This window comes from Dromaius novaehollandiae, chromosome 25 (genome assembly GCF_036370855.1).
Source record: "Dromaius novaehollandiae isolate bDroNov1 chromosome 25, bDroNov1.hap1, whole genome shotgun sequence".
Lineage (NCBI taxonomy): Eukaryota > Metazoa > Chordata > Aves > Casuariiformes > Dromaiidae > Dromaius > Dromaius novaehollandiae.
Genome location: NC_088122.1, coordinates 2,038,219 through 2,150,856, shown reverse-complemented (window position 1 = coordinate 2,150,856; position 112,638 = coordinate 2,038,219). Strand labels below are relative to the sequence as shown.

At 53.8% G+C, this 112,638-nt stretch overlaps 8 protein-coding genes across 18 annotated transcripts; 5 read left to right on the top strand and 3 right to left on the bottom strand.

Annotated features, from left to right (window-relative positions):
* Positions 1 to 1,305: 1,305 nt before the first annotated feature.
* ELL (elongation factor for RNA polymerase II) lies at positions 1,306 to 57,571 on the bottom strand. Its single transcript, XM_026119532.2, has 12 exons — positions 57,376 to 57,571; positions 31,322 to 31,369; positions 25,677 to 25,798; positions 25,237 to 25,400; positions 22,483 to 22,736; positions 19,249 to 19,373; positions 15,670 to 15,766; positions 11,727 to 12,213; positions 8,662 to 8,728; positions 6,517 to 6,688; positions 5,519 to 5,563; positions 1,306 to 4,454 (listed from the first exon to the last, which is right to left on the bottom strand). The coding sequence occupies exons 1-12, from the start codon at positions 57,508 to 57,510 to the stop codon at positions 4,350 to 4,352; spliced, it is 1,821 nt and encodes a 606-aa protein (XP_025975317.2). The 5' UTR covers positions 57,511 to 57,571; the 3' UTR covers positions 1,306 to 4,349.
* Positions 57,572 to 58,265: 694 nt separating this feature from the next.
* On the bottom strand, positions 58,266 to 64,533 carry FKBP8 (FKBP prolyl isomerase 8). 7 transcript variants are annotated; one of them, XM_064497644.1, is made up of 9 exons: positions 64,394 to 64,533; positions 63,002 to 63,304; positions 62,400 to 62,569; positions 62,003 to 62,091; positions 61,598 to 61,815; positions 61,331 to 61,503; positions 61,145 to 61,222; positions 59,208 to 59,345; positions 58,266 to 58,863 (listed from the first exon to the last, which is right to left on the bottom strand). In XM_064497644.1, the coding sequence occupies exons 2-9, from the start codon at positions 63,276 to 63,278 to the stop codon at positions 58,777 to 58,779; spliced, it is 1,230 nt and encodes a 409-aa protein (XP_064353714.1). In that variant the 5' UTR covers positions 63,279 to 63,304; positions 64,394 to 64,533; the 3' UTR covers positions 58,266 to 58,776. The 7 variants fall into 7 exon arrangements, with proteins under 7 accessions (XP_064353714.1, XP_064353716.1, XP_064353712.1 ...); XM_064497646.1 differs by lacking the exon at positions 64,394 to 64,533 and adding an exon at positions 64,074 to 64,153; XM_064497642.1 differs by lacking the exon at positions 64,394 to 64,533 and adding an exon at positions 63,995 to 64,122.
* KXD1 (KxDL motif containing 1) lies at positions 64,466 to 66,795 on the top strand. 2 transcript variants are annotated; one of them, XM_064497647.1, is made up of 5 exons: positions 64,466 to 64,598; positions 64,948 to 65,054; positions 65,186 to 65,338; positions 65,857 to 65,903; positions 66,329 to 66,795. In XM_064497647.1, exons 2-5 carry the CDS (start codon positions 64,960 to 64,962, stop codon positions 66,562 to 66,564), a joined length of 531 nt encoding a protein of 176 aa, XP_064353717.1. In that variant the 5' UTR covers positions 64,466 to 64,598; positions 64,948 to 64,959; the 3' UTR covers positions 66,565 to 66,795. The 2 variants fall into 2 exon arrangements, with proteins under 2 accessions (XP_064353717.1, XP_064353718.1); XM_064497648.1 differs by having other exon boundaries at positions 64,526 to 64,599; positions 64,952 to 65,054.
* A 1,234-nt stretch (positions 66,796 to 68,029) lies between these two features.
* UBA52 (ubiquitin A-52 residue ribosomal protein fusion product 1) lies at positions 68,030 to 70,110 on the top strand. Its single transcript, XM_064497313.1, has 5 exons — positions 68,030 to 68,148; positions 68,828 to 68,946; positions 69,093 to 69,179; positions 69,329 to 69,431; positions 69,900 to 70,110. Exons 2-5 carry the CDS (start codon positions 68,844 to 68,846, stop codon positions 69,991 to 69,993), a joined length of 387 nt encoding a protein of 128 aa, XP_064353383.1. The 5' UTR covers positions 68,030 to 68,148; positions 68,828 to 68,843; the 3' UTR covers positions 69,994 to 70,110.
* A 139-nt stretch (positions 70,111 to 70,249) lies between these two features.
* On the top strand, positions 70,250 to 73,892 carry REX1BD (required for excision 1-B domain containing). Its single transcript, XM_064497189.1, has 5 exons — positions 70,250 to 70,330; positions 71,240 to 71,322; positions 71,709 to 71,913; positions 72,436 to 72,524; positions 72,706 to 73,892. The coding sequence occupies exons 1-5, from the start codon at positions 70,328 to 70,330 to the stop codon at positions 72,776 to 72,778; spliced, it is 453 nt and encodes a 150-aa protein (XP_064353259.1). The 5' UTR covers positions 70,250 to 70,327; the 3' UTR covers positions 72,779 to 73,892.
* Positions 73,016 to 80,454, bottom strand: CRLF1 (cytokine receptor like factor 1). 2 transcript variants are annotated; one of them, XM_064497186.1, is made up of 8 exons: positions 80,262 to 80,454; positions 76,609 to 76,887; positions 75,715 to 75,844; positions 74,925 to 75,094; positions 74,533 to 74,690; positions 74,291 to 74,459; positions 73,894 to 74,076; positions 73,016 to 73,370 (listed from the first exon to the last, which is right to left on the bottom strand). In XM_064497186.1, exons 1-8 carry the CDS (start codon positions 80,314 to 80,316, stop codon positions 73,354 to 73,356), a joined length of 1,161 nt encoding a protein of 386 aa, XP_064353256.1. In that variant the 5' UTR covers positions 80,317 to 80,454; the 3' UTR covers positions 73,016 to 73,353. The 2 variants fall into 2 exon arrangements, with proteins under 2 accessions (XP_064353256.1, XP_064353255.1); XM_064497185.1 differs by having other exon boundaries at positions 73,898 to 74,076.
* Positions 80,455 to 84,745: 4,291 nt separating this feature from the next.
* On the top strand, positions 84,746 to 88,281 carry TMEM59L (transmembrane protein 59 like). 2 transcript variants are annotated; one of them, XM_064497188.1, is made up of 8 exons: positions 84,746 to 84,898; positions 85,997 to 86,102; positions 86,226 to 86,320; positions 87,027 to 87,167; positions 87,273 to 87,357; positions 87,483 to 87,579; positions 87,739 to 87,856; positions 87,997 to 88,281. In XM_064497188.1, exons 1-8 carry the CDS (start codon positions 84,746 to 84,748, stop codon positions 88,135 to 88,137), a joined length of 936 nt encoding a protein of 311 aa, XP_064353258.1. In that variant the 3' UTR covers positions 88,138 to 88,281. The 2 variants fall into 2 exon arrangements, with proteins under 2 accessions (XP_064353258.1, XP_064353257.1); XM_064497187.1 differs by lacking the exon at positions 84,746 to 84,898 and having other exon boundaries at positions 85,072 to 86,102.
* Positions 88,282 to 93,018: 4,737 nt separating this feature from the next.
* Positions 93,019 to 111,259, top strand: KLHL26 (kelch like family member 26). Of its 2 annotated transcripts, XM_064497234.1 has the most exons (3): positions 93,019 to 93,272; positions 103,729 to 103,911; positions 107,056 to 111,259. In XM_064497234.1, exons 1-3 carry the CDS (start codon positions 93,034 to 93,036, stop codon positions 108,635 to 108,637), a joined length of 2,004 nt encoding a protein of 667 aa, XP_064353304.1. In that variant the 5' UTR covers positions 93,019 to 93,033; the 3' UTR covers positions 108,638 to 111,259. The 2 variants fall into 2 exon arrangements, with proteins under 2 accessions (XP_064353304.1, XP_064353305.1); XM_064497235.1 differs by lacking the exon at positions 103,729 to 103,911.
* Positions 111,260 to 112,638: the final 1,379 nt, after the last annotated feature.

Sequence of the window (112,638 nt, the reverse complement as noted above, 5' to 3'; positions counted from 1 at the left end):
AGGCAAACGGCCCCGCCGCCTTCCGCGCCTTGGGGTTTTTCCCCTGGCGCAGAGGAAACCCTTCGCCGTCCCCGCCGCGGCGGCTGCTCCCGGCTGCTCCTCTGCTCCCGGACGGAAGCGGCCCCGGGCGAGCGGCACCCAGGTTTTGAGCTCCCCGGAATTAGCGGCCCTGATTTAAGGGCAGGGGAGCAGCAGCTCACGCTCGCTCGAGTGACATGTACCCGGGTGCGACCTGAATCCCCCCGGCCCCGGAGCGAAGCTGCACAGCAGCAGGCAGGTGCCGTGCTGGACACGGGGGCACCGAGACCCCGGGGGGCCTCAGCCCCCCCCCAGCGCCCTTTCCCGGGAGGTTCAGCGCGGGAGGGAAGCAGCTGGCGCGGGGCTGGCACGGGGCTGGCGCTGGCACCGCGGGAGCAGCCAGTAACTTTCCACTCGCAGGTTCCCCCGGCTCATGAGCTGGCTCCGGGGCCCCGGCCGGCGCAGACGCTGCCAGCGGTTTAGAGGAATTACGGAGGAAAGGCAGAGGCCGAGAGGGGAGGGAAGGAGGGAAGGAGGGAAAGGCGGCTGCACCATCTGCGAGCAGCTCCCTGCCGCGCTCCTCCGCGCGAGCGCGGGCTCCTCGTGCGAGGGGCCAGGCCGAGGCCCCGGGGAGAGCGAGTCCTCCAGCAGCCAGGGCACGGAGGGGACGTCCCCACGGGGCAGAGGCCGCAGGAGCCAGCGGGGCAGAGCGGAGAGGTGGCGAGACGTCAGCTGGGGCCGTCTATCCTGTCTCATGGAGGTGGTGTTTGAAATAAGCAAACCACAGAGGCAAAGCCTTGCCGTGACACCCATCACCTGCCCGACCTGAGCAATCCTCTCCCCCTGAAACCTAGTTGCTGATGCTCTTGCTCCACAACAGGTTTCATCCACGTGGTTTCTCCATCTGAGCAAGCCCAGGGGCTGCGCGAGCATCAGCTCCCGCACAAGCACCAGCTCCCGCACCGCTGCTCTCGCTATTCTGCCTTGAGAGACCAGACCCGAGCAGAGACTGTCATAACCCCCCCAAAAAACCTGCTCCCTAGGTGCTGTTTGGTCACGGGGCAGCTCCCAAGCACCCTGCACAGCTTGGAAAGGGCTGGGCCACACCAAGCACCTCTCCTCCCCTCTCCCCCTTTCTCACCTACAGCTCTGACCCTTCAGCTCAAATAACTGGGCTCCTCCAAGCTTGCTGCTTTCAAAACCCACCGCAGCCCTTCGTCACCTTTCCCTTTTGCGCTTTCCTGCTGCAAGAAGCACTGAAAAGAAATATACAGCCTTATTGTTCGCTTGTTTTCCAATACAGTGAATTTATTATATGTTGCAAAATCAGCATTCAGCTTTTTAGTGTACAAAAAAGACACTAGCTCTTAAGAAAAGATTAGGAAAGCTGAAGACTATGCTGCCTTTAAATTGTAACATTTTGGCAAAGTGAAAAGCTCTTTTGTAAACTCCAACTCCATGGCTCAATATAGTTTTATCCACAGTACAATATTACAAAGTAAAACACAGTATCAATAAGTTAAGATCATACTTAATCACCTAGAACTGGTTTCTATTAACCCAAAAAGCACAAAATTTGCCTAGCTTCATAATCTCTAAAAAGAAAAAAAGGCAGATTTGACTACAATTCTTTAACACAGTCCAAAAGAAAAGTGAAGCGGAAAGTTGTTGAATGCTAATTGGGTCTCACAGTTTGGATATTCATTAAATATTTTCAGTTTTATATTCAAATTTTAGAAGTTCCAGAATATACATGTAAATGTACACAATACATCTTTGTATACAACTCTGTTTGCAAAAATATCTTATAGCAGATGTATAAAGATTGAGATTCCATCTCTATCCCCCCCCCACCAAAAAAAAGCCCCAAAAGCAAAAACCCCATTCAAAACACGAAGGATCAGAGGGAGAAGTGTTTCCATGGAAGAAGTGACTCATCCTGGTTAGGTGGCTGCTGCCTCTTCTACCCCCCGAGCCGAGGGTCCCCCGTGACCGCGGCCCCCGCGCGCCGGCCCCCCCCCGAGCCCCCCGGCCTCCCTCGCCCAGCGCAAATTCAGAGCCACCAGCCCAAACCCCGAGCGCCCGCTCAGCCGGGCCCGACGCGGACCCGGTTTTGCAGGGAGAGGCAGCGAGACGCCCCGGTCGGCGCTGTGCCCCCTCCCAGCCGCGCCGCATCCCGCGCCGGACCCACTCGCGGCTCGGGGAAGTTTGCTGGAACCGAGTTGGGCTGAGCTCAAAGGGAAGCGGGAACAGCGTCACAGCCCCCTCGCCACCCCGTGACAACGAGCGGGGTGACACCGCGCCGAGCAGGGGGGACAAAGCGCTTTGGACAGAAGCGTCTCGCCTTCAGCCCGCCCACGGTTTTCCGCCTTCCCTCACATGTGCAAGCACCACGGGGGCACACGGCGGTGTGCGAGCAGGTACGTTGCAAGACAAACCGCTCCCTAAGCTCCCACCTTCGTTATCAGAGGGGACAGGGCGAGACCGGGGCATCCCCGCGGGCTCGGGAGCCTCCCAGCACCTCCCTTCCCGAGCGGGGCTCTCCCTCCGGGCCCCCCGCGCCGGTCCGAACGCCTCCCGCTCGGCAGAAAGCCGCGGCTCCGCGGGGCGACGCAGCTCGGCCGCGCGCGGATGCTCCCTTCAGCAGCGGTCCTGCACGTGGAGAGCGGAACGGCGAAATCCCGGCAAGCGCTGGTCGTCTGCAGACGCCGTGGCGGGGAGAGACGCTCCTCCACGGGGCAAAGCGCGAGCGGCGGCCCCGTTTGGGCGACGCAGCATCGATCTAGCCAGGATGGAATTGTTTGTTTACAGCAGATGGACCCACTTTTTTGGGCGGAAAAATAAAAGTATTCCTTGTAACAGAACTGTTTCCCTCCTTAACTCTGCCATTCCACTCCTCCAAGGGGGAAAGTCCTCAGTGCAGCCTCCGCGGGAAGGAGACACCACAGGAAAGCAATCCTTTACTTGAGACAAATGGAAGTGGGAGGTAAAAATCACACAGGCTGGCGGGATTAACGGGGTTGGAGGGGGGAAGGAAGAAACAGCAGAGTTAAAGAACACCTTTGTGCTTTTGGCGTGTTCCTCGCACCCTGGCCATACTCCGAAAGTGTTCCCTTCGAGTCCGAAAATCAAGGAGACAGACTGCAACGAGAAGCCGGCTAGGTAAAGCACAACAGTGGAAGTGACCCGCACGGAAAACGCTGCCTTACTTCTCCCAAGCTCAGGTGCCTGTTCTGAGAACAGGATTTTCTGCTGCTGCTTCTTTGGAAATGCACAGAAAACAGAACAAGAAAGGATCGCACCCCCCACCCCCACCCCATCCTTTCTCATGGGTCATTACAGGTAATAAAATAACTTCTCCGGGTAACTATCCAACGAGCTTTAGTAATACTGCAATTATAAGACAGGAAAGGTTCTGAAACACTTGGCCTAAAAGGAAAAGGGAGGCACAGTTTTAGAAAAAGATGCTTTTTTTTTTTTTTATACAAAAATAGACCATAGTCTCATTAGCAATTAATAAAATTGGCTGCCTTGGTATAAAATTATAAAAGTCAAAGACAGACAGGTCTCAGTCTTCCCAGCATTGGTACATGAAGGATAATGCAAGCAGACTGGACTGCGCATGCTGGAGAGGCCACTGCAACGCTTACGCCCGCTGGTTCCAAACGCACAAACTGGGTAAAGAAATTCTTACGTGAAGGATCCGCATCTGCACGGCGCAAAGCGCCCAGTGCACATTCCCGGGCTGCTCCCCTCCTCCTGACACAACCACCTCAAGAGAGCACAGACTGGAGATGACAAAAGCAGGAACAAACAACGAGAGCTCTGGGTACTTGGTGTATTTAACGCGGTGCCATGTAGAGTAGACAGCTTGCATATGAACAGTCGCAGGTGCCAGAGAAGGAGGTAACCTAGCAGCATTCCAGTTCCTCACCATTTGAAGGACAATTTGCAACCCAGCGGACCTGGGCCAGGGGTAATTACACTTCATGCCAAACTTTAATCCATGAAAACTATCGATTCTTAACCTTTGGGAGCTTCGTTCACTTTAGGTAAGTTTTCCCTTAAGTGTCAAACGCTGGCTTCAAATAAGCAGATTTTCCTTTGTTACATTCCGACATTCAGAGAGGCTAAAACTCGAGAGGATCATGCCAGGTGCTGGGGTGCTACCTGGCTCAGACGCTGGCACGGCAGATTCGGCATCGTAAGTAATCCCCAAGTTCTTCCAACCACGAGGAATTAATGCTCGTCTCTGAAAGGAATCTAGTTGTATAAAAGGGAACGTAACATCCAGATGACTTTTTGCCCTACCCAGTCCAGACTAGTGCCAGCTAAAACTGCTGTTGGTCATACTCTGCTATCAGTTTTTTAATATGAGCCAGTTTGTTGTGGAGGTATTCGCAGCGGTTCTTCTCTTGGCTGTAATTGGGGTTAGTCTGTAAAAAAAAAAAAAAAAAAAAAAAAAAAGAAAAAGAAAATGCAGTGACAGAATGCAATTCTTAGAACTCAACAGTACCTAAGCTGAACCCAGATGAGGTTCTCTGACCTCAAAATACACCTACATGACCAGGGAACGAAGCTTTTCTGGTGCAAGTAGTAGCTACCCCTCTGTCTAAAGCAGAACTGTTCTGTTCAAACAAGCTCAAGAACAAACCCCCTTTTCATCAACACCCAGCTCCAGGAACTGAATCACAGGGGAGCAAGTGCACCTCGAGGGAGGCTCAGGACTCCCAACGGCTCTGCCGCACGCATCAGCTTCCAGCGAGCATCACCCTGCCCTTTGGCCCCCACATTAGCACTGAGTTGTGCAAGTCTGAGAGCTTTAAAACAAAGATGAACTTGCAACACACAGGAAGCTCTTCAAAAAGCTCTGAAATCCCTCAGGGACAACAGGGCTTAGGCCTCCATTCATAGATTGTTAAAAAAAGAAAGAAAGAAAAAAAAAAAAGCCAAAACCCCCTTGGTGCATGGATGGCCCGCCTGCCTCAGGACTTCTACCTCATCCAGCTCAACCATAAATCCCTCCAGTCAACAACTTTTGCTTTACAGATGCATAAAAAGACAAGTAAAGTATTCTGGGTGCCACCCCCTCCCATGCTAAGACCCACAGGGGACTATGTACCCAAGCGATTTGTATTAGAGGCTGAGCTCAAATCGTATCGAATTTACCCCCAGACTAGAGGGATCTTATCACTCAGCCCGCGCATCTGAAATGCAAACTGCTCTCTCGCTTGACAAACAAACTAATTTAACATACCCATTCTTTTGCTAATGCGCCGAACACAGATGAATAAGTTCAACATTAGCAGAGCAGTCTCTACTCCCAACAAACCCTTCTCGAGCAACGGGGGACCCCTTTTCACACAAGCTCTAGCTGATGAAACTAAGATCTGCTGGTAAGCTTCAGAGACTTATTTTTTCACTTGGCAAATTACCCATTTCTTCTGTCACTACAGACGTTTCTCCAAAGCCTTGTTCACAGCCAAATATTTTTACTTACTTTTTTAATTTTCCGATATTCCTGTAAAATTTGATCATGGATTGTCTAAAAGAGAAAAGATAACTTGTTATTTTCATAACAAGGCAGTAGTCCTGCAACCTACTGTAGTAACTCAGCACGTACTGAGGGCTTCATTTCCACATTTTCTCCAAATACAGACCAAAACTGACTGCCCCCACCCCTTGACATGCGAGATTTGACCGCTACAACCAGCCTCGCTGCCTCCCTCACTAGACTAGAGCTACCACCACAAGCAGTGGAAGGAGCAGCCCCCAACGCGATTCCCCAGCCACGAGAACTACTCGTCCCACTGCAACAGCCACTTGGATTGACAGGATAATTGACATCTTCCCAGCTCAGACTAATTTTTCTTGGACTATAAGAATAATTCAGTGAGGAATCATGAGATTTCTGAAAAAGAGAAGGATATTCAAGGGAGGAAGTGGTGTTTAGTACAATAGGTGCTCTGTAAAGAGCTGTTTATTATACTCAACGAGACTTATTTTCTCAGGATAATGAATAGTTAAAGCTCTTTTAAAATCAGTCTGACAAGTTGAATAATGTAGCATTATTAGATCAAAGATTCAAGAGAAACAGATGACCCTGTACTAACTCCCTTTCCAGCCCCGATACGCTACCATATGTGCGAATATGAGTTTTTTGGCTGGGATACACTAATAGCTTCCAGCAGCTTTTGGCTAAAGACGCCAATTGTCTCAGTGAGGCCTTTCCTTGTCAACAAGTACCATGATGTGTGCTCCAACTTGAAAACGAAGGAACATAGAGCTGTTTTAGGAACAGCCTACAAAGCTGTCAGCTGTATGCACGTTCTGCATCCACCAGTTCTGGGCCCTGGGCAGTACATTTCATACACCGAATACGGGGCCTCCATCAACCCATCCCAAACAACCCGGCAGAAAGAGCCACTAAAACAGCAACAAGTTGCAGTGTTGTCACTTGCAGAACCAGGTTTTTGAAAGATATATTTCTGCTTATACCTTATATTCTTCAGAGCCCTGCAGAAGTTGTTTCAGCTGGGAGTCTAACTGCGTAAACCGTCCAGTTATCCTCTCTATCCGAGCGTGCAAGTCTCTGTACTCATTGTATTCCGCGTTGAAGTCATTTTTGTAACTCTGACGCTGCTCCAAAGAGGAAATGGCTGCATATTTTCTAGAGGGAAAATAATTTAGTTAATCAGTTCAGAATTAACTCTTCTCTCCAGACAGTAAGATTACTGAAATGTCCAGAACAGGAGGACAAGTCTATCAGGTGACTGCTTTTGAAAGCAAATACAGTCTCTTATGATTTCATTATAGCCGCAAGGAGATAAGTGCCGGGATTATTGCCTTGACCTCTATGCAAAACAAGACAATGTTTGCTTCCAGAATTTCCCATCTATGCAAGACAGGATGGAATATGCAGGTACAGCAAAGCATCTGAACAGATGAGGGTGTAGGAGGACATTCAGATAGTACTGCTACAGCTTTTCTAACTTCTGCTGTCCCACAGAACATGGAGTTCTGCATCTGTGCCAGACCTTGGAACAGCAGGAATACGATGCTTCCAGTGTTAAGAGCGTTTAAAGGAAAGGAACACAAAAATGCTCAGCTATCACTGCAAAATGCTCACAGGATGATTACGTGGCAAGCGCAGGATAAGAAACCATATTGAATAGACTGAATATATCTCTACTACCTTCTGAAGATACCCGGTATGAATTGAACACAACATAAAGAGCTCATGTTTAACAGATGTGCCTTTGAGGCCTTTTGAAACTTATTCAGCTCAACAAAAAGCTATTAAACCTGACATTTTACAGAAAGCCCAGGAGGCGGTCCTCTCTGACAGCAAAACTCAGCTTTTCATAGGTGACACCTCTAATTTACCACCTTACTCTGTCCGCAATAGTGACAGCTAGGTGCAAGAACAGATACAGTCTAACTTAGGTATCAAGTTAATTGAAACAAACTTTCACTGCCTTAACTTAAATGGGCTCCAGCCTTCAAGACCTGTGATTCCTTGCTAGGGGTGAGTATAACAAAGCATCTGCACAGGATCCACTAGTAGAAGGCAGCTGTCCTCACCTATGTCTCCATAATCAAAAGAGCAGTGGCAACTCTATCATTTAAGGAGCTGAGCATCCAAACATTCAGACTGTACCAAAGATGAGACAGTTGACCTAACACAAGTTCTCAGGAGACTGACCAAGGATCTCTGTAGGAGAGATCAGATCAGCGCAATTGGTGCACGCAAAAATACCAGCCATCTTTCTTCTTCTGAATGGTACTGGAAATGCCAACTCAAAGCAGTCATTTGAATGGTTCACACAGACCAGCAAAACCACAGTTTTGTAACCATAGAAAAACCCTACATATCCTCTAGCACTGACTGTTCCTGCAGAGCGAAGGGTGGGCACCTCCTCCTCTTTCCTCTGAAGGATCACAGCACAGCCAGACCAGATCTGGTAGCATTAAAAAGCCAGGCTGAGACCTAGACATGCAATATCACCCAGAGCTACACTTCCTTTCTATCACTGAGTTTTGTTTATAACAGGTTTGGCTTTATGCACATGAAAAGCACATGGATTTCTGTGCTACAAGAGACAAGTATTGTTTAATTAACCTCAAGGGGATCTGATTAAAAAGTCAAAGGTGAAAACTCACATCTTAACCCAAGGGTTATAACCTCCCCATGAAGAATATTCCAATGGTTTATGTAGAGCTGATCTTGGCTTTGAACGGGGGAAGGATTAGATAACGTCTCAAAATTAATTTTGCCCTGTCTTCCATAACATTAAAGCAGATCATTTCCCCTCAAAGTCTCTATCTGCAACATGGAGACATTTAATACTTTCAAGCCCTCCTCAGATATGCAGTTTCTTAAAGTACTTTGACAATTTGTTTATAGAAAGGCAACCTTGACCTCTGTAAGAAGGGAAAGAACAGATCTAATCCTAAGTTTAGTTTCAGGAAATATTTGCAAGATTAGATTTACCTTTTTGTTCTTTTTTAAACCCATCTTACAAAGTTTTTTCAAGTAACAGTTAAGTACGATAGAATCACTAACACATTGCGCTCAATAGCTTGGAACCTGATCCCAAGTGATGAAGCAACTGAAATATCAGCAATATTGAAGCAACTTACAATAAATAATCTGGCATTTCTGAAGTCGATGTTGGTACACTAGAGTTATTGCATGTTCCATTTAAACCTGAAAAATAAAAACTTGTTTAGAAACATTCCTAACTCTTAAAGCTGTAGGCAATTATACTGCAAGTTCATAAACTCATCTCCAGAATACAGTTCACTATATTCTAAAGGATTTCGGTTTTGCTTTAAATTGACAAAAGATAGAAGATACAGTATTGTGAGGTGGTTGAAACTTCAAGGCTTTGCTAATATTTGTCTGTAAACAAAACAATATCAACATTAGCCAATGCACTGAGCAGCAAAACAGCCTAATTTAATTGGTTTATGAATACTGCCTGCAGGGAAGGAGAGCACTGATATCAACACTGCTAAACCACAAAACAAACATATGGGTCCAGATGAGCAGAACAGAAAGCTGAGCAAGGTGCACCTTCTTCCACCCGCCCCCATTCTGCACTACATAGATTCTTGTAATCCACATTACAGATTCCTACAAGAGATAATGGAGAGATCTGTACGGCACACGTTTTCCTCGTATAGCCCTATGGCCCAGTAGGCAAATCCAAGTGCTCTGTTCTGTGAAGTCAAGGAAACATAACTCAAGGGAAGTTCAACTAAAAATATTTAGGACTTCCAATGAAGGGAATGAAGACCTCAGAAGGAATGGGATTCTGAATGCAAGCCCAAAACAGGCTCCATCCTCAACCTAAACCATATATTGAATTACTAATTTGGAGGAAGAAAAGCAGTTGGATACAGATTTGAAAAGGGACACTATCCCTGAACTGTGTATTTTACTGAAAGCTCTAACCGGAAAGTCAGCTGCATCCATGAAAAGGCAGCAAAAATCAGAGGCAAATGGAGAAGGCTTCGAAGGATTTAACTCATCTGTTTTGCAAAAATACATAATGGTTCAGTCTCTTCTATCCAAGTCTGTTACTTACAGCGAGTAATAGCTTGATTACACAATTTCCCCAGATATTCACAGGAAAGGTTCATGTAAACCCCAAGCCTCACCCTTCCCAACCTTCACCTGCACCACTTTAGAGTTATTATCCCAGAAAAACTGCAGGAAGTATGAAATGCCAAAGTAATAATAGGCACATAAAGCAATAACCTAACTATACCTTAAAAAAATATATCTAATTTTCTCTGAATTCAAGCAGAAGGGCTTTCCTGAGCGGAGGGGAAGAACGCCAGAAAAACATAGCATCATTATGAACACGGCAGTCTTAATTCCTGCTGCAGATGTTTGGAGGCGATTCTTTCTTCCTCACCTGACCGCCACACTGAAAGCCGTAGGACATGGGTAAGGAAGAGCCTCGGGGAGAGAGGGAGAGGAGAAGGAAGAAAAGGTTTGTTTTGCCTATGAGTGCCACCTACTGTCTGCCCAAAAGGCCCCAAAGCTCCCTTCATCGCCTCTTCAACGGACCTCCCAGGAGAAGCTCTGCTTCCGGGCAGCCCCTCGCCCCGGGGGAGATGCCATTCGTTGCAGATGAGAAAGGACCAGAATGAGGCCAATGTTATCCACACGCAACAAGGGGCGAGCAGAAGGATTCAATTCAGCTGTGAACTGGCCGTACTAAATCCAAGCAGCACTGACCACATCCTGTTTACGGTTCCTTCCAAGTCTAGCTAGGATCCACCACCTTGCGCACACCAGCAGCGCGGCGGGAGCAAAACTCGACTCCCGCTAATTAACAACAAGCCGGTTATTAACCTGCTGGTTTAAAAAAAAACAAAGCAGAAGAGGTGATAAAGGGTCAGCAACTTGACAAGAAAAGGAGTCAGAATGTTCTGCTATTTAACAAGAGGTGTTGACAAAGCATATATAATCTGTAACTATCCGTATCCTGTGTCCCGATCTGTAGCAGATACAGAGGGAAGAGCAACTCAAACGCTCACAGAAAAAAACTAGGATTGACACAAAAGCAAGATCAAAGCAGAAAGAGTATCCGGTACTTCAGAATGTTGGTCTGCAGTATCACAAATTCCCTGTTTATAAAGAACATAGCTAAAAGTGACTGGTGAGCAATCAAAATATATTGCAGATGCTACGGAGACCGTGGGGAAGACAAGAGCTAACATCATCCCTAGCCCCAGTGAAGTCTGAATCTCTCCTTCTACAAGGGTTTGACAGGTTAGTTTCAGTTGCAAGATACTGTTCTTTTTGAGCCAAATTTGGATGATTTTCCACACACCAGCATGGAGAGGAATTTAGTGTAAAAAAGGAATAATGGGGCAAAGGAAAACAAGATGGATGCAACATAGCAAGAGACCTAGACTGCAATACTCCTAGAGCCAGCAGAGGAAGTCCCACTGCTTCAGAGAATTTTAAGAAGGCCTAATGCAACAGCAGAAAACAGGAAAGCAGCAGGCACTGGCACGGGAACAGATCGGATTAGCCAACATATATTCTCTCCTCTAGTTCCTAAAAGAACACAGAACTGACTTTGAAATACACTGTCTCGATGGAAAACATTTTGTTAATCCTTGAAAAGAGAAATTCAAGTCATAGTGGGATACAACAGGGAAGTTCTTTCAGCCTAAGAGAGCAGATTGTAGCCTGCGCTAACATTTTATCACAAGACTTGTCTATCACTTCTTTTGTATCCAATATTAAAAGCTTTTGTGACTAACTTTTCATTACCGAGTTAAAAATCAATACGACAGCCATCACAATACCAAACACAAACATAAGAGCAGTAGGCAATCAAGAAGCACCATTTTTTCCAACGGATCTTGATGTCTGCCATTCATCCCCATATATTAATACGGCTTTTAATTTAACAAGGAGAAACATGACACGATCTGAGGTAGCTCCAAACAGCATAAAAGGTTAAACAGGAAAAACCTGATATCCTCTTTTTAGAGGAGGACCATTTGTTGATTCGTAGGTAGGGACAGCGATATTATTTCATTAACCTTGCAGTCTCTGCAAGTGGAATGAGGTAGGCAACCTCTTTCCTCAAAAGGATTTTGGGCAGAAGTAATACACAGTTGATACTACTACGATCTGAGCACAAACTGTACAGGAGAACGTTTCAGAGCTTACGTACCTGTGACATCCTGGGGAACACTAATTAAGTCAGCATTTTTTATTACTTCACAGTCCTGCTTCTCCTCTTTGCATTTCTCTTCACTTTTCTTCTCCTTTCTCTCTTTGTCTTTGTGCTTTTTGGATTTTTTCTTGGTTTTTACGTATGAGCTGCAATTGTGTTTGCTCGTTTGGGGACAGTCTGTCGACAAAGGATGAGTCAGTCTGTCAGCCGTCTCCGGGTTCTCACAGTCTCTGCCGTTGTGAGTCGGGTCGTTGCTGACATCCGAAAGGGGGTCGTGAGGCCTCGGGAGCTCCAAGACCGGGAGGCTGGAGCTGGAGCTCACGGACTCCGCGAGCGCTGGCTGCGCCGCCGGGGCAGCGGCGTCCTTCCCGTTCGAGGAGTTCAGTTTCCCATTGAAAGTGGGCTGAGTTCTATGGGCCAAATGCGAGATCCTGGGCTTTTTGTTGGCTAGCGGATCAATAAACTCCAGAGGCTGGGATCGTTTCTGGGGAGAGAGGGGGAAAAAAAGAATAAACCCGCACACCTTAAAAGTCTGCCAAGAATTCTGGATAAGGCGTTTGCTCTCAAGGCTGTTACCACTAGATGGTGGTGCAACACCAGTGAACAGCAGCATCCCCACAAAAAGAGCTCTGCTAAAAATAAAAAGCTGCCAGCAAATCCCTGGTCAGAGGCTGATCTGAACTGCCCCAGCCACCCGTCTGGACACGGGCGGTGGGCCTGCCAGCGCCGAGATCCCGCAGAAGACAATCCATCCCAAGCCACTTCCTGAAAATCCCGACAGCCACTGTGGAGCCTATGGCACGGTGGAAGAGCTGTGCTGTGACTGCTTATAGAAACCCCCAAGTCAGATAAGCAGGTTTTTTGTCCTCTGCACTATTCATACGCAGGCCATGCAACCCACCCTGTTCTCTCTGAAGCTTGTTTCAAATTTAGCCCTTTAAAAGTAAAACCATGTTGTCGTCCTTCCTCCTGCTTCCAACCATTCAGCAGAGAACAGAAATCACCATAAAAACATCTATCATCTCTCCTGCTTGTGGCACGACATGTACAATAAATACACCTAGAAGTGCAAGAGTCTGTACGAGGTCTAGAGGAAAGATGTGCTCAGGCCTCTGGAGTGCGGAGGGATTCACAAGTTCTGCATTTTATTCCCAACTGATTTTTATCAACTCTGTGGTCAGCTTTACCCTTGCAATACCTCTCCTTCCTCTTCTCAAGAGGGACGTTTCCTGGAAGAGGTGAGAAACTGTCAACTGTGCAAGTGCTCAGAATAAAAGGCATAGAAGGACATTAGCAGCAGTTTTCAACGCCATTTCTCATGGACGAGCAGGACTTTAATGTTCCTTAAGTGGAAAAAAATGTGGAGAGCAGAGGTTTCCATTTGTCTGATCAGCCCTACCTGGACAGCCACAGGTAGGACTTGGAGAAGAAAGCTCTGTGTGCCCATTTCTTCAAGTAGGTGGTTGTCCACAGGCTAAGGTTAGCTCAGGGGAAGTTACACTGCGAAAGAACCCAGCCTTCAGTCAGCAAAGAAAAGAGCTTAATTTAGAGCCAGAAGCTACAGCCGTCGGGCTCAATCCAGTCTGAGGCAGCCGAAATTACCTTGGACAGCCATGAGTACAGCGGTGTGTGCCTGCCTGGCAGCAAGGGGCCGCAGAAAATCTGAGGAAAGATTATTTAGTGCCCAGCGGAAGACAAGTGATAGCTCTGGTTATTTCTTTTGGATGTTTTATTATTTTCTTTACTGTCTCAAGCAGGGCTGCAATGTGCTTGCAAATGGAACTTTTGTTCTGTCGTAAGAGCGCAGCTGGCCACACGGCTGCTTTGTAACGGAGTCACCCGTTCACTCCTTTTCCCCCTGGCATTACTTCTGTTTGCCAGCTCCAGGGGTCACAAGGACAACGCTCGGTGACAGGAATCCTACTTTCCACCTGTCAAGCGAACTGCCAGAGGACCCGCTCACCCTGCCGCAGAGCTTAAGGGGCAACGGCGCGTCGAACTGGCTTTTCAGCATCACCGACCGCAGACGCACGGTTCCTCCTCTCCAGATGCAGAACACAAGCAGTTGTCCGTCTCCCCCAGCGGAGAGGCCACTCACCTTGGCTACAGATCTCTAAACAGGGGACGGATCTAAGAACTGCTCTCTTTCACTCACCTTACCTTCAGGCCAACAAACACCATCACCACCAGCTTTACCTCCTTGTTTATAAAGTGTTATATGTATGCAATACCTGCTCTACCACAGGCTTCCTTCCAATTACTGGACCAACTGCTTTCCTGCCTTCATTCCACAACTGAATTTTTTCAAAATATTTTGCATTTAAGACTATCGAATCCCAGTCCTCTCCTGGGATCGCAACCACTAGAACGGTATCCCTTCTCTAAACAGAAACTACAGCTACATTTTATATAGTATCAACAAATGACCCCTTACAGTAAGAAGCTGTCTGTAGTTTGCTGCTAACGGCAGCCATATCAGAAGCACTGCTGGCAACCTCTATATCCCTTGTTCAGCTGCTGCTCTTCCACTAGCCTTTTCTAGATCCAAAAGGATCAACAGCCCAAGGTTTTGATCAGCTAACATGTAATCACAGAGGCCAAACACATCCCTACAGACTTTCACATCTTCCAAAATACGTAAAGCCAGAAGTGAGATGGTTTTTCACCTCGTGACAGCATAGTGTCTTTCCAAGTTAACTCAGAGGAAGGGGATCATTCTTTATTCACCAGCAACATACCCACTGCAGAGCAGAAGAGGATTTGGAACTAGCTACCTGGCAAACAAGCTGTACAATTCGTGCTCTCAATGGAGAATTGCTTCCCTCTTGCTGCCAGAAAGCACATAATTTCCTTACCTGCTAATATTCTTTGCCACTAATCCTCAGTGCGTCTGTCCAGACAAGTAAGCATTACACATTCCATTGGCAGGAGGAGGATAAATACTCAACTTGTCTGGACTGACCCACAGGAGAAGGGAAGCAGGCATTTCGCAATCCTAGCGAGAAACACTTCAACAGAAAGATACTAAGAGAGAAAAACAAGGGCAGACTCTGCTTAACATGTGGATCCACTAGCAAACGCAGTTCCTTCATGGTTTATCATCATGGAACAACAGCTCTTGCCACTAGAGAGCAACGGTGCCAGCTCTCCAGTACTGGGAGCGGCTCTCCAGTACTGGGAGCGAGAAAGGTTGCTTTCAAGCACTCTACTAGTCACCACCAGGACAGGCTGCGCTGACAAGAAAAAAAATCAGTTAAAAAAAATTTCAACTCATTTGCACAAATGTTTGCAAATAAAATGTTTAGCTATGAGTTTCTTCATCACCTGAGAGATGTTCAACAGCTGTCTAAGATTATATGAGAGGCCACCTGAAAAGGCTGAGCCTTAGGAAGGTGGCAGAAGGTTGAGTCACCAGTAAGAGGACACATCTCCAAGATATCCAGTGACAAGAAAAGGTACTTTTCACAGCCTCATGCACTGGCATCTCAAGAAATCAAAGAGCAGACCAACCTGCCTCTGATCCATCACAGCAATTAGACTGCAAAAGCTCAAGTTTTTAATAACTCAGCTACATTTGGGAGCTACTTATTACTGCTTCGTTCCAGTCGATTATTGGTAACAGGTAAAACACAAGCTCACATTCGCCCAAAGGGATTATAGGTACTTTTTAAAATTTACCCCTTAAAACTAAACCCAAGAGCATGTTGTCAGAGATCCTCCTCACAGTCCGCTGCTGAACTACATCCAGAGGAGAAATAGATCCCAAGGAAGCCCAGAATTAGACCCCAATTTGGTGGGGGAGGGGGCACAAAACAAAACAAAACCCCCCACCTATCAAACTAACAGCCCCAAACAGCAGGTGACCGCAGTCTGTAGACAGGCTGAAAAGCTCAGCCTACACCTACATCCAGCAGCCACCTCCATCAAGAGGACCACCTACCTGAGGAGGAGAGCTGGAGTTCACGTTGTCCTTTGGTGGACTCAGGGAAGGCGCTTCTCCTTGAAAACTGCTACTGTTCTGTGGCTGACAGAGTTTCCTGAAAAAATAGAATTTAGGGTTGCTTAAATCCTGTACTTGACAAACCAACAGATGGTATTTCACACTCTCCCCCAGAGGAAGAAACCTGCAGAGCAAATAGCCTCCTCATGGGCTCAAACTCTGCCTCTTTGAAGATGCCAGGAAAATAGCTCCTCCAGTCGATCCGAATTTCTGATCTCGGGCAAAACCTAGGAGGAAGAAAACACTACAGGAAACTAACAATCACTGAAACATGGAAACTGCCTGCTTCTTTCATGTCTCCCCGTGATTTCTGTAATTCTCTTGAATGGAGGTAACACCTTGAACCGAGACTGCAGGAGCTGTGGCAGGGAGGGAGGGAGGCCTAATCATCAGATCGGGGCGAACAACCACTGAGGGAGGAACTTACTTCGACAGGTCCTTGACAATTTTACCTTTTTCCCTTGACATGGTGACAAGTATTACAACAAATGAATATCTACCTTAAAAAAAGTGATCCATATACAAATTAGTAAAAACAGCCACTGAACTGTAAAATAATCAGTAGATACTCTAGCTACAGCTTCCAAACATGGCTTAATAAACAAGACAGCATTTAAACTAATTTCACTTGAGTTTGTCTCACCAGATTAAAATTCACCTCATAAAAACAATTCAGAGAGCAAACACACTCTCAAAAGAGTTTGAAGCTTGAAGTTCAGATGCTGAGGAGTACGTTCTCCCACTTGTCAGCACCAGTAAAACAGCATTTTACAGAAACAGCAGACCTCTTTCAGCAGCGAGCCCCTCTGGGACCAGGTAAGCATGATCACAACAGGAGCTGTAACTGTACTGCTGGTCAACTAGGACTTGCATTTAGGGCTTCGAAATAATATTCTACGTTGCATCAGGCAAGATAGTGCTACTCTGGTCTGTACTTGTGATATCTGACAAACAATAGAAACCTCTTGTAGTAAAAAAGTACAGTGCAATTCATTCCAATCACGTAAGTTTATTAATTCACACTGACGCTGGGTATCTCCGCTCCCCACCCCAAGGGGCACTCCAGATCTCCGAGCAGTTTCATAGAGCATTAGCTTTGCCCTGCTACTCTGACCCAAGCCAAGCGCCTATATATTAATCACGCAGGAAATGCTACTGTTGCATCAAGCTGCAGCTGTCGAGTTGGGAGAAAAAAGGGGGGGCGTTAAAGGTTTTAATAAACTAAATAAATAACCTCTGCAGTCGTTTTGCCATCAGCAGTACAGTCCAAATAACCAACATGTACATTCTGCCACAAAAGACTATAATCAGCTTTAAAGCACATACTTATTTTTCAAATGTTGGGAAGATGATTTCAGAGACATCTTTGCAAGATTTTCTTTTAACTTTTCTTTTAACTGCAGCAGCATTTAGAGGCCTGCAGTTTGACTGCCATTCTGGCTTAAGTTGCTGCTTTGTTTAATTTTATTTAGAGCAATCTCAATAGCAGTAGATCGCCTGGAGGACAGCACTGGGTGACTGCGAGAACAGGAAGGGGAACAGTGATATTCCATAAACACCACAGTGAAGCAGCTATACTATCACATCTCCTCACATGTTAGTTACGGATTAAAGAAAAAAACTGCAGTGAATGAAAGCTAGCTACTTTCAACTCAGTAGCTCTTGCAACAGTGGAAAAACACTTCAGAACAATGGCGAAAGAAGGTAGAAAAAAGCAACAGGAGGAAAAACGAGTTAGGCCAAGCCAACATTAGTGTGTTAGAAATAGTTTTAAGATTTTAAGATGTGTTAATTATTGCAACCGTTGAACCATCAAGTGGCAACTGGACCTGAAAACCGAGAGGACGTTTAACAATTGTGTGGATCTAGGCAACCACGCAGACGACCACAGCAAGCTACGTGAAGTTCGACGTCTGGTGCCTGTGCCCTTTTTGAGAGTGTTTTTCTACCGTCTTCAACCCTACATGTTTTTTCCATTTTGTAGCCTCATTACCTGCATTGGCTGAGCGGGTCTTTGTTTGTACAGTTGAATACATCCTTTCCAAGGTCTATTTTTAGACCTGCAGCATAACTGAATGCCACAATTCCAGAAAAAGCAGTAAACATTGCTTTCCACAGGGAGAAATTAACTTTTCTGAAAGCCATAAAGATTGCATGGCACTTGTATTTTGCCGTTTAATTATAATTTAAGATCAAGGCTATATAAATTAGTTACAACAGTTTGATTTTTCTTTAGCACAGCAAAACACCAAGTGTAAAATCTCATTGGTTTAACAAAATCTCATCTTCAAGCCAACTGTGCTTTCAAATCATGGAAACTGTTCAAACAGAACGTGCACCACTTTAATATTAACCAAAAGCACAATAAAATAAGCCTAAAAAAACAAGTCAAGTAACCTCACTACCTGCATTACAAAATCTAGTCAAAGCAAACACACTGAAAATCCAGATAGGGAACTATAAGGACCCAGAGCAGAATTGCCTTTTAGAAATCTGGGAGACGTTCTCTTTCTCTTCTGCCTGCCAGCCAAAAGCTTCCAATCCTGGAGGCTTCACTTAAGTAAAAATATCTATAGAGGGAAAAATCCTTAACAAGCAATGAGATAAAACTAGCATCTGAACTACCTCTGTTAAAAGCTATTTTCAGGAAGGAACATGTGAACAGGTAGGGTGTACATTTAAGAGTACTCTCGGACAGTGCAGATTACACTTTATGGGCAGAAGGACAACCACTACCATGTTTCAGGGAACTTATCTCTACAGAACTCAACTGTGCTGTGCTTTTTCAACCACATCGCATCCCTTACTACAAGGAAATCTCAGTCTTGCAGGGTATCCGACTCTGTGATACCCAACAGAACCTGCAACGTAGAGAAGATGAACAGAAAAAAATATAGGAAAAACATAAGAGAAAAAAAAAAGACATGCAAATAACAGAATTTACAGAATTTACAGAGGCAAAGTCTCCAAAACAAACAGCTCAAAAAGAATAGGAGTATCCACATGGCAGAACACAGAAGCAGCTGAGCAAGACAGCTAGGGAACAAGGCAGCTAAGGGACACGACTGCAGAGTCTTTTCTCTTGCTGCCTTGAAAAAACAAGTCGGTCTGCACAGGAAGTCATGTACAAAAAGATATGGAAAAAGGAAAGGAGAGTTTCAATGGAGAGTGGAACTGGATACATTTGCCTTAATCCATTCCTCTTCCAGGATTCTAAACCACTATTAGCTTTTAATAGCAACATTTTTCCCCATCCACATTTTTGTGTAGCTTTTAGTATAATGTATTAAATCTGCTGCAACTAGCAATTTAAGAATATATGAAGACTGAAGGCTGCATCCTCTTTGCTATTCCAAAATTCAGTCACTTTCTACACTTGCCTGGATGATAACCAGACTTTATGATAAAATAATTCAAACTTAGCATAGTGCTACTGACTTCAGCTACCCTGATTTATAGCAACTGACCTGGCCCAGTAATCTCAAGCTCTAAATGATACTACAGAGATGGAATAATTACCGAACAAGTATCCTCTTTAGCAACTGCTGATCTCCTTCAGAGTAGCCAGGCCAATCCTTCTGCACTTCTTTGTATACACAGTCTTTCAGGGTGAAAGTGCTGTCCTTGGCGCTCAAATTTGCCACCTGAAACAAAAACAATTTGCAAAAGCTGTTAGGATGCAACTTTCACACTTTTTCTAAACAACTAAGATGTAGGCAAAGTTTCAGCAGACTTAGTGTAGTTAGTGGTGTCAGCAAACAAGTAGATACTAAATGATTTATCTCCAAAATATTTATAAAACCGTGCCTTTCCCTTTGCCTTACTTGTCAGTATATACAGTTTAATATTAATTTCCAAAGCATATGCAAATGTACTGAGAAGCAAGTCATATTTAAAGCGACTATTCAGCATGGATACATAGACTGGAATGGTACAACATGAGTTTATGGAAATTCATGGCAACTAACCCTATCGGGAACAGGCAGTCCACTTAGCAAGACTGCCCAGTCGCTAAAACGGTGCGGTTTATCAGCCGACAGAGGAACTCTTGTGATAGCTTAGTTGACAACTGCCAGATGATAATTTCTCATTAACAAATAAAACAGGTTAGAGAAAGCTACTTTCTTGAGAAGCAGCAAAGAGAATGCCTTGTAAATATAATGCATCAGGGGGCTTACAGATTACATTACAGAGTTAAGTGCATTAGGATCCCCTGCCTGATTTTATGGAGAACTTTTTTGGAGGACTACTTTAGGGAAAGAACAACAAAACCTGTGCTCACCATCTTATAATACAGGGTCTTACAATTAAATCATTGCACCCAAATCACGTGCTGCAGTTAGTTCAGCACAGATGCAGGAGCAGCTTTTCTACACTTTATCCAATTCTATCATGTGTAGTTTCCCCATAAAACTCAGAACGTGTTCCTACGTGGAAACATTGCTGGAACCAGCAGAATTGTATTAGAATGGAAACAACTTGTTAGGAGTTATCCCACTTCAATCAGTATTTCCACAGCTTGGCTGAAATTTTAACCTCTTGCTGCAGGTTACACATATGAAAAATACAATGTTAATACAAAACAAAAAGCTCTGCTATATCTAGTAATTAAACTTTTGCAAATTGTGCTGCCTCAGTCAACCCTTATTAGGTGACTGCAGAGCACTCTAAGCCTGGAAGGAACCACAGGGCTTTGACAAAACAGGCACTGAATTCATGTGATAAAGAGGGAAACAGAGGCACCCACAGCCATGCTGACCTACTAGGAAAACCAAGAATGGAGTCTCAAATTCACAGTTTCAGTCCCTCAGTTTGACCACTATATTACACTTGAAACTGGAAGATGCTTTTATTCAGCCAGTGGAGATGCTGCTCATCTGTTTAAGGTTTAATGTTCTTCCATTGCTGATTCCCTTCAGGAGATGGTTGCGTTTATGAATTTATGTTATCCACACAGCTAGAAGATATCCTCAGAAAAGCAAATGAAGGAGTGGAAAAATCTTGAATTAACCAAAGATGCTGTTAATTCTTCTGCTTTTGCTTTATGGAGCATTTCACCTAATATTATAAATCTATGAATTTGAAAGCAAAAAGCTCAAGAAGTAAATACAGCAAAGCACTCCCAATAAGCAAAAAATAAAAAGCACAGTTATCAGTTTACATGACGAACTTTGTTTTTCCTTTCAGTTCTGTCAGCTTTCCAAAATCCTGAGCCAAAACACAAGAAGAATTTGAGCTGTGTTTTACATTTAGATATCCCAGTAAACATGCCCAAGAGACGAAAGCAGAGCCAGGTTCTATTTCAAAAACTCTGAGAACCTCCTCCATCGCTGCCCGCGCAGCTTCTCCCTGCTGCAGCGATACTGCCTGCTCTTCGGCAGGAGACACGCTGCTCGGCGAGCATTATAACCGAGGCAGAACAACTCCGATTTTCTCTGCGCAGAGGCCAAGAGCTGCTACCTCCTTGTTTTGCTGGTGTGGGACTCTGCAAGCTCCACCCCAGGCCTCCCAAAAATAGAAACCTTGCAAAATGAGGCAAAAAGGCCAGCAGGAACACAGAGTCCTACGAGAGATGCAAGAGCACAATGAAGCCCACACCTAGACGTAGTTAGACATGTAGCTTTAATACAGCCTGTAATTTTTAGCTTATCTGTGTCTGCTTGTGGATGGGAACCCTGGCAGTGCTGAAAGGAGATAAGTTTACAAGCAATATATTTACTGCCAAATCAGCATTTACCCCAATCCGGCTGACACTGTAGACATTACCAAACACACCAACAGGCTGCTAGGGCTTTGTGACAGCACCAATAAAAGATGATTACCAGAAACAGTATTTCTAGTATTAGACATATTTATAGTATTCAAAAAGTGCTCAGAATAATTCTAGCATTGCTGGAAAATAAAGGTAACAGGACTAGAGGATTAATATCCAGGCAAAGAGCGAGTAATGCCAGCAATAACTCCTTTTTCAATATGATCTGGCCTGTGCCCTTGGACAGACTAAATCCTCATTCTTTTCAGCTACGGAAAGGAGTAAAAAAAAGAATTCCGATATAAAAAGAGGACAGCTGCAGCATTTAAATAAACATCCATGATGTGTTTTGCACTGTGAAAGCAATAAAGGTATTTACTGCAATTCCTGAAATGGCACCTTCAACATGACTCGAAGTGTAAAGTACTGATTTAACTAGGAGACAGCTTTCATTCTTGACATACAAATAATACGTTCAGCGAGGAGCTGCATGATCTTCGCACCTAACACTTCTAAGCAGGAAAGTCATGGGTTTGAACAGTACAAAGATGATATAAAACAGCAGACAGGGACACATCTTCCCTTCACATGGGAAACATTACACGTATCAATACATACAGCATGTTTCTTTACATCCATGTTAATAAAAATACAACAGATTTACAGGTTATAATAATTTGAACAGCTCTCAGATTCTCTGTTAGGTGCTCTTCCCACAACCAACCAAAAGCGTTCCTCTTAGGCGACTGATCTGCTGAACTGAAATCATACAGCTTAGTTACATGCACCTAACATGAGGTGTATATATGACATGGAGAGGCTTCTGCTATCTCTTAAAAAAATAGTGAATAGATTGTGAACTTGTTTGACATGGCCTTTAAAGAAAAAAGAAAAGCTGCAGCTCTGATATACACAGGTTACTTTCAGACTAACAAGAAATTTACTACTATTCCAAGACGACATTTTCTTTTACCTAAACTGTTGCCTTCATCAGTACAAACCTGTTGCAGAAGGTTGTCCAGCAAATCCTTGTCCTGCTGAGAAAGTCCATCCTTCTGCAATCTGAGAATAAGTTCAGGTTTCTTATAAGGCTTTAGTGCCAGTAAGTGCACAACCCTATCTTTGAAGGGTCTCTGGGAAATCGCACTATTGCCTCTCTTTATTGCACTGGCAAGGTTGACTGGCGTTGGGCGCTTCCTGGAGGGAACAGCATCGGAAGCTCCTGGTGCAGGTTTACGCACCTGAACCTTTTTGCCTAAAATGAGATGAGAATAGTGAACTGCAGCAGTCACCTCGCAAAGGCCAGTGGTTTGTCAACATGTATATGGAGCTCGTTGCAGATGATCTGAAGCGCTAGAAGATGACAGTGAAAGACAAAACACAACCGGCATACCCCATCTGTTCCAATACACCGCTGGAGCAGGTATCCATCCCATGAATTTTACAACTCATGACAAGCCTGTACCTAGTAAACAGCAACACCAAGCACTGTGAACCTGAGCATATTGGCTACAAGCTTACATAAAGCTCTCTTTGTTTGCCTGCTTTCCATTCATCACAAGTGCATGTATCCCCATGGTTAATCTAACCATTTTTTTCCTCCCTATGAGAAGGAAATTCTGCATTATTATGCAGAAGAGTTGAAATATGGAGTGGAAGGATCAGAACCAGTCAATGAGCAGCTCCCTGCTGCTGAGCTCAGCAAAAACGCTACTCCCGCAGATGTTTCTGCTTTGGGAACAATAGGAACTTTATGGGGCTGGTCCAACTCCCTTCCCCCACGCAGCCAACACGGGAACGTGAATGGGGTCTAGCCCCGATACGTTAATCTAGTCATTAGTGCTGACTGTTCTAACAGAATAACCCCTTCTGCATTGTAGTATAACTGCTGCATCCTCCAATTATATTTACACACACTTGAGAATGCAACCAACTGTCTTAAAACCTCGTACCAAGCCCTCAGAGCCAGCTTCCTCAGCTCCATCCCAAATGCCATTCTCCTTTCCCTGTATTATTCGAGAACTCATTCCTATTCCTATTAAAAAACAAAAAAACCTCCAACCCCCCACAACTTTAACCAGAATCCTCCAAGTCCCACATCACTTACTAAAGCACAAATCAAAGAATGTGACCTCTTTCTGTATTCAAAACAGTAAAAGCCAGGTCCCCCCTACCCACTGCAAAGGTGAATACAGCAGACTGAAAAAATGCTTAGAGGTGCCAAGGTCTAAAACATGGAGATGAAATTAGCAGTCACTTCAGTTCATCTAAGTGACCTTTGCTAGGACAAAAACAGTCCAGCATTTACTGCAAGAATTTGGGGCAATTCTCCACTGCTAGAAAGCCATGTTTTCAACTGAGTCATCTAAAGATACCGGTGATGGTCTGCAATGTTTATTTTACTGAAAGGTAGGTTGCATAACCAAGGCCCCATTTCCCAGGTTCCTATTACACACAAGCTCGATGAAAGCGAGTACGACCCTCCATCGTCAGGGCTGAGTTAAGACGAGAGGCAGAAAAACAATTCACACGTTAAACATCCCAAAACTCAGAGGTCCACTGGACTGTGTTTCCAGAAACAGGACAAGAAAAGATTCGCAAGCTTTCTAGAACTCCCTTAACTCTTGCCAGGGCATGAACAGCAAAAACACATTGTGACATTTCCACTTACGGCTGGAGCCAAAATGTGCAGTGATAGGAACAGAGAAAATTAAGTGCTTTTTACATGGTTGTACCTCCATTTCACAGTGGTAAACATTTAAGTAAGGGTATTTTAAAATCAAAGTTTTGTTGTATCTTTCTGAGAAGCAATTTGCTCTGAGAATCTTTTCTCTCTCTCTCATAAGCCTAACAACTTCATCCACTTACTGTAATGTTCTCAAATATGAGCTAAACAAAATAATCTTCTAGTCTACAGGAAATCAATGCGTTTCCTTCCTGATTACTATCTTATTTCTCAGCTTTGAGCACTTGGCTGATAAAACAATGAGTCAGGGTCAGTTCTACGTTTTGCAACTCACCCTTCTCATCACAGACATCCTCTGAGAAGAAACTGGCTATCAGATCATATGGGTTGCACAAAAATCAGCTGGCTCAAGAAATGAAACGCTGGCGAATATTGACATCTGAGTTTATGACCAGAGTGAGGTAAGCAGGGACCTGGGCCCAATGCTAGGTCTTTACCAGTGGGCTCCAGGAGGAGCCTGTATTTATCACATTTGTTTCCTCTGCAAAAAGATTTCTCCTCTCATCGCCACAGTAAGACGGTATCTCGGAGGCTGCAGTCAGAAGCACTACTTTAAGCTCCTTGCTGCTTAACTCGGGGCACTCCTACCTGCCTTCTAGATGCCGCACGTAATAGCCTCAAGGGCAGGCACACACCAGATGTGTGACAACAGCCGTGTACGTTTTAGCTGACCTAGCTAGGAGCACAGGCACTTCTGATGCATCAGCAGTACGCGCTCAGCTTCACCAGATGACAAATGTGAAATACGCCAGGTAATTAGCAGACCGTGCACAGACAATCCTCAAAGGCCACACAAGCACCGCCACACAGGCTCTAGAGCAAAGCTGTAAGCCATAAAGAAGTCTCAGTACAAGGAAACCAGCACCATGATGACCAGACATCCATAAAGAACTACCAGATCCCTGTTACACACTTTCACGGTCAAGCTGTTCACAGCAAGACAGACACAAGCATTTGATCGAAGAAGGGAGTGGAACAGCCCCCCCGCCCCAATCAAGTTGCTGCTTACCTACGTATCTCCCCCCAGGTTTAATGACTATAGCACTGCGGCTGCGAGTTTCCTCCTCTGCTTGTGCCATGCTTTGCCTTGCCTTCTGGTAGGAATCATCAGTAGCGCACACGGTGATTTTATCCTGTATGCTTCCAAGACAATCCAGATGGATATTGCCATTGCTGTAAAAAAAACACGCAATGGAAAAGATGCTTCCATCACTGCAAACAGGTACACTTCCATTGCTGGTGAATAACTGAGATCGTCTCCTCCTATTATTTAGATAACACAGAAAGAAGCTGGAATATTACCCAAATATGCATGCACCTATACATGCAAAGAGATTAGAAAGACTCTAAAAAGAAAGAACATGCTTTAAATTTTGTTCAAGTCTGTGAGTGAAGGTGCTACAGAAAAAGTAAAATGACAGCTACATTTTTCTTTTGATTACCACTCACCTAGACACATACTGCTGGATACAGTCAAAACTCCCTTGGGGGCTGTCCTTGCCAATATTTGAGAGATAGAACGTGAAAGTCCGCACTTCTGCAGGGCGATCAGGCCTCGGAATTGTGATGTGCTGTTTGGAAGGAGAAAAAAAACCAGTCACTTGGGCAGTCCACACTAGCATGAGCTAAACCGCTTTTGGCCATTTTAGAACCCACTACAAACAAGTGCATGGACTACGGCGTAGGAGACTACGAAGAGCAAGCTGGTAAGAAATTGCAAGAAGGATACGAGTTAACAAAACAATATGCTACAGCAATAAGAAGTTACGGTAAAAGAGGTAGACAAAGATGTAAAGATCAGTTAAAAAAAAAGACAGCTACATCTGTTTCAGAGCAGAGGCATGAACGGGTGGCTTGCTGCCTTTCAAAGCAGAGCCCACGATAATCTTGTTGTAGGAGTCCGACCCAACTCTGTATTGATTCAGGCTCAGAACAGACCTGCTACCACTGTTTATGTTCAATTTGAAGTACTTGAGACTTGTTTCTTTAAAATTAGTGATCCAGCACTAAACGTAGTACAGTGCAGGTCACTAGGTAGCACACTTATTCTTTTTTAAGAGATTATAATTCCATAAAGAGATTTCATGGCTCACAGTGGAGTGTGACGTTGCTGCTAAATTAAATATTTAATCAAGCATGAAGTGCGTTCTGCAGACAACTCTGAGATCTGCGTTGTTTCTTCCCCCTAGCCATTCATTTTTAAAAATGAGAACTGCTTCCCCTCTGCGTTTAAGGTTCAACATAAACCGAGGCATCTGAGCTCCGTCACCACATCAATATTTGATGATTAAGACGGCTTCCAGAAAATGAGACAGAGGGAATGGTGGTTTCAGCTTATTTTAGGCTACACTCTACCACACACGTTTATATTTGCCTGGATTGACACATATGTGCGCAAAATGCATATGTCTAGCAAACCAAGTCATGGCATCCACATACGACCACGCTCCTGAGACGATGCTTGCTAGCACAGAAGGGGTTTTAGGTGGTTTCCCTGTGACCTCAGACATCTACAGCAGCCTGAAAACCCAGCCCAGTGCATCTGCGCCACGCTGCAAAGCGGATGTTCTCCGAAGTGGCAAGACACGCTTTTGGGACCGGTGCCGAGCCGAACTAACGGTGCGTTTTCTATTTGCTCTCTCTCCATAAAGAGCAGCTACCCTCCAGCTAATCTTAGTCTAGTCCTTAAAGCATACTTTCCTTATTTCCAAGCAGCAAGCAAAGAAACCCAAACTTTAGTCGTGTTTTATACAGCAGGACAAGTTACCCCCCGTTGAGCCCCAGTATCCAAATCTAAAAATACACCGAGGCGATTTGGTGGCGTTGCAGACGCCGAGGCAGCCGTGCCGGCCCTCCAGCCCCGGCACGGGCGAGCGTCCCGACCGGAGCCCTATCTCCCCTGCCAAACGCGCGGGGCGGCCTTGAGCTTCTAATCTGCCCGAACACCCTCTTCCCCCACCCATGGAGAAGGGAAAAAATGCTCTTCTCCTTACCAGCAAGCTGAGAATATGCACAAATTCAAAGTTATGTAAACAGCAGATTCTGGGTGTTTTATAGTCGGCACTTGTCCACCTACTAGCTACTGCAGCGCGAACAGGGCAAGCAGCTACGCAGGCCTGTTAAGCCTTGCTTTTCTCCATCAGCGGTTGACACTAGCGTTGTGCTGCATACAACAGGTTTGTCCAATAAAACCTCCAAGATGTAACCAAACCATAAATTCGCATACTAAAATAACTTGCTGCTGGATCCTGATTTACCGCTGTTAAAAATGGCTGCTACAAGAGTCCTGAACTTTGGCATTTTTGTACGATTTCTGTACCTTATATAGGCAGCTTCTTCAAAGGACATAAAATGAGAAGTGACAGAGTTGCATTAACGTTAAACTTGGCTTGTTTCAGTACTGAAAAGTGTAGCATATGCAAAATGGCCGTTATCTAGGAATTATTTTTAGCTGAAACAGAAGGCTTCTTAAGCCACCAAATCAACATGGTAACTGCTTTGAGGGAGCCCTGATTTTGGTGCTGAGCATTATACCGCTAACTATAGACGCTTAAAAATAGCTCAGTACAGATGTGACTTTGCTTTTTCTTTCAAGTAATATTCATCTGTGTACAGCTCATTTTGAATAGTAACTTCACCTTCTATTAATACCAAAGTTCATGCCAAGGAACCGGGGAAAATATAGTATTTTCCAATCACGTTTTGTTAAAATATTTTTTTCCCCCTCAGTCATATTTAAGAAATCTGCACGAACATGCATGTATTTGGAACCTTTTTTTTTTCCTCCTAATTCAGCTCTTCCCCTCCCACCCCCATCTCAGCTCTTTTTTCAAGTAAGCACCTGCAAATTTGACCCAACCTAATCTCCAATTCAGTACATGCTTTTACCAAAATAGAAACATCTTCAGTCTTTCTTGTAAAGTTATGCACTGCATCAACTGCCACCACTTACAACAGTTTGGTACTAAAGCTCTTAAATTCTAATTTACATGCATCGCGAAACAAGCAAAATGCTCACGACTCCATATAAATTTACAAAACCAAAGAAAAAACAGCTTGGGATGAAGAAGTGCAACAAACAGATGTCTCTCTAAGGAAAATCCCAGTAGCTGCCTCTTTGTATTGCCATGCACCTCTCAAAGCAGAGAGACACTCCACCAACGTGACCTACCTACTATCATCAAAATTCTGATTGTTACACAGATGTGCACTGAAAAAGGAATGAACAAAAACAGCATTGGTATAAAGAAAGGCATTTTAAGGCAAAGATCATTTACAGCTTAAACGCTCTCGTAAGAGTCAATCCAGGATCTATTCAGATGCTTTTGCCTTCCGATGTCCTCAGCTGTCATTGAAACAATCATTTTGGGCTAAAACCACCCAGACCCTGCTTTCGGCACCTGGCCGACAGAACTGCCATCCTGCCCGACCCCCTCTTTTGTTCCTGGCCGATTCCCTCCTCTGGTTAATTAAAGATGAAAGTTGCTTGCTGTGTGTTAGAGAGCCGAGAGCATCCTTGACAGAGTTCATTACACTGCAGCACTGGGAACAGCTCAGGAAGACATGGACACAGCGATTAAAACCCACCGCAGATAACGAGATTCAACAAGTAAGGAGGCTTCTAAAGAATCAAGGGAAGCAGCAGGGAGAGGGGTACTTGCACAGAAAGAAAGGTCTCGCTATTAAAACCTTGTATCACTGGACACTACTTTAAATCACACACTGACATTCGTGCTAGACAAAACCTATGACCCTCAAAATTTTTATTCAAATTGTCTCCATAGCAACATGAGGAAGTAAAATATGAAGGCAAAAGGGGGAATTAAGAGGCAGTGGAAAAAAGTGTCTTCCAAAAATAAATATCTAAACAAAAAAGTTTTAATGGGATCATCTGAATTTGAGAGCTTGCTCAATTACTGTATTTAGCTTTATCTTTCCAGTCTAAATTACAGAACGTGCTCTAGAAAGTATTTACAGCCCTACTGTTAATTCCTTAAAGCAAGGCTCAATCCTGACGTATATGAGTACTACACTTAAAAACAGATGGTTACACAGCTGCCAGCTTCTTGTCATACCCAGTAAAAATAATCCTAAAAGGACAAAGAGCTCTTTCTATCTGCCCCAATTGAACTGGTTCTCGCTTTCTTCAAAGCTCTACCTTTGGCCTTTACTCGACAGTGCTATTAATTAAACAGCTGAAAACGAGGCAAGCAGAGGTCAGCTCGGTGCTGCCAACGTCCTCCTTCCACCCACAACGCCGCGGGGCTGCTCACACCGTGCAGGTCTCCACGTTTCCCTCTTCAAACGGCAACATCAGATGCAAACACACAGCTTAACTCCTTCTTCATCCAACCCAGGCGTTAACTGCATATGACTGACAGCTCTTTCACCAAAAACTTGTTTTCTGGAAGTTAAGGCCTCAAATATAATTAAGTGCATTAGTTTAAACTAATCTTTTTATAAGCCACTGCACTGTTTTAAAGTAGGTTCCGCCAAGCCCGAAAACGCTCAAGTTCCAAGAACTGCTCCCGGCTTCGCAGGTACCGCCACATCCACGTCAAAGCCATTACACAAAAGAGCGCAGTAGCTGGGGGCAGCGGAGCGTTTTAAGTTGTTCTGATTAGTTTTGCCACTGTTTGTATTTCCTTGGAGGAGGAAGATAAAATAGAAGAGGAGGCATTTCTAGAGCTTCAGCACATTTACAGGAAAAGTTAGATTTAGATCATTACAAAGGGCACTGCAAAGGGGAAGGAAAGTGTGCACAAGCTTTTTAGCTTTTTTTCTTACAGGCAAAGCTGCCAGCTCGTCTAACAACAACAAATCGGGCACCCTTAAAAGTTGTTTTTCACTCACTTATAATGTTGCCAAACTTTAGTTGCAGATTTTTATCTATGCTTTCATACTGAGCTTTCTGGGAAGTTTAATTCTAAACAAAGAAAAAGAGATGGAAATTGCTCCTTTCTTTATCTCCCAGGACAAAAAGGGTTGCATTTTTCTTCTAAACTTTGATAACAATGTCTTTCTCGCTATGTTTTGTTAGAGTACGATGGAACTAGTGAGACGCATATCACAAGGTAGAATATGGGCAAGAAGATATGTGCTAGGCTTTAATACATACTTAATTCAAGCATTTCCAAAAGCTTTATTGTACCACCACAAAAAAAAAATTACAACTGAGTTCAGATTCTTGATTGAGTTTTAAAGCAGCTACTCATTTTGTCCCCTTCCTTCCTTTTCCTGAGCATCCCAGCACACGGTGCTCAGGATGACTCAATTCTCACACACATGCGGTTCAACAAAAGAGCACATCAACAAGCAGCACATTTACATTGAACTGAACATGAAATTATATTCCTCTTTCTTATGCAGAGCGCCAAAGTTCACACACACCTTTTTGTATTTAAAAGATATATAAATGACATTTTTAAAGTTCACTGAAGTGTTGCATTACTTTAACAGAAAAACTAGCAATTAAATCTCTACATTGTCAGAAACTGGAATGACAGTCTCAAGCTTCTATAAATACCTCCGAGGAGTTCAGTCATCAGAACAAAAGCTAAAGAAATAGGACTCCTAAGTAGAAAAAGATTTTTTGATACTCACAGAAGCTGCACAGGTGTTTAGAATTACATATTAAATAAAGCTTCAGTACATTCCTAACACAAGGCGTTATGAATGGAAAGGCAAGGTGTTGGCAAGGCGCTTCTGCAGGACCCAAGCAAGGTTTCCATGGATTGCTGCACTCAGGACAGTATCACCATCATTACGCTTTCAGCTTCCTTGTTCTACTCAACACTATGGCCTCATAAAATCAGGTTTCACCACCAGCAACACTTTCATCACCTTGCACAGCTATGGGTTTAGCAGTGCTAGAAAATTAAGGGGAAAAAGTTCTTACAGAGAGACAATCCATGTGATCAATGAGCAAATGCTCTTTCCTGGACCACATATGAATTTCACATCTCACTTTCGGAAATCATAGAATCACTCTCAGCTGGAATGGGACAGACATTCAAAACAAATTCCTTGCTTCAGATTACTGGCTTGCTCATACAGTCAAAGAGCTTCCCAAGGCAACTCATACACAAACTTACCCCTTGGCTTCCTTGAAACTGGATTACTGGTTTTGATGTCACAGCATCCTACAAAAACAAGAAAGAAAGATTAGCTTAGAGAAATCAAAAGCTCCAACATTCACTGCCAAAAAATGCTCAGCTTGGTTTTTTCACCTATACTTTTTCCTCTTTATTTTAAGGGGGAAGGTTCTAGGAAACATGCAGAATTCCAAGTCAGAAAACATAAACACTCCTGAAATAGTGATTTGTACCTAAAAAGGGATAAAACTGTTGTTTTACCACTGGTTACACTAATCACTCTTTAAAAAAAAAAAAAAAACAAAAAAAAACAAAAAAAAACACCCACACTTCAGGGAGAGGGAAAAAAAAGCAGACCACCTCCGTATCATTTCAGTTTCAGTTCCTTCCTGACCCCTAAGCCCTGTTTCCAGCACACAATACATCAGCTGTCTATCTTCGGTGCTTACGTAACTTATGAGTTAAACAGTGGATGTTTGAGGGAAAATTTTATTACAATTCTAGGTCTGAGCAGGCACTACGCAAATTTTTTTCCAACAGAAACTTGGCAATTCTTTGGAAAAGCAAACTGCAACTGCATTGCAAAACACTGTTTTCACATTGCCCATTTCAAGAATCAGTCTTTTCCTTTATACTAATGTGCTTGCATTTGGGGAAGTCACACTACCGTTAAGTTTAAATCACTGTCTGCTCAGGGCAGAAACACAACTGAATGCAATTATTCAGTCTTTTTGCCAAAAGACTAAAGCCTAGTCTTTAGCACTGCTTTACTAGGATTCTGCGACAATCATGAAGGCTTTCAAATTCAAACTCACATTTGAGGTTTCAACTCTAGGGAAAGAGAATTTATGAAATCCAAGTCACACTAAGATAAACAGTTGTTTTGTTTTAATTTCACAAGTATCATGACTGTGTTGGTTTTATTTCCTAAGCCACGGAAAGCGTTCCAAGAAACACTGCGAGACATGTTGCTGCAGCACAGCAGTTGTGCTCCACGGGGTGGGAAAACACGCTTCACGGGGGTAACGTTTTGAATCCTCCAGAAGACAGAAGCATTTATGAATAGCTTGATATGTCATTTAGAAACGGACACTTCTCCATATAAACCAGAGGCATTTTCACAGGTAAAACGCTAAGAAGAGTTTCCATGAGAAAGTTGGGGCAGTACACGTGTACCGGCCTTTTTGAAGTCGCATTGCCTGCGCTTCTTATAACGAATCATGCCGATTTGCACAGAAACAGACATTTACGTCTAGCAGCAAAAGCGTTAACAGCCTGAAAGCCCATAAGTTTATCGCCATCTCTTGTAAGACCTTTCCATGCAAAGACTTTCAGCCCAAGAGTGAAGAATCTAAGCCACAAAAGTTCACATTAACAGAAAAAAATGTCACTAGCAAGAAAAATCTTTTACCACAGATGAATAAGCTCACAATAAGACAAAGTCTTTGGTGCCTTTTAAGAGCCTATCTAATACAATTCGAAAGCTCTGCATCACACCCAAAGTTGTTAGATCTATACATTTATGACTGAGTAAAGTAAGAATATGCTTGACGTTGACAGCACTCACTGTGTTGTATACTGAATTTTGCAGGCATGAAATAACCTTTCTGAAGAAACAACAACTTCTTGCTCTTCGTACAGAGATCACTAAATTCCTTGAGTGCCACGACATTGCATACCACAGCACACTGTTCATAGACAGACTGGCCAGCTTTTTGTTCATGGTGTCAGCATGTACTGTGCAACGTGCCCATAAATTCATACGAACGTACTTCAGAGAACAAGAATTTGAAGACATGTAAAAAATTTTGTATTAAAAAAATCTGAGTAAGTATCTTATATTGCTAATTACAAATTCATGAAGTTCTGCAATTAAATCTGGAGAATTACCTAAGCGGAATAAAAAAAGATAGGAAGTGTGTAAGTGGAATAACAAAGCAGCAACAATGTAGAAGGACTGCTATACAAATCAGGACAAGCTTTAACTGCAGAACCTACAGATTCACTAATCTGCTTACAAAATGGTTTGAAATTGAGTGTGTAATCTCAAACTTAAAGATTAGGGCTCATGCAAGTTAAATGGAAAACTTTAGCATTGCTTTATCTCGCTGCACTCCTGAAATGCTCTATTTCTACTTCACTTTCTGTGCCTAGAGGCTGCTGCTGCTTGCGATCTGCTGCACAGGAATACCAGCGAAACGGCTCCCCGCTGCACTTAACACAAGGTACCGCATGGAAGTGCCGGCCACCGGAGACCCTTGCGCAGCCTGAGCACTGCTTCTGTACGGAGACGGCGAGGACGCAAGCAGGGTCCTTGCTCCTCTTAGCAGCATCGCTCCTGCATGTGCAGCTCTCCCCTCCTGCAGAGGCCCAGCTCCTCGGCTAACGGCTGCATGCTGGAGAAGGCTCAGGGAAAAAAAAACCACACATGCATCCCCTAATATGATTAAGGATATGAATTTAAGTGCTTTCATTAGATGAAATTAAATTCCTGGGTGGACACCTTCATTCGGAATAAAAGCAAACAGATGAATTACGCTGAACTGAATTAAAACCGTATTTCAATTTATATCTTGAGCTCATTTGGATTAACTTTCTTGAATGCTCTAGTATGAGCAAACCCCAAAGCCAAAGCGTTCTTGCTACCATTTCCAAAAACCTTCACCATCTTCTGAAGAGTCATCTCATTCTTCTTCCCCAGTAAAACCAGAACAGTTAACTTCCCTCGTTCGCTTTCCTAGAAATGCCATACCATCCACCTTCGGTGGCGACTAATGCGTTCTTTCCCCTGCTTCTGTATTTCCTTCTAATAAAAAAATATATACACACATACATGTATATAGCTTCTTTATTTTAGAAAGCCAGTTGCCCTGCTGTATTGCAGTAGTCCTGCAAGTACAAGTCGACCTTTTGCAGAGCACCAAGTCGCAGGGTTCAGCAAATCTTTGGTAAATCCAGAAGCCTGATGAAACTTTGGTTCTCGGTTCAATTACGAGGCGAAACAAGCCTGACAAATCAGTCTGCAACTCGGCCACCTGCGCGGCCTAATCAGCTTACGCGGGAACAAAGCTAACACGGATCCAAGAACAACAACTGGAAGATGAATAGGATGACGACAAAAATCATACTGCTATTTTTTTAAAGCAAGAATGCAGCAGCTCAAGTGTTATAAGCCAGACACCTCTCGGTTTCACATGTTTCCCGACACCCGGCCAGGTACAAAATACTTATCTCTGCAATTAACACATTTCTCCGTAACTTTGACAGTATTTTATACTATCCAAACATGAACGAGCATGGTTGTTGGGACACGCAGAACCGGAGAACAAGCAATGCCATGCAAGAAGAATTATTATTTCTAAACGATATATAGCAAGAGTAGGCAACTAAGACTCATTAATAATTACACGTTGTCTGTTCTGCGATCGCTGTTGTTTCAACAGAAGGCTTTTCTGATACATAGATTGAAAGATTATCAATTACTAATGTCCAAAATCTCTTCAGGAATAACTTCCAGTGGTAAAACCAGTACTTTCAGATATCATAAGACTAAACCAAAACCAACAACCCAAGCCCGAACCCCAGCAAAACAACTGTCTTTTATTAGCACTTCGTTATGCTCACCCTCCTTCTCTAGCTTCTTTGAGCTAGGAGAGCTAGAAACACTTAATATATATTCCTAAAGCTGATAAAAGCATAGCAACGCGCTAACAGCTACTTCCCATTAAATATTCTAGATCTGGCAAATGGAAGCTCGAGTAAAGAGTAAGAGGAATTTAAATTTCCAACAGGGGAAAAAAAAAAAGCAATGCTACTTTTGTAGATTTAAAAATGGATTTAATGGCTACTCCCCCCATCTCTTACATAAGACTACAGTTACTTCCAGTCTCGCATATTCAGAAGTAAAAGCTTTTCTTCCAAGCAGTAATACGATACTAAGTAATAGTAGGAACACCAGGATGTAGAAAATATTTGCACTTCAGAATGGCAATAAAAGCCACAAAAGTTAATGTAAAACTATTCAAATATTTTAATAGGTACAATCAGGCAAAGCTGGCATGAGGTTTTAAAAGCATCAAGTGGAAAAACCTGATGCGATATTCCTCCATAGGAGCAGGAAGGTAAGCGTCACAGTCCATCCTACAAAGCAAATCTGAACGCGGCACTTGGCGAGCAGAAGCTGCACAGCAAGCAGCTCAACGGCGAAGGAGAGGATGGTTCAGACATTTGAAATGCTCAGGTCAAGTAACCAGCTGGAAACCTCCCCGTTTCTTCGGGGAAATGCAAGTAATTAAAGAATACGTTGTTTCGAGAAGTTCTGTTATGCATTTACGGGAATTTATACCAGAGGCAGTGTTACATGGAAAATATTGGCCTATACTTAGTATTGGTATATTTGTCTATTTTCTTGGATGTTGAGAGTCACAAGCGCAGAGCAAACAGAGTAAATGAAAGCTTATCCTTATTTATGTTGGAACAAGAGAATTATTTTCAGAATGTAAAGCTTCTTGCAAACATTTAAAATTAGTAGCAAGAATTCCAATAAATATACACAGCGACTATAAAATCATGCTAACCCCAAGGCCACCAATGACCATTTTCATCTATCATACATACGAAGTCGGAAGCCAGCTGCAAAGATAAGGAAAAACAGAAATTGCTTAAAATTCATCCATTTCACACTAATATGCCAAACTCATTGAGGTTCCTCTTTAATTCTTTGGTTATGACTAGTTTATAGTTCTTTTATCCATGCAGTATGGTCCAAATATATTCCCTCCCCGACTTCACTTCTCAATACAGCTGGGGAGTGGTGAAAGAAAGCAAGCAAGCAAGCTCAGTTCAGGCAGACCTGAATGCTTGTGAGAACTTGCACTGCAGACCTGAACAGAGCATCTTAAGGATTTAGGTTTCCACTTACACTTTGTTTTAAATGCATCACACAGACTCGGGAAAGCAAGAGACCAAAACAAAGCAAATATATCCAGCGTCTAGTTGTGACAGACTCTCAAGGGACCTATACATCAGAGTCCCAAAGTTCATTAGAAGTAACAAAATATATAAATCCCAGTGGAAATACCTTTGAATACACCCTCGACAACTTTAAACGAGGGGGGCACGGGGGATGTCGAGTTTACTAGCAGTCAATTAGCAGAAGTTGGCCTCCCGAGAGGCGAGCACCGCGCAGGCGGTAGCGGCAGCAGACTTCTCGCAGGACTTTTCAACGCTTCTATTTACCTATCGCATACACGGCAGTAAAAAGCTTTCTGAATATCTTTATTATGTAACATCTATTAGTTGCAGAATTAAAACACTTTCTGCAATACACTCTGCATCAGCAATTTGAGGCCTCCTAACAGTCTCAGCTGAGGACGCTAACAGGCTGCAGATGGAGTCAAGCCTGCGGAGAATTTAAAGCGATAGATTCAGCCTAGTTTGCGCTGACCTAACCTGCAAAGCCTCCCAGAGCTTTTTACCCTACGCATACCTCAGAGTCAAGTTACTAGTCATCTTATTCAAATCCAATGTTCTCGGGGAAACAGTCTTGGAAATCCTACAAACACTGAAGCAAAAGTTGAGCGCTCTACTTGAAAGAGAAGGAGAGAGAAGTGTCACCAGCCGCTTCATGGGCCCCCAGCATCGGCACCGCCTGCTCGGGCGGCCGTCCCGGGGCTGACCCGCGCAGGCGTCCCTCCGCTTGCCCTTTCCGGTATTACCCGTTCAGTACGCCGGTGCAGGAAGCGTTGCCAAACGACGAAGGCATATCTTTCCCCCTCCTGCACCCTCCTTCCCGCTCCCCAACATTAAAAAGGGTGTTTATTTGGAAGGAAAAGTAAATACTCAAGCTTTTAATACAAATCATTAGAAAAAAGTGCTTTTGATGAAGGCTTAAGAGGTGGAGGCTTAGCAGTTACTTTGAGAACTGCATTCTGTATTTATCATAAACTATGGGTTCCCCAAGACCATTAATGCATGCAAATTATCACTGCAATATTAAACACCTACAAACTCTAGCCATAACACAGTACAAGCAGCAATAAAATGATAAAGGGCTATGTTAGTCAAAATGCTAAGCCATGTATTTTAAAGTTTAAATTGCTAAACTGCAAAAAATATACCAACTTCCTTGTTTATAACTGCATCATTTTAACTTGGCTATTACAGCACAAATGTCACTTCCTCAGTAATCTAACTTTTCAGGCTCAAAACCAAGAGGGCCCTATAACATAGAAAACTGAAATTTTCTATTTAAAATGTTAGCACAAAGCTTAAAAATCTGACACTCCTGAAACCGTGGCTCTGTGATAATTTCACTTTTCACAGCTACTTCACCAGAAAGCACCGCAAGCAGACAAACTTTTACATCGCTGCATAGCCTGAACATCAGGGATGCCAGCCCACTCGAAACAGAGAAAACAGCTACCTCTGGGCAAGTTTAGAGAATAAAACACATGATTAAGGTAAAAAAACATAGCTTAATCGAAAGGCTTTGTGCATGCAATGTAAAGCGGAAACTCAGTCCCTAAATGGACAATAGCCTGAATCAGCAAACGAGAAAGCAATTAAACTCCACTGTCATCAAGATGTCACCCCACAGGCACGAGAGCTGAGCTAGCCATGGAGTCTGCTCGCTCACGCATGCCTGGTTATTCTGATCTCTCCTAATCCAGGTTAAAAAGATCTTATTGAACAAAGTGCCATGTATTTGTTGATATGATTCTTAGCTGCAGAATTCATTTGGAAACTTAAACTGAAACGACCGAGCACCGCTTCCCCACGCTGCAGCGTGTGGACAAGGCACAAAACCTCAGTATACTTCCCTGCTGCACAGCAGTTTTAAAAAAGACACAAGAAAGTTTTCACTAAAGAGGAACTAGGGGAAAGGAGATACTGAGAAATGCTATAAGCGGAGCCAACCGGCCTACCCCAACGCCTGCTCCACCACCCCCAAAACTCAGATGACCGCATGACAGCTAACCGAGCCTGATGCTTGCCAGCTGCACGGTGACAGTACACGGCTTCAGTACATGGCTGTTTGCTACCATTTTTCCTGTTGCACTAGGGGAGCAGTCATGCAGTTCTTCAAGTCCCATCTTTCCTTTGTATCATTTGCCCAGAGCATGAAGCCCTTCCTTGGCGGGACCCATCTTTGAAGCCCTTCCTTGGCGGGACCCATCTTTGAAGCCCTTCCTTGGCGGGACCCATCTTTGAAGCCCTTCCTTGGCGGGACCCATCTTTGAAGCCCTTCCTTGGCGGGACCCATCTTTGAAGCCCTTCCTTGGCGGGACCCATCTTTGAAGCCCTTCCTTGGCGGGACCCATCTTTGAAGCCCTGTTGTGACGCACGGGCTCCATGGCACTAGTAAGCAATCCGAACAAAACGCAGTCCAGTTACAACACTTTACATACAGGATAGTTAAAGTTTCTGTTAAGTTTTATGCTCAAGCCCAGTGAAAACTCTTCTAGTTTCAACCGGGTCACTTCAGCGAACCTTCCCAGACATGCCTCAAAGGAATCTTTGCTTCCTAGTGCAGAACCATACTGTGTTTTTACTTATCTTCTATGTTCAAAAATTAGCCTTTAAACTCCAAAAGAACAGATGTCTCTGACACAAAATGACATTTGGATCATCTTTAACACCAGACGGCAAATATTGTACAAGGTAAAGAAAGCTCCGACTCACCACATGCAGGGAAAAATCCTGGGACAAACCACACGTTGCTTGCGATCATTAAGCCAAGATGTTTGGCTAGCACAAGATACAGTAGTTTTCCACTAGGAAAAAAAGCTACACATATACACAATTTGGACATGCTTTCAGAAAGAAAATTACAAAGAGGATCAATTCCTTAGAGAAACAGTTACTAAGTTAAAATACTTTTATTTAGCATATGCTGGCTGCTATGTACCTAATGCATCTTCCAAAGCATGGCTATTCTGATCATGGTAAAACAGCCTACCCAGTCTGGCTGTGGAAGGACCTCTAGGACAAACAGGTTACAATATCTATCATACCCCTTGCCAAGGGCAGCAACCACCAAATGACTTCTTGCAATCCCCCTTCCCAAATTTCTACATCAATTCAAATGACCTGCTAACTATTTTTCAAGAGTAGCAAGATGGATATGGAATTGTTATGTAATAATTATGAACAACGTGTGAGCTGGCCACAGAAATAATCGTAAGAGATGACTTAAAACTCTTCTTCTTGACTGTTATTCCAGCTCAACGAGCAGCTACAGGAGAGCAAAGGCAGGGAGCCAAGGCAAGAAATCCAGAAAAGTGCTCCTAAATAAATGCTAAAGGGGTGATTAGCTTTAAGGATGCAATGATCTGTCAACAAAGAAAATGCAAGCTCCGTTTTTCCAGACAAAGGAACTAGGACATCTAGAGATCACTGAGAAGTTAAACCTACCTGTCTCCAGAGATGGGCTCAACTGTTAGGGGACGGGTTACTGCAGAGACACTGCAAATGGAGAACTACAAGCCTCAGGGAAAAGCTGACGTAGACATAGTCTGGTTCATTTTTAAGAGCCGCAAAACTTCTGTTCTAAATAATACTTTCTTTTCAAAAGAAAAGTTGGTCACCAGATTCCATCACCGCAGCTTCCAAAGAGAACGGCAAGACGTTCGACTTCACTGCCTGAAGTAAGCAGTATCAAGCTGCTGCAGTTCTCAAGCAGGTAAGAGTGGAAAGCAGTGCGATTCCACACCAAAACTTGCAGTCTGGGATCAAAGAGCATGTATATGTTAAGAAACAGGAAAAGGTCAAAGTTGGGTTTGTGACACCAAGTGCCCCTCGCTCCCAGTTAACTCAGTTATGCATCTTCAGCACTGATGGAGAAGTCAGCTTCATTTGGGAATCCAAGTTTGGAGACTACAGGCTCATTTCCCGTTGGTACGGCATTCCCTTTACTCCCCCCACCTCTGCTTTTCTGGGGATTGAGGGGGACCTATTCATTAAGTCCAGCAAGAGAAACAATAATCTTAAAGCCTCAACTCCTTATGCTTAAATCCAGAGTGCCAGAAGAATTTAAAGGATGATTATCTGTAGTTTAATCATTACAAAACTCTCTCTGACTTCAATATTAACAAGACCAGGCTACTTAGTGAGGTTTTGCAAATAGCCAAATCCAAGCATTTTAACTCCGTCTGTATCCAAAGGTTTGAGCATGCAAGGCTTTCAAGGGAAAAGAGACAGTCTGCATCCTCGTGCAATTGTCCATGTTCAGTACAACTGTTCAAAAGAGTCTGGAAATCCATTAATACATGTCTATAATGAAAGAGTTCTCAAAACACACAAAACCGTAAGACCATATTGCATTTTTAGTGCAATAAGCCAGGAGGTCTTTCAGTTTCAAGACAAAATGCTAGCCGTTTTGATACATTTACTGCATCTCTCTCAAAAGGAAGTTCCACTTTTGTGTTGTTGGATTTTCTGCATCCGTTGCTCATTACGAAAGGGTGCTCCAGACCCTCACTGAAGCTGAGACTGGTAGACCTCAAAACTGTCTTAATTTTATTAGGCAGCATTGTGCTCTTGAGCCAAAAATGTCCATTAATTTCAGTGGCCTTACCTTTCTCAGCATGGGTCTCTTCCCACTCCGCCCAATCCAATTGCCCAAGACGGAGGTTCAAGAACCCCCTCCTTTTTCCTGCTGCACATTAGAAATCACATTCCCACAAATAGTTCTTTTTATTACCATCTTCCAGAGGGATTTCTTCCTCTGTAACAATAAAAGGCAAAACTGGAAAAGCATAAAACAAGTTGAAACAATATTTCCTAAAGCACTTGAACAAAATAACGCTGTGCTGGCAAATTCATAGTAAAAAAGCACAGAACTAGAAATAGTTCTACTGCTTTGCTACTTTTGAACTATTGAATAGAGCTCAGGGAAGTCATTTGATGTTAAATTAACATATCCCAACCTCCCCCCCCTCTTTTTTCCTCCAAATAGCAACAATACAGTCATCTGCTTATAAAGGGAGAGAGTTTTAAAATGAAAGATTGAGTCAGAATGCAAGTTACCTCCTGTGGCCTGAATCTACCCCTTTCTTACACAGAGGTAGAGTGTCTTGTAGCACAGTTAGATCTGCCAACAGATATACCAACCACATTGTAAATTAAAGATAGCATAGAAACAAGAAGGTAAAGATTGGTATTTTTAAGCGCAGGCAAAGGAAAGCAAATCCTCACAGATTTGTTTTGAAGCACAGGGCAATTCTCACCAGGAAATACAAGCTATTCCACAAAGAAATTTCCCATAGTGCCTACATATACTGGAAATACTATTCAAGTTCAATAATTATTAAAATATTCTCTTGAAGAAAGCTAAGTAGTATGGCTTCAGTGTCTGTGCACTTTTGCATTACAAGTCAGTTTACAGAGACCTCAGTTTGGCAAGAATCCCATTAAGACATCCATGCTCAATATTCCCTGGGTAATCATCTCTTGCATGCAACACTGCTTGGTTTTGCAGCAGAACTTTATTGTAGCTATCAGATGATCTTGTTAAATTGGGAAAGGACTGAAAAAAAACTGGCAGAAGGAAACTGAATCATCCAAAATTCCCAACTCTGTTAAAGGTGAACAGCAGTTCTGTTTTTCCCTAAAGGCTTTACTTAAACAGTTTTATGAGCCAAGAATCATTAAGGGGTTTTAGATTCTCTTAGATTAATATTTTAAAAACCATTCCTCTAGTACAAGATATCTTGAATGAAGGCTTCTGTGCTTCCTCCAAAAGAAGAGGGAGGTTTTCTGACTATTTACTGGATGTTTGAGATGTGCTTGCCTCTCAAAGGAAACAAAGAAGTGTCTGAACATCCTCAGGAAAGCAATTTCCATCATGGAAAGTCACTTCGCTTGCCATCATATGCCTTAGAAATGAGTTTTCACTGATTAGCCTTTCCAAAACAAGACCAGAAGTACTCCTTTTGATCTAGTTTGACAACTAAGTTAAGTCTGTGAAATGCAAAGATGGTGGCATTTTCGGTGCGATTTCCCAGAAAGGATCACGGCAGCTACACAGACGTGTCTTTGTCACGATCCTTCCCACCCTCAAGGGGCTCAAAACTGGAAGGTGGATACAAGCGACAAAAGATGGATTTCAGTAAGCTTCAAGGAAAAAAGTTAGGATTAGCTACTAAATATACAGTAGATCAAGATTCCTTCCCCTCACTGGGGAGCAGAAGTCAGGCGACAGGCGTTTGCCGGGCAGCAGCAAGCCGGCTCATCAGCACAGCTACATCCAGCCCCGTCGCGGCACAGGCGGAGAGGGACCCAATTCGATGAGACGAGACCTCCTTACTTCTGCTGCTCAAAGAAGAACATGCCCACTATGAATGTTCACCTGCCTTTCTGGCCAGTTATATTCTGTTTAAATGCTCCTCTTACTTCAACCTGGTATGCGATTCTGTCAAATTGCTGTCCTGAACCGTTATGTAGGGTAGCAAACGAAGTTAGAGAGGGCTCGTACCACGACAGAGGTAAAGGAAGCAACGCGCCATTAGTACTCACGTTGCTATATAAATATAATACAAAGGTGTTCCAGCAAAGCACCTTCCAAGAGAGCCACAAAATTATTATTCTTATTTCAAAACAAGAGCTAGCTCTGTTTTCTCAACGGCTACCCTACAAAAACTGCTTGAGGGCAATTCTTTATCTGACCCTTAATGACTACAAAGCACATGCATTCCCACTGCTTTGGCCAGACCCAAGACACACTGGTGAGTAAGTCACCTTCACACTTCAAAATGAGTAGAGAAATAGTTAAAGGAAGCCCTTCTATAATTAACCGTATCAAGTATTTGTACTACTATGCTAGCAGTTTATGTTTTAGCCTTTGCACTGTCCAGATTCCTCAAATATAAGAAAACGTCATGATACTGCCTCTTCAACACATTGAAACAACTTTCTCTCATCTCCACCATAAATAAAAAAATTTGATTATAACTGATTATAACAGCCAAGCTCTTCCATCCGAGGCTAAAGGCCATGCTGTGGAAGTGATGTAAAGCGACTAGAGAACAAGATTTAGAGTCAAAGCTTGTTCCTTTTACATTCTGTCAGAAGCTTTCCTTGGGTGACCTTACATAAAACACTTCACCTCTGGGTTCCAGCTCCTCCATCTGTGAAACACAGCTACAAATACTCCATGCAGTATTTGCAGAGCATTCAGGTCTGTAAACAGGAGCTGGATTGCACCAGTACCTCCAACCAAAGGTTTTCAACCCAGTGATCCTTAGACCCTAGAAGAGGTTCGCAGAGCAGCAAAAGTCACATAAAAGAAAAATAAGTATATAAAGAACAGGTTAATATAACAACTTACCATTCTGGAAAACCTTGAGCCTACAACTAAGGGAGGGTTTAAAAACCACAACTTTTGAGCTATGCTGAAAAGTAAGAACACAAATACACATGCAAGAATGCCCAAGTACTCCAACACTGCTAGCTAGCTCATTGAAGTCTGCCTAAAAGAGAGGAGGACGCCCTTAAATTAGACCAGGTGGATTTCACCGAATAGCGAGGCGCTCGGCTTGGACTTGAAGTACCATTCCAATATTAGTTTTATAAAAATGTTGAATGGGTACAGTCAGCTAAAACTCTCAGCTAAAAACAAGTATTTTGATGACTTCCACTATACCTGCTTTACCGTGTTCCTCATCAGTCTGCTTTTACAACTACTTCGTTTTTTTGAGCTATTTTTCTTCCACCTATTGGGTTGAAAGGCACTCAGCCAAGAAGAGAAGCTGGTTCATTACAGCTAGCAAATTAGCTGTATACAAATTGCTAGCAAATGTACAGTTAGAGTGAACTGGTGAAAGAGAAAAATCTGCAGGTTTGGCGTCTTAAGGATTATATGTAACAAGTAGGTAATTTACCTCCTCAGACTGAACCAAGGTAACATTGCTTGTACAGCTAAGAGGTTATTCTGAGCAGTTTTACCAGCTCTACTCTGTCAGGCTGCTGGTGCAAAGCAGGAGGAGACATTTAATACGTAAAATTAAAGCAAGTGATTAAACGCAGAGCAACACTGTGTTACAACTTATAAAACAGGCACAGTGAAATATCAGAAGCTGACAGTGGTTTCTGACCTAGTTTTAACTGGAGAACAGTCAAAGAGCCGAAAAGACTGAGGCGAGGCTGAAGGTGCTGAAATTCCAGCACCGGAGCTTTAACACTCAGGGAACAGGATTATCGCGAGAGCCCTCAGACATTCAAACTACAGACAAAGCTTCACGGGCACCAAGGAACTGAAGGGTCAAGAGCTTCGGTTTAACGTCCAGTCGCATATTCTGGGGAGGAGGGAGGGAAGGATTTAAACAAGGCAGCAATGAAGTAGTAAATGCATCAAGGACTTCTCTGTCAAACTTCTCCACCTTGCTGAATGGTGGCTTTGGGGCAGTGGAGGGGCCAAGATTAGGAGGATAAAGCTTGAAGTATGAAATACAGGAGGGAATAGTTTTAAAACATAGGGTAGGGTTTTTCTGAAAAGAGGTATTTTAGTTGCTTTTCTTCTGAGAACATGAATGCGCTGTCAAACACCTGTGCTTCATTTGCATAACAAGAGAAAAATCAAAACCCCATTACGCAACTGAATTGCAAGTGCTTCGGTAGAGCAGGCTACCAAGAGATACAGGAGTTTCGGTACAGGCAAGAATCTGCGTGATCCCATCCCAATAAGCTGCTCATGCACCTCCTTCCTCCTCCTCTCTATTCCGTCTCAGAGTCAAATACGCTTCCAACAGGCAGCTACACAGTGTTTTTAAGCCTCATTAAGAAGCAGTATGTTGCTGGCCTGACATGTCACATTTTTAAATGACCTTTGTACTGAGAACAGTGTTACCAAGCTGCTAAGAACAGAAAGAAAACTCGGTATCCGTGATTAGAAGAGGTATGTTCTGGTTGTTTGCATTTATTTTAGTTCAAAAAAACCCACCTGTCAGTAAACCAAGCCATAAAAAAAAAGAGTAATTCTATCTGAAGGGCAGCTGTGACGGCATCAGCCCTGTTAGCCATTCTTAACGTTGTACTTATCGCACAAGGTAAACAGGAGTGACTATCAGTTAATGAACAACACAACCCTAGGGCTGAATTTTAAAGAACGTTTTCTCCACTGAAATCTTTTAATGAAAATATAGCAATTCTAACCCACCAAATTTGCTTACGAAAGTCTAATTTGTTTTAGGATGTATTAAGACACAAGGGCTGATTCACTTGACTGTGCGCTCATAAAATGGTTTAAACTAGCTGCTGAAACATCAGCACGATCCTTATCTTCCGCACAGCTTTACTACTTTTCTTGCAAGAGAAACTATAGAAAGGCAATTCAGAGATCAGACTGACTAACTCGTTCAACCACCCCAGAACATATCTCACCTAATGTGCATGCTGCTGAGCCTAGAAAAACAAGTCTGGGCCAGTTTTCTCCTTGCGCCCAACTATCCCCTACTGACACTTAAAGGGAAGCATAATTACTAGTCTGCCAAAGTCCTACTTAAAACAACCAGCAGACGTTCCTCAAGCAGTCAGAGCCAGCTCTGCTGCAATAGGCTGCGATAACCCAAGTCAGCAAAGCCAGAATCCTACAGAGATGCCTAAGGGAACCCCAAAGAAATCCTACCATTAGTACCGCGCAAGCCAGAGCGACCACAAGAGCTCAAGCCAGCTCAGACGCAGCTGCTTTTGGTTTTCAGGCATCACCAACATCTGAACAGAGGTCCTCCAAAGCTCAGCGGGACTCGAACACAACACAACAGAAGTCAGTGTTCAACAGGGACTCCACTGAGACACCAAGATTTTCTACATATCACTAACTCCCCCATGAAGATAGTGGGAAAGAAACCACACACGCTAATCTTTTCCATCATTGAGGGAAGCTGCCCCCAAAAATCCCAACTGAAGTATTGGGCAAAACAGCCACGTTAGATTTTCTATCACGTCATGACCTCGGTGTGTTAAATACCCTCCCCTAAGGCATCGCTGCCAACTGCCTCTTAGCAAACACCCTCCTCCAGCAGTGCTTGCTTTTCTCCGATAGCAAACTGAACGCAGCAGGCCAGAGAAGCTGTGGCCGAGTTAAATGAGGTACTCCGTTTCCTTCAGCAGGCCTTTTGGTGAAGAGCACAGAACCCACACTGTTTTAACCACGTTTTTATTTGCACTGCCAGGCTGGTTGGTAACAAACTTGCTCCAAAAATAAAGTGACAAACAGTAAAAGAAAGAACATACTCTTCTAAACTGGCAAAACCTACCCCTAAAAAAAGTCAGATGTTCCTTTGCTCCCCGCAAGGACACCTGTGAAAGTTAAGGTTACAACAAATTTCAGAAATGAACATGAAAAATTTTAAGATAAGAACAGTAAAAACATACCACCTCTGCTGACTAAATAGAGATTGACCACAGACCTGCAAAAAAGAGTCTCACTGGGTCTATGCCCAAAACCCCCAAGAGATTTCATACATTAAGACAGAGAATCTCTTTTGCCTTATAGAGTAAGTCTAGTCAGTTAATCTAATTCACACATGCAAAAGAAGTGGTGTGACTACTGAGCTGTAAAACTTAATTGTCTGACCAGAATTTTTGGTCTAAGTATAACAATTCACACAAGTTCTAGTTAGCTGAAACCCTTTGCTATTTTAACAGCCCATCTGAGGTTATAATAAAAGAATGTTTCTTCCTGGTGTCAGTGTCTTTAAATTTAGTCTTAGTGACAAGAAAAAAGGCCTTTATATTGAATTCAATAGCTTTAATTGCATGAGAAAGCTAAAACTTGGAGCAAGATCCAGGCAGCACCTGCATTAGATGCATCTCCAGTGCAAATGACTGCAGAGCATCAGTGGGAAGGTCATGGAAACCTGCCTGACACTACAATACCAACCCCGCTAGGTAATAAGTCTCTTTTTTCCCCTTGCTTTAAGAAACGCAAAAAGAGAGTGATCTAGATTTTAATGCAGTAATCACTGCTGCACCATTTTAATGCACGATGAACAGTCCTTGATATATTCATAAAAGATTTCAGCATCATGCCTCTAGAAAAGTGTGTGAAATTGGGTTTAATCACCACTACGTTCCACATCACCTAAAGTGCATATTTCAAACAGATTTAAAATAACCCATTTGCTTTCATAAAGGTTATTTAAGTATCTTTTGCTTTATCCGTTACTGCCTCTCTCTTCCTATCCCCATATTCCTAAAGATTAAACTAAACCCAGCTTCCTTAGCAAACCCGTGCGTGCGTTTCAGAACTCGTCTTCATGGGCCTGCTCGAAACTCCAGGCTGGAAGCATGGTTTATTATGATACAACTGTTTGGCTGCATCATTTTCCTTCTCCTTTAGAAAAGCACACTATTTCTGAGATAAGGATGAGGATTAGTAGCTACCAGTACACGTGTCAAAACCAGGCCACTCCTGAGGTGTGCAGCACCCCGAAGCTATCAGAAACCAAACAGTAACCATCCTCACCCCCTCGACGACATTAGAGAACATGAACCCCACTAATGCTCCCTCAAAGCAGCAACGCAGGAAACGTTTCAGATCTTAGAGTAGAAAAGTAAACAGGATAAGTACAGGAACTTCCCTACCAAAAACCTAGACAGGGAAAAGCACAGAGGCCCTCAGATAACCATGGTTCTTTTTAATCACTAACTGCTCTTGGAGAAGGAAGCAGAGCGTGTCTGCAGCACCATGCTCCCATCGAAACACAGCTCCCCAGCAAGCACCGAGTGGGGAAACCAGCGAGCGAGGTCTGCCGCAGGTGTCACCGAAAGCACCCTTCAGAAGAAACCGGCCGGTAAAGCTCCTACGCGCTGGAAGAGACTATTTATGGGTAGCACAGGAAGTTCCTAATTCTGCTAGAAGACAGACCAGAGGTCACAATTCAGGTTTCATCAGCTCTGACAGCTGAACACCCCTGGAAGTTCAGACAGGTGCTATTAGCATTTTTAAAAACTATTTTAATGAAAGAGGGACACAGAACTATTGTTTTGGAGAAGAGCAAAGCCCTGCCTGGTCCAGCCTGTCTTCAGCAGCATCCACATCAGACGCTGCTGAAGGAAACGAAGAAACCCAGTGATGGGAAATGATTCCATGATCTGACTGGAGTGAACTTCTTCCCAGTTCCAGGCAGTTTATAGCAGTTTCATTCTGAATCACAGGCTTGCAGATTCATTTTGGGACAACGTGCTAGAGCCCCACAAGTCAGGAAGTTAATGAGTTGCTGCCACCTAATCAGGGCTGCCACACCACACCAGCAAGTGTCAGACTCGCAGGGAGCAACTTCAAAGGCCGGGCAGACCTTAAGCTGCTCCCTTCCTGAGCCTCCCCGTGGAAAGGTGAGCCTGGCAAGAGACGACTGCCTTATATGGCCTCCAAGACACAGTTTCCGCTTGCCCAAGCTCAGGCAGGGTGGAAAAAACTTGCTTCCCTGCCACTCCGCCCAGCCCAGGCTCTGAAAAGAAGCATCCACTGAATCCTGGATCTGTAAGGAATGGAAGAATTTACACTAACATTTATGTGCATCGTAATCCCTGGAAGAGGTAAAGCCAAGGTTTTGGCAACAAGATAGACCACCTCAAACACCAGGAGAGAAATGGGAGCAAAATGGCTGATACACCAGCAAAGATGCACAGAGAGGCTGTGACCACAGCCTTCCACTCTGCATACCATATGACCAATTCTTCTTGTTATTCAGACATTTAAATTTCATGGCAGCAAGCTTTACGAGTTAATTACGAGTTGTGGGCATTATTTCATTTCACCAATTTATCCATAATACACTTTACTATATGCCAAGAGTTTAGTTTTCAGAATTGAAAACTAATACAGTCTCGGGTCAGGTTTATGCACTGTTTTCTTCCTCAGTCAGTGCTTCCTTTTGGTAGTTACAGTTAATGACACTGAAGCCTGTCCAAGCTTCTGGTCACAGGAAGGTTGTTTACATCCATGTCACTATCGACCTCTCTAAGCAGGGCAGAGAAACTCTCCCAGACTTACCGAGCACAGACCAAGTGTCCTTCCCGCTGAATGCAAATATAACCGCGTCCATAGCACTGAATACCTGCAAGTGCAAGAAAGCTTCGGAGCTAAAACCAAAGCACAGCAGTAGCAGGTGAAGTCAATTAAGAGGCTGCTTTACTCTCAAAAGAAATGCTCTTATGTGGATTATTATTACATTTTTAATTTCTAAAATGCGTATTTTTCCATTTTCTCCCCTTTAGCTCCTACACCAAGATCATCCTGCTTCTTCACAGCACACTCTTTTCTGTCCCAGAACCGGGCAGGGATTTATCTCCAGCCGCTGGTGGTTTGTCTTCACTTTTGTCTGCTAGTCACCAAACGGCAGAAGGCAGCTCATCCCCACGCGGATGCGCTCAGAAGGGAGAAAAATGGCGGCAAAGAAAGCCTCAGAAAGGAAATTCTGCCAATTCCCATGTTCCCTTCTTTTGGGGGACTGGGAAAGACAGAAACACAGTTCATTTGATTTTCTCAGAAACTGGGAGCCAAAAACAACTGAAATCAGTGCCGGAGCTGGAAAGGTACGACAAAACTCGCACAAACATAAAGTCTAGACACTGAAATGTGGAAATATGATTCAAATAACCACAACTGGCACATAATGTATTGATTGTAGCCCATCACAGAACGGGCCCTCAGCGAGCAAGAATACAGAAAAGAAGATTAAATTAATATCTTCCACTTCAGTTTTTAGAAAATATGGATCTTTTGGGCATAAAAATACCGACTGAGCTAGCATTTCTTCCATCCTGCTGGGCTTTTTGCTAAGCTTTTATGTAACACGTTTATTCTCGCTAAATAATGACAATTAGCTGAAACTATTCTCGCAGCACAGACCTTGTACAAACTTCTCGAGTATCAGGTGACTGCTCTCTTATCAGAGGATGGCCTGACTGTCCTGAAACGTTTCAAGCAAGTAGTCAAGAGGATGTCTGTACTGGTGAAATCTAAAATCTAAATACTACCAAGGTGTAGATGACCAGCTGCTTTTAGGAAGTTTCGCAGTACTTGCTGATCCCCATCACAGGCAGGCACAAATCTAAAGCGGAAAGTCTGCATCTACCATTCAATTGACAGCATGACCTGGAACAGAGGCCAAAGCCAGAAGCACAACTCAAGCCTTCGCTTGCAACGATATGCACAGATTATACCTCGAGACACTGGATTCAGCCTCTTTCCCCCGCAATGACCTACTTTCCTGCAGCGGAGAGGTATGCTCCAGGACCATGCTCAGAGCCTCCAGGGAGGGCTGCAGGTTCTGCATAGAAGAGTAATGCTAGTGGTGGCAGCTGGCCTGAAGAGACTCTAAGACAGTAAAATATCTCAGCTTTCCATGAAAGCCTTAGGCTAAAGTATTCCCTCCTGCATAACAAAAAGTTCTGCTGCACAGACAGAGGGGAAAACAGAGGGTTAACAGCGGTCAGACTGTAGCTAGATCAGGGAAGACTCCAGTTGGGTGGAGGTGGGCAGCTAAGTAAAGTCATGCTCACAAGCAGTGACCTCTTTTCGAGTTAAACAAATGTTGGTTTCTTTAAATTAAAAAGGCACTAGTCCAATGTAAAGAAAGGAGAGACCAAGTGCACAGAACAGTGTTTTTCTAGACTGCCTTTTTGCTGGAGCAATGCAAAAAAGACTGGATGTTGGAAGTTTGCTTTCTCACTACAGCAGTGATGCACACCATCAGTCTGCAAACCAACTGCAGAGGGGTTATCATCCTGTTTATTATAACAACTCATAAAAAAAAAGCAGTCAAAAGGCAATACCAGGTTACCATGGTGTGCAAAAATTGCCTTATGTGCACAGGATGTTTCTAAGCAACACATGAGCTTGGATTTGCTGATAAGAAGAGTTTTCTGTAGTAGCTCTATTCCTGGATAACACATCTAGGTCAAGCTAAGGAATGGTGGATGAAGTTGACCGGTTCTGGTGATGTCTCTTCCATATCCATTCTGTAGATAAAATATTAGCAAAGTCCATGTTATCTGGCTTTTTTTCATTAGCACTAAAGTCACTTAAGACAATGGTTCCTCCAGAAACAACATTAACCTTAATTATTCAGAGGTAACTTGAGCTCATCCTTCTTGAAGTTATGCCTGACATGAGCTGAACGGCACCTTCCCCCTTCCGCTTCTTCCCTTGCTCCCCCAAAACAAAATAAAGCCAATACACTGGCATGACTATTCACAAATTAGAATATTCAGGATAGGATCGCAGACATATGGTATCTCTTCAAAGTCTACCTAAACCCATGCAGCCGCTCCATCCATTCAAATGCATTGTCTTGTGCATTAGCAGCAAAACCACTAAGTCAGCCAAAATGTATTCTTCTCCCATGGATTAGCTGGCACAAATTAGTATAAGAGTGACGCATGCAGTCTGTCCCTTCCCATTTTTCAACATGCACAAACACCAGGGATTTTGAGATGCTTCACAAGTTTATGCTCAGAGTTTACAGACCGGAGTGAGTCTAATACAAAGCTGGGTATGGGCAAACTGTTTAGGAGACAACACGTTCATTTACTAATGAGACCTCAAATGCCTTTTAAAATAAACTTCCCCTTGCTCACGACTAATAAGGACTATTCTGCTATCCCAACAGAGCCTGCACTATGCAAGCAAACTATTTTGACAGTCACCGTCCGTCTGCCAAGGAGCACTATGACAGAAACCAACTAAACAGGACAGACACTTCAGACTGGTTCAGAAAAAAATGATGCTGGAGCATGAGCCATTAAGACTCCCCACGCTGAACACCGACTGGTTTCCAGCAAGCACACAAGCCACTTGAGGCACAATTTGCTACAGCTCACATTAGTCGGGTAAGAGGTCACTGCAAGACTGCTTTTAAGGGACTAATCTGAATGTTGCATTTGATCACATAGGCTTCAGACAGAAGTAAAAATTTTATAACAGCTTTCATTCCTCCCTTTGCTGCTGTTTAAGTTCAATAAGAAACTATAGAATAAGCTGGAACAAGGGCTTAGTCTTGCAAGGTAATGAATATAATCGCCAAGATCCAGCTGCCAGATCCATTGACACAAGTGCCAAAATGCTCCGGTTACATACCTTAAAAAAAAATCTAGCCTCATAAGATGGGAACAATCTAAGGGGTTAATCTTTGAGTTTGCTCCTCAGTATTGTTAGGGAGCAAAAAAATTATTAATGCACAAATGCAACTTTTCAAATTAATAGTGTCATTTAAGACATATGATTTGTTGCTAAAAAGCAGATCGCATTTGAAAAAGCACTGTCAGTCACAAGGATTTTGTCACAAACTTTCTATTTTCTCTTGGCATGTCACCAATTAGACCTACTTCTTTAGTCTGCTACCACCAGTATAAAAAAAAAGCATAATGGGTTTATAATTTGCCACTGAATCCCATAGCAACTGTACGTCACTTTAGATGTAAATTACAGACAATTCTTTCCCATGCAATTTGAAAACTATAGAGATGAATCTATAATTTGAGCAGATCTAAATGGTATATGGTTGAGAGAAAAAGCTACCCTAAATAATTGAAAGGAAACTGCCACAGGCCAAAACATTCCTCATGCACAATGTTAAATGTCTCTTTGTCCCCTTCCTTTAAATGGGAGGTGCCACATTCAGGTCAACATTAAGAACATTTAGCAGGAGTTTAGCAGTTCAGTATGTTCTGCATATCCTGTCCCATTTTTGCTGATTGCGAAGAAGAGATGTACGTGTGCAATGAGTTTCCTTTCTAACCAGCCTCCTCTTGGCTGATTCATTTAGTAATGTCACAGTCTCATGTTACTGATGTCATAACAGCTTCAATTTGGACAGACTATAGCATCAGTGAATTAATAGGGCAGGAAAAAACAGGTTACAGGAAAGGAGTAGTGATGCAAAAGGCTTTAGGATAATTTAATGAATTTTGATTCAAAAGCCGCAGTATTCTCCTCCTGACACCTCTAAGAAGCTTTCCAGCCTCAAGTCAGCATGAAGAGACATACTTTACCCTAAAGATCCTGTAACGACAGCAAGGGCCTTAACTTGACGTTTCATACTTTGAACGTAGTAAAATTAAGGCATCTATAATAATTTGCTCTAAAATAAAAGTCTGATTTTCTTTTTTATGGTGACTATATGGGGTTTGGTTTAATCCTAACCTTTAAGGAAACACCACTTCTGGTGTTTCCAAACATCATTATTGCTTTAGAAAGAGCAGAGAAGGCACAGGGGAGGCGGGGTGGGGTGCTCCAAGCCTGGGGAAGCCACATCTGTCAGACAAGGTTCCAAAATTCAGCTCAGACAGTAGAGCACGGGGCAACGTGCTTCGGTTATCTCAGCTTAGCCCCCAATAAATATTTGTGCATCTGCCAAAGTTCACCACTGAATCAGCTGGTGGCTTCAGTTCAAAATACTTCATATAGCAGGGACAGAGAGCACATGAGCAGCAGGCACCATTCAGCTGCTTCTGCATCACTCGCTGACCCGAGCAGGGATGCCAAGGCTCTTTCTGCAGTCCCAAAGCTCCGTCTTTGCAGAGGCTGCCCTGCGCAGGCACCCTGCAAGCCAGGACTAGGGCTGGCAGCAGAAGCTTGCGTGGCATCCACCAGCTACGCTTAGGTCAACACGCAGCCACAAGTAATGGAGAAAGGGGTGCAACCGCAGTCACGTCGTTTATTGTCAGAAGATTATCCATCATGCTTGCTCACAAATACTGCTCCCTAAACCACAGAAATAGTATTTAAATACATATTAGAAACTCTGGAAATTCCCTGATAAAGGTTCCAGGAACAGCTGTAACACTGTTTACATACCATTAGCACCTATGCCACATTAGCATGAGGAGACGTACCAACCGCCACAAGACATCTAGGTCTGCCCTGTACCGTTTAGAATTGTGCATTCAGATTTCTGCTTACCCAGAAACCCCCATATGTTGCTAAAAATACGGGTGTGAAAAGCAAGAGATGAATGCCATGTACTGAGACATATCTAGGGAGAGGGGATGACGACAGATACAACATCCTGTCAAAATGTTACGGACAGGATCCAGGATAAAGACCAAAGAGGAAAATAAAGGCAGGTGCGCAAGGAGTTCCCTGGTACCTCGACTGGGACAGCAAGGCAGCTGGTGACAGAGCAGCAGAGATGAGGAACAGTCATGCCCCGCTCGGGGGAGGAGGGGGAACAGCTAAGCACAGCCTGTACACACCCCCAAAGGAAATGCAGAATAAAGCAAAGCCAACAGAGAACTACAGTCCCTGGAGAACCAGAAGAGTTGTTTTAGGCTAAAACACCAAAACGGCTCCATTTCCTCATTGGGCAAATTTACTTAGGACACATTTTCCAGTGCTCAACCTTCAGCTGCAGAACTCAGCAGTCAGTGCTCATAATTTCACAACTGCATGGAAGCCGTTTCAGGGGCTGCAAGTTACACAAGAAGCAGACGTGCAACCTCTCAGGGTGCCCCGCAGGATGCTGATGCTATTTTTTTGCTATAAGGAGAGCTGCCCTTTTTCCAGGTGAATATATCCTTCTGTCCCGGAGGAAAGAAATCCTTTACGGACCTGATCGGAGTACACAGCCCTGCGACCTGGGCCTTGCCGCAGTTCTCTGCACACGACACAGAAACAACCTCCTGAAACACGGAGTTGGACATCAGTGCATGGAAGAGCAGCAGTCTCTTCACCGGGACAAGGACAATTTAGCAGGGACACAAGCAGGAGAGTCTCAAGAAGCCAAATATCATTTCTCCATATTCCTGCAGCCTAATCCACACATGATACAGCCCCACATCAGGAACGCCAGTGCTTTGGCACAAGGGACACTAAAAACAAATGGCAGCTAGCCCAGCTGGGTGATCATTTTTGGATTATGTAATCCCAATACATTATTATTAGACCAAGAACAAACTCAAGTGAGCAACTGAAGATACAAGCCTGACTGTTCTGGCAAAGATACAGAGACTCGCCGCAGAAATCACACTAACATGCTATCCTAGTACATAAAACAGGTCAGACTGCACACATGTTGGACTTAAGGTAACACAAACAACAGTATTGGATTCCAGGTTATTATACATATTACACAACACTGTCGTCAGTTATACCACATTTCAAACCCAACTGAGCAGAAGCCTTAGCAAATTTTTTCCATTTACCTACTACAGACCAAAATTAAATCAAAGCCTAGTCTCCACAAACACACGCTCCAAAGGTGTGTTAGAGCTGCTCCTTGGCATCTCCTTCGCAGAGTATTTCAGAGGAAGCAGAGAAGTTCAACAAGCTGGAGAAACTGTTTATAGAACAAATGCAGAATGAGCATATGTGTTTAATAGCCCACTAATTGTTGCGTTATTCACTATACAAACAAGTGAGCTCTTCTGCTCTTATCCTTTCCTGCCCATTTAATCACCAGTAGCTTTTGACTATTTCTCTTTTGGGTGGTGGTGAAGGAAGCAAAGTTCATTAGTGGCCCTTGGCCACCAAACAATCTCGAGACCAGACTTCATTTAGAAAATAAACACCACTATTTGTGTGTGACACGGACTCAGAATAGCTTCCCAAAATATTTAACACAGCTGCCTGTAGTCTTCCTACTCTCCCTCCCCCAAAAGAAAAGGCTTTCCTAATATATAGACTGTGTTTCTTCAGGTTTATTTTTTTTTCTTTTCTGGAGAGAAAGCCAACAACTAAGTCCCTATCCAAGACACTTATTGCTCCTGACTTCTCATAATGCTGATAAACACTCATTAAAATATAAGTTGATAAACCCTGGAACAGTAATTACCTTCGTCCTCATACAGAGATTGCCCAACTCAGTGATGTGATGTAACCAACACCCTAAATTAAAAATAGTGTTGTGACAACATATGGTTTATCCTACAGAAGCTGGCAGGCAGGACGCTCCTAATGACAAACGGGTTAGGTTCCCAGCTCTCCCCAGCTCCCTGGCAAGGTGAAGAGACAGATACACTCTTCGCTGGATCAGAGGAGGAAAAAAAAACAATAATAATAAAAAGGACAGCTTTTTAATTCCTCTCAGATACATCATAACGACAGATGCCGAGTATTTCCATTATTCTTTATTTACATGACTAATAAGCTCTCTGGACGCATTTCAAGGAAATATCTCGGAAGAGACAATCTGGAAATTTCAAAATACAGCCTCGCTGGAAGGGCCAGCGCGCGGCTGGTGCCCGCTGGGGCGCCCCAGGGAGCCACGCACGGGTCTGGGGACAGCGGGGGGCACCTACACCCCCCCCCGGCACCTCCCGGGGGGACCCCCGGCTTCCTCAGTCACCTAGTGGGGGGGAGCACCGACAGTGCCCCCCCCATCTCCTCAGTCGCTTACCGGGTGACCCCTCCCCGGTCCCCGAGCCACCTCCCGGGGGGGCCACCGGGGCCCCCCAGACACCTCTCGGGGTGGCGGGGGGGAGAAGGAAGGACGGAGCCCCCCAGGCACTTATCGGGGGGGCACACCGAGACACCCCCACCTCCTCAGTCACTTACCGGGTGGCCCCTCCCCGGTCCCCTAAGCCACCTCCGGGGGGGCCCCCCGAGTCACCTCCGGGGGGGGGGCACCGGGGGGCACCAGGGCCCCCCAGGCACCTCCCGGGGGGGGGAAAGGAAGGACGGAGCCCCCCAGGCACTTATCAGGTGACACACCGAGACCCCCCCCCCATCCCCCTCAGGCACTTACCGCGGGGGGGGGGCAGGGCTCACGCCCCCCGTTTCCTCAGGTATTTACCGGAGGGGGGGGCACACCCGCCCCACCTCAGCCACCCGCCGGGTCCGCGGCCCCCACCCGCATCCCCTCGCCCCGGCACCCCCCGGCGACCGCCCCCGCCCCACACACCGGCGCGGGGCGCCGCCGCGCTCCCCATCACCCGCCGCGAGGGCGGCGGCAACAGCAGGCCGCTCTCCCCCCCCCCGCCGCCGCCGCCGCCGCCACAGCGACGCCGGTGCCGACCCCGCCGGTGCCGCCCGCTGCCCGGGGGCTGCGGCCGGGGCCTCGTGGCGGGCCGCCCGCCGCGGCGGGAGGGGGTGCCGCGCCCGCCGCCCCTACCTTGCAGGCCTGGTAGCTCTCGAAGGCGCGCAGCGCGCTCTCCGTGAGCTTGACGTGGAAGACGGAGACGCGGGTGCCGCGGCCGAGGCGGCCGCAGGACAGCCCGTACCCGCGCTCCGCCTGCAGCGCCGCCATCTTGGGACCGTCTCCCCCTCCGCGCCTGGGCCGCCGGGGCCTCCCGCCGCCGCCACGCCCCCTCGTGCATTATTCATGAGGCGCCCGCCCGCCCCCCCGCCTCCCCCGCAGGCCCCGCCCACTCGGGGCGCCTGTTGCTGGGGCAAGGAGGTGGGCAGCGCGCGCTCCCATTGGCCGGCCCCAGCGGGCCGCCGCGCCGGATTGGGGGCCGGCAGGAAGAGGCGGGGATATGCAAATCGAGGCCGCGGGGCATGGCGGGGAGGGTGGTTTGGTGCAGCCCTCCAGCGCTGGAGGAGCCCCGGGGCTGCGAGCTTGGGGGGGGGCGTGAACGGGCATCACCCCCCCCCCGGGGATCCCCTCCCAGGCGTGGCCATCCGGGGGGGCCCCAGGAATGGGCCTGGGTCCCCAGGGTCCCCTCCTCACCGGGGGGGCCAGGCCAAGGGGCCCCCCGAGGTCCCTGCTCAGGGGGGACCTGGGAGCCACCATCTTGGGGCCAGCGCCGGGTTTCACCCAAGCGGGTGGTAAAAACAGCGCTGCCCTGGTGCGAGGTGCCCCGGGGGGGCTTTGGCTGGGTTTTCCATCCTTCCCGGCACGGTTCCCCTCGGGAGCCACCCGAGGCGATGCGCCTCCCACAGTCCCAGCGGCCAAAGGGGGTTCCTCCGGCCTGGGGGGGCCACGTGCGACCCGCTTACCAGACCCGGGCCCAGGGTCTCGGGGCTCGGCCCCCCCCAGCCTGAAATGACAAGTCCCGGGCGTGAAGGAATCGTCCTTTATTGGGAATTTCACAGTGGGATCGGGGCGGGAGGGCGGCGCGTGCCTCATGGCGGCTGCGGGCCCCGGCGCGCACCGGCACAGAGGACCCGGGTGGGGGGGAGGCGGCCCCGGGCCGGAGGGAGCCCCCAGGCAGGACATGGCGCGAGGGGCCGCGTCCCCGGCGCCCAGGGTTTCTTTGGCTTCCTTGGACGCGGCGGAGGCCGGGGCTGTGGCGAGGAGGGGAGCGGGCGGCGGGGCGTCCTTCCCGCCACCGCTCCCGGCCGCGTATCCCAGCGCAGACGCTCCCAACGCGCCCGGGGCAGGTTCAGGGGTCTCCGTCGGGAGGGGGGTCCGGCGCCTCCGGCCGAGAGCACATCCTTATTTCGGCAATTGCCAGTCCGCAGGGGGAGAGGTTGGCGGAGCCGCCGGGCACCGGGAAGCCCCGGCTCGTCCCCAGCTGGAGGGAGGCACCATCCCGGCGCGGGTCCCGGCGGCGTCGCTCTGCCAGTGCCGTTAATTCCTCGCTGCGATGACCACGGACAAGGCCACGCCGCCGAGCGCGATGGCTGTCGCGCCGAAGAGCCATTTCCAGGGGATGGACTGTGGAGGAGGGAGACCGGGGCAGGGTGACGGGATGCACGCGGTGTGCCCGGCCGCGGAGCAGCACCGGGGCACAGCGCGCATCCGAGATAACGCAGCCCAAAAAGGCAAGCGCTGCGTTGGCCGCGTGCTGCAGCCAGCCCAGCTGACAGCGCTTCCCACCCGCCGGCGCTCGGAGCAGCTGGGAGCAGAGGCCGGAGCCTCCAGCTGGCATCGCCGGGGCCAGGAGCGAGGCAGCAGCTCTCAGCGCTTTCCCGGCGTGCTGGCCACGCGCCGGCCCCGGGCTGGCCACGTGCTCCCCTCTGCTCGCCCCCGGAGCCCCCCGCCGCAGTGCTGAGCCTCACCCAGGGCAGCTTGTCTTTGCACTTCGCCGGGGCCCCGCTGGCGCTGGGATTCCCCAGCATCTTCCTGTACATCTCCGTTTCCACGCTCTTCTGGTCCGCGTGCTTCTTCACCAGCTTGGAGAGCTCGGCGTGGATGGTCTGGAAGGAGAGGGCAGCGCTGCGGTGACGGGCCCCGGCACGCCACACCGTCCCCGCCACGCAGGACAGCGCGCGGGCACCCGGGAGAGGATTTTCTCCTTTAATAGACTCAAAAGTTCCTGCCTCGGGGACAGATGTGCTGCAGCTCTCCCTCCTTCCTGCCTGGAAGCGGGCCGGGAAACAGGCTCAAATTCAGCCCGGCCTGATGTGGGAGCGCAGCAAGACCCACGAGCGCCGGGCGTGCGGGAGCGTGTCGGCACACGCCTGGCGCTCCGAGCCGCAGGAACCGCTGGGCTCGGCGGGCGTGCAGCAAGCGCGGAGCAGCCGAGCTCAAATCGGCGCAAGCCGGACCCAGCGCCGGGGCTCTCCCCCGGGCGCACGTCCCCCGTGGCTGCCCGGAGCCCACGTCAGCGGCGGCCCGGCGGCTGTGACATCCGTCCGTGCGTCCGGCAGCGCAGCCACGCTGTGCCCTCTGCTGGGGACGCCGCGCTCCGGGCGGCCCCGACGCCTCCCCGAAACACCGCGACCCGCTTTACAGATTTGCCCTGGCGATGCTGGCGCAGAGCTAACCCCGCCGCCGCGGTGCAAACGGGGCGCTCGCCAGCTTAAAAAGCCTCGGTGGTGCAAAGCAGCAAGTCCCTGAGCGCCTCTAACACCCCCGTCAGCCCAACGGCCCCGGAGAACGCAGGTTCCCGCATCCGAGGGCGGGTGAAGCCGAGCGTTTCCCGGTCTGCTTTCGCCGCCGGGAGCCGAGGCTCGGCAGAGCCCGTGCGGTGCTGCTGCCCGGAGCAGCGCGGCCGCTTCCCCGGAGCCCCGGCAGCCGGCTGGAGCAGCCGGCAATTTGCTGCACTTGTGGTTTCGCTGGTAACGTCACTGCTGGGCATTCTGATTTTTTTTCCCCTCTCCAATTAAAAGCTTTGCGCAAACGGACCCGGCCAACGCTGATGGCACGCGAGGGAAGTGCGGGGAGAGCCGGGCGCACGGCGACTGCCACCACCTGCACCGGCGCCTGTTTGCGGTCGGGGGCTGCTCGCTGGAGCTCCCGCGCCCGGTCTGGCCCGCCCGGCCCTCCTGGGGAGCCCTCGGAGCACGAGGCTCCGCGACAGAGGCTCTCACGTGCTTTTAAACCGCAGAGCGCCTCGTTTCCCAGGGTCCCGTCCTACTCACGGCCTTCGGGGACTGGAAAACATGACGCTAGCAGCGATGTTCTGGTGCAATGCCCAAGAAAAGGGCAGATTAAACAAGCCCAACCCAGGAGTGACGCCCGTCGGTACAGCTAAGCACCCTGCCTCCGCGTCCTCCCCCCGCTCGCCCGGCTGCCTGGGGCCACCCCCGGCTCTGGCAAGGCTTTCGATTCCTCCCCAGGCTCCAGCCTGGCAGCTGATCATTAACTGATCAGAAACTCCTTGACCCGCGGATCCTCCACGCGGCACCGGCCGGGGGTCCAGGGCTCCTGGGGCCACTCCCGCAGCCCGGTGAAGCCCGCTCCGGGCCACGGCAGCGCTCTGCTCTCTGCGGCGACGGCACGAGGCGCTGGAGCCGCCCTGCAAAGCCGGGGCGGCCGGGACCCTATGCGCGGGATTGCCGGGCTAGGGACGGGTCGGCAGGGAGTCCTGCAGCCGCGGGGACCAAAGGGCAGCGAGGGAATCACAACAGGAGATAAGGCCCCGCCAGCTCAGACATCGCACCGCGGGGCACCAGCACGCAGCGCACCGCGGTCTGCAGTTCTGCACGGCCGAGAGGAGAGCCTGGCAAAGCCCGGCCCAACAGGAGCGCTGGCCGCGCTCCCGGCAGCCTACCTTGTTCGAAGGCTCCAGCTTCAAAGCCGCCTTCAAGATGGGGATGGCCTCTCTGTATTCTCCCTGCTGGGCCAGGACCTGGGGGCGAGACAGAGCTGAGCAGGGCGCGCGGGGCCCGTCCCTCGTCCCCGTCCTCCGTCCCATCACGGCCGGGCCGCGGGGAGCAGGGGCCGAGCCCGGCCTCACCTTGCCCTTTCGGAAGAGGGCCTTGATGTTCCCCGGCTGGTGCTCCAAGACGAGGTTACAGGACTTCAGGGCGGCCTCGTAATGGTCCAGTTTGAGCTGGGAGGCCGCCAGGTTGTTGAGACATTTCACCTTCACGTCTAGCAGCTCGGCCTCCTCCTCGGGGCTGAAGTCCACTGCAAGGATCCGGAGCCCGTTACACCGGGAAAGCGGGGCCCGGCCAGCCCTCCTGCACGGCAGGCCCGCTGTGCCCACCGCGGCAGCGGGTACCTTTCGAGCTGGAGCCGATGACCTTGAGGGCGATGTCGTAGGAGTTGATGGCCAGCACGTAATCGGCCTGCTGGTAGTAGAAGTTGCCGCGCTCTCGCTTGCGGTTGGCCAGTCCTATCTTCTCCTTCCCGTCGAGCAGCTCCAGGTCCGGCGCGTCCCGGGCCTCCAGCAGCTCCACCTCCAGAGTGAGGGCCGCGTTGGGCGGCACGTCGGGGCTCCTGCATCAAGGAGGGAGCCTCTGAGGGCTCTCGCGCAGGAAGGGCCGGGCTGACGGCTGTCCCCTCTGCCAGGCCCCCGGCCAGGTCGGGCCACGGGGATGGAGCGCTGCCTGCGTCTCGCCAAGGCCACGGGCTGCTCCGGGCGGCCCCGGTCCGCCCTTCCCCACTCCTCACGCTCCGCACTCACCTGCCCTGGGAGCCGTAGCAGTACTTGGCATCCGACACGATCAAGGCCGTTTCTCCCATTTCCAGAAGCTGCACGCACAGGTCCAGAGCCTGCGGAGACACGTTTGGTGGCAGGAGGCGAGCAAAGGGGCTGCCTCCCCCCGGCAGGCGAGCCGCGCAGCTGGGGCCGTCGCCGACTCCAGACCCCCCGGCCGTCCCCACTGCCCCACACCCGGGCAGCGAGGTGCTGCCCAGCACGGCAGCGACGAGCCGGGGCAGTGGCAGGGGACAGAGCAGGCAACCAGCCTGCAGCACCCACGTTCGTGTCTTGACGCGGTCTGGGAACAGGGTGCTGAGCTAAACCCCCCCATCCGCAGTCGGCGGGAGCCCAGTGCAGCGCTTGCCCTCCCGGCTCCCACCTGCAAGACGTCGCAGTCTCCCAGCGTGAAGGTGAGGCCGGGGCTCTCCTCCACCACGCTGCCGTCCTCCAGCATGGCCTTGAGGCGGACGGTGACGTCCTGGCCCTTGCGCGGCCGGCTCTCCGCCCCCCGGCCCGGCACCAGGGTCTTCTTCTTGAGCAAGCCGCTCCCTGGGCAAGGAGAAGGCGGAGGCGCGTCAGCCCTCCGCAGCGGCAGGGCCCTGCACGGGGAGGGGAGAGGAGACGGCCTGGCTCCGAGCCACGTCCCCGGGGTCCCGCGGCGATGCCCCGCGCCAGCCGGCCTCCCCGCTGCGGGAAGCGCCGTCGCGTCGCCGCCGGCCGCCCCTCCACACCCGCCCGCGGCGGCCGATCCCCCGAGCCGCGGTGGGGCCCAGCGGCAGCCGCTGCCCCCGGTGCCGGCCCAGGTGCGGACCAGCCCGTCCGGTCCTTCCTGCGCTGCCGCGTCCCGCTGGCTCGCAGCTGCCGCTCCCAGAGCTGCAGGGAAGCCCAGCTCCTCCGTCCTGCCCAGGGGAAGCCCGTTCAGCGCCATGAGCTGGCAGACAGGGGCAGAAGATGCAGAAACCGGAAGATGTAGGCTCTTACCCAGGACATCGAGCCATTCCTGCGGGTCCTCCGCTGCTTCCCCCGGGGCCTGCTCCGAAGGCCGGGCATCCTCCTTCGCCGGGGTCCTCGCCCGGCCCACGTCCTCCAGCGGCGGCAGCTCGCTCAGGTCGTCGTCGTCATCTTCCAGGACCTCAAAATCCTCCCCGCTGTCGAGCAGAGAGGCGCTGGCTCCGGCGAGCTCCGGGCAGGACAGGTCCGTGCCGCTGTCCGCCCAGTCCGGGGAGCTGCTGCTCAGCTCTTCCCCGCTGGAAGCCATCGCCGCGGAGCAGGGAGAGGAGCAAACTGGAGGGGAAGCAGACACGGGAGAGGTTGGTCCCTCGTTCGCCGAGGGGATGAGCGCGGGTGCCGGCCCTCCCCCAGCCTGGACAGGGCGCTGCGAGCAGCGACCGGGAACGGGGCAGGAGCCACCAACCCTGCGCGGCGGGAGCTGCGGCCGTCCCTCACCCCTCCAGACCTCGCGCCCCCGGCCCCGGCGGTGACGGTCCACGCTTTCCCTCCCCGTACGGTCCTGCGGGACCTTCCCCTGCTCGGCGGGGACAGGCCGAGCCGAGCCGAGCAGCCAGGCGCTCCGGCCTGCTTCTGCGTAGCAGGACTCCCGCGCGCGGAGCAAGCGGGGCTCCCGGCGGCCGCGCAGGGACCAACCCCAAGGGCGAGCGAGCGGCGCAGCCCCCGAGGGCCGAACCGGGCCCCGGCCGAGGGCCTCAGCGCCGCGGCAGCGCCGAACCCGGCTTCCCCGGGGAGGCGAGGGCCTCCGCGGGGGCGAGGCCTGGCTGCCCCGGGCCCCGCTGCGGCCTGCAAGCGGCGCTGGAGCCGGGCACGGGCAGGGCGGCCCCGCGGAGGGCACCGGCCCCGCGGAGGCCAGGCGGCCCCGGGCGCCGGCAGCGGGCGCAGCCGCCCGCCGCGGTCCCGGTGCACCCCCCCGGCCGCCACGTGCTTTCCCGCGCCGCGGGCGCGCGCGCGCCCCCACGTCACCGTCACCGTCACCGTCGCCGTCACGCGCCGGGACTCCCCCTAGCAACGGCCGCCGCCGCGCGCCCCCCGCCGCTCCCACCTGCCCCGCGAGTCGGCCGCCGCCGGCCCCGCCCCGCCGCTCCCCCATTGGGCCGCCGCGTCGCGCCGCGCCGACGCCATTGGGCGGAGCGAGAGCTCGTCACCGCGCCGCCGGGCGGGGCGCCGCGCCGCCTTAAAGGGGCCGCGGCGCAGCTCCCGGTGCCCCGAGCAGGCCCCGGAGGCCCCTGCGCAGCGCTGCCCACGGTCCCCACACCCGTCCGCCGCGGGGGGTGTCTGCACCCTGGCAGCGAGGCCGCACCCGCCCATTGCGGGTCGCAGCGGCCGCCCCGCGGCCCGGCGGCGGGGCACTGGGGGCCTTACCGGGCGCGGGGGGACGCGCTCCCCCTCCCGCGGGCCAGCGGCCGCCGCCTCCGGCAGGGCGCCGTGACGCAAGGGCGCGCTGACGTCACGGTGCCGCGCGCTGCGTGACCCGCACCCCGGAAGCGCGGCGAGCTCCCCCCCCCCCGCCCCGCGCCGCTCCCGGTGCCGCTCCGCCATGTGAGGCCGCGGGGAGCGGCTCCCCCAGGTGCGGGAGGCGCCCGGGCCCGAGTAGCACCTCTGAGCGGGGGGAGCGGGACGGGACGGGAGTTACCGGGCCGCGGCGGGGCGGGGCGGGGACCCTGTTACCGGGTGGGGGGGACCGAGGCGCGGCAGGGAGGGGGCGGCTCCAGTACCGGGGACACGGGGGGGGAGGGGGGCACCGTCACGGGGGGGCTCGGTGGGGCCGGGGGAGGCTCCGTTACCGGGGCCGGGGAACGGCAGAGTGTGTGGGGGGGTCCCTAACGAGGGCCGGGACATGGCAGGCGGGGGGGGCTCCGTTACCGGGAGCGGGGGGGCGAGGGAGGCCCCGGGCCGACGCGGTGCCGGTCCCGCAGGCGGCGGCGGCGATGGAGCCCACAGCCTCGCAGGTGTTCTGCGGCCGGGTGCTGGGCATGGTCAACGCCGAGGACGTCAACGCCATCATCCAGGCCCAGAAGAACATGTGAGTCACCGCGGGGAGGGGGGGGGACGAGGGACGGGCTGCCCCCGGGGACTGGGCTCCGGGAGCGAGCCGTGCCGTGCCGGGGGGGGTCTCGCCGGGCATCTTCAGAGCCCCGTTTCCGCTCTGGCCAGGTTGGATCGATTTGAGAAGACCAACGAGATGCTGCTCAACTTCAACAACCTGTCCAGCGTCCGCATGCAGCAGATGAACGAGCGGTTCCTGCACCACACCAAGACGCTGGTCGAGATGAAGAAGGACCTGGACAGCATCTTCCGAAGAATCAGGTGGGGCTGGGGGGGGCTGGGAACGTCCCTCGGGGTGGGGGGGAGGAAAGATGCCGAAACCAAAGGGTCGGTCCTCACCTAGACAGATCACGGAGAGCTGGTGTCCGCGGGAGAGGGGTTAAAACGCGACCGCCTTGTGTGCTGGACCCTGGATGGTCACAGATGCCAAAAACGGGCGGAGAAAAGCACCAAAAACGGGCGGAGAAAAGCCCGTAGCAGAGCAAACAGGCGGAGGAAGGGAGCGGGCGTGGGCAGAGGCACCGGTTGCCGAGCCGGGAGTTTAGGATTCCCCATTCCTGCTTTCCAGCCTGGCTGGTGACTCTCTGCGCTGCCTCTGCGTCAGCAGGGCGGGGGGACGCAGTGCCGGCACCGCTGGGGAGGGTTACGAAACTCGGGATTTGCAGAAGTACCTGATTTCCTTACAGGGAGCGACAGAAAGGCTCCGGGAGTTGGGTAACGCTGCGAGTTTTGACTCTGGTGTGCAAACCTAGCTCTCTTTTTCTCCTCTGCTCTTGCAGGACGCTGAAAGGGAAGCTAGCTAAACAGTACCCGGAGGCCTTCAGCAGTGAGTGACTCCTTGTTACTAGACCCAACTCGCAGCTTTTATCTCAGCTTGCTTTCAGTGCGAGGAATCCTTTCCCAAGGATGCACGACTCAACTCTCTGGAGTTGTGGCCCCTCTAAAGAAAGAGCTGAGACATCCAGGCATGTGCCAGCACATGGCTGCTGCAGTGAGAAGTCCAGAGAGCTTTTTTATTCTCTTAAATATGCTTATAAGAGGTTACAAAGCCACAAATGTCTGCTAATTTAGGCGACATCAGTTATTTATTGATTACTGTTGCAAGCAGTCAAAACTTTGAATTAGAGGGGAGCAGACTCCTCGCTGTGCTTACGCTAGAGCTTCTCTCATACCTGGTGTTGCATGAGCCGTGTGTTGTTCTGTCACGGATGGGCAAAGCGGCAAAACTAACGGCTGCATCTTCCCTTTCAGACATCCACGAATCTCCGATTCTAGATGACGATGATGACTTTGACCCTGTTCCCAAAAGCACGACGACCACCATTGCTACCTCTGAGCAGAGCACGGAGTCTTGTGACACAAGCCCTGACATTATCTCTCCAACCATGAGTCAGGATTTTGAGGATTTATCGCAAGGCCAGTACGATTCACCGGCTGTGAACGGACAGAGTCTAACAGATGAAGAAGCCGCCAATGACCTGGACTAGTGTGCTGATACTGTATGGCCACGGCCAGCCCAGCTGCCTGGACCGCGGAGAACTTCCCGTCCTGTATTTATATTTGTGTGTTTCCTTGGCCGCTACTTTTTTGGGAAGAGGGAAGTGAAGGCTGAGAGGTGACAGCTGAGTGAAGAAGAGACCCCTTCTGCCTCTAAACTGCCACCGTAGTGCAAACCCTGCAATCTGATACGGGCAAATAAGTAAAACATGGATTTGAAATGCCTCTTGTCCCTTCTCATTTGTGCGTTCAGGAGAGCAGCAAAACCCCTGCGTTTGATTTAGACTTTGGCTCTTTGGAACAGCGGAGCGCTCGCCGCAGCTTGGCGCGTGGGTGTTTTTCTTGGGAACGTGATTTTGTTTGAGCAGCGCGGAGGCTCAAACTCACTGCACGCGCGAACGGGGGCTCCCGCTTTCCCGCGGGAAGAGCCTGGCTCTCCCCGGTGGCGGCTGGAGAGCTGCGTGTGCTCCGCTGGGGCCGTGGCTCAGCGGGGCTGCTCCACTAACGAACGCGCACCAGCAGCCGCAGCGTCTCCCACCGCCGGCGAGGGCCCTGAGCCCGCTCTCCCTCGGGCACTCACCCGCCTCGCGTCCCGCCTCGGCCTCCCCGCGGGCAGGGCCATAGCTGCGCCCGCTGCCTACGGAGCCCGCTAGCCATGCGGCTCTTCCCGGTACCGTCACCGCCCGGCTGCTCCCCCGCTGAACCCTCGCGGCGCCCGGGGGGAACGGCCCGCGCTGCTGCCGCTCGCTGCTGTTTGCGAGGGGCCGAGATGGCGGCGGGGGGGGGAAGAGGGGGTTGGAGGAGAACTGGGGCCAGGGGCAAGTGGGGCAGGGGGCCGTGGGGCAAGCGTGGGGCCAGGGCTCTGCAATGAGCGTTGGGCCCGGGCTGTGGGGCAAGTGGGGCGTTTGGGGCCAGGGCTGTGGGGTGAGTGCAGGGACAGGCCGCAGGGCCATGGGGACAGGTGAGGGTAGTGCTGGGTGCCAGGGCTGTAGGGTGAGTGCAGGGTTTGGGGTCAGAGCTATGGGGCCAGGGCTGAGGGGTGAGTGAAAACTCTGGGGCCAGGGCTGTGGGATGAGTGCAGGGTTTTGGGCCAGACGATGGGGCCGGGGCTATGGGGCAGGTGTGGGGTTTGGGGCCAGGGCTGTGGGGTGAGCGTGGGGTGTGGGTCTGGGCTATGGGGTGAGTGCAGGGCGTTGGGCAGGGCAGTGTTTGGGGCACGTCTCCGGGCTGTGGGGCTGGCCTGTGGGGCGAGTGCGGGCTAGGGGGCCAGGCTGTAGGGCAGGGCCATGTTTGGGGCAGGTCTCCGGGGTGTGGGGCCGGGCTGGGGGGTGAGTGCAGGCTGTGGGGCCGGGCCGGGGGGGTCAATGCGGGGTGTGGGGCCGGGCTGGGGGGCAGGTGTGGGGCGGCTATGGGGCAGGGCCCCGGGCTTCGGGGCGGGGTTCGCGCCTGCGCACTGCGGCCCGGCGGGCAGCGCGGGTGGGGGGGGCGGTGACGCGCGCGGTTGTGACGTAACTGCGGGCGGGTTCCGGTTCCGGGCGGTCCTTTTCTCGGCGGCGAGGCGGCGCGGCGGCGGGGTGCGCGGGCCGCGGGGGGCGGCCGGGCCGCGGGGGCGGGCTGGGTCCCGGCCGCGGGGGCCCGGGAGAGGGGGGTGGGGCTGCGGAGGGCGGGGGCTCGGCCTGGGGGCGGGTAGGTGGCACCTCGGACGCCTGGGTCCCCGGAGGAGGGGGGGGCGGTGGCCCCTCGGGTCTGGGGGGGGGCGGGGCTCAGGCGCCTGGTCCTTGGGGAAAAGGGGGGGGGGCTCGGACGCCTCGTCCCCGGGGAAAGGAGGGGGGAGCTCGGGCGCCTGGATCCCTGGTAAAAGGGCGGGGGGCTCGGACGCCTCGTCCCCGGGGAAAGGGGGGGGGGGGGCTCGGGCGCCTGGATCCCTGGTAAAAGGCGGGGGGCTCGGATGCCTGGGTCCCTGGGGAAGGGGGGGGCTCAGATGCCTGGTCCCCAGGAAAAGGGGGGGGGGGCTCAGATGCCTGGGTCCCTGGGGAAGGGGGGGGCCTTAGATGCCTGGGTCCCTGGAGAAAGGGGGAGGGGGGGCTTGGATGCCTGGTCCCCAGGAAAAGGGGGGGAGTGCCATGGGTCTTTGCGGGGGGGGCTCGGATGCCTGGGCCCTGCCTGTAGAGCTTGTGGTGGGTCCCCTGTGGAGGCTGTGCCCCCCCCATCCCCCCCGCTCCCGGGGTGACGGCGGCCGCCGCTCTCCCCCAGGCCAGACGGTGCCACGATGCAGATCTTCGTGAAGACCCTGACGGGCAAAACCATCACCCTCGAGGTGGAGCCCAGCGACACCATCGAGAACGTGAAGGCGAAGATCCAGGAGAAGGAAGGTACCGGTGGCCGGGAGCGGTTGGGGCGGCCTCGCGGGCTGTCCCGCTGCCGTGGCCCTGACGCCCTCCCCATTCGCTCCTCAATCCCAGTGCGATGACTGGGCCAGAGTGGCGCCCCAGCTTGACGCTTTTGTCCCCCCCTCCAGGCATCCCCCCGGACCAGCAGCGGCTGATCTTTGCGGGCAAGCAGCTGGAAGATGGACGTACTCTCTCCGACTACAACATCCAGAAAGGTATCTCACGCTTTTTTTATACAAACGAAGTTCAGGCTGGATCCAGGCCTCCCGGCGCGCCGGGCCCAGCAGCAGCTTGGGGACGGGGCGCTGCGCAGCCGTGCCGGCGCCTGCAGCGAGGCTCACGCGGGCGCCCGTCTCGCTTGCAGAGTCCACCCTGCACTTGGTGCTGCGCCTGCGCGGGGGCATCATCGAGCCTTCCCTCCGCCAGCTCGCCCAGAAGTACAACTGCGACAAGATGATCTGCCGCAAGTAGGTCCCGGCCGTGGGGGCTCGGGGCAGCGTCCTGCCCCCGTTCCTGCCCCGTGGCGGGGGGTGGTCGCGTGCAGCTCCTCGGCCAAGCGCGGCTTTGCCGTAACTCGCCCGGAGGAGGAGCTGGAGCAGCTCCGGAGGCTTCAGTGAGCTCCCTCGTCTTGGTGCCCTCTTCCCCCGCGCGCTCCGCTGTGCCGCGTGGGGCCCCGGGGGTCGCTTTGCGCTCTTGTTTCCAAAGCGCCTCAAGCGAGTCACGTTACCGGCTCCGCTTCTGGGACACAGAGGTCCCTTGTGAGCTGTCAGCCGTTGCCAGTTCAGTGGGGAACACGGCTATAAGCTCCTGCTTCACACCACAATTATCTGCGCTCGGATTTATCCACCTTCCTCCAGAAACGCTGTCCCCGCTGCCCCTGGGCTGCCTGGGGCGCCGGGGCCGGGGCCCGGCCCTTGACGCGCTCCCTCTTGCAGGTGCTACGCCCGCCTCCATCCCCGCGCCGTCAACTGCCGCAAGAAGAAGTGCGGCCACACCAACAACCTGCGCCCCAAGAAGAAGGTCAAGTAGAGGCGCCGGCCCTCGCTGTGCCGCTGCTCCGGGGCCGCCGCTCCGGCCGAGCACCGGGGCCGCCGCGGCCGCCCTCCCCCTGCCCGGGGCTCCCAATAAAGCCTTGCTGTGTGCGTGCGGCCGCGTGTGCGTGTGCTGTGTGCGGCCGCGGGGGCTGGTACCGGGGCGGGGGGCACCGGGGGGGAGCGGGGCCGGGGCCGGCGATACCGGGCCGCGCCTGCAGGTGGCGGGGCCGCCGCGCTCCGCCGCTGCCGCCGCCGCGCTCCGCCTCCGCGCCGCCCCGGGCCTGCGCGCACCGCGGCCGCCGCGCTGCGACCCGAGCGGGCCGCGGGCCATGGTGAGCGGGGCCGGGGGCGCCCGCCGGGCCGGGACTGAGCCGAGCGGCGGGGTGGGACGGGGCGGCCTGCGGGCACCGGCACCCGCCGCTCCCGGCGCACGTCGCGGGGCCACGCGGGGTGCGGCGGCACCGGGCCCGGCCGCGTGCACGGGGCGGGGGGGTCCCGGTACCGGTCCGTGTGCGCGGGGTTGGGGGGTCCCGGTACCGGTCCGTGTGCGCGGGGTGGGGGGGGCCCAGTACCGGTCCGTGTGCGCGGGGTGGGGGTGGGGGGTCCCGGTTCCGGTCCACGTACCCAGGGTTGGAGGCAGTCCCCGGTTCCGGTCCGTGTGCAAGGGGTTGGGGGAGGATCCCGGTTCCAATCCGCGTGGACAGCGCGGGAGGGGGGTTCCCGGTACCAGTCCGTGTGCACAGGGTTGGAGGCAGTCCCCGGTTCCAGTCCGTGTGCATGGGGGGGGGGGGCCGTGGGGGGGTCCTGGGGCTGGCCGGGGTGGTCCGGACCGGTCCAGCCCTGCTCCTGGTGCTGGGGAGGGTCCCGGTGCCGGTGCCGGTTGGGGCTGACGGGGCCGGTGCCGCCTGCGTGCACGACCCGAGGAGGGTCCCGGTGCCGGTCCGACCGCGCACGCGTGCCAGTGCGGCTCCCGTGTCCGGCTGGGCCCCGGCCCCGCTCGGATCCCATGGGAACGGCTCCAGACCCCTCCGTGGCCAGGACCGGGGCTCCGGTGGGGGGTTTGAGGCCCCGGGGCTGGGGCAGCACCCGCCGCCGTTAACGGGCCGGGATGCGGTGGCGCGACCAGCCTCAGCCAGGGCCGAGCCGCCAAATCCCGCGCGGGAGCGGGGCCGGACCCCGCGGTGACCGCGGGATTTCTCCGCCACGCCGGTGCCACGGCGGCCGCCTCCGCTCTCCCGCAGACGGACGACGCCGTGCAGGCGCTGCTGCGGCGCTTCTACGCCCTGCAGGGCGAGCGCCTGGAGGCCTACCGGCTCTTCGAGGAGTGAGTACCGGCCGCGGGGACGCAGCCCCGGGGGGTCCCGTGCCCCCCCCGGCCGCGCCGTGCCCCGTTTCTGCAGCGGGGCGGGGGGGGAAGAGGCTGCTGGGGGGCGGCAGCTGCCCTGGCTGGTGCTTGATGAGCTCCAGCTGGCAACGGGCCGCGCCGCACCGGACACCTGTGTCCTATTTTAGCAACAGACAGGAGATGATTTACTTCCCGAGACCCCGGGCTTGCAAACGACCCAAAAACGGGGAAAAAAAACCCAATGCAGCTGAAAAGCCCAGCGCGGGCGAGGGGTTAAGCTGCCGGGCCCGGCCGTGATTGCGGCTAACGAGGCCGCGCCGGGCTCGGTGGCGGCTGATGGTGACACCGGCCGTGCCCGTCCGCAGGGGCCACCGGGCGTACCTGCGCGGCGCGCCCCACTACGACTTCCCGCGCTACCGGCAGCTGGTGCACGAGGTCACGGTGGCCTTCGGCGGCATCTCCCGGGAGGTGCTGCAGCTCCAGCGGCGGCTGCGCCAGGAGCACGGCCGCCCCGAGCTGGCCCAGCACCTGGCCCGCGTCCAGGAGCGCGAGCAGGAGAAGCTGCAGCTGGTGAGAGCCGGGGGCGACGGGGACGGCGCTGGGGACGAGGACGAGGATGGGGACGGGGCTGGGGACAAGGACGAGGATGGGGATGATGCTGGGGACGAGGATGGGGACGAGGATGAGGATGGGGACAGGGCTGGGGCTGGGGAGAGGATGGGGACGGGGCTGGGGCTGAGGACGGGGACAAGGATGGGGATGATGCTGGGGATGAGGATGGGGACGGGGACAAGGATGGGGAGAGGGACAGGGCTGGTGACGAGGATGGGGCTGGGGACGGGGATGGGGCTGGGGCTGGGGATGAAGATGAGGATGGGGACGGGGATAGGGCTGGGGACAAGGATGGGGCTGGGGACGGGGTGAGGATGGGGATGGGGACAAGGATGGGAACGGGGCTGGGGACAGGGCTGAGGACGATGATGGAGATGGGGACAGGGACGGGGCTGGGGACAGGGACGGGGACAGGGACGGGGCTGGGGACGAGGATGGGGACGGCCACGCCAGCGGGCTCAGCCCCCGTCGCCCCCGCAGACGGCGCGGCTCCAGCTGGCCCGGCAGCGCGCGCAGGAGCAGCCCGGCGTGGCCGCCCATGAGCAGGAGGTGCGGGAGCTCAAGCACAGGTAGGTGCCAACGCGGGGAGGGGGGGGACACAGCTCCGGCCGCCTCCGCGGGACGGGGGGGCCCCGGGGGCCCGGCCGCCTCCCTGGGCCGAGCGTTTCATAAACAGCGCGGGGAGCGCGAGGCGGCCCGGCTAATACGCTCCATATGCGCTTTATTTATAGTTTCCATCCGCTCCCCTAGGCTAATTAAAACCATGGAGGCAATCAGCGAAATTCTCCAGGACCTCAAGTACGATTCGGAAGAAGCCGAGTGACGGGCGTCCCCGTGGGAATGGCGGGGGGGGCCGGGCGCTGCCCGCGGCACGGGGTGGGCACGGCCCCTGGCGTGGCCCCCCGCGGCCCCGGTTTGGGTGCAACCCCCCCCCCCGCCCCGGCAAGGCGCTCGCGGCAGGGCGGCCCGGCCCGGCACCCCCCCGGGCGCTGGCACGGCGGCGCGCGCCTTTGGCTGCCCGCCGCGGCCCCGTCCCCGCGCGCTCCGCTGACGCAGGCCCCCGGGGGCTCCGAGAGGTTTATTGGCATTAAGCTCAAATCTGTTCCTAATTGACTGCAATGTAACCAAAACGCGGCTGGTTCGAATCAAACCGAGAGCAGGCACCGGGCGAACCCCGTCGGTGCCGGCCGGGCCCGCGCGGCTCGCCGGGGACGGACCCCCGCCGCGGCCCCCCCACGGCTCCAGCCGCCCCCCCGGGAGCCGGCGGGCGGCTGGGCCGGGCCGGGCCGGGCGCGGGGCTGCCGGCCGCCCCGGCGAGGATGCGGGGGGCCCCGGGCGGGCGCCGCTGCCGCCCCCGCCTGCCGTCCTGCCGGCGCTCAGCGCCGCGGGGGCTACAACTTATCGCCGGGTAGCACCTGCGAGGAGAGCACAGCCCTGCGTCGAGGCCGCCGCCGGGCGCCCCGGTCCCGAGCGTCCCCCCCATCGTGGGTGCCCCAACCGAGCATCGCACCCCGGCCCCGAGCATCCCCCGTGTGGGTGCCCTGGCCCTGAGCATCTGCCCCCCATGGGCACCCCGGCCCCGAGCATCCCTCTGTGGCACCCCGGTCCCGAGCATCCCCTCCCCGCGGGTGCCCCGACCCTGAGCATCCCCCCCCCCGCAGCACCCTAGCCCTGACCATCCCTCTGTGGCACCCCAGCCCCAAGCATCCCTTCCCATGGGCACCCCATCCCCGAGCACCCCATCCCCGAGCATCCCTCCCTGCGGGCGCTCCAGCCCCGAGCATCCCTCCGTGGTACCCCGGCCCCGGGCATCCCTCGCCATGGGCACCCCGGTCCCGAGCATCCCTCCGTGGTACCCCGGTCCCGAGCATCCCCCCCCCGCGCCGCCACCGCGCCGGGAGCCGGGAGAAGAGAAACAAGTGCGAAAAGGGTCCTTACCTACCTGGTTCCGTGTTTTGTGCGATTTCTGGAGCCACACGCGCCACTGGTCGTAGAGCTTGATGCTGAGGTTGGAGCAGCCGTAGGCGTGCTTCTTCACCCAGCCGAAGAACTGCTTGAGCTCGCGCCGCAGCGTCGTGTTCTGCTCGCCGCCCTTGGGCTCGCAGCCGCCCGCCGCCCGCTCTGCGGGGACAGCGGGCTCAGCGCCCCCCCGGCCCCCCCGGCCCGCCCCGCGCCGGCGGGGGGAGGCGCGCCGGCTCCCCGCCGGGAGAGCAGAGCTCCGAATTGGCTCCCGTGCAAGAAATCCAGGTGCCGGGCACGGAGCGGGGAACAGCCGCTCGGCACGTCGCGCGCGGGGAGGGGGAGCCGGCGGAGGGGCCGCGGCCCCCGCGCTCACCGCTGCGGGGGGTGGAGGCGGCCGTGGGGTTGCTCCAGTCGCTCCAGATGCCGGCCCGCTTGGAGCCGTAGATGCCGAAGGGGTTACAGCGCACTTGGACGAAGTAGATGGTGCCGGGCCGCAGCCCGGCCAGGCGGCACGACGTCTGGTTGCCCACGTCGTCCACCACCTGCGGGGCGAAGGGGGGCGGCGGGCAGCGCGGGGCGGCGGCGCCGGGAGCCCCCCGACCCGACCGGACGCACCTTCCACTCCGAGCTGTCCTCCACGCGGTACTGGATCTGGTACTTGGCTTGGAAGAGGAAGTCCTTGAGCGCGGGCGGCGAGCTCCAGCGCACGCTCAGCTGGTCCTCCAGGTCCCCCACGCGGCTCACGTGCACGTCGGCCGGCGGGTCCGTGGTCACTGCGGGAGCGGCGGCGGCTGGCGCGGGCGGGCGGGCGGGCGGGCGGGAGGGCGAGTGCCGCCGCCGCCGCGGGGCCGAGGGGGTTAAGGAGCCGCGGTGCCGCGGGGAAACGCGCCGGAGCTTCCTAATTAGATTAGGAGCAATTCTGCTCACATATCGCCCATTTCCTGCGCCGAGCCTGGCCGCCCGCCCCCCCCCCCCCCCCCCGCGGCGTCCCCGCGCCCGGCGCTCACCCACGTCGAGGATGTCCAGCATGACGACGTCGGACACGGCCACCCCCAGCCTGTTGGACGCCTCCACCCAGATCTCGTAGGGCGTGAAGAGCGCCAGGTCCTTGGGGATGTGGCAGGAGTAGGGCCCGGCCGTGTGGTACTCCTGGCACGTGTTGTCGCGGCCGTACCACCTGCGGGCGGGCGCGCCCTGAGCGCCGGGGCCCTGCGGCCGAAACGGCCGTGCAATGGCACCGTGGGAATCCCGTGGGACCCGGCCGTGCAATGGCACCGCGGGGACCATGGCCGTGCAATGGCACCGTGGGAATCCCGTGGGACCCGGCCGTGCAATGGCACCACGGGGACCACGGCCGTGCAATGACACCATGGGAATCCCATGGGATCCTGGCCCTGCAACGGCACCCGGGAACCACTGGCCATCCCGTGGGAGCCCTGGCTGTGCCGTGGGAATCCTGGCTGTGCAACGGCACCGTGGGAACCCCATGGGATCCCAGTCGTGCAACAGCACCCGGGAACCACCAGCCATCCCATGGGAACCCCGGCCATCCCGTGGGAACCCCAGCCATGCAACGGCACCCAGGAACCGTGGCCGAAGCAGCAGCCGTGCAACGGCACCGCGGGCGCCGGCGCGGCCGGGATAAACCCGCCGCGGGGAAGCGGAGGGCGCCGGACAGCTGCCTCTGCGTCCTTTACGCCGCACGTTCACGCGAAGGAAACAACCGCCCCGAGCGGGGCCCGCGACCCGTTCATCTGCCACGCGACACCGTCCCCACGCCGCGCGCCGCGGCGGTACCTGAGCTTGTACTTGAGGGTGTAGTTGGTGTGCAGGAAGGTCTCGCCCTCCGTGCCCGGCGCCCACGTGCAGGTGAGGTCCTTCATGTTCCTGGACCAGCAGGAGATGTTGACGGGCTTCTCGGGGGGCACTGCAAGAGGGAGCAGCCGCCGGGGCTGCAAGCGCCGCCGCCCGCCCCCGCCCGCCCCAAAACGCCCCGGCGGCGGCAGCAGCAGCAGCGAAAGCTCCGCTCCCGGCTCAGCCTCCGTGTTCCTGGGCCTTGGGATCGTCCTTAAAATAGCCGAGATAACGATCTTACGATTATTGATTCCGACAACTGCGATTTCTCCCCGGTTGCCAGCGCGGGCTCGGCACGGCGCGTGCCTCCGGCGGCGGCGTTCCCGGGAACGCTCCCTGCGGCGCGGCGCGGCGCGGCGGCGGCGGTGCGGCGAAAGCGCCAGTCCTCGAGCTTCGGGGAGCCGCGCCGGCGCCCGGGGCCTCGCCGGGCCGAGGCACGTTTCGCCGAGAGCGGGGCGCCGATCCTGGCGCCTGGCCCCGCTCCAGCGCCGGCGCCTGCTCCGAACTCCTGCTGCGGTTCTGCTCGGAGCCTTGGAAAAAACCCACCCCGGAGCCAGGCGCGTCGCGGGGCTCCGGCCCTCGGCGCCTGCAAGGCCAAGAGGCACAAATGCCAAGAGGCACAAATGCCAAAATGCAAAAAAAAAATGCAAAAGGATGCAAAAATGCAAAAACGCAAAGATGCAAAAATGCAAAAACGCAAAGATGCAAAAAAAAAAGCAAAAATGCAAAAGAATGCAAAGATGCAAAAACGCAAAAAAAATGCAAAAATGCAAAAAATGCAAAACCTGCCAAAGCAGCAGCAAGCCCGGGGACATGCACCCGCTGCCGCGCACGTACGTCCGACGTAGAGGCAGGAGCCGGCCAGGATGCCGCCGTCGCGGCTGTGGCACACCAGGTTGTCCCCGGACTGCTGCTTGGAGCCGTTGAGGCGGGCGAGGGCCACGCTGAGCGTGGTGGCACCCAGGGCCGCGTAGGAGGCGGCGGGCAGGCGCCGGCCGTTCAGCGTCCAGTACAGGTCCTCGGCGCGGAGGCGCGAGCCGGCGCTCACCGTGCACGTGGCCGTGAGCGAGGAGCCGATGAGCAGCGTGGGGTCCTGGGGGGAAATGACTGCAGGGTCTGCGGCGAGGAAAGTAAAAGGGGGGGGAGAAAAAGAGGGAAAAAAAGCAAAAATCACGGCTCGGCCCCTCGCGCTGGCGCTGAACCCTCCGGCTCGGCCGCAGCGCCCACTGCCCGAGCCAGCGCCGCCCTGTCCACCCGCTCGGAGGGCAAAACCGGGAACTTTGCAACATTTCGGGTGCTTTGCGCTGGCTTTCACCCCCCACGGCTCCGTTTCGTTTTTTGGGATGCGATGTGGCTTTCCAGGGCCGGGGGGGGCTGGGCTGCGGCTTTCTACATTTTTCCAACAAAAGCATTTCAAAAGCGACGGCAGAAACGTCCTTTTTTCCTTTTTTTCCCTCTTTGAAACCCGCCGCGCCGGCAGCGCTGCCCCAAACGGCACGTGCTGCCGGGCTCTGCCAGACACCCCCGCTCGCCCCGCGGCCGGACCCCCCCGGCGCCAGGGCTCGGCCTCTGCTCCCATGTGGGTTTTTTTTTTGGGGGGGGGGGGGATAGCCGCGTGCCTGGCGCCGCGATCCCTCCACCGAGGGGCTGCAAAGAAAACAAGTTTATTTTCACTGCGCGCGAGGTTACGTGCTGGAAACTCGATCGCGGAGGGAGAGGGGGGAAAGGGCAGAAAAAGCAGAAAATCAAGCGACGGGAGGGAATCGGGGGCGATGCGCGGCCCCGCGGGCTCCCCGGCTCCTTCCTCCCGCCCGCCATCCTCGTCGGCTCCGTCGGCATCGAGGGGCCGCCGGCGCCCGCACGTGCCGCGGCGGTAACGCGCCCCCCCGGCCGGTGCAGCCGGAGCCCCCGCTTCCCACGGCGCCCCGAGCCGCCGTTGCCCGGGCGACGGCCCGATCCGGGGGATGCTGCTCTCCCGCCGCCCCTTCCCGCGCTCCGGCTTCCCGACGCCGCCAGCCAAGGCCGCTGCGGGCCGGAGCCGGTGCGGAGCCGCGGGGCCTCGGCGGGTGCTCCGCTCCCATCCCGCGGCGTCCCGGGAGCCGGCCGGAGCGGAGTGCCGGAGCCGGCGCCGCGCGAGAGCCGCCGCAAGACCCAACGCGCCGGGCCCTAATTCCAGTAAATCTTAATCTAAACAGCACTCGAAACACACACGGGCTCCATAAAACAGACCCGTCTGCCGTCCTCCCCGCGGCACCGCCGCGGCTGCAGGGGCCGATTCTTTCGCAGCGTTTTTTCCCCTCTTTCCCCCCTCTCTGCACCGACCCAGCGATGAACATGTGTTTTAAAAGGGAAAAGTGTGAAGTTTTCCGAGCGGAGAGGAACGGGCCGGAGAGACGCAGGCAGCGGGAGGAATGTGCGACTTGCAACCAAAATACCTGCGAGAAGTTTTATTACTTTCCTATTAAAAAAAAAAAAACGCTGATCAGGTGCTAAGTAACGCCATAAAGTAAAACCACATTTCCAAGGTGTCAGGAACGTTTGCGCTTTCCTTTCGAATGGCCGGATTTCATTTTATTTTTATATCAGCGTTTTAAGCGGCTGGGAAAGCAAAGGAAAACCCGCCGATAAAAGCATTTGAGATCACTTAAGGATTTATTAAGACCTGCAAAGGTTTAAAAGAAAAAAAAAGAAAGTCCCAAAGAGTCCAGAACGGGGAAACAAAAGGAGTTTGTGCAACCCGGAGCTCTGCGAAGGACAAACCGCGCGTAAAGCTCCGTAAAATCTCAGGCGACGAGGTCCGCGGGCGGACGCGGTGCCGCCAGCCTCCCCCGCCGCTCCGTCCCCTCCGCGCGCCCGGCATTCCCGTGCCCGTCCCTCGGCTCGAGGAGGGGCGAGGAGAGCCCGGACGTTCCCGCCAGCGCGGCCGAGCCGGCCGGGCCCGAGCCCCCGGGAGCCTCCGCCGGGAAGCCGTCCCAAAGTGTCCCCAAGGGCCGGCGGGATTAACCCCCCGGCGCCCGGGAAGCGGCCTCCACGCGGAGGCTCCCGTCACCGGGCTTTTTTGGGATTCTTTCCCCTGCCCCCCCGCCTGCTCCCGCTCCCCGGCCGCGGCGTTGGCACGGCGGCGGTGGGAATTCCTGCTCCGGTCGGTCGGTGCCCTCGGTGCCTCCCGCCCGCGACGGCTCCGGCTCCGGCTCCGGCTCCGGCTGGGGAGGCCGAGCGCGGCGGCGGCGTGGGAACGGCGTGGGAACGGCGTGGGAACGGCGTGGGAACGGCACCGGCCGCAGCATCCCTCGCGCGGAGCCGCCGAGCCGCCGGCCTTGGCCGGCCGCAGCAAACGCGCCGGAGCGAACGTCGCCCCGAGAAATTCCCACCGCGCCGAGGAAGCCGAGCGTCCCGCCGCGGCAGAGGGGATTTTCTCGCCCTCCGCTCCTGCCTCGGGCGGGCGGCAGCGGCAGCACGGAGCCCGACTCGCGCTCACGGCTCTGCGGCGAGGCCGGAGCCCCGATCCCGCCGGAGCCCCGATCCCGCCGGGGCTGAGGCCGCCCAAGCTCAGCTCACAGGTGGCTCAGCCCGGCCTTGCCGCCGCGGGGCCGGAGCCCCCGGAGGGCAGAGCTGCACGAAGACCCCCGTCCCCGGGGCTGCCCTCGTCCGGGGGGGGCACGGGGTCCTGGAGGGAGGGTGGTCCCTATTGTTCCGGATGGGGAAAAGGGGGATCCATTGTTCTGGGGGGGGGGAAGGGGGTCTCCATTGTTCTCGGGGGGGGAAGGGGGCTCTCTGTGGGGCTGGTGGGGGAAGGGGGGGGTCATTGTTCCGGGCACGGAGGGGGGGGGTGTCTCTCGGACGGGGTTCTCTATTGTTCTCCGGATGGAGGACGGGGGGGGGGGGGGGGGGGGGTTGTCCATTGTCCTGGGTGGGGGGAGGAGGCCGCATTGTTCTCCGGGAGGGGGGCGGCATTGTTCGGGACGGGGAAGGAGGGATCCGCCGCTCCCCGCGAGGGGGGGGCACCCATTGTTCTCCGGGGCGGGGAGGGGAGGGGAGGGGAGGGGGGTCCCTGCTGCTCCTCACGCCGGGGGGGGGGGATTCGCCTATTGTTCTCTGCGGGGGAGAGGAAGGGGGTTCCCCGGCCCTCGCCGTGGGGGGGACCAAGGGGGGGCCCTGCCGCTCGCCGCGGGGGGGGGGAGGGAAAGGGGGGGCCCTGCTGCTCGCCGCGGCGGGGGGGGGAAGCGGGTCGCTATTGTTCGCGGCGGGACGCAGGAGCCGAGCCCCGGGGGGCGGCCGCTCCCGGCCCCGCTCCCGCGATGCCCTCGCCGCTCCGACGGCGCCCGGGACCGGCGGAGCCTCCGCGCCCGCGGGACCCGCCGCCGCCGCCCGCTCCGCGACGCACGAGAGGCGGCACCGGGGGGGGGAACCGGCCGCCCCCCCCGCCCCGAGGTCCCGCTCCCGGCCCCGACGGGCGCAGCGGGCACCTTGCGCAGCCGCCCGGTACTCACAGGCGAGCGGCTCGGCGCGGAGGAGGCGCAGGCAGAGCAGCAGCAGGGCCAGCATGTCCCCGGCGGGCGGCGGCAGCCGTCGGGGCCCGCGACGGCCCAGCGCACCGACGCGGCCGGCCGAGGCCCCAGCAAGTCTGAGCAGCCCCGCGCGCCCGAGCCCGAAATGCCGCCCTGGCCCCGCCCCGCCCGCCCGGGCCCGCCCCCGGGGGGGCAGAAAGGCACCGGCCGGGCCCCCCCCGGCACCGGCCGCCGCCGCGCTCCCCCGCGAGCCCCGCGGTAGGTGAGTAAGAGCCGCCCCGCGGGCGCCTTCCCACGCGTGACTCATGCGCTGCCTTCCCGGACGCTCCCGCGCCCCCGGGGCCGCTCCGGGCCGTGCTCGGCGCTGCACACGCCGCCCCCGCCGCGCCGCGCCCGGCTCCCGCGCCGGCTTCGCCCTCCTTCTGCTTCCCACCGCCCTTGGGCTCCGCTTGCTTTGGGGGGCCCGAGGCAGCGAGGAGCCCGCTGGGGCGCCCGGCGTGGGGCTGGGGGCTGCGGCCCGGTGCCGGGGGGCTGGGGGCCGCGTCCCGGTGCCGTGGGCCGGCCCGGGTGCCCGGCGCTGGCTTTCTCCGGGGCGGCTGCAGCAAGGGCAGGAGGCAGCCGAGGGCCCCCGGGGCGGACGGGACCCGCCGTCGGGGGCCGGACCGTGGCCAGAGCTCGGCCCCCCCGCCCCGGGCCCGTTTGCCACCCGCTCTGCCGGGCGTCCCGCCGACCCCCCCGCTCCGCTCCCGCTCCCGCTCCCGCTCCGCCGTCTCTCCCGCCGCGGCCGGAGCGATGGGTCTCCCCGGTGCGGAGCGGCGCCGCCGTCGGGGCCCGGGGCAGGGAGTCGCTCGGAGCACGGTGACCCCGGGGGACGCTGCTGCGGCCGGGGGGGCCTTTCCCGAAGGGGGGCACGGGTGAGCGGGACAGGCTCAGCCCCTGCCCGGGGGGGGGGGGTCTGCGGAGCCCTGACGCCAGGGTGAGGGGCAGGCCCCGCACGTGCGGGGAGGGGGGGTTCCCCGTGGGCATCGGTGCAGGGCACGGGGGCGCCGGGCACCCCCGGGGCGATCGCACAGATTTAAACGCGCGCACACGCACACACACACACACACGCACAGAGCGAGGGAAAACAATGCCTTTTCCCGTCGTCCCGTGTTTTGGAAGCTTCTGAATTGTTTTCATTGAAATTTCCCCAAAATGTCAGCCTCGGGGAGACACCCAGCCTGAGAAAGCCCAGCGGCCGCAGTCCGGCGGGGTGAATCACGGCCGCGACGGGGTCTCGCGGGGGGGCCGCGGTGCGGCCTGGCCCGCGGTGCTGCCGGGGGGCACGGGGGGGCACGGGGGGGGCCTCCCCCGGGAAGCGGGGACCATCCCGCGCCCACCTGCGCCGGCGGCCAGGCCGGTGCTGCCCTCCCCGCCGCGCTCCCCCCGGCTCCGGCTCCGGAGCCTTCCCATTTTTCACCTGGAGCAAACAATGGGATCAAAGAGCAGCTTGGCCGGGCCGTTTGTTTCGGGAGACAGGCCGGGAAGCGGCAGCGGGCCCCCCCGGCGCCCCCCGCTCCCGGGGCTTTCTCAGGGGCGCGGGGTGGGAGAGGGCGCTGGGACCCCCGGGCTGCCGAGGGCGGCACGTCGCGGCGATGCCGGGTGCCGTCCCGCCGGGAACGGGTACCTCCGTGGGTGCTCACCCGCCCCGACCCCCCGCAGCCCCCGTGGGCTTGGCGGCGGAGCAAGGCCGGTGCTGGGGGTCCCGGCCCCGCGGCAGGACGGGCCGGGACGGCGCTGGCCGCTCTGGCCGCTGGCTCCGAGTCAGTGCGGCCGCGGGGAAACGCGTGTGGTTGGCGCTGCCCTTTGCCGGTGACCTTTCCAGCGCTGCCGCCTCCTGCCCCGGCCGCCCCGCTCCGTCCGGGCCCCCCCGCGCCCCCCGCCCCGCGCCGGGCTCTGCGCCCCGCTGCCGCCGCCCCCCCAGCGCCGCCGGGCCCGGCATCCCGGATCAATCTGCTGCCTTGCCTTCCCGGCCAGCGCTCGCTGCGCCGCGTCCTTGGACAGCGGGAGCATCTGGCTCGAGGGCCGCGGTGCGAAAACAACAGCCGCGAGGGCCAGCGCGGCGCGAAGCGCGAGGCGAGCCGCGGCGCTGCTCGCTGCAGCCTTTAAAGTGACCTGGGGGAAAAATAAAGAGGCTAGAAATGCGAGGAATCCGGCAGGCAGGGCTCGCTTTATGTTCTTCTCAGCAACGTTTCCACATCCGCGGGTAATTTATAACCCACTTAACCCCCGCCGTGCCGCCCCGCGCGGCCCCCCCTCCCGCCGCCGTCGCACCTTGGGGACCGCGTTTGCTCTGGGAGGTGCAAACGGCCCCGCGACGGCGGCTGCCGGTCCCGGGGGGGGGATGCAGTGGGGGCCGGGCACGGCACCGCTGGGGACGGGAGTCCTGGGGGGCCGCCGGGGATGGGGGTCCTGGGGGGCCGCCCCGGCCGGCGGCAGCCCGCGGGCTCCCCGGGGAGATGTAGGTCACCGGGGAGAAATGCGAAAAGCTTCGAGTGTTTCTGGAGAGGGGCGGGAGGAGCAGGCCGGGCCGGGAACCACCCGGCAGTAAATATTTGCCAACTGGAATATTGCTGCCTGGGAAGGCTGCTCCCATGAAAACGCCGGGGAATGCAGGGAGCGCGGCGGCGGGGCCGGCGGCGGCCTCGCGCCAGGCATGTTGCAGGCAGGTGCGGCGGGGAGGGCTGCGACGCTGCGCGGGGGCCGCCGGCCCCGGCCCCCCGCCCCGGTCCCGCCGCGGGAGCCACCGGCGCGGGAGCCGGCAGACGAGGGCTCCGGCTCCGGCTCCGGCTCGGCCGCGGGCCCGGTTTTGGGGGGGGCACGAGCCTGGCAGCGGCACCGGCCCAGCCGCCGCGGTGCCCGGGGCAGCGTCGCCCCGTGGGTCCGGCCATGTGGTCCCCATTAGGGGCGCGAGGCGAGCGAAGCCGCCGGCCCTCCTCCTCCTCCTCCTCCTCCTCGACCGCGTCGGGGTGCTGCCGTAAATAAGGCTAATGGGCCCGGCGGTGACAGCCGGCGAGGCCACAGGCCCGGCGCCGCTTAAACCCTGCGAAATAAAAGTTGTAAATCTGGGGCAAATCGGGGAGACCAAAAAAAATAATAATGATTTTGGCTGGTGGAGCCCGAATCTGCTGCTGCTCCCCGGGCTGGGCTGCTGCGGGACCATCCTGCCGGCAGCACGTGCCGCCCGCGCCGGCGGCCTCCGTCGCGCCCGGCCTCTGCCCCCCGGGCGCTTTTGGCTCTGGCTGGGTGGGGAAGGCACCTCCGCCCCCGGCCTCGCCGGCCTCCCCGCGCCTGCCGTATAATCGCCCAGGAATGCACGGCCCGACGGGGCCGTCCCTGCTCCGACATGCAGCTCTTGGAGCTGGGGATGCTCCTCGCCCGGCTCCCGCCCAGCGCCCCGCACCCAGCCTGCCGCCCCGGCCCGGGCCCGCGTGGTCGGGGGGGCTCAGGGGGCCCCCGGTGGGACCCTCTGCGGGGGCCTCGGTTCCTGCCTCACCGCAGCCTGTTTCCTTGCCCCAAATCCCCATTTCTCCTGCTCCCCCCACCCCAGTTCCCGGCTGCGGCTAGTGTCAGTGCGTCCCTGGTCCCTGAGCCCCCCCCGTGCTCCTGCATCCCCCAGTTCCTCTGCATCCCCCGGCCCAGTGCACCCCCCAGGACCCCTGCACCCCCCCAGGACCCCTCTACCCCGCGGTCCCCATGCACCTCCTGGACCTCCTGCATCCCCCAGACCTGCTGCGTCCCCGCTTCCCAGGCAGCCCTGGTCCCTGTGCATCCCTGCTCCCCCCACACCTCCCCTTCCCCTGCATCCCCCGTCCCCCACCCCTGTGCAACCCCCTTCCCCCTGCATCCTCCATCCCCCTGCGTCCCCAGTCCCCTGCATCCCTGGTCGCCTGCATCCCCTGAGCATCCCGCATCCCCCTGCATCCCCCAAGCTCCCTGCATCCCCAATTCCCTGCATCTCCCGGTCTCCTGCATCCCCTGCATCCCCTGCATCCCCATCCCTGTGCATCCCCTGCATCCCCTGCATCCCTGCATCCCCATCCCTGTGCATCCCCTGCATCCCCTGCATCCCTGCATCCCCATCCCTGTGCATCCCCTGCATCCCCTGCATCCCCTGCATCCCCATCCCGGTGCATCCCCCCCCCTCCTGCATCCCTGCATCCCCGGTCCCCTCCATCCCCCGAGCCGCCCGCGTCCCCCTGCCCCCCCCGCCCCCCGGTCGCCGCTGCCCGCCCGCTGCCCGAGCCGCCGCGGCGGGGGCTGCCGGTGCCGGCGGAGCTGCGGCAGAGCTGCGGCGGCTCCCCCCGCCCCCGGCCCTCGCCCGGCCGCCCCCGCCCGGCGCACGGCGCGTCACGGCGGGGCCGGCGGCGGCGGCGGCGGCGGCGGCGGCGGCGGTGGCTGCGCTCCGCTCCGCGCCGCTCCGCACCATGGCGGCCCCGCGCCCCGGGGCCCTGCTCGCCCTCGGCCTGGCCCTGGCCGCCGCCGCCGCCGCCGCCACCGACCCCTTCGCGCCGCAGCTGGGCGACACCGGCGCCTGCCACGCGCAGTGCGGCCGCAGCCTGCCGCACCGGGCCGCCGCGGTGAGTGGGGCCGGGCGGCGCGGGCCCCGGGGGCACCGGGAGCATCGGGGGCACCGGGAGCACCGGGAGCATCGGGGGTGCCGGGAGCATCGGGAGCCCTGCGGCGCCGGGACCGTCGGGGGCACCGGGAGCACCGGGAGCACCGGGAGCATCGGGAGCATCGGGAGCATCGGGAGCATCGGGAGCATCGGGAGCCCCGCGGCACCGGAGGCATCGGGGCAGCACGAGCACTGGGGGCACCGGGAGCACCGGAGGCACCGAGCCGCCGCCGCCGCTGGAGGGGGGGGGCCGGGGCACCGCGGGCGGCACCGGGAGCAGCGGCCCGGCCCGCAGGGGCTTTGCCCCCGCCCGGGGACCCGGGTCTGCCCCGGGGGGGAGTCCGGGCCCCACCCGCCCCTGGTTTGGGCTGCCCCGGTGGTCTCGCCCGTGCTGACTTCGGGGTGTCCCCGGTGCCGGCCCCATCCCGGTGTTGGGGAGCGGTGGGGGGGCACACGGGCGGCCCGGTGCGGGGAGCCCCACGGGCTGGACGGGCTCAGTGCTGCCCTCGGACCCCGCGCATCGCGCGAAGCCCCGGAGCAGGCGGTGAGAAACGTGCCGCGATAAACGGGAGCAGCCGGTAACGGAGACCGTCGGAGCCCCGCGGCCGCGCGGAGCAGGGCCAGACCCGCGCGAGCGGTCCGAGACGCTCCCGTCGCCCTTCAAAACTAGCTCCGGGGCAGAAAAATAATAATAATTGTATCGCCTGGTGTCGCCAGGCGTGAGCCGTGGGCCCCCATGCATGCACCCCCCATGCATGCACCCCCCATGCATGCACCCCCCCATGCATGCACACCCATGCACGCACACCCATGCATGCACCCCCCAATGCATGCACCCCCCATGCATGCACCCCCATGCATGCACCCCCCAATGCATGCACACCCCAATGCATGCACACCCATGCATGCACCCCCCCCAATGCATGCACCCCCCATGCATGCATGCACCCCGCGCGTGCGGGGCGGGCTGCAGCGGGGCGCCAGGCGCAGCCCCCGGGCCATGCTTCGCGCCAGCGCTTCGCTCTCCTCCTCCTCCTCCTGCTGCCGCTGCCGCCGGCAGGACGCTGTTCTCAACGCCTGTTACCGGGGCTGCCGGCTGTTCTCCATCTGTCGCTTCGTGGCCGCCAGCGCCGAGCTGAACGCGACCAGAGCCGAGTGCGAAGCAGGTAAAGAGCCGGCGGCCGCGGGCGCCGTCCCGAGGGGGCTGCTCCGGCCGGGACCCCCCCTGCCACCACGACGCCCCGCGGAGCCGCGCCGGCTGCCCTCACCGCCGCCCCTGTCGCCCGCAGCCTGTGCCGAAGCCTACGGCCGAGCCGAGGAGCAGCTCGGCTGCGTGACCGGCTGCCGCAAGCAGCCGCCCCCGGCGGAGCCCCGGCCGGAGCAGGTGATGCCGGGGCGCGTGGCGGGACCCCCGTCCCCCCCCTCCAGCCGGGCGGCCCCTGTCCCGTTCCCGGGGTGCGAGGCTTCGCCGTCCAGCCCCCCCGGTTTCGCTCCGTTCTCCTTCCCAGCGATTAGCAACGCTTTTCCGCCTACGTTTCACCCATTCGGCTTTTGCCCCGTTAATTAAATCAGGCTTTGGCCCAAGGTGGAGCCTTTCGGCTTTGCGCAATTGGAGAGGATTTTTTATGCTGGAAAAAGCCGGGGGAAGCATGGTGTTCCCTCGAAAACCGCCTCCCGGCCCGGAGCCGCCGGAGCCCCCGCGCCGGCGCCGAGCCCCGCCGTGCCCCCTCGGCCCTCGCCGAGCCCCTCCGCGCCGCTCCCCGCAGCAGCGGCCCAGCAGATTTCGCATAATAATTAGATACAGAATCTGACCTATTTATTTCCTGTTTGCTGGTCCGACCGTGCGAGGGGCCGTCGGAAAATGTTCGGAGCCAGCGGCGGGCGGCAGCCAAGCGGATTCCAGCAGGGATGCTTTAAAAATAACAACCCGCCGCGACGGCCAAGAACGCGGGGCACGGGGCCGCCGCCAGCGCGGCGAGGCCCGCGGCCGCCCGGCCGCTCCGGAGCTCGGGGCCGGGGCGCGCGGAGCCCCGGGGTGCGCGGTGACGGGGGGGGGACGGCGGTGACCCGGCGCCCCGGCTGCTTTGCAGAGGCCGGAGCCGCCGCCGTTCTCCGTCTTCGACCTGGTCTCCACCTTCTGCACCGGCATCGTCAGCTCCGCGCAGAGCTTCATCTCCTCCACCCGGACCTTCTCCCTGCAGGCGGACGACGGCAGGGTGGTCGTGTTCCAGGTGGGAGCGGGGCGCCGGGGCGGGCGCTGCCGCTGCGGGAACATCCCGCCCGGCCCGGGCGCCCGCGCTGACGCCTCCCTCCCGCTCTCGCCTCCCCGCGCCCAGTCCCAGCCGGAGCTGGAGGACCCCGAGCCGGAGGCGCCGGCGGAGCGGACGGAGCGGACGTGGCCGGGCTCCGGCCCCCATGCAGGTGCGCAAGAGCCGCGCCGGGATGCGGCCGGGAGCCGCTGCCCCCGGGGGGGGTCCTGGGGGGTGGGGAACGGGTCCGGGCGGCACCGCTGCACCGGGGCTCAGCGCTGCCTCTCGCCCCGCCAGGCCCCCGGGAGACGGAGCCGGAGCCGCCCAACCGGGACCCCCGGGGCGCCGCGGCCCCCCCGCCGCCGGAGCACGACTTCCTCGGCTGCGTGTCCAAGTAGGTGCTGCCGGCGCCGCGGGGGGGTTAGCCCGGGGACGGGGGTGTTGGGCCGGGCTGGACCTGCCGGGCAGGCGGGGGGCGGCGGGTCTGCGGCTCCCCCCGGCCCCCCCCCGTGCCCAGCCGCCAAGCCGGGCTCTCTCCGGCGGGGGGGGGCAGGCGCTCGGGCCTTCCTCGCTGGATCCTGGCCGCCTGCCTCTTCCTCTCCGTGGTGGTGATGCTGTGGCTGAGCTGCGCCAGCCTGGTGACCGCCCCCGAGCAGCACGTCAGGACCCAGGTAGGGGGGCCCGGCCGCGGCGGCGGGGGGGCTGCTGGGGGTCCCCGAAGCGCCGGGTCTCCCCGAAATGCGGCGCCCCGAGGGTGGGGGGGGGCCGCTCCCGCCCCGGGGCCGCCTGGACCCCTCTGCCTCTCTTGCAGCCGCTGAGCATCAACGGGGACAAGGAGCACCCGGGGGAGCCGGCCGGCCCCGGCGCCTTCGCCCCGCCGCCCGTCCTCGCCGGCAGCCGGGCCGCCGGGCCGCTGCCCCTCAAGGTCCCCCTGGACCAGACGGTCCTGTAGCGCTGCCGCCCCGTCCCCGCGCCACCCTCGTGCCAGCCCCCCGGCACCGTCGCTGCCCCACGCCGGACCCCTCCGGGGGCAGCTCCGTCCCCTCCGGCTGTGCACGCCGTGGGGCTCCGCTTCCCCGGGTCCGATGCCGGGGGGCTGCACGGTGACGCCCGGGGGGGTTGCCGGCACGCCAGCCCCATGGTGGGGGGCTGCAAGGGGACGCCCGGGGGGGTTGCCGGCACGCCAGCCCCACGCCGGGGGGGCTGCAAGGAAGGGAGGACCACGCCGGGGGCGAGGCAGCTCCTGGGATGCACCGGAGCTCCGGCAGGCGGTGGGAAAGGCCGGGACCCCCCCCCGGCTGGGCTCTGCCCGTGGCTGGGACCGTCACAGCTGGCGGCAGCCCCCTCCCCGGGCACGTGAGCGGCCCTGGGGCCCCCCGGCTCCGCTCCCGCGGCCGGTCCCGGTGCAGGCCGGGGCGGCCCCCGCCGCTCCCCATCCCCTGACCTCGTGTGTCGTCGTGTGGTTCGGTTTGCACCGGCATGCGCTTCCCGGCCCCCCCCCCCGCGCCCCCCCCCGCCTCTGTACAGATTAAGTTATTCCCCGCGCCGCCCCGTCCCTCCCGCTCGCTCCGCGCCCCCAGGGCTGCGGCGTCTCTGTGCTGCTCCATGTCATGTCACACCGCAACGTGTCTGGGGGGGGGACGGGGCACGGCGAGGCGCCGCGGGGGTGCCGTGTCCCTCGGGGGGGGGGTCCCATTCCCACCGCCGCTTTTGGGCAGCTCCGCTCGGTGCAGAGCTCGGCGGCATCGGCGTCGCGGCCGCGGGGGTCTCGTGGGCGGCGGGGCCGGGGCCTTGGTTAAAACGAATGAGCGCAGCCCCGGCAGCGCGGGCAGCGCGGGAGGAGGAGGAGGAGGAGGAGGAGGAGGAGGAGGAGGAGGAATAAAGGTTTGTACGAGTCCTGGCGGCGTCCGTGGCTCCCTTGGGCGGCAGCGGGTTCCAAGGCCGCGGGGCCGGGAGGATGGCGCGGGTCCGGCCCCGTCCTGCAAGCCGAAGCGGGAGGAAGGCGACGGAGCAGCCCCCGCTCCCCGCCGTGGGCAGCTCTGCCGTGCCGATGCCCCTCTGCACCCCTGCCTGGGCCGGGGAGCTCCACGAGGCCGAAGGCAAGCCGGGGCGAGGAGGAGGAGGAGGCTGAGCGGCCACAGGGGAGGACTGCAGGCGTGCAGCCCCGCGCCTGCAGCCATGCGTCCATGCATGCAATGCCGCGTGCCGCCGGCTCGGCGCGGCGGGGGCCTTTCCTGCTCCGACACGTGGCGGGGGCAGCGGGGCGAGCAGCCATTGCCAGCCCCACTCCTCCGCCCCGGTGTCGGCTTCCTCCCGGCCGGCCCGGCGCGGGCAGCAGTGCCCAGGAGCGGGGCAGGAGCCGGCCCCGAGCGGAGGCGACGCATGAAATCAGCCGGCGCTTCCCACCCGACGCCTCTTCCCGCTCTCCCCCAGCTTTGGTTTTTCACAGGGCAGGACGGCTATGGCGGGGGGGGGGGGTCTGTCTGCAGCCCCCATCCCGATGCCGGTGCAACGGGCAGCGCCAGGGCCGGGGGGCGCGGGAAAAGCGGGTCCCCGCTCCCCGAAGCGGGCGGCGGGCAGCAAATGCGGGTGAAAACCAATCCGCTGGTGCTAATGGGATTGGTTCTGTCCCCACCACGCACATTCCAGCCGGCTCGAGGGACCGCCCGCGCCGGGGGGGACGTTTGGCGGCGTTAACGAAGCCAAATCATTTTCCCGAGCCGCATGTCAGGGTCGAGCGCGGTGCCGCCGGCCGGGCGGGCGCAGCTGCTGCGTGGCGACGGGACGGCGGGCAGGCCAGGCGCCCTCGCCGCCTCCGCGCGCAGCCCCCCGCCAAGTGACGCGCATTTTCCATTCCCTGGGCTTCATTACTTTTTGGAAGGCGGGCCGGCTCGCTGCGGCGCGAGGGGCCGCGCTTCCCGCGGCGTTTCGCTGCCGTGTGTTCTCCTGCCAGGTGAGGAGCGCAGCCAAGCCGGGCGGCCGCGGCTCGGCCGGGCGCGGGGGATCGGCCGCCCCCGGCACAGCAACGCGCCAAAGCGCCCGGAGGAGCCTGCGGAGCAACATCTGGGCCGGCCGGCGGGCACATCTGCACGCCCGCGCTGCCCCGACGCGCAGAGCATCTCTGCAGCGAGGGGCACCGCTGCGGCCGGCACGGGCAGCTCCTGCCTCGAACCAGCGGCGGGACAAAGCGAAGCGGTCCGAGGCCAAGGCAGCGCTGCCAGCTCGTGATTTTATCATTAGTCTCACAGTGTTGGACGCAAACTTTAAAGCCGCAGCTGGCGGGGCCGTGCGATGCGCCAGAGCTTGGCTCGCCTTAAAAAGGTGCATTTCTAGACCTTATCTTTCCCAGGGAAAAAAAAAAAGTGAAAGTAAGGCTCAAATACATCCTGACGGCTTAAAGTGAAGATCAGAAAGAAGGAAAACGTAAATCGTTTGGGGGGTGTTTTGCTGGTTCTCTTTTTTTAGCCCCGAAGTGGAACTCGTGACGCGACGAGGAGGCCGCAGCTCCACGGTAGGAATACCAGCGCTGCCTTGATATACTGCGTGTGTGGGATAAATGTATTAGAGTTGTGTGAGTCGCTCAGATACTGTGCTAACACTGGCCATAAAAATCACCTTAGATATAAGGCAAGCTCCTTGGGGAAGGGACTAAGTGCACTCAACGAATAATGAATAGAAATAAAAATAAATATCAAATGGCCCATAAAATAAAACAATAACGGTAACTAAAAAGTTCCTGGATCTGTTGTGAGAGATAAAATCCCATCAGCGGTATGAAATAACACGAAATACTCCCCTTCAGTTCTTTCTCCACATGACACAAGTCAGCACGCCTGGTCACAAGAGCAGTTATGGAAAACATCTTCCTTCCAGCATCTTATAAATGCATTTTTCATGCTCGGAGAGACCTTGCGGGGTTCAGTTTAACTGGGATCTGGGGAACACGTGAAAGGCATTTACAGCACGCGGCACAGTCTGGTTTTTCCTGCCGGGGAAGCAGAGGTGTAATGTTCCCAGCTCCCATCCGCGGAGCCGGCCGGCTCCTCGGGAAACACCGCGCAGCCCCCGCCGCGAGGCCTGCGGCGAGCGGGCAGCCCGGCCGCACGAGCCGGCAGCCCGGCTGCTTTATGGCTTCGCACATCGCGAATGCAGCCGTAAAAAAAAACAGAGCGAAAGTGTTTCTTTTAAGCCTTTTAATGGGTGTGTGTGTGCGCTGCAAAGTTAAGGCCATAGAAAATAGCCTCAGGAGAAAGGGAAAAAACTAAAAACGAAGCAGAGCCGCTCGCCGAGGGAAGCGGCACGCGAGGGGCTGCAAAGCGGGGCAGAAGCCCACCAGGAACGCCAGGCGAGCCCCGGGACGAAGCGGGGCACGGGCTGCTTTGGGGCCGCCCGATAACTTAAACAGTAACTTAAATTCATTAACATCATTAACTTAAGTATTAAGTTAAGTTTCATCCAGCCACGGCCTCTCCTGCGCCAGCCGCTTCTCCTGCCACTCTTCCCGCGGCACGTTTGCTTCGCTCCGCTGACATCTCCTCCGCTGCGTAGGTAGTGTCTGGAATAACCGGGCCCCGAGGTCCTGGCTGGGGTCTCTGTGCGCCGTGGTGATACAAACAGCAAATTAATAAGTACGACTTCCCTCTCTCCCAAAGGTTTTATGAGGTTTAATTAATGAACGTCTGTAAAATGCATTTGGAGCTGGGAATGAAATGTGCTGTGGAAATGCCAAATATTTTTTAATGCTCCAGCAGATTTAGGAGGTTTAAATAAGAAAAATACACAGCTTTTCCTCTGAAAACAGATTCCTCTCCTTGAAGCGTACAAGTCCAGAGCATGAAGTTTGCATCCGGCGAACTTGAAAGAGGACTTTCACGGCTTTCCAAGCGTGTTTATTCTCACGCACAGATTCCCCATTTCCCTCGTACAGATGTGGAAACTGAGGCATGGGAAATCAAAGCGACTCACCCGCGCTCGTTGGCACCGGCAGTGCCATGAAGAATTCCCTGATTCCCAGGGACAACTGGAATGCCCCCCAGCCCGTCAGATCTCTCCAGATGCGTCACGGCTTTGGAAATCACACAGACCCGCAGCATTTTGCCTCAGCTACGCCGACGACTCCGCGAAGCGCCCCAGCGGCTCTGATGCCGACCATGTGTCGGGACGCGGCGCGGGAGGAAACGGGGTGGAAAACCGGCCAACCCGAGCGGCTGCAGCGCGCGGCAACCAAACGGCATCCTCTGGAGGGTCCCGCCGCTCCTGCACGGAGTGACCGTCGCCGCGAAACCCGGGTCACGGCTCGGCGATGGCCCGGCCGGTGCCGTGGGAGCAGGCAGAGCTCGGCTCCGGGGGCCGCGGCACCGGCAGGACATGGCGCGCGTTAATGACCTACACCCGAAAACCCCAGTGAATGAGGCATTAAGCACCGAGGCCGCAGGCTGTGTTCAAGGCCCGGCAGCTGTGGTTGGGGGATTTGGAAAGGGGGAGAAAGGCTGGCCCGGCTGGGAGATGCTGCTGGGTGCCTTGTGGTGGCATCTGCGGGTGCTTCCAGGGCCACCGTGGTGGCTCCTCGGGGGCCGCGACGGCCTGGGCGGGTGGAGGAGCGTGCCGGGACGTGGGGGCTCCTCGCGGCGGGCCAGGCCGAGCCCAACCGGGCCAAGCTGGGCCGAGCCGAGCCAGCGAGGGGCCCTCGGGGCTCTGCCCCCGTCGTGGGAGCCCAAGGGACACGGTGGCGGCCGGGGGGGGCCCCGCCGTCACCCCGGGGGCGTCCGGACCGCTGGATCGTGACGGCGCCGGGCCGCGGCGGCCTGCGGGGCGCTGACGGGCCCCCTGCGGCCTTGACACCCCCGCCATGGCGGTGACCGGCCCCCCGGGCCCCCCCGGCGGTGACGGGCCGCGGCGGGGCGGCGCCAGGCCCGGCGGGAGCGGAGCGGAGCCGCGGGCCCCGCCGCGGGCCGCCGCTCGCTGCTGCGCCTTTAACGCGGCGGCGGCCGCCGCCTCCCCAAGCTCCGGGCCCGGCGGCGGCGGCGGCGCAGCAGCGAAGATGGCGGAGTCCGGCGGGGCCGAGTTCGCCGCGGAGCGGCCCAGCAGGTGAGCGGGGCCCGGTGCCGGTGCCGCCGCCGCCGCCGCCGCCCGGGCCGCCGGGGTCCGCGCGAGGCCGCCCCTCAGCGGGGCCGCGCCCGGAGGCGGCGCCCGGAGCGGCCGGGCCGCGGGGCCCAGCGCGGCCGCCCTTCCTCTCCCCTTCCCCCCCCCCCCCCCCCCGCAGCAGGCCCAAAATGTGTTTTTTTCCCCTTATTTTCGCTGCCGTCGCTTCCCCGGGGGGGGCGGCGCGGGGCCGGGCCGCGCTCAGCTGCTCCTCGCCGCGGAAACGCCATTTCCCGCCCCCCCCCCCGCCCTGGCTGCTGCGGGTCTGCCCCAAAACCGCGCTTTTTTGGCTTTTTTGGGAGGCCGGAGGGAGGCTTTGCCTTGCTGTAAAACATGCACCTGCCACGCGTGTCCCCCCCCCAGTGCCGCCTCTCCGGGGCGACACCGGGTTTCGCCGGGTTTTGGGCCTGTTCTCAAAAACAGCAGGTTTCCCCTGGCGCCGACGGGCGCTTTGCACCCCAAATCCCGGCTGCCTGCCGGGGTGCCCCCCTCTTTGCTGGATATCGCAGCCAAGGTTGCCTGGTCGTGCACCCCCGCGAAGGGCCACGCGGGCCTCGGAGGGGTTTTGGGGAATTTTGGGGAGTTTTGGGGAGTTTTACGGCATTCTGCGTAAGAAACGGCAGCACCTTGCTCCAGAGCTGTGATAAATCCACCAGCGTGGTGGTGCAGCTCACTGTGTTCCCTGCTCGATGCACCCAGCCGTCTACGCCAGCACGTGTTTGCTTCCTTCGTTAATTTTTAAATTAAAGCCTGCTGAAATTTGGGTGCTTTTTGTTGGTCGTTAGTCTCCCGTTTACTGGATGGACGTATCGGAGAACGCAGGTGCCTGGGGGAGAGTCCTGACGTCGGACAGTCTCTGTAGAGCAAGAGGAAAATTTTAGGGGCATTTCCTATCAACTGGTGATTCCTCGTTAGGTGCTTTTACAGGCCTTTACTTTCAATTTTTTTTTAATTTATTTTTTTTGCTTGCTGAGCGTTTACTCCCTAAGGCGAGAGGGCAGCACGCTCTCCCGCTGTTGCACACACAGAGGCCGTTTTGGTGCCGTGCCGTCGCTCAAACAGCCCGGGCAGAATTTCCATCTTTGGAGTTGCTGCCGCGTGGCTGGTGCTGGATACCCGTAAACACGCCGGCTTCCCAAAAGCAAGGAAATTATCTTGCCGGTTGGGGATCCTGCGCTCTCATTCAGTCAGGCACGTGCTGCGCAAGATAACGTGGGCAAAAAGTTTGGGATACTCTGATTGCGTGAGACGAGGCAGTTGCTGCAAGCATGAGTTTGCTTGGGATCGGCGCAGGAAAAATACGTGCCTGCTGATAATGCAGCCGTGTGCTTTATGGTGCTCCTGTTCCATAATTCCTCTTTTTGCTTTTTAAAGGCAGGCAGTAAGAAAAAAACCCTCTTTTTATAAGTTCAAAGCCAAAAGAGGCCCAATCTTCTCTTCTGGCTTAAACGTCCTTGTTTTCACGTGGGTGAATTTCACGCCCTGCAAATGGCTTTTGTACGTTGCTTGCAGCCCTCGGCGTCACGCGGAGGGAGAGTTTCGTGCTCCGTAATTAGCCCTGTCTGTAGTAGCATGCTCGGTGCCGGTGCTGGGGATGCGCTTCGGGACTCCCGAGCAGGTAAGTGCGGAGAAGCAGCGCGATCCGCTGGCCTCCTCCGTGAGCCGTGTCCGTTTCAGACGCGAGACGTGTGGACTCGGCCGCAGCGTTGGTGGAGCAGGGTCGCACGAAGCAGGGCGACGCAAAGATCTCGGAAAAACCCCTTCCGACGCTGCAGAGCTGCTGCTGCGGAGGCCTCCAGGCAGGGGTTACCCGGGGTGTCCGGGCGAGCTCTCGAGGAGGGCCGCGTCTCTCCAGAACCGCGATTAATCCCTCGAAGAAAGGCAGAGAGCCAGGTTGTGTAAACACTTCTCAAAAACCTTCCTAATACTGTTGCTCACTGGCCTGTTCGCTGAAAGCAGTTCCACCTGCCAAAACCAGAATGGATGGGTGAGGGAGACCTGCAGGCTTTCCTTATCTGAAAGTACATATGTCTTAGTTCACGTCGAGGGAAAGTAGGCTTGAACTCCCCTAACCCGACTCCTGCTGAAGGAAGCAGTGGGAGAGGGAGCAAACGTGCAGGAGGATGGGCTAAAGCCGAGGAAGCGGGAGATAACGATACGGGCTGCGAGTCTGCCTTGCTTTTGTGTTACTGTAATCTCTAGTATTCAGACAACACTTTGTTTTGAAACTGTTCAAAGTTTCATCTTATTTATATATATTTTTTGTTCTATATTCTGCCACATGGCAACTTTAAAACAGATTTTAGTTGTTAGATCTGGTAGACGTGGTGTAAATGTTTATGCTCTAATTGAATCACTGTAAAAATAGCTGCTGCTTTCTTATCCAACGCTGGAAGGCTTCTGAGCCGGAGGTTTTATTTAGACTAAAAGTAAACTTCAGTGAGCCCTTAAAGGGTCTTATCTTACCCTCCAAGTGTTGCTTAGCATTAACAGCTTTGTAAGGGACAGGCTTGCATCACGGGACGATGGTAAGGAATCTCTTCCAGTCCCTCATTTATATGAAAAATTAGGGACCTTTATCGGGAAAGGCTATTGCTGCGCTTCGGGGGTCTCGGGTAATTCTGTTGGGGCAATGCAGTGAGGGTGGGACTCGGGTGTGGGGAGCTGGACTGCCAAGAAGCTTGGAAATCTAATGAACCCCAGGATGGGCGCGCGTCTGCCGAAGGTAAGTGCAGGGGATTTAGGACAGCCGTGGCGTTAGGAGGATTTGACTGTGGAACTGAACTGGAACTGGTGTTAGGTGCCAAGTGCTTGGGCAGCTGCTTGCATCTGCTACGAAATCTGATTTCTTTAGCTCGCATTAAAGAAGCGGTGGGTTTTTCTGATGTTGTCTGCTATTTTATCCTTTAATTATGCTTTTGCTTGGGATCTCTAGCTGGTGAAGGCCAATAATCTGGTGGGCGAAGGTGAAGAGAAATGAGGAGAGTTCACGGCAGCGTGGCTATTTCTGCTCCCTGTTGCTGCGGTGCATAGGCCGCATGTAAGCGTAGCCCTGCAAACTTTTATTGCAATGGTGCCCAGAGGCTGCAGTCGATGCTGCAGAAAGCTGCTGAGCCAAATGCTGCCCCAGCTCCCCACGGTCTACTTTTCAAGTTTTTCTAAGTTTTTCCTAAGGCCTGAAGTGAAGGGACTGGTGTGGTTGCGTGGCCCGATGTGGGCTGGGGAAGGTCACAAAGTGACTTGCTTGGTGGAGGGGAACCTTCCGCCCCGTTCGGAGCCGCTCGCGGAGCTGAGACGGGCCGTCTCCAGCTTGCCGCTGGCTGGGACACGCGGGGAGGCCGAGGCAGGGTTTCGACGCCGCGGCTGTGCCGTAGATCGGCTTAGCCCTGCCGCACGTCGCAGGGACGGTCGCCAGGGCAGGGTGGTCGCTGGGAGCCGAGCGGCGACCCGGGGACGGAGCTGGGGCTGGAGGGAGCGTGGCTTTCGGGGTGGCCTGGCCGCTCTGCCGTGCTTGCCGGCACCGCTAGGTGCCTCTCGGCTTTTGCGGAGCGGTGCTGCCGCAGAGGCGCGCGGCGGCGGGCAGCGAGCGCGCGGGAAAGCGCCGGGGGCTTCTCGGGGCGGAAACGACCCCGGCGGCGGTGCTAGGAGAGGATGCTCCTGCTCTGCGCTCTCTTGATTTCTCTCTGCTGGGTCTTTCCTCCTCCTGGAGGCTAGGTTTGACCGCGAGGGCAGAAGTAATAGTCGGTGCATGTGGTGGGGAATATGGAATTGTTTAAGGCAGCGCTGTCAGCAGGAGCGCTGAATGTGTAAAGAGCCGCGTGCCGTGGATACGCCGGCAAATCTTACAAATGTAAAATCAGCCATCCTTCTGGTGCTCCTCGCGTAGCTGGCCGCTCTCGGGAGTGAGAGACAGCAGCTGATTTATTCATCGCTGCGATACTGCATGTGGCTGCCAGAATAACTCCTGTGCTTAGAGCGATGTTTGCTCGGTTCATTCCTGGCTCTGCGAGATCAGGTTTGGGGCTGTGAGGATATAACCACCATAAAATTGGGGGGTTTAGCACCTTCCCGTCCTCCATCGCCATGCTAATACAGGTTGCAATGGGAGGACGGTGCGGGGCTGCTGGTGCTGGCTGGTGTTTGCTGCCGGTGCTGCTCCTCACGCCTCGTGCTGCAGGAGGGGGTTCGGGGCAGGACGGAGGGTGCCAGAAGCATCCCCGCGCGCGAGGAGCCTCGCCGCCCCAGCGCAGACCCGCAGCAGCAGCTCTGCGGCTGGGTGGGGAGAGCAGACGGGGCTGCTCGGGGTCAATCGTCTTCTCAGCCAGCTCCCAGTGCCCTCATGCAGCAGTAAAAGTGGGCCCTTACTTGGGAGCTGCACTGGCCACTTTGGTCCTCCTCATTCAGCAGCTAAGCGGCTTTTCCCGTTTGTCCCTGCACCACCGTAAAGATGGATCTGGCTCTGCGACAGGAGCGTTCTCCAGAATCTCGTTGCTTTTCTCACGACGTGTCCCGGGTACGGCATGTACTGACCAGGGCCGCACGTTGAAACTCCCCGAGGTGGCACAGAGCTTAATGTGTTCGGATGTTTCACCCGCCGCTTTTTTGTTCCATGCTCCAGTGCTCCGTTTTACCAGGCCAGCCAGCTTTTGACAGACATCCAGTTTTATTAGTGCTTTTAGTAGAAACCAGAATCCCACCTCCTTTGGCTTGAGAACAGCCTCCTGGCTGAAGTCTGGAAGCAGAATATATTTGTGTGTGTCTACTGGGCCCTGTGTGAGTCCAGCTCAGAAAAAAAGAAAAGAAAAACAGAGATTTGGAAATGCATCTGGGACTCCTCAGGGGACAAAAGATAATATTTAAAGAAAACAGTTGAAAATACTCATCTTGCTTTAATTTGCTCCCTTACCTTTGGGTGATCGGGATTCCCTTTGTTCCGGCTCGGGATGAGTAGGATGCAGGTAAGCAAGTAAGAAGCGGATCAGCAGGACCAGATTCAGAAAGCACGTAAAACTGAGACAGTGTGGTTTCCCCTGGTTTCCGTGAATATGTCCTTAAATACTGCTTTCATTGAATCCAAGGCCGACTCGGACATGGATGGTCCTGCAGTTGGAGGGGGTGGGAGGCTGGGGTGCCACTTACATCACGAAGTTGATCTTCAGAGGCCTCAATTGCCGGTCCGCAAGTTGGGGACCACAAAGTACTCGTGCTCCTGCATCCTCCCCTGTCCTGCCTATGGCCATGGTGGGGGCTTTCTCCTTGCACCAAGCATTGGGTCCCTATATATGTATTTTTTTTAACATCATGAATATTGCCTCTTCTTCCTTTGCAAATGTTAAATTTTCTTAAGTTTTGAGGCTTGAAGTATAAAAGATGGAAGGCAAGACTTTTACAACTGCATCTGACTTTTCACTGTTCAACTTCAGACATTTTATAGAAGGCTTTTTTTTTCCCCCAGAAGGTATTACTCCCTCTAAAACTTGGAGCCATTTATAATTTCTCTATTTGAGCACTCCAAATTGCTAGTCACTTCTAAATAGTATTATTAGTCTCAGGCTTTTTACTCGTATTTATTGCTTCTGATGAAAGAGAGGGTGTCAGGAGAGGGAAATGAGTGGAGGCAGAGGAGAGAATTTAGCAGAAATTAAGAGAAGGTGGAACAGGGAATGAAGAAATTGGTGAAATGATTTTTTCCCTCATCTTTCCCAAGGATGATTGTGCTTCTCTGAAAACCATCCCCTCTATTTGATGTGTTAATATTTAATCGGTTGCTGATCATTAAGCGCTTGTTGTTGCTGCTAATTTGGAGAGGGAAGCGATGGTAGATGCTGTTTCTGATGGGGTGCTGGTGACGGCCTCGCCCGCTGCTGGGAGCGCAAGTAGGTTAACAGGGCAGGTATTTTAAGTCTCATTGCCTGGCAGCAATTAATCTTCCTTGCACCCAAACTCCAAGTCTTGCACGTTAGCACTCAAGAACCCTGTTAATGCCTCTTGGCGGGGGATGAAGGACCACGGAGGCGTTGTCCAAAAGTACCGAAAAGAGACCCCGCAAAGCGGCAAACTCCCCAGTAACGTGTTTAGCCCTTTTGCCCTAACGTAACATTTGTTAGTGCGAGGTGCTGAAAACTCATCTTCATCGTTCGAGCATGTGATATCAAGCTTAAGGATCTGAAATATTACAGTAACCATGGCTACCAGTGACTTATCTGAGGGAGTTTGACTTTTGTTTTGATTTTAAGTGTCTTAATTGTAGTTTAAAAATCAGAATCTGAATGAGTTTTTTACTTAGGCATGAAACTAAATGCATTAAATGATTTGCATTATTAAAATATCTATAATGCCGCCTTTGAAAGACTCTCGGAGAAGGCCCTTAATATTCTAAATAAAGTTACTCCTCGGCTTTCTGTTAGTTCTGCTGCTCTTGCCATAGCGTTTTTCTGCAGGCTTGAGTGCTCAAACGTGCCTTGCTGGCTCTTTTGCAATCCGAAGTCCTTTGTTTATCCGGGGAAAAGCGGTGGCACTGCGTGCTTCATGTGTGTGAACACACACAGGCTCCTTCTTTTCCTCCGTCCTCTTTTGTTCCCCAGCCGTGGCCTGCAGGGTCCCACCTTTAGAGCCGGTGTTTACCGTCGAGGCTGCCTGCTGGAAGCTTGCCCTGCTTGGAAATCTTGCCAACCCCCTTGAGTTTGTCCTGTATGGAAAATTATCGAGCACCACCTGCCCAGAGAGTGGGAAAACGTGGGTGGATATTAGCGGGGATGCTCAAGTGGGACGCCGGGGGCCTTGCTAGCACCAGGACTGCCTGTCCTTCCAGGGAGGACCGTGGTGCAGAAGAAAAGCAGCAAGAGGTCAGGCACTTGTGTTGCGAAAGATTTCTCTTACTTAATTCAATCGCTGCAATATTACAATCTAGCCTGGTATAATTCTCCGCGTTTGTACTTGTGCAGGAGCTGCAAACACGATGAAATATGAACTTATGCTTGGTAAGCCTTTAATTCCAGCTTTGATGTTTTTAATCATCAGTAAAGATTTGGTAAAAATGATTCATTAGCTTGAAATGCGGCTTGGATTATACATGGTGGGGCGGAAAATAGCAGAGGCAGGGAATGGGGGTCCGGGGAGCGGACCTCGGGCGAGGGCACGGTCGCTCCGTGCACATGGACATTGCCGTCGCGGTTGCGGTGGCAGCTCTTCTCCGGGCTCTTCCCTGAGCCTCACCCGAACCGGTCCTCCAAGTTTGGCCCTCAGAGACAAATCCTCTAGCTCGTCACTTGTCCCCTCATAGTCACTTTTGGAAAATCAGGTTATCACTGACGTTGTTTGAGACTGCTGTCCAAAACAGGTAGCGCTTCCGAATCACGGAACGCGCTGGATTCCCGTTTCCTACGATGGATGCAGTTGTAGGGATATAAAGGTGCCTTTCACTGCTGCAGCTGTTTCCTCCCTTTCCGAGGGCGAAGAAGGGAAAATAAGGAAGATTCGAGCAGCTCTCCCTCCGGTCCTGCCCCTCTGGGGAGGGGAAGGAGCAGAACCAACGCCGGCACCGTGGTGCGATGGGAGGCTTTTATCTCGGAGGCGTGCTCGGAGCCGCGGAGAGGTCGGTGCTGCTCTCCCCAAGTTTGTCCTCGAGGCTGTTTCTCCCGTAACAAATTGTTAAGCAACAAGTACAGGCTCTATTCAGATCTCACGCTAGATAGGCACAGCCTCACAAAGGCGCCTGCGAGGGCTCAAGGCTCCCTTTTGTGCTCCTCTCCGTCTCTGGCATCCGGCTGCTGCCTCACGCCTGCCTCCGCCGCGACACGGGGCGAGGAGCGGAGAGCGAGGCCGCGGCACGGCCTTTCGCCGCAGAGCCCTTTTCCCCACCGCCCTGCCCGAGCACGGCGAGGGTTGTTGCTGTTTTCTCACCTTCCCCCCCCCCCACACCCCCTTTTTGTTTTCCTCCAGCCTCTTGGTTGGTTTCCCGCGCGCTGGGAGCCTTTCCTCTGGCTCCCAGCTTGTGTGCTGCCTCTTAAAAATTCCTTTTTTTTTCCCAGGCTTAACAGAACTGGACATCTTCAACGCTTCTCCCGCTGATAGATTTTTGTTGTGCTTTGACCCTCTCCCTGGAGGACTGTGTAATCGCTGGATCCTTTTCTTCCATACCCGTAAACAGACACGGGAGCGAGTTCCCACCGTCTTGCTGGGGCTGTTCATGGCTCCCCACTGAAACGAGCCGCACGTGCGAACGCGTCTATTCCGGAGCAGAAGTATCTAACCACGCTGCTCCGGTCCTCTGCCTACTCCCTGCCTTGCTAAGCTGCCCTGTCCCCGATGAGCCCTGGCGCTGCCGTGTGTTTTACCTGCCCGGCGCGAGGCAGGACGGGTTTGCTCGGCGAGTGATGCTGCGCTCAGGCAGGATCATTTCCCTGCTTGTGCTTGGTGTTTCCTTCGTCAGACTCCAGCGAATCAAACCCATCGCTCCAAAGAGCGGAGTGAAACGAGTGCGGCATGATGAATATTCATGTACGCGCTCCCTTAACCTCCCTCCTCTTCAGCCACGGCAGGAGCTGGAGTGGATCGGCCCTCCTTGGCTCTCCAGTAGCGGTGGGGTCTAGGCAGCAACCCACCTTGCTAATCCTTTTTTAATCCTTTTTGTTGTAAGCGGGGTGCTGCTGCTGGGCTTCGCTCTCCGAGCTGAGGCTTTGCGGCAGGTTTGGACGTTGGGGCAGGAATCGCACCTCCCCGCCGCAGGAAGCGCGGCGGCTCGCGCCTCGTCCCCGCCGGGCGTCGTGCGCGTTTTGGGAGGCAGCCTCGAGCCCGGCGGCTCTGCGGCGGAGCACGGAGGTCCCGTATCTGCATCCTGCAGGAGCCCGGCGCGCTCCGGAGGGGCTCGTGCGGCCGGGCCGCCCTCCCCGCCGGCTGATGAGCGTCGCAGATTTCCCCTCGCTTGCCTCCTCCGTAGCGCTCGCAGGAAATTGCGACGCGATAAGTTAGGCAAGTAGCAAGTCGCGCTCATTGTTGCTTATTGTTTGAGAACTGTTTACATCCCCGTTTCTGTAATCCCAGCTCCCTGACTCTTCCCTGACCTTACCTACTTGCTTCATCCATTGTGCACGGCTTTTTGCCCCGTTTAGGCAGCGGACTCGTCGGGACGGTTGTTAGCGTGCTGTGCGATTGCCCAGCCCCGAGCGCCGGGGCCCAGCCTCTGCGCTTCGCTGCGGGCTTCGGCAGTGTAATCCACCGAAATAGCAAGGCTGCCCCTTAAGTGCGGCGCTCGCTGCACTCCCAGCGTAGGCATGGGAGCAATTAATCTCCGTGTAAAAGCTGCGCTGGATGCTTTCTACGAGCAGCTTCCCGGGTTCAGCGGGGGCTGCTTGGGATTTGTGTCGCGCTCTTGCTCTTCCGTAAAATATGTCTGAAAACTCGGAGACCAAACAGCAGGTTGCTTCTGAAAACCAAAATCCTGCTCTGAGCGCTGGTTCCTGTGTACGCTTTTATTCCCAGAAAGACTCGAAAGAAAGTGGTATGTTGATCTTGAAAACAGTTCAGGGTTGGATTAAATGTGTAAGTGGATCTCGGTGGTTTCGTGCCTCTGCCCGCCTGAGCGAACCCGTCCCCGTTTGGTGCGCGCCCTCCGCTAGCCCGGTCGCACTCGCTCGGGGACTGTCGCTGTTTTTGGAGGGGCACAGGGTATCCAACAGCCTCGTCCGCTTGTGCAGGAATATTGCTGGTGTTCCCCTCGCCGGGCAGACTCGTCACCGGCACGGGCAGCTGGGGCTGAGCGAGCCTAGGGAGATGCTCTCGGCGCTGAGCAACACGTGCGAGAGGCGTTGGGGAAACCAAGGAAATATCTGCGCCGGGAGGGGACCGTGTGCAGGGCAGTGCAAGCAGCTGACGTTATGTAGAGCAGCCAGTGCTCTGCGATATTTTGCTCTTCTCATGAGGGTCAAGCATAAGGAAAGGATCAAATAGGGTTAGCAGGGCTGTCCTTGGACCGTGCCGATTATCTAGCAGCTGCAGCTAGGATTGGATTGGTGGTGAGAAGAGAAAGCAACTGCGATTCAATCCTGTGGTTGAAGTCAAGGTCAGAGTGGACCCTGGGGTAGCCGCCGCGTGGGGACACCAAGGTTTTTTGGAGATTTTTGGCCCCGTTTGCTGATGCTTGGATGGTTGTTGAAGCCCACACATCCTGCAGCGTGACAGGTTGTCAGTAACACGAAAATATAATTTAACATTTTGGAAGTGTTTCTTGCACTGGGAGAAGGGGATACAACGAAGGAACTGAAGTGATGTCCCATGTGGCTGTTGAGCTGGGAATTTGCTTTCCAACTGCTTCATGGTAAAGCATCTTCCCCAGCATGCTTTGTAGGTATACCACATATTGTTTTAATTTAAAACCAGCCTGTTTCTCTTGTTCTGTTTTTAGCATGGCTGACAAGAACAGCACCCTGAAATGCACGTTCTCTGCTCCTGGCCACAGCACCACTCTGCTGCAGGGACTGGCCTCGCTCCGAGCTCAGGCTCAGCTGCTTGATGTCATCCTCACTATAAATAATGAAGTGTTTCAGGTTCATAAAGTTGTCTTGGCTGCCTGCAGTGACTATTTCAGGTGAGAAACTGATAGGGAAGCACAGGCAGGCATTTCTACCTTTGCTGTCGGTGTGTTTCCCCTTCCTTCCCTCCCTACACCCTCTCCTCCTCCTACCCCCAAAAAAGCCTTTGGAGGTGCGGTGTGCGCCCATACCTGCAGGCATGCAAAGGCCCGGAGCCTGTCCTTCCGCGTGCAGATGAGGTTGCTCCGCCACAGCAGCTGGGCAAAGTCCCGTGTTCGAGACCAGGCCTTGAACCTGCCCAGGCAGCAGTTAGTAGCTGCTTTGCCTGCTGAAGGAAATCGGCTGTTGCCTCCAAGCTGCTTTAATTGAGAAGTGGCAGCGAGGGCTCCAAAATGAGTCATCACACTGAAAGATAGTGCCCACTGTAAATAACAGTAATGTTATTTTTAAATACCATTGATCTGTCTATAATGCTTATTGTCCCGCTTTGTGTGTATATTCTCCAGACCCTTGGGAGATAGGGAGGAATTGTCCCATCTTGTATCGGTAGAGCATGGAGATGAGTTTACTTATCCAAATTAATGCAGAATGAGTCAATTGCAGAGCCGGGATTCAGTCTTATGCTAAAAGTTGAGTCCAATTGTTAATCCACCCTGTGTCTTTCAAACCCTTAAAAGGGTTCTCTTTGACTTGCAATTACTTCTCTCTTGAGGCAGGGAGGGATCTTTCCTGGCAGTACCCATAGCAATTGCAAGTGATGGACATGCTGAGGGCAGCAGATGTAGGGGAGGTTCAAAACAGCAGAGAGCTGGAGCTGGGTGATGTTCTAGACTTTAAGCCGTGACACGTAAGGGTGGAGAAGGCCTGTTCAGTGGAGTTTGCAATCCCTTGATGTGTAGGTTCCTCCATGACCTGAGCAGATTCATTTGCTGAGCAGATAACCAAGAACAAGGGACTTCAGTATAAGCATATCTCTCTGATTCCTTCTCCTGTTTCTTCAGCTACTCTGATGTCTGTCTTATGCATACATATATTTTCAAGGCTGTTCAAGGAGTTTTATCCCTTCTCGCTCCCCCTGGTAACGCAAGCTTGGGAGGTTTATCACTCTTCCTAGCAGGCATGCAATTAATGATGGAGCTGATCTTCCACCAAATGCTAATAGCACTATTTGTATTCATAAACGCTGTATGCAGTGCCACTGCTAGTGTGTTTTCACTGTCGAAATGTAATTGCTGAGTAGGTTTCTTGTTATAACTTCTGTTGTGTTAAGTAAGGTTGTCCTGGGGAACAATGGCAGAATAATCTAGCTGTTGAAAATACTCTGTTTTTATTCAGAAAGAGGGAGGGAAAAGAGTGAAATAGAGGCATTTATATAATCAGCATTTTAGAACCATAACACTTTTTAAAGGAATTGCATTCTATTTGATGGTTTGTCTTCATCATAGCAACAACAGTGCTTCTCTTTGCTCGTGCACGTTCAGCTCCACAGCTAATGCATGAATCCACATATGTCCGCATGTCCTCTGGGGCAAGGGATCAGGGCAGCATGCTGTTCTGTGACATGGGATATACAAGGGGATTTTAACAGACTGCTCTCATCTGCTATATGGACAAATAATTCCTGCAAATAGTATTCCTGGTCACTCGGTTACGGAAAGCTGATTTCATATGCAGATATTTCCTTATTTAGGTCATTTAGCTTTTCTTCAGTTTATGCTGGACTGCAGCAGTTCTTCTAGCATGGTTTGGACAGGAAACTTGGAACTCCTGTCTTCTGACAGCATTCCCAAGCTATTCCCTTATTCCTGTGTTGATGCAGAAGAGGGTCTGTTCAGCCTTTTCTCCAAGTAACTCGCACCTTGGAGTCACTGCAGCTTCCTAAAGCAGCTCTAATGGCATTGTACATTCCCAGTGAACTTAGTTTTTCCTCTTTCATATTTGAAAGGTATCAGTGTTGGCCCAATGATGGCCCAAAACGTGCAGGCAGCCGCAAGCAGTTTAAAAGGTCTTTTGTACTGCAGCCTCTCTAGTTTTGCTGTGGTGTTTGTGCAATGGCATTAATTGGTGAAAGTGCATGTTCTTCCAGCAACCTGCTTTGACTTTGCCCTCCCCTGAACCACCCTGCTGCTACTTGTTGAGTAGTATGCACAGCACAAACCCCGAGCTACCTATATGTAACAAAACTGCTGAAATTTAATGTAAGCATATTTAAAAAAAACCCAACAACTTTGCAGTTATATCCCCATCACACCCACAGGCCCTGCATCTGGGAAATGCAGCACGGCTCTAGGAGAGCGCTTTATGGGATGGCTGTGTGCAGCCCTTGGCTTGGTATGTGCTTCCTGTGGAATTTAGAAGCCTCCCAAGGAGGTGATCTAGGACCTAAGCCCTGCCTGGCCTGGTCAACTGATGTGCTTGCAGCTGTGCTGCAAGAGGAGACTCTTTCTGTAGTGTAATTGCCTGCTAGCCCCCCGCCGTTGCGCTGCAACAGAACAGACGCTCTCGGAAGTGGTTGCAACTCATGTTTTCTTCAGGTGTTGGGAATGAGCTTTGGAGGAGGTTCTGTCGTGGTTACCAAAGCTACTCAAAAGTTCTGCTTGCACCTGCACTATGTAAGCCATGTAATAACCAGCGTACAGTATAATGGGCTAACTAAATCCCTGTCTCAAAAGCAGGCAAGCTCGGAGGGTCACTGACCTCCCAAACACAAGTGTCTTCCAAAAGTGTATTCTTCCTCTGTGCTCACAAATCCTGCACACTTAAAAATTAGGTAGTTAGGGGTATGGTTACCAATCTATGCTGGTGCAGATGCCAGTGTGTGCTTTTGCTGATCAATTTTGTGGATACATTGGTCCAGCGTACTACGCTTCCTGCTTTTACAGTCCTACCTATTTCTTGAAGCATTGTCCTGGGGACCACTTCTATTTATGCTGTCAGCAACAGCAGGAATGAAAAGCTTAGCTTTTCTGTGGTAGCTGAATGTTACTTCTCAATGCAATGTTTATGCAAGCTTTGTAGAAGTAATTGCATATTTTTATTTCTCCTGGCTTTTAGAGCTTTAACCTTGATTTATTTTTTTTCCTCCTCATTCTCGCCAAAGAATCAATATGTTTAAAACCAAGAAAAACACCCTGAACCGATGCATCATTTACATACGTTTAAGAGAGGGGGAAAATTTTGTTTGTGTTCTTGACCTTCAGGGCGATGTTCACGGGAGGGATGAGAGAAGCCAGCCAAGATGTGATTGAACTGAAAGGTGTATCTGCGAAAGGACTGAAACACATAATAGACTTTGCTTACAGTGCTGAAGTGACTCTTGATCTCGACTGTATTCAGGATGTGCTGGGAGCTGCTGTCTTCCTCCAGATGGTGCCTGTCGTGGAGCTCTGTGAGGAGTTCCTCAAGTCTGCCATGAGTGTTGAAACGTGTCTTAATATCGGGCAGATGGCCACCACCTTCAGCCTTGCATCCTTGAAGGAGTCGGTAGATGCGTTCACCTTTAGGCATTTCCTCCAGATCTCTGAGGAAGAGGACTTCCTCCACCTGCCGCTGGAGCGCCTTGTTTTCTTCTTGCAGAGCAATAAGCTGAAAAGCTGCAGTGAAATAGATCTCTTCCGCGCTGCCGTCCGCTGGCTGCAGTACGACCCAACGCGCCGCGCCAGCGCCAGCCAGGTGCTCTGCCACATCCGCTTCCCGCTCATGAAGTCCTCTGAACTGGTGGACAGCGTCCAGACCTTGGACATAATGGTGGAAGATGTTTTATGCCGGCAGTATTTGCTGGAGGCCTTCAATTACCAGATCCTGCCCTTTCGCCAGCACGAGATGCAGTCGCCTCGCACCACCATCCGCTCGGATGTCCTGTCCCTCGTCACCTTCGGCGGCACTCCCTACACCGACAACGACCGCACCGTGAGCTGCAAGGTGTACTACCTGCCCGACGCCAGCGCGCGCCAGTTCAAGGAGCTGACGGAGATGGAGGTGGGCAGCAGCCACTCCTGCGTGGCCGTGCTCGACAACTTCGTCTACATCGTGGGAGGGCAGCACCTGCAGTACCGGAGCGGCGAGGGGGCTGTCGATATCTGCTACCGCTACGACCCGCACCTGAACCAGTGGCTGCGCATCCAGGCCATGCAGGAGAGCAGGATTCAGTTCCAGCTGAACGTCCTGCACGGCATGGTGTACGCCACCGGCGGCAGGAACCGCTCCGGCAGCTTGGCCTCGGTCGAGAAGTATTGCCCCAAAAGCAACGAGTGGACTTACGTGTGCTCCCTGAAACGCAGGACGTGGGGGCACGCGGGAGCCACGGTGGGAGACAAGCTGTACATATCAGGTGGGTACGGGATATCGGTGGAAGACAAAAAAGCCCTGCACTGCTACGACCCGGCGGCGGACCAGTGGGAGTTTAAAACCCCGATGAACGAGCCCAGAGTTCTGCATGCCATGGTCAGTGCAAACAGCAGGATTTACGCTCTGGGGGGCCGCATGGACCACGTGGACCGTTGCTTCGATGTTTTGGCTGTGGAGTACTATGTGCCTGAAACGGACCAGTGGACAACCGTGAGCCCCATGCGCGCGGGTCAGTCGGAAGCTGGGTGTTGTTTACTAGAGAAAAAGATTTATATTGTAGGAGGGTACAACTGGCATCTGAACAACGTCACAAGCATTGTGCAGGTGTACAACACAGAAACTGATGAGTGGGAAAGGGACCTGCATTTCCCAGAATCTTTTGCTGGCATAGCGTGTGCTCCCGTGATCCTGCCGCAGGTGACGACCCAGAGGTAGCCACGTGCGACCGCGCCGGCCTGCGGAATCGCCTCGTGTTGCATGTGATCGGGATGCCGTGTTGTTCCCTCGTTGTTTGCAAATGGTATTGTGCATTTTGTGGGTGAGGGAAGGAGAAAAATAGCTTGCGTTCCCTCCTCCACGAAGTCCCTCCTCCTCTCTAGTGCTCTGGCAAGCGCGTTCCAGCAGAAGCACTTGTCAGCTAGTTAGACTTAACAGATGTTACAGCTGGAAAAAGCTTTTTTAATTTTTTTTCATGGGGGGAGTGAATTTTGCCAACTTTCCATCTTTTTAACAATGTCAAGCTTGACAGCTCAGGAGTAATTCAGTACTGTGGTATGTTTAAAAGAGTTCAGATGTGATTTTCCTTTTTTTTTATTAATAATTCCAAGAATCATTGTATGTCAATTTTTTTTTTTTTTGAACAAACAAAAACCAAAATCTGTATAACATACTGACCTCCAGAAGCAATAAAGGGACAATGGGAGCTAGAAGAGCTCAGGTGCTTGGTTTATGCTTTCCAAAGGTGTGTTTCTTTTTTTTTTTTTCTTTTTCTTCCCCCCCCCCCCCCCACCTTTTTTGCCTGAAAGGGGAATACTTTTCCCTGCACATCCCTGGTCTGTGTTGATTCTTTGCTGTTTGGATCTGCAGTTTCAGATCACTTCCTCACCCCTTCCAGGTAGTAGCATGATATTCTAGTCTAGAAATTCTCCCTTGATTGGGACACCCAAAGTTTGCAACACTAAAGCCATGTTGATAGCTTGATTACATGTAAACGGGCATGATTTTTATAACTGCCAATCATTTGCTTGGCTTCACTGGCAATAAGAGCTCTGCGGCTGTTCATCTGTGCTGAAGCGACCACCTGGAGTTTGTCGTTCACCTATATGGATCCATCCAAACTTTGTTCATACAGCAAAGGAGGTGGGTGCTACTTGTCCAAGTGCTTGAAGGTTTTTCTTCCTTGACCTGTAAATAAAATAGTTGGTATCATGACATGGTGGAAGTCTAAGTGGAATGGTTTCTGTTGCCACCGAGTACTTTAAATTAGCAGAGATTTGTTCTAAGACGGCTTTGTCGGGTTTAGTATTCTGTGTGCTAAACACACATTTTACGATACTTCTTGAACTTTCTTCCAGGTCATTTTTCTAATTAATTTAACTGATTAATGAATTGAAAGTTTCTCCTTTTTATCAGGTATTCTGTTTCAAGGGCTTTGTTTTGTATAAGTTTGATTTTGATGTATGCAGCCTCCTTTTCAGAGAAACTGTTGCATTCTGCTGTTAAATAAATACTGTGCTGTAACCTTTAGAGACAATATGTAATGTCTGTTTTGCTAATGAATCATTGATCAGGTCTATTTAAAGCATGAACTCCATACCTCAGATTCACTTAAAGATATTTTTCTCTGGTAATTGAATCAAAGTACCTTTGTATATGATGGAGTGAGGACACGTGCTTCTCAGTTAAGCCTGGCGTCTAAATTTTACTTAAAAGGATACATAGTTTTATCTGTGTTTCTCTCTACTTGCTGGTTTGCCAATAATAAATTAATGAAAAGTACTTGTTGTTGGATAGTGTGCTAAAGCCAGTGGGCAAGCTCCGCTTGCTGGCTCTTCGGCAGTTAATTTACTCCATTCTCTGTTCATTTGGTCTGGCATGGAAGCTAGAAACGCTGCAAAACAGCCTTGGCAGATAACAAACGCATTTTGAAAGGAAGAATGTAACTCAATACAGGCTTCAAAGCTGCAGAATAATGGATTTTTTTTTTAATTTAAATGCTTGCTTATGTTTATGAAAGGAGTGCTTTTTTAGGGGAGTAGCAAATGGAAGGTTACTTGCTTTCCTGTTTGCAGAAGATGATTCAGCTTCGTGTGAGTGTGCCATTCCCCCATCATTGCCTCTCTAAAATACTTCAGTATGCTTCCCTATTTTATTTAAATCTTCCTACCGATAGTATTTCTGTGGCAGCAATTGATGGTTTGGGATCTTCTCTAACAGCCGAGATGTTCTGAATGTGCAGCCTTAGCACTCAAAAGCCATTCTGACCCACGCCGTGACCGTGGTTAGCATCTCTTTGTAAGGAAACTCTTTTAATTTTCACTTCAAGCTTCTAAGGGATTTGTTTCTGTGTGTGTGTTTGGGGGGGGGGGATTGTGAAGGGGAGAAGAGAAAAAAATCCTTGAAAAATTAAGTATGTTTGGTCTTACTTTTCATGTCAACCTTGCAAAACCAGACTTAACCTCTGTGTTGGTTCCTGTTGGAACGGCGGCTGTGTAGACGGGAGGATTCACAAAGCCATTCTGTAATCGTGGTTTAATAAACGCACCAGCCGCTGCCTGCGACGCGGTGCATGAGCCGGTACCTGCGCTCCCGTCCCCTGCCGCGGTGGGACGGGTGCTGGGAAAGGCTTCCAGACTCTCGCTGAGACTTGTGACAGAGCACTGCTGTGCACCATCTCTTTGTTAAAGGAATGTGCTTTTTATAGAAATATAAATAATTATTTTTCATAATGTTAGCTAGAAATATTCTAGCTGTTCTTAATTTAGCAGAGACTGGCTAAAATATTTGTGAAAGTGCATGTCATCCCTATTGACAATAAAGTTTTACCCCTGTGAAGTACGCAGTTGTGGCTCTGAGCTGTTACATGCATAGGCCGCGTGTTATTCTGAGAATAAACTGCTCTGATTCTTTTGTTGTGTTGAAACAAGTTGATGCTGAGGTGAGGGTATTCACTAATCTTGAACAATGCTTTTGCTGGGGTGGGATGCAGCTCAAAGGGGCTTCGCTTTTAACACTCCGTGGCTCGGCTGGAGAAAACGCTTCGCGAGATGCCCTGCGTGCGATGCAACCGGCCTGGGATCCTCCCTTCTCTGAAGAACGAACAAAGCCAAATAAATGTTTGATTGCACTCAGAGTCATTTATTAGTCTCAGAGCAGCAATAAACATTATGTGGGTAAACCTGATTTGGTACGTTTTAAAATACCCTTGAACAGATGGGGAACAGTAAAAGCCCAGCATCATTAGCTCTCGGTATTTGCGGAGTACGCATGTCCCATTGGGGACGCCTGTCACGGCCGGCATAACGGCTTCTGTCTTCTCTGATGTTTTATGGGCCTGAAATTGTACTTAAAACTATAAAGAGAGCACTAGAGCTCTTGGCAGGGTGCAGACAAGCTAGGGATGGGGAACGTCTGCATCCTATTAATGGTGTCACTGACCCTTTCCGAAGGGTCTGGTCTGCCTGCTCGGCATCGGGCTGTCGCTTCTCCCTAGCCGAGACCCTCGCTGGCTCGCACGGACTCTCGTACCGAAGTCTCGGAAGTTTGGTAGTGGCAGAAATGCTCATTTCTTTGATTTCGAGTGAAGGAAGATGCTCCCACCTGCTCCGAGCTCCCTGGTGCTGATCGAACGTCAGGCCGTGCGTGGGAACCGGCTCGGGACCGCTCGCGACCCCGGCAGAGCTGCGCAGACACGCCAGCTTCCGCCTCTGCCGTACGGGCTCCAGTTGCTGAAACGCTGCAAACTTCAGGGACGTTCATCATGCTACAATTATTGAAGCCAGGCTACTGTCAGAATAAATAAAACATGTTTCCCAATGCAACTCTAATTATGATTTTTAGCCAGTTGTGTAATGTGCAGAACTTTATTTACCATAAATCTTTCGGTTGCTTGCACAAATGAATGAGGTTTCATCACTTGTGACTCAAGGAGCAGGACAAGTTAGTGGGACTGAACAGATTTACGGCTCAGCCGGGACGCGCTGGCACGTCGGGCGAGCGAGGGCACAGAGCCGGCTAGCGCTGCCTTCCTCAAAGTGCTCTGCCATCTTGAATTTCACCTGGGAGCACGCATGAATATATCTATCTTTCCCTTACTGTTATTTTTTACAGAGACAGCTTGGATTCTGCTGTGCATTTGAATACTGAGTAGGCACAGGATCAGCCCACAGACTCCAGAACCGTTTTTTCTCCTTCCAAACTAATAACCGAGTTTCAAT

Coding starts and splice junctions, on each gene's coding strand:
- FKBP8 (XM_064497642.1), bottom strand. CDS start 64,121: ATGGGGGAGCGGCGGGGCGGGGCCGGCGGCGGCCGACTCGCGGGGCAG. Junction 63,305..63,994: donor CGGCGACGGTGACGGTGACG/GTGACGTGGGGG, acceptor CTTCCCCTCCAG/TTTGCTCCTCTCCCTGCTCC. Junction 62,570..63,001: donor GGAATGGCTCGATGTCCTGG/GTAAGAGCCTAC, acceptor CTCCTTGCCCAG/GGAGCGGCTTGCTCAAGAAG.
- ELL (XM_026119532.2), bottom strand. CDS start 57,510: ATGGCGGCGCTGCAGGCGGAGCGCGGGTACGGGCTGTCCTGCGGCCGC. Junction 15,767..19,248: donor CTAAAGAGGATACTTGTTCG/GTAATTATTCCA, acceptor CTATTTTTTCAG/GAAACTCTGTCAGCCACAGA. Junction 5,564..6,516: donor AGGGCTCTGAAGAATATAAG/GTATAAGCAGAA, acceptor TTTCTCTTTTAG/ACAATCCATGATCAAATTTT.
- KXD1 (XM_064497647.1), top strand. CDS start 64,960: ATGGAGCCCACAGCCTCGCAGGTGTTCTGCGGCCGGGTGCTGGGCATG. Junction 65,339..65,856: donor AGCATCTTCCGAAGAATCAG/GTGGGGCTGGGG, acceptor CTGCTCTTGCAG/GACGCTGAAAGGGAAGCTAG. Junction 65,904..66,328: donor GTACCCGGAGGCCTTCAGCA/GTGAGTGACTCC, acceptor CTTCCCTTTCAG/ACATCCACGAATCTCCGATT.
- REX1BD (XM_064497189.1), top strand. Junction 71,323..71,708: donor GCCTACCGGCTCTTCGAGGA/GTGAGTACCGGC, acceptor GCCCGTCCGCAG/GGGCCACCGGGCGTACCTGC. Junction 71,914..72,435: donor AGCAGGAGAAGCTGCAGCTG/GTGAGAGCCGGG, acceptor TCGCCCCCGCAG/ACGGCGCGGCTCCAGCTGGC.
- KLHL26 (XM_064497234.1), top strand. CDS start 93,034: ATGGCGGTGACCGGCCCCCCGGGCCCCCCCGGCGGTGACGGGCCGCGG. Junction 93,273..103,728: donor GCCGCGGAGCGGCCCAGCAG/GTGAGCGGGGCC, acceptor TTCTGTTTTTAG/CATGGCTGACAAGAACAGCA. Junction 103,912..107,055: donor GCCTGCAGTGACTATTTCAG/GTGAGAAACTGA, acceptor CTTGACCTTCAG/GGCGATGTTCACGGGAGGGA.
- CRLF1 (XM_064497185.1), bottom strand. CDS start 80,316: ATGCTGGCCCTGCTGCTGCTCTGCCTGCGCCTCCTCCGCGCCGAGCCG. Junction 75,845..76,608: donor CTCCTGCCTCTACGTCGGAC/GTACGTGCGCGG, acceptor TCCCTCTTGCAG/TGCCCCCCGAGAAGCCCGTC. Junction 74,460..74,532: donor AGGACAGCTCGGAGTGGAAG/GTGCGTCCGGTC, acceptor TTCGCCCCGCAG/GTGGTGGACGACGTGGGCAA.
- TMEM59L (XM_064497187.1), top strand. CDS start 85,673: ATGCATGCACCCCCCATGCATGCACCCCCCATGCATGCACCCCCCCAT. Junction 86,103..86,225: donor CAGAGCCGAGTGCGAAGCAG/GTAAAGAGCCGG, acceptor TGTCGCCCGCAG/CCTGTGCCGAAGCCTACGGC. Junction 87,358..87,482: donor GGGCTCCGGCCCCCATGCAG/GTGCGCAAGAGC, acceptor TCGCCCCGCCAG/GCCCCCGGGAGACGGAGCCG.
- UBA52 (XM_064497313.1), top strand. CDS start 68,844: ATGCAGATCTTCGTGAAGACCCTGACGGGCAAAACCATCACCCTCGAG. Junction 68,947..69,092: donor GAAGATCCAGGAGAAGGAAG/GTACCGGTGGCC, acceptor CCCCCCCTCCAG/GCATCCCCCCGGACCAGCAG. Junction 69,432..69,899: donor GACAAGATGATCTGCCGCAA/GTAGGTCCCGGC, acceptor TCCCTCTTGCAG/GTGCTACGCCCGCCTCCATC.